The sequence below is a fragment of the Sciurus carolinensis genome, chromosome 3 (genome assembly GCF_902686445.1).
Source record: "Sciurus carolinensis chromosome 3, mSciCar1.2, whole genome shotgun sequence".
NCBI lineage: Eukaryota > Metazoa > Chordata > Mammalia > Rodentia > Sciuridae > Sciurus > Sciurus carolinensis.
The window spans coordinates 84408965-84553143 of NC_062215.1; the positions used below are offsets into that span (position 1 = coordinate 84408965).

At 36.4% G+C, this 144179-nt stretch overlaps 1 protein-coding gene across 1 annotated transcript; it reads right to left on the bottom strand.

The window, feature by feature from the left end:
* Window positions 1–45378: 45378 nt before the first annotated feature.
* Actr3 (actin related protein 3) lies at window positions 45379–103761 on the bottom strand. The gene is made up of 12 exons (XM_047544780.1): window positions 103499–103761; window positions 77349–77404; window positions 73510–73634; window positions 69093–69203; window positions 66616–66711; window positions 64770–64877; window positions 62060–62203; window positions 59648–59821; window positions 51309–51401; window positions 51010–51135; window positions 47674–47757; window positions 45379–46620 (listed from the first exon to the last, which is right to left on the bottom strand). The coding sequence occupies exons 1-12, from the start codon at window positions 103540–103542 to the stop codon at window positions 46525–46527; spliced, it is 1257 nt and encodes a 418-aa protein (XP_047400736.1). The 5' UTR covers window positions 103543–103761; the 3' UTR covers window positions 45379–46524.
* Between the last annotated feature and the right edge of the window lie 40418 nt (window positions 103762–144179).

Consider the following 144179-nt stretch of genomic DNA (forward strand, 5'->3'; position numbering starts at 1 on the left):
AGAATCTGTCTCCATGGAGACCCAATAATCTGCAGAGCCTCCCTTAGCATCCTGGTCCCTATGCACAGGCTCAAATAAGCGTAATTTCCCTTTGTCTGGGTCTCTGGAGGAGAGTGAGTTTTCTTACTCTGGGGAAATGCAGGGTTTTTTGGTGTTTTGTTTTGTTTTGTTTTGTTTTGTTTTAAGTCACATCTGTGTGTTCCTGAAGAACAAAAGTGACTCTGACTAGATCTGCAGCAGTCCTAAGACACCCTGTGCTTGGTGAACTACAGTAAAGTCTTCATGAATTCTCACCAGAACAATCTGAAAATCCAGGTACCAGAGTTCTTTTCCGATTCCACAATGGCACTCCGTTCACTTGGTCAGTTTATTGTTGTGTTAACAGGTAATAGCTTCAAATGGCTCTCATTGCTTCATACGTGGTAAATATTAAAACCCTTGGTCTGCCAGGCTCTGGGTCCTGGAAGGACTCCTGGTTCACCTCACCACCTCCCTCCTTCTTTCAGCACTTCAGTCCTATGGACTGTTTCCTCCCTAAGAGCCTTTATCTGGAATGATCCTCCCATCTCCCTCTGCCTTCTCCTCTTCTTCCCTAGAAAACTACTGCACTACCTCAGATCTCAGCACAGGAATGGCTTCCTCAGAGAAACTTGCAGATGCCCAACAACCTGTATGAAGGAGGGCTCTGCCCTGTGCTCTCAGGGCCCCATCTTGCTCCTTTCTTGTATTCCCTCTGTCATTCCCACAGGAATTCCAACTGATACTGACTTTTATAAGCTACAAAATCCAAAAATGTTCCAACAAGGCAGAGATAAGAAAGTTTTGGGAAGCTAAAAGCAGTGTATATTAAGCAAATGAATAGACTGCAGACTGGGAAAGAGAATGGATTTTTTTTTTTCTTTTAAATGCCCAGGTCTGGGACTGTTTTGTTTGTTTTGTTTGCTATTTGTTTATTGGTACCAGAGATTGAACAAGGGGCACTTTATCACTGAGTTACATACCCTGTGACTGTATTTTAAAACATCTTAATGGAAAACAGTATGAAGATTCCACAGAAAACTTGAAATGGAACCACCATTTGACCCAGTTATCCCACTCCTCGGTTTATACCCAAGGGACTTAAAATCAGCATACTACAGTGATGCAGTCACATCAATGTTCATAGCAGCTCAATTCACAATAGCTAGATTATGGAACCAACCTAGATGCCCTTCAATTGACGAATGGATAAAGAAACTGAGGTATGTATACATAATGGAATATTAGTATTAAAGGAGAATGAAATTATGGCATTTGCCAGTAAATTGATGGAACTGGAGAATATAATGCTAACTGAAATAAGCCAATTCTAAAGAACCAAAGGCTGAATGTTTTCTCTGATATGCAGATGCTAATTCACAATAAGTGGGAGTGGCTAGGCAAGAATAGAGGTACTTTGGATTAGACAGAGAAGAGTGAAAGGAGGGGAGGGAGTGTGAGGGGAGGAATGATAGTAGAATGAATCAGACTTTATTACCCTATGTACATATATGACTACACAACTAGTTTAAACTCTACATCGTGTACAACCAGAATGAGAAGTTATTCTCCATTTATGTATCATGTGTCAAAATGCATTCTACTTTCATGTATAACTAATTTGAATGAATGAAAAATAAATGCAAAAAGAAAGAAAAAGAAAAATACATCTTAATTGTTTCTCATAATGTATCTGTGAGGAAGGCATTATCCCCATTTTTCAGTTGAAGAAATGGAGACTTAGAGGAATTTGATAGCTTCCTCAAGGTCACACAGGTGGTACATATGGGTCTGCCTGTTTTCTAATAGTCTACCTCCCAGGGAGGCCACTGGAAATCTTTTATGGAATATAATGGAAAAGAAAGAACTGATGGGGAAAACAACGATGCCAGCGATAGATTCATAGGAACAAGTGCTTGTAGAAAAGCACCAGACACCAGCCAGCCAGAGCAGGCAGGACAGGTCTCTGAGGACTACCTGGGGTGTTTGCCTATGAGGACCTCTAGGACTTCATTCCACTAAAGAACTGGACTTTTCTGGGTCAGAACAAGGTGATTGGATGGACCAGGGCAGCAATTGAAGCCTCAGAGAAGACTCTGCTCAGAGCATCCAAGGCTAGGTATGAAATCAATAGCTCCACAATTGCAAATCTCAGAGAATTCTCTTAGTGATTTATTGGTTGGTACATTTGACACTCGAAGAACAATTTATGCCACAACTTGTAAAACTTTAATAACATGAAGTGCTGGTTTCCCTTGAGAGTTTATGATGATGCACAGCACACAGAGGAAATCCATGGGTTGGCTCTTAAAATAGCATGTACCTCATGCTTCTATTTCCCGTCTGAAGAAGGGTCAGAGAAACTTGCAGACTTGTGATCACACTTTGTTCCCTGGAAGTTGCAAAAACTCCTTTTCACACTCAAAAGAAGTCTTGATATCTTCTGGCATCTCTCTATGCCAGTACTTATGAACATCTTCATCACCTGAACAATCGTGGCAGTCACCTCCTCTACTCAGCTTCCAGAATCTCTCCCTTCCTCACCCCTTCTTTAGTAGATAAGGTTTTCTAAATCCTGGTCAGGAGAAAACATACACACACAACTTCTTAAGCTGGCATTTATGACCTTTTGCCCTCCATGCTGTCCTGTCACCACTCCCAATGGACTGACCTTCTACCACACTTCTGCATGTTGCCAGTGGTACAGTTTGGATGTTGAATGTAAATGCTTGGTCCCCAGGATGGTGGTACTGGGAGATGGTATGGACCTTTAGGAGGTGGAGACTAGTGGAAGGGACTCAGATCACAGAGAACACATAATATACTTCCCCTTCCTTCTTCTCCCCTCTCCCCTCTCCCCTCTCCCCTCTCCCCTCTCCCATCTCCCCTCTCCCCTCTCCCATCTCCCCTCTCCCCTCTACCCTCTCCCTTCTCCCTTCTCCCTTCTCCTCTCTCTCTCTCTCTCTCTCTCTCTCTCTCTCTTTTCCCCCTCTCTGTTTCTAGTCCCCAGATGTGACCATCTAATATATGCTCCCACCATGAGGTGCTGCCCTCACCAGAGGTCCAAACCAATGGGGCCTCCCAACAGTTGGGAGAATCATGAACCAAAATAAACCTCTCTTTACTTCATAAGTAGCCTGTGTCAGGTATGCCATTGAACTGACTAATACAAGCAGCCACAGTCAAGCCAATTCCCATAACCTGTCCTTTGTTTTCCAGTTATATTGTCATTCCCAGGTTAGAATTCCTTCCCCAAGGACCCTGTCAAAATCCTACTGGCTGCCCAGAATTTTCTCAAATACCTCCTCTCTGAATCTGATCCAAATGTCCTCAGTGAGAAATAACTGCTCTCTTTTTATGTTCTCATAGTAGCTTCTTTTTTTAAGTCATAATATTTTTCAAAAGTTTGTCTAGTGTTGAAGTTAATTCCATGGAAGTTTATAAAGGCAGCCCCAATGCATGATGGTCTCATTTTGTGTGTAATGGTTAAGGTCTGCTGATAAATAGCAATCCACCCCTAATCAGCATATCAGTGGGTTGTTCCTATGTTCTTGCAACCTAAGGATTTCTGTATTCAATGACCCTAATTAAAACTCTTAAGATATCAAAGGAATTTTTTGCAAAACAACAATAATTAACTTTGGAAATTTCCATGATTTGATACTTTATCAAGCTCGTAAATCTTCCAGGGAAAGCATTGAAATCCTGAACCTTACCCTATAAAGACCATGGTGATCATTTTGAAACCATTCTCTTTATTTACCTCTCCTCTCTGAAGTGAGATTCTACATAGTCTTTAAGGAGAGCGAAGTAAAGACTATTATCAATTATTTTCCTTCTCCTGGATAATTCTTATCGGCTTATATGAATTTGCCAGAATCTCCATATTTAGCAACCTTCTATTATCCTTGTTCCCCACTCCAGAAATGGCACCAGAAAAACTCCCTAGTAGTGATCATCTCTGCATTCCCTTTTCTTACTTTCTCATTGCCTATTCTGTTTTTAAATGTATCTTTACATTCCATTAGCAACATAGGTCCATTATGGAAAATTGGACAAGGTAAGTGAGAGAAATTAAAAGTATCCATGTGGAAACTACTAAGCACATGGTAAACTACATTTCCAAGTTTCCCTTTCCATTAGGTGATCACTGCATTCCCCTGATGAGTGACACACTTCGTTTCTGTCTACTAATGAATTGAAAGTCATAGTGACAGGTCTTATGTCTTGATATGGTCCACAAAGTACCCCACATTCCTCTATATGCTTTCTCCTGAAAGATAGAATGGTAAAGACTAGAGTAAACTTGGATACTCTATTTTGAAAATGGTGTTGTCAAGATTAGTCTTGGTCTGTGAATGACTTCTAGAACTAGTTCTGAAGATAAACAGCTACTGAAGAAACATCTATTAAAGAAAATTATCAAAATTCAGTAAGAAATGTGAAGGTCTATGGCATTTGAACCAAGATGACTACTTTGACCTCCCTTCCCATCAGGTCAGCCACGTGGAGATTTCACCCCAGACAACTGCAACCAAGGACAAGAGGCAGGACTTCAGCATTTCTTATCCTGCCCTCAACGCCTTAGCACCAAGGCCAACTTGTCTCAGTCCATTTTCTGTTGCTATGACAGGACACCTGAGATATAAATTTATAAAGGAAATAAGTTTATTTTGGCTCATGGTTCTGAAGTTTAAAAGCATGACACCAGCATCTGCTCAGTTTCTGGTGAGGGTCATGCCCAGCTCCATGCATAATGGAAAAGAAGAAAAGCTACCTTGTGTGAAAGAGGAAACAGGAAAAAGACAAGGAAACCCAACTTGTTCTTATGGTAACTAATTCAGGCCCACAGGAACTCACTCTAAGTATTAACCCTTAACAACATTATCACCTCTTAAAGTTTCAACACCTCTCTACACTATTACATTGAAGACAGGTCTTGACATGAGTTTTTGTGGAGACAAGTCATACTCAAATCATAAAACAAGTGTCGGATGAGTGTAGTCAAGATGTTAGGGGTTCCCTTTGGCCCCCCAATTGCCACACATGGGGATTCCACCTTGGAGAAGGCACTGTGAAAATACTGGATCTTAATAGCTTCTGCCTGGACACAAACAGCAGTGGCACCACACTAAAAGAGGCCAACTCAGAGAAATCCAGGCTCTTAAAATAGGAGTGACATTCAAAAAGAAGTCTCATCTTTCCTAAACCACCATCATTCCTATGCCCAGTCCTAGATCAGAGATTTTTGCCTACAGGGAGAAGAGGTCATAAAATAGATAGTTCCTAGTCTTTTCCAAAAGGAACTGAATTCTTTCACAAGAGCATGGAGAACTTTAAACCCAAGGGCACTCTCAAGAAGGGAAGTTTGTCAGTGTGTAGAGGGAAGAAATTCATGAACCTAATGAAGCCTGCAGCCTACCATGTAGACTGACTAGTTGACTGGAGAGGAGTGGGGAATAAGACAGCTGGAAGGAGTACTTCTGGGATAAGAATACCCATGAAACACTGACCTCAGAAACAATTTTTGTGGAGAGTGACATCAGCAAGATGCTGAACTAGGAGGTCCTAGCATGGCTCCTCACAAATAATAATCTAACAACTACCCACTCACATATATGCATCTGAGAGTGTTCCAGAGTGCAATAAAGAAGCATTTTATCTACATCATCCCTTCCCCCTGCTTGTAATAGATCTATAGTGCTACCAAGAATGCTTTGCCACCACAGACACCCACAAATTTTGCCACCAAGGACACCCTCAGTCTTTTAGTAAAGCTTTCTCCCAGCAACAGGGCTACCTAGAGTCCACACTGCCATCCACACTCCCACAGCAGGAGGTATTTCTGTCCCACCCTGGGACTTGAGCTTCCACACACCCTACCTCACTTATGCCCATATCCTGGACCACAGTGTTGTCACTACAACATATGCACCTACACCACAAGTCCCAGTGTTACAATTTTGCCAAAAACCCTGATGTGAAAGAGGATTTCCCTCAACCAAGATTTACCTTTGCAGGAGAAAAGAATCATAGGAACTCACAGACAAAGAAACCTGGCAATGGGCTCATGCCCATGGGATTCACTGGTCTTATCATGTTCCTCAAGGTCCTGAAGCAGGTAACCTACTAGCATAGTGGACTGGACTCTTGAAGACATGATTACAGTGCCAGTTAGGCGACAACACTTTGCAGGGCTAGGCAAGGTTCTCCAAAAGGGTACAAATGCTCTGGATCAGCATTCAAAATTTAGCAGTGTTTCTCTCATAGTCAAGGTTCACAGGTCCAAGAATCAAGGGGTACAAATACGAATGACAAGACTCACCATTACCCCTAGCAACCCTTTAGCAAAATATTTGCTTCCTGTTCCCACGACTTTATGCTCTACTAGCCCAGAGGTCTTAATTTCAAGGGGGAAGAATGCTTCTACAGGAGACACAAAAATTCCATTGAACTGGAACATAAGACTGCCATCTGGCCACTTGGGCCTCCTTATATATCTTAGTCAACATGTTGTGAAGGTAATTATCATGTTGGCTGGAACAGTTAATCCAGAATACTAAGGAGAAATTACTCAAGGTAAGAAAGGACTTTTCTGGAATGTGGGTAAGCCCTTAAGATATCTCTTCATATTAACACACTCTGTGATAAAGGTCAGTGGGGAAAATCCCTTGAAATTCCAGCAAAGCTAGGAATGGCCTAGACCCTTCAGGAATCTTCCCTTGTATATAAAATGTCCAGGTTCTCTGGCTTTCAGAATTCAGGATTTTCTCTAATGATTCCCCCAATTTCTCAGGCCTTTGGAGTTCAACTAAGCCATTCTATTGGTTTCCTGATTCTTCACCTTGCAGATGACATTTTAAGGGACTTTTTAGCCTTTGTAATCATGTAAGCCAATTCTCCTAATAAATCCCAGAGAGAGAGAGAGATAGACCAACATCACATTGGTGTTGTTTTGCTGGAGAACCCCGACTAAAACACTAATAAAGATGGTTAAAATGAAAAGTCATGTAACGGTTGTGCATGTTGACAATGACAAATATAAAACCATTTTGGTGGTAAAAAAAAAAAGTCATAAAATGACAGGTGTCATCAAGAATGTGGAAAAATCAGAATCCTCATACACAGTAGGAATATTAAATGATACAGTCATTTTAGAAAATAATCTGGCAATTACTCAAATAACCAAATACAGAGTTATAACATGACTCACTAATTCTACTTTTTGGTATATACTCAAGAGAAATAAAAATATGTTTACACAAAATTTGTACATTAATGTCTATAACAGCATTATAGTAACCAAAGTATGACAATAACCCAAATATCCACCAGACGATGAATAGATAAACAAAATGTGGTATTGCATGGTTTGGATCTTAACTGTCCCCCAAATGTCCATGTATTAAATGCTTATTCCTCAGATTGGTGTCATTGATAGATGGGGAAACCTAAGTGGAGAAGTTTAGTGAAAGGATTTAGGTCATTGGAGACATGCCACTGAAGAATTTATCAGGGTCCTGGCCACTACACTTTCTCTACATGAATTGAGTAGCTTCCCCCACCAAATTCCCTCACCATGAAGTACTTCCTCATCACAGTCTCAAAATCAATGTGACCAACCAATCATGGACTAAAACCTCTGAAACCATGAGCAATGATAAACTTTTCCTCTTTTTAAGCTTATTTACCTCAGTTACTTGTTATCATAATAAAAAACTAACACAAGTAATACCTACAATGGAATATTGTTCTGCCATAAAAAAAGGATTGGAGTATACACCACGCATGGATGAAATTTGAAAACATTATGCTAAGTGAGAGAAGTTAGCTGCAAATGACCACATATTATATGACTCCAGTCATATGAAATTTCCAAAATAGGGAAATTGACGGAGACATAATTGATTCAGTGATTGCTTAGGGTTGAAAGTGCCAATGAAGGATTAGTGGGATGATAGGTAAAGGGTACACAGGATTTCTTTTCAAGGGGATGAAAATGCCCTAAAAATCAATTGTGGTAATGGTCATATATATTTGTGAATGTACTGAAAATTATTGAATTGTGCACTTTAAATAGGCAAATTGTATGGCATGTGAATTATATCTCAATAAACCTGTTAGAAAAAAATTTGAACCATTGAATATTGGGGTGTATTTGTTGTAACAGTTTAACCTACACTAATACAACTCACAGTAAGTACAGTGATGTACTTATTTTGAAGTGCATACTCTCCCTTATTTTGCATAAATATAAACTTTAAAAAAAAACAAGTAATTGTTTTCACTTAATTTATTGTAATACCTTCCATGTCAATAAATATACTTCCTTCTCATTTAATTTTCAGCATTAAATTTTTTTCTATTTAATAATAGTTTAAAATTTGGATTTTGACATGTAATTAATCTTTCTTTATCTTTTAATTTTTATGCCATTACATTAATGCAATTTTAACATTATTCTTCCTTTTCTTTTTGTTATCAAATTTTTTATTCTGGAAGATTTTTCTCAACTTTATATACCAACCCTTCTATCATGGTGTTATATCTTAAATTTCCAATCCTCTCTTTTTATTTGAATATTCCATCTTTGGCCACGGGGAAGGGTAACAGGAATTGAACTCAGGGGCGCTCAACCACTGAGCCACATCCCCAGCCCTATTTTACATTTTATTTAGAGACAAGGTCTAACTATGTTGCTTAGCGCTTTGCTTTTGCTGAGGCTGGCTTTGAACCCATGATCTTCCTGCCTCAGCCTCCCAAGCTGCTGAGATTACAGCAGTGGCACCTGGCTGAATGTCCCTTTTTATAGTACCTTTTCTTTCTCTCTCTCTCTCTCTCTCATAAGCCTCTGAAAACATTAATTATGGTTCAGCAAGTGTTTACCCAATGTCCACACTGCCTGTGTTTTCTGGTTCCTCTCCCCACCCCACCCCCTTTTTTTTTGCTGGTTTTGGACTCTGTTTCATAATAGAGAACACTTCAGACCTGTGTTTGTCATTGGTTTCTGTTCAAACAAGGATACTAAAGCACAAGTAGAAGCCGCGTGTGAGAATGCAGCGTGCTCACTAATGCGCAGATGGTTCAGTCATGGAGTGCGCATGGCTCCTTTGTTCAGGTTCCTCACTGTTAGTATCTACAGTTCTTCTATCTCGTACTGGACACCTTCTCCAGATAGAAGTCCTGCTCTGACAATAGGCATGGCTGCCAGGGACCCAGCACTGACACAGCAAGGAGAATGGGGTCACCCAGCTTTGTATGTAGGTTCCCGCGATTACCTTTTCCATCCACCTCTATGCTTAGCTGCACAGCAGTCACCAAGTCCGGAGTGTCTTTCCAGGGCACCACTGTCTCTTCATCCAGCTCTAAACATTTTTTCATCATGACTTCAGCAAAGAAGATCCACTTGTTCAAGACTTCAGTGGCTTCCATCCTGCTGAATCATTCCCAAGAATGATTTTCTATGTCAGCTTACTCCACCTCCCCCAAGAATTCAACAGGGTTTAGCGTTACCTCTTTCTAGATTTTCCTTCTTAACTCTATGACAAGAGATCTCCCTGACACCTTGAAATCTGTTTCCCATAATCTTTTATAAGTATAAAACAGACATGTCAACTATCCTGCTTAAAATATACTGGTGCTTCTTGTCATATTTTGAATGAACCCAGTTTCCTTATCGTGGTCTGCAAGACTTTACATCATTTGTCCCTGTCTGTTTCCAACTCACATCTAATCACCCTCTATGCCCTCACTAAGCCCCAAACACCCTGACCTTCTTTCGGTGGCTCAAAAATACCAGACTCAGTATTTTTGGGAGTGCTACACTCTTCATTAAGCACACTTACCTCAGATTTTCCCATGGCTGGCTTCTCATTATTCAATTCTCAGCTTAAACATTACCCCTTCCCCAAGCCAATGATACATTATTCCCTCATCATTAATCCACTACAACCCTTATATCACTATCACTATTCTATTGCCACCATGGCATTTATAACAATGTAAGTTTATCTTGATTTTTTTTTTTAATTCTGATTCCCCTACAAAAATGGAAGCCCCACATGAACAGAGAAGCTCACAAATGCTCCTAACAGCAGATCCTTGGTAAGTATTCTCTGTGTGAATAAATGATGTGGCTAAGCAGTCATGTGCTGAGCTCTCCGTGGGAAACACTGCAATACTACCCAGCAAATGGTTCATTTCAGCCTGGGCTACCAGCTCGCTGGAACTCTGCCCACTAGAAGGGATGTTAAATGCCTCTCCATCACCATGGTACCCAGAAGTACCCACCACCTCAGGGATCCCAGAGGTTCTACCTAGAAAGACAGAAGAGTCATTTCTCATCTCACAGAGCCATTTCTCACCTGCAGAAAAGGAGGCAAACAGAAGCAGTAAAAATCTTCCCATGACATAAGTTAAGAAAATTGTCATCTTAAGATAGAACTTTGAATAAATACATGAGTAAATACCAAAATTTTAGCAAAGAGAAGTTCAGTATGTGAAAAAGAAGAATATCTGAAATAGTTTGCAAGTGAGACTAATCTCTTCGCTCCATTAGTTCTGGGTTCTAGTAATTTCCTTGATTTGAAAGAACTAAAAGTTGCCATCAGAATTTGCTTCAATTTTTTAGCATTCATGTTACATAAACATGTATGGTAAATTATATATATATAGGTCCCAATAAGATGGTTCCCAGTAAGATTTGTTCTCAACAAACCCTGACTTAAAGAGCTTCTCTCGGCATTTCATATAGTAAAACAAAACAACAGGTGGACACTAACTGTTCTTTCCTAAAAATAGGAATGCTTTATGACCTTATAATTCTACTTTAAGAAAGTTAACATAAGGAACTAATTAAGAATATAAATTAGTTTTTGGCAATAAGGATCATTATTTATAATAGTGACCTAAATTTCCAACAATAGAAAATTGGTTATAAAATTAGGAAATGATGTTGTGGATAAATATTTATTGTCATAGAATGAGTTCACTAGGTTAAACAATCAGGTATAAAGCAATATAATCCTATTATGTTTATTGTGCATTTGTATATGTGTGTATTATTCAGTAAATGAGAAAGAGAGTGTATGTGTGTTTGTGTGTGTGTGTACAGGCAAGATACACAACAAACTGATATTGTGAAGCAGTTTTTCTGGACATTAATATTAAGGAAGGGAGATTAGATAGATACATGCATGCATACATGACATATAGGTAGATAGAAATATGTTATGTTTTTCTTTATTCTAACATAAATTTTCTTTTTGCCTATAATAAATAGTTGCCACATTATAATATTAAAAAACTCTAAAATTTTAATCAAAACTATGATCATAGAGTTTGACATATGACATAATACTCTTACAATAAAACTATGATCAGAATGGGCACAATTAAGTATGAAACACCTTTTACAATATTTGTGAATCAATTTATTCCACCCTAACATGCCACATATTATACACATATAAATGATCACAAGGGTGATTAAGCCAATACAGAATGATGGAGTCCAATGGACACCTTCAATTTGGATCTTGAACACAGCCAGATGGCCATTTCTTCTCACACCAGTCTAATTCTTTAACCTCCATGAAGCCACTACATTTCCACTAAGCCCCCTATCAGTCTTTTCATTCTTTTTCACAGACCCCTTGGTCAGCGTGGGCTACTATAATAAAATGCCATACACTGGTGACTGAACAACAGAAACTTGTTTCTCATGCTTCTGGAGGCTGAGAAGTCCAAGATGGAGGTACCTGATGATGTGGTGTCTAAGGAGGCTCTGGCTTGCAGAAGGTTGCCTTTTGACCATGTTCTCAAATCCATTTTCTCAGTTCATGCATATGGAGAGAGAGGTTTCTCTCTCCTCCTTTCTCCTTCTGTCTGTTCTTATAAGGCTACTAATCCCATCATGAAAGGATCCCACTCTCAACACCTACTCTAACCCTAATCACCTCCAAAAGTCTTCAGTTCCAAGTACCATCATATTGGAGTAACCACACATGAGCATCAACATATGAATTTGGAGAAACACACACAAACGCTCAATCCATAACACTCCTATTTTTCTGATTAAATATAAATGCTTTTCAGGTCTCTTCCCTGATGCCCTACACATTCTCCATCATTTACCTATATCAATGGTTTCCATCACTGTCTTTTTTAAATTTCAAATGTGCACCTCCCAGAGAGACCCAAACTCCACTCCAGCCCTAAATCTCTCCCAAGTATCACAAGCAGTTAAAACACACACACACACACACACACACACACACACACACACACACACACACCTTAAAGTTTCTTCTAATAGATATGGAAAATGAAAAAAAAAAAAAAATCCCCAAGATAATGTGACCTGAAAAAAGGGAGTGAAAAAGAAGGTCATGCACTGACAGCCTTCATCTCCCAAGACAAATGATTCCCAGCTGCTGGCTGCAGATGGGAAGGAAGAGTCTTATCACCCTTAAACAAAAGTCTCTGGGAGGCGTTAATCTCCTCCAGAGTAAATCCTCTCCACACACTGCCCACAGACCCTGACCCAAAAAGGTTCAGATTCCTGAGTGCCCAAGGAAACTGATATGTTCACTAGACCATCCCTCAAAATAACCTCTATGAACCCAGTCCCTTTCTTTGTTCAGGGGCTCGTGGGAAGGGACCCACCAATGCCATTTCATCCCTGTACCCCCTGTTCCTGTGTGAATTTGTTTCTGAATCAACAGCTGAACTGATTCGTGAAGTTTGCGACCATCCCAGTCTTTTTGTGCTAACATCTTCCCTTTGAATTCTGCTTCTTTTCCGTATCCACCACTATGGTGAATGAATGGCATCACCATCACCCATTCACCTGAACTAAAAGCCTAGGAGACAGCCTTGATTTTTTCCTTTCACACAACAGTGGTTGTCAGAAGTCTTGGTCATTTCTACCCATAGAAAGACCACCAAGTAGTTAAGAATTGTTCAGGCCAGGCACTGTGGCATATGCCTGTAACCCCAGCTGCTCAAGAGGCTACGGCAGGAGGATCACAAGTTTGAGGTCAGCCTCAGCAACTTAGCAAGATCCTGTCTCAAAATAAGGAATTAGATTAAAAAAAAAAAAAAAAAAAAAAAGGGCCTAAGAATGTAGTTCAATGGTAAAATGTCCCTGGGTTCAAATCCTAGTACTGCAATAAATAAATAAATAAATAAATAAAATCATTAAAGGGGCTGGGAATGTGACTTAGAGTGTTTGGATTCATGAGGCCCTGGGTTCAATCCCCAATACACACACACACACACACACACACACTTTAAAAAGAAAAAAAAAAATCTTGAAGTAAGAAGTGTCCAGTCCTTGAAGCACAGGAGAGGGAAGGAGGAATTGCTCAATCTGGAATCTCAAGACCCAGAATTCAGACCTTCATGGGAGGGCTGTGACCTGCCATGAGTGGAGCTGTCAGGCTTTAGGTGCCAAAGCACCCACAGTCCTTGGTCTCTCTGACCTAATGGACCACTCACTTAGGAACTGCCAGCACCTCTGAAATCTGGGACACCTTCAGAAACAAGGAGAGTGGGAGGCCTTTGTCCCATCCTCCCAGGGACATTTACCTGCTCTTTTGAGGTTTTCTTAAGCAAACCAAAGTAAAAGTGACCTTGAACTGAGCTGAAGTCCTCCTTGTCACCAGTGTGGTGACCTCACATCGGTCCTGTAGATTTCGTGAACACATCTCAAATTCCATTCCTCTGCTTCCCTTGTGAGCTCATACCCTGGCCATTCCTCTCCCAGGTTAGTGTTCAGCTTCTGGGTTTCTCCCTCATTCAAATCTCTCCTGACTCCCACTTTTCCTCCCCACCATCCCTGGAGCTGGCTTTCTGACATATTTCTCCCACTGGAAGATGGGATGGCTTCCCATTGTCCCCTGGAATGGAGGCCCTTTAGTATGGCTCCTACCAGCCTGTCTACACCTCCACACCTGCATTTACCTCGCTCTCACTGAACTTGCCTTTCCAGAGCACTCTGCTCTGTCACTTCTACCCAATTCAGGGTGTCTTCACTCACCCTGGTTCTCAACTCCTCTGCTACTTGAGAACTTCCCTAGGAAATGAAATTGACTAAATTGTTATGTCATGTATGAATACTTAACAACATATCCCACTATTATGTATAATTAGAATGCACCAATAAAATTTTTTAAATACAAAGAACTTCCCTGAGAATACTTTCCACCACTTGCGTCCTTGAGATTTCAGTTTTTTCTAAGTGATCCTGTTTACATCCAGGGCACAGCCTCCAAGGTAGCCAAACCTCTCCATAGATCTTGATAGATGTTTCTTGACCTCCCTGTCCACCTTCTTTAAGCACTTAGAGGACAGGCATGGAGTCTTTTCACCTTTCTTCTGATATGAAATTTGGTACTGGGACATAAACATTAAATAATATTTCTCTATGAATATTAACGTATTAATAGAATAGTGAACAAACCAAAGAATGACTAAATGGCACCAAAGACAATAGATATTACCTTTAGAAGTGCTTAGCTTCAGAAGTGCTTAGCAATTCCTGTGACTGTGGATATGGAACATTGGAAGTGGAAGTGATGTTGGCCTAGTGAATTCCTTGTTCCATGGAAATCAGTTGAGTCAGGATAATCCAAAGAGGAAAAGGTGTTAGATGTTGGCTTGAGGAGATTTGCAAGTGCCTGTCATATCGATTTGGTGTTTTTCCTATAGCCACAAGAAGGAGACACTACAGCTCAAACCCAGCTTTCCTTAGCAAATAAGTTCCAAAAGATGATCCAGGGAAAACAAATCCCATTGAAAGCAACATTCTATTAATCGGGGGCTCTGAGATGTGACCTGCCCAAGCAGCTATGGGGCCTCTTCTGCCATTTTACATTTCCTCTTTAATCAAATCCCTGGATGCCACAGTTCTCAACTCGCAGAGATTTAAAAGGCACTTTGATTAATGGACTTGATCAGCGTCCGCTGTTGTTTAACCACTGCACTCTCCTTCGTGTTTCACACCCAAATCACACCATCCCCTTTTATTACAGGAACTGAAGAATGTGATGGCCTGCCAGACAGCAGAGTAATTTATGAAAAATATATTTTTAAAAGGAGAGTGTATTAAAGCTGAAAAGAACTCAGAGACTGTTGCTATTTTAATTTTAAGCAGGCTATGCAAATAATTAAATGTCAGGTCATATTGACACCATCAAATTTAAGAGAGTATAGATGGTATACAACCGCAGAGTCCTACAGAATATTAAATCAGATTTATCAGGGCACTGAATTATATCTTGCTTTTCACATGAAACAATAGTATTGATTGGGTTAAAAATGAACCACTTTCCAAAAACCTCTACCTGCTACAAATGTTTTCATATATATACCACAATTCTTTAAAAAGAGATAAAGAGAAATCGAGATGAATTCATAAATATATTTAAGTGCTAAATCCCTTTTTGGTCTTTTCTTTTTCTTAAGCCTCTCCTGTCTCACACTAGCCTATTTCAAATATTGACTTCAAGGAGAGGATGGATGAGAACAGCCAATACTCAGTGCTGAGGTAACGGATATTGCTCACCCTATTTTAGAACAGTTTAATTTGGATATTTACCTGAATTTCACTCATGGCTTTGTACACCTGAGTCTTGATTAGTCACACTAATTCATACCGTGTTCTGTGTACCATATACTGTGTACTGTGGTGCAGCTAGTACAGAGTAGCAGGGAATTTTTAAAATTCCTTTAAATTATATTTTAAAATGCATATATATGTATACCTCTATCTTGTGCACCCATGATGTATTAAGAATTGCACTACAGGGCTGGGGAGATAGCTCAACTGGTAGAGTACTTGCCTCGCAAGCACAAGGCCCTGAGTTCGATCCCCACTACTGAAAAAAAAAAAAAAAAGAATTGCACTACATCATAGAAGTTTCATGATAAGATATGAGGAGACGAGATAACAGAAAATGTGCTGTTCTCTTTCTAGGTTGTTTAACTGATGATTAAGAGAAATCCTTCTTTCTAGGGTACCAGTTTGGTATACAGGATTGGTTGGCCAATGACAACCAAAGGCAAAAGCTTGGCCTTGACTCCATGACTTGTCCCTCCATTGCCCATGACAGCCATCATTAATCAAATACAGCAAAGGTCATTTATTCCACAAATATGTGTTACATTTCCTGCATATCAGCACTCTAAGAAGCACAGCAGGCATTCCAGGTGACAAGATAAACAAAGTCCCTGCCCTCTTGCAGCTTCCATTCTAGTGACAGAATAAACAAATACACATAAAGATAATTTCCAGTTATCAGAGGTGCTAAGAAGACAATTAGGCAAGGAAAAGAAATAAAGTATGCCTAAGGTATAGGGAGGAAGGACCTTTTTTTTTAAGCTAGGGTGATGAAAGTCCTTTGAGTAGAGGTCAGGGTTGAAGAGAAACTTAACCACTGGCAAGGACAAGTCATGAGAAATTTGCTTTCTTGACTCTTCCTCAACACAGTATCCAGGCAGACATTACCAGTCAACAGCTGATTGGACATCTCTATGTTATGGATAGCCCTGTGCAAGGTACGCTGGGGATGCTGAAGACTCATGTAAAAAGCATTCAGTGTAGCTATGAATAAATGTTAAACAACATCAAACATCACAAGATTGAAGAAAGACTGGAAATGCTTGGAATGTAGTCTTCTTTTATCCTTTTAGAATCCTGAGTTATTCATCAGTAAAATAAGACAGTTGGACCAAATGATCTGTAAGATTTATTTTGGGTCCTATGATCACTAATTCAAAATGAAGTGGGGTTTTAGACAGTTGGAGAAATATGGTAGATTAAGTAGAGCAGGCTCTTTGAGAAGAAGGTCATTCAAGCTGTCGAGGAGAAATAAGATGTAGTTGTGGCTTCTTGGTGACTGGAAGAGCCACAATCAGCCCCCAGTTTCACCATCAACTTCCACTGCCAAAACAATTTCCACCTTGAATTCTGTATGAAAACTAATTAGTGTGAACTTCTCAGCCATATGCATATTCAAAATCACCATATTCCAATCTATCATCTGGCCACTTCAGAACACAAACAGCTACATAAAGCAAATCACATGTTATAGGATAAAGAAGAAAGAGTTCTTGGGGACTGATCAGAGAGAATTTGCTTTTCACAGCTGCCTGCTGACAGGAGAAACACTTTCAGAGGCCATATGAGAGAATTATAGATTTGCAAAATAATAATGAGGTTGCATCAAGACTCAGGTATTTATTTAAAATTCTTGATTTTGCTTCATAATAGCATTAAAATAGGACCCAAGTGTATGAAAACATCCCTTTTCTTTTTTTCAGGCAGTAGTTCAATTATTCCAGGTCTCAGTCATAACACAAATACTTGTATGTTACTATGATATTGTGAGTTTGGAAGATAAATGATTGAAATTCATTTTGTGGGTACGAAGTGCTTCATAAATACTTAATCTCCAGAGTGACTTCAAATTAGAGTTTCTGACTCCATTTGGACTTCTCTTTATCCAAGTCACACAGGGTCCCTGTTCCATTTGTAAATATTTAATGCTCCAACTGATCCTCTCCAGTTTCCCTACTGCCAGTGGGTGCTGACTTGCATCCTGCCATCCAGGCAACCTGAGAGATCCAGCACAAGTCAGGAATAGTCTTCTGAGTAACTTAGGATCATAGAACAGTTACTGTTTCTCCAATTTTCCATGCTGTGGAGCAAAGATGGAACGATCTTTGTGACCTATGTCAGACAACAGGAATGGACATTGGCACAGGAGGAGTCTCAAAGCACATGAAACCAACCTGGCACTCCGGGTCCACCACCTCTGAGTCCAGCAATGATCACCCCACAGCCTCCACCCTTCTGCTAGAAGCAAAACAGGCAGGTGACCGAAGGCTTGCTTCTCTGGAAACAGACAAGAAATAGCAATGCAGATGTAGAACCTTTTTTCCCCTCCCTCAACCAACAGTTATGAAGACACTCACTTAGCCTGGCTCTGGCCTGGAATCCACTGGCCAGAGAATTCATGTTTAAAGGGAGCAGAGTAACAATACTTCTTCATTTCCTTGGTCCTCAATCTTCCCAAACCAAATGAAGGTTTGGGTCTAACTCTCTAGATTATAAGGTTGTGGTGGATTGCTGAATAAGCCTGAGATTAAATCCTATCTCTGACACTGTTCATGTGACCTGGCCTCAATTTATTTGTCTGTGAAATGGATATAATACCTACTTCACAGAGAAGCTATAAGAAACAAAGTAATGAAGCCTATGAGAGCAATTGTTTAAGGAATGGTGATCAATCTCATTTATAAAGAATCCTATTACATGACCATCTAACACAGTCCTCCCTCCCTTGCCCCACAGTGGAGGTGCTCACTAAACACTGGTTGGATTACTTGTTAAATTTATGCTGAGAACATGATTGAACCTGCAGTATAGTCTAGACCCTGTTGGAAAAAAAAAATTATATGGATCTTTCCTGTTGAAGATGAAAACCCAGACTAATCAGAGTTCCTCACTCATGAAATCTGATCAGAGCATTCAAGTATGCAATGGAAAAGGGGAAGAGGAAAAGGAGACACCCATGGGTAAGTGCTATCTACGTACCTCTTCCGTTATCTTAGTGACTTGAGACAACAACCATCTTATTATATCTCATGCTATAATTTGCAGGTCAAGAATTGGGCAAAGCTTAGCTGGGCAATGGTTCATTTCCACAGGGTATCAGCTGAGGTCAGTCTGTGGTGTTTAGGTGAGGAGTGGGATGGACTTGAGGGTTCAACTCAGCTTCACTCAAATTTGGGAGAAAAGAATGACTCAAGGTCAAGGCTTTGCTGGAGCTACCTATCCTATGGGTACCTATGGGTAGGTGCTACCTAGAGCACCTACCCATAACAATGTCAACATGGTGGTCTTGGGGTAGACACATTTTACGGGAAGTTGGGGCTTCAAGAGAGTGTTCTAAGAGGTCAAAGCAGGAGCTATAATACCTCTTTTTATTTATTGGTTCTTTTTAGTTATACATGAGAGTAGAATTATTTTGACATAACTACACAAGCATGGAATATAACATTATAGTTCAGACCCCAGTACCTCTCCTTCCCCTTCCCTCTCCCACCCCTTCTCCCCTCCCTGTAGATTATACTTCTTCTGACCTAGCCTGAGAAGTCATGCAACATGTGTGGTGCAGTGGCACACACCTGTAATCCCAGCAGCTGAGGCTAGAGGATCACATGTTCGAAGCCAGCCTCAACAACTTAATGAGTCTATAAGCAACTTAGTGAGACGCTGTCACAAAATAAAAAATAAAAAGGGCTGGGGATGTGGCTCAGTGATTGAGCACCCCTGGGTTCAATCCCTGGTAAAGAAAAAGGAGAAGAAGGAGGAGAAGGAGAAGGAGAGGACGACGGAGGTGAGGGGGAGGGAAAGAGGAGAAGTTATGCAACATCCCTTCTATCATATTCTATCAATCAAGCAAGTCCTTAAAACTGGTCCAGATTGAAGAGGAGAGTTGTCAAATGTCACTGTTCAATGGAAAGAGTAGCAAAGACTTTGTGGATTGCTTTCATCTACGTCCATATCTGAGCCTCGGTTCCGCTTTCTGGTAGAATAGGCTGTGGATACCACCTCTGCCATCCTCTCATCTTCCAGTTTTCATTCCAATGTTTTCATTATGTAATGAGGAAGCCAAAGGTGACAGATTCCCAAGACAACAAAAAATTTCAACAGGTTAGAAGTGAGGATTCCCTGACTTGCCGCCATCACAAAATATCAGGCTGTGTTCAGCCAGCTCTCTTTAGCTTGAAATCTAGAAGGCAAAGATTCCTCGCAGTGTCTGCTTCACAGAGACGGATACTGTGGATCCGAGGCTACCTGGAGACGGCTTCCCTACAAAATGCTTTCTGTTGTGAATGATTTCCAGATGGCAAGCGTGTTGAAAGGTGGAGGGGCATCAGTTTTCTCAGGAGGACAGAAAACTGGGCAACCGAACAAGCTGTGTCCTTTTGCGGGCAGTAGCTAGTGTGCCAGAAGGACCCACGCCTTGTCAGGGTCCCCAAGGCCTTTCTGTTAACCATTAACACCTCAGGAGTTACAACAACGAAAGTTTAATTTTTCATATGCTGCATTCACTGTGGGTCAGTTGTGGTTTTGTTCCACGTCATCTTCACTCCAGGACCGCGACTGAGAAAGCAGTTTCTATAGCGAACCTTGCCAGTTGCCATGGCAGAGGGAAAATTGAACATAATGACGCTTAATTCTTCTGTCAGAGGGGACACCTGTCACTTAGACTCATGTGTTGCTGGTTAAAGCAAGTCGAATGGTCACCCTGAATTCAACAGGGCTTGATACAGAATCCTCCCACCACAGGGAGAGACTCCACAGAGGTGGGTGCCACAGTGTTTAGTGATCCACCATAGCCTGTGCTCTATCAACAAATACACAGTCCCCTCCTGCTGTCATTTGGTTCTTAAGTGTCCCCCTTAGGCCCATGTGATAAGGACTTGCTCCCCCAAGGGTTCCACTAGGAAGTAGTAGAGCCTCTAGGATGTGGGGCCAAATGTGAGGCCTTTAGGTCAATAGAGAGTGACCTTAATGGTATTGGGGGACCTCGGTCCTTTCTTCTTTTTCTTTCTCTTTTGCTTTGTGGACATGAGGTGAATTTTTTTTCCTTTTATTTTTCTTTCTTTTTTTTTTTTCTTTTTGCTTTGACACACACTCCAGCCATGGAGGTATTACTTCACCACAGAACTAAAAACAACAGGGTAAATAGATCATGAACTGGAACCTCTAAAACTGAGCCTCAATAAACCTTTTCTCTTTAGAAGTTAGTTATCTCAGAATTTGGTTACAGTGACAGATAACTGAGGGACATACCTATATGTTCCAGAAGAGAACACACCTCTTCTCCAGGAGACTGCCCAAGTGTCCTTATAGGCAGTGCTCTGAGCTCAAAGTCCAGGATCTGTGCTGAGGCATGAGCATTTTTATAGCAACTCTGGAGGGACTGCCTTTGAGTGGAGGCACTGAAGAAATAATCAAAAAGTCATCTATTTCCACACATGAACCCAATATGCAATTAGAATCAGGCATACAATGAATACTCCCATTTGGAAAAGGAAGCCTGAGAGAGCAGTCACTAACCCAAGTCACTTCAGAATCCCTCCAAGCAGTTATTGCAAGGACCCTGTAGAAAAATGTGCCCTGCAAGTGGGGAAGATGCCTCACTAGGTCCCCTTTGGTTCTTTTCCCCACCTACTCCACTGTGGCCTATGGCACTAGTCCTGAACCGTATCTAAAAGGAGAGAACATGGTCTCCTTGGGGGACTGAGTGGGGCTCTCACTGTGGCTTCTACCTACAGAAAGTTGGGGACCTAAAGTAGTTTTTTTATTTCTCAAATAGGCACATTATTTCTCTTTACTCCAGCTGAAACCTCCTGTGTTTATAAGTTCTCTTAAAATGTTAATTGGTTTTCTTATGTTCCAAGCCAGTTAACCCCTTTAGGACCATGAAAGAGAATAATAAAATAATTTTTGCTCTAAGTCCCTTAGTTTTGGATCAATTGTTATGCAGCTATAGATAACTAAAACAAAACCCTTTAAGAAATGCCCAGATCCAATGCTGGAGAAATACCTGGCCACGTATTGTCCTTGGGCTATTTTCCAGTTTTGTCTGGGTCTACAATCTAGGCTGCCCTGCAAGGCTGGAGACAAAGGGTAGGTGAGTAGCCTGACCCAAGTTGGCAGTACTTCTCTGAGACTGGGAACTGAGCACACCCAAAACACCCAACTCAAATGCCCTGGTAGACAGTGACTGTGAGGTGAAATGAAAGTACTTGGGTGGGGAGTTGAAGGAACAGACATTTCAACACAAAAACCAAACGTATTGCTCTTTTTTGTTTGAAATATCTGTGTTAGAGGAAAGCTCCTGCTTAGCTCCAGATGAGTTCTTGTTCAGTACATGTAGAGTGTGGGAGCCTTTCTCAACAACGGACGAGTCCTTTTGGCCACTAGGGGGCAGCAGGGTGCCTCAAACTATAGACTGGTCTGGGCTTCAGATTCCAGCAGAGTTGATGCCCCCAAACCAGCTAATGCTAGGATTCCAGTCTCTGCCTGCATTTTCATGGGGCCACAGCAAAGAAAAAGAGTGAGGGGTGAAGTAGTCATTTTTTCCTCATATAATAATATTCTTCCAATATAAAGGAACATCTCTATTCACAGATTGTTATTACTGCTTTTTTGTCATTAAAACATCCTTTCTTTTATAAATGAAGGTGACAATATGTGGTAGGGTTTTTGGTTTTGTTTGTTTATTATTAATGTTCTTATGTGGTCAAGTAAATAATGGCAACCTTCTGGTATTTCAGAATGTTTTTAGAAAATTACTTTTTAGGCTTTTGAAATCAAATTTCAGAGACCTGTTATCCTCAGATGTCAGAATCAAGCAGGAGAATAAATGGCCTTCACCTCTGTTCCCAGGTTTTCTGTCCTGCCATGAGTTGCTCCCTCCTTTCCATTCACCCCTCCCTTGGTCACCTGGTCAACTCAGTGTCCTACTTTCTCCCTGCCCAGCCAACTCCACCTGGTTGAAACTTGTTCTCAGGAAAGGAAAGAATCTGCTATGAGCAGCTTATACATCAGTGAGAATTTAATGACTCCTTTCCTGTCTTGGAAAAACTTGCTTTCCAAGTCTTATCTCTGATTTCAGAACCGAGGTCCATGTGGCCAGTTCCAGGGCTCTCAGGCATCTGCAGACAGAGGAAGATACCAGAGTGGAAGGCAGTCAGTAGGTGTTGAAATCCTGCATGCAGACCCCACTCTGCTCTATTAGGAGGTTGGGGGTGGGGACAGTCCCAGTGCAGGCAGACGAAGTCCTCAGAGCAGCTCCAACTGCTTATTCTTCTTTCATCCTTTTGGAAAGTCACAAATCTCCATCACAACACTGTGACATTCTGGTTCTGATGACAGAGAGACTTCCATCTATTAGAGCAGTGTGGCCCAAATAAGAGATGTTACTGCAAATCCTAAAGGGCCTGCTTTGGTCATAAACCAAGGGGCACTGTCTGTAAAAGCATTGTGGAGTCCAGTAGTACTTTCAGCAATGATTACACCATACAAATGGATAGGCCTGTGCTGAGACCTGCCACAGGGGTGCCATGCCAGCATTATGGGAACACAAGGAAGGACAAGAGGTAGCAGCTGCCCTCAAAGAGCTCTGAGAAATGTGCCAAGACTGCCAAAGTTGAAAAAGATGACAGATGCTCTGGGGTACTTGGGAAGACCTCATGAGCTGGGCCTAGCATACCAGGTAGGGTTTTGACGGGGAAATGTGAAGGGTAAGGGTGCTGTTTTACAAATACAGTCTGACCTGAGGATCCAAGTAGAAAACACAGGCTGTTCAGGGGACGGGGCTCATTCAGCATGGCCAAAATATCAGCCATGTTTCTGAAGCCATGCCGAAAAGTGGGGCTGGAAGAGCAGGCAGAGCCGGGACTGAGCGTCACAATGGACCACTCGATGGCTTGAGTGACTTCCTATGCTTCAGCAACTGACTGTCAAATGTGGACAATAGCCCTTCCTCTTCAGAGAATTAATCAAGAGAATGAGGTATATTTGGTATTCAATCTCATTCCACAAACTCAAGGGTGGAAAATGTAATGTTTTCCTCTCTTCTTATTCTTTTTCTGTTCCAAGCCCAGGACTGCTGCTCGAGGAGGGGCCCATGCAGCCCCCAGTGGTCCTCTCTCTGCACTGGACTCTGCACCTCTCTCCCTCCCCATGGGATTCTCAGGTGTGACTCGCACTCACTGCCCGCCCCGCTCGTCCTCATTCCTGACTGTGTTAGGTTGCTCTGGCTGCACTAACAAAGAACCACACACAGGCAGAGGCTTGAAATAACAGAAAAGTCCCTCTCATGGTTCTGGGGCTGGAAATCTAAAGCCAAGATGGTCACAGGACTCTAAGGCTCTGAGCTAGAAGGTGATTGTCTCTTCTAGCTTCTGGTAGTTGCCAGAAAGTCTTGGTGTTCCTTGACTGGTGGCTGCATCACACCAATCTCTATCTCCATCTCCACATGGCCTTTTCCCAGGTATGTGGCTCTGTGGTCAGATTTCTTTCTTCTTAGAAGGACACTAGCTACTGGATTAAAGGCCATCCTTAACCAGAATGGCCTCCTCTTATCTTGGTAATTTCTGTAGAGATCCTATTTCCTAAAGTACCTGTGAAGAAGACCCTATTTCCTTATCCAACCACATTCTGAAGTTCCAGGTGGGCATGAATTTAGGAGGGTACTCTTCAACCCAGACGCTGAGAGCCGCTTTAGAACTTGCAGATTTACCCTGCTGTTTCGGTGCTTCTGGAAGCCACCTGGACCTCTGTCTCTCTGCTCTGGGGTATGGGAGCAGCCTTCTCCCACCTGACATCTTCACACCTCTTTGTGTTCAGCCCAGCAGAGGGGACCCATAAATCTCCCTCTCCCCAAAGGAGCTTGGCTGAAGGCAAAGTAAAAGAACCCCCTGTTCAGTGGCTCACCAGTACCCCATCTTTCACTACCCTGTACCACCATTCTCTTTTGTCTCCCAACCTTGGAGAGTTGGATTTATTTACCACATGTTCTCCCAATCTCCTGGACTTCACTTTTGTAAGTCCTAAACTTCTGAAACTCAAAAGCCAAAAAAAAAAGACCTCTTTGCCTTTACTTTTCCTATGCTTCACTGGGGAAAAGGGAAAAGGGATTTGATAGGCATATTAGGAATATGATGATTAATAATTTGAAAATAGCACCACCACAACTGCCCAGTTCATTGAGCATGTGGAAGGATCTAGCATGCTCTGGTGTATACGTTTCAGTAAACCAGAATGACCGACCAACCAACCACCAAGGTTTGCTTTATTTTCAGTTCTAAAGTCAGGAAAGTACCAGTCTAACCAAGACAAGACAGTCACCTGACAGTCAATATCAGTGACTCACCCAGTTCAAGAAGGCTAAGCAACCGGAAGGTTATGACTCAGGACTTCGAATCCAAAGAGTTGTACAAACCAGAAAATGTCTCCAACAAAAGCTTTGTTTTACAGGGTAACTGGCTATAATTTCATAGCATGCCAGCAGTGCTGTGTAGACTCAGATGGTAATTGGCAGCAAGTGTCTTAAAACCAAGGAGTCATTAAGGACTTTTATAAAGAATCTCTGTCAGGGGCTGACAGCACAGTCTCCCTCCCACCCATCGCTTTCCATGACTCTATCCCCTCCTCTACACATGGCTCCCCCAGCCTAAAAAGAACCCTCCAAGTTCTTGTTCATATTCTGCAGAATCAAAACACTGTAGGTCTTCTTTGGGGGGTTGTTCTGAGCAGCTTTCTTTCCTTTGACTGTAACCAGGGCAGGCATCTTATTCTATAACGTGTGGAAAAACAATTTGGACTTACACAACCTGAAACCTAATTCCTGGTGGGAAGGTACCATCTGGTGGATGTTTGTGAAACTGCTCACGTCTGGTGTTTGGGAATGAGCATCAAGGGCAGCTTGCCTATCAGATGCCAGTGGAAATAGTACCCTAAGATGGAATGAGAGTTTGGGATTCAAGGAGGGCTGACTCCCTGAAATATGTGACTCTTTTTTTTAACTTCCACATATTTTATAAAGATCTACAAAAGGAGTTTGCAGGTTCCCAAAGCAAAAAAAAGTGATAAATGTTTAAAATGATGGAAATGATAATTATCCTGATTTGATCATTACACATTATATACATGTTTTGAACTATCACACTGTGCCCCTTAAATATGTACAACTATGATTTGTCAATTAAAAATAATTTTTAAATATGTGACTCTGCACACCAACAGTTATTCTTAACCAATGAGAAGCATTGAGCAGAATCTGTGGTTTCTCCAGTTGACACTTAATTGAAATAGCTTTTCATTGTCTGTTCTCTTCCTCCCCAAGCAAAATTCTTGCTCTTCCTCATCTATGGAAATGTTTTAGTCAGCATTTTCACTGCTGTGACCAAAAGACCTGACAAGAACAATTAGAGGAGGAAAAGTTTATTTGGGGCTCAATTTCAGAGGTCTTAGTCCATAGAAAACCAACTCCATTCTTTGGGGCCTGAGTTGAAGCAGAACATCATGGCAGAAGAGAGTAGGGGAAGAAAGAGGTTCAGGACATACATCGGAAAGCAGAGAAAGACAGCGCCACTGTCCAGGGACAAGATATAAACCCCCAAGACACACCCAAATGACCCACCTCTTTCAGCCAGTTACTGTAAACAGTAATCTGCCCACAGTTACCACTGAGCTAATCCCTATCAGGGAATCAATACACTGATTAGGTGAAGGCTTTTTAATTCAATCATATCACCTCTAAATTTTCTGACATTGTCTCACACTTGAGTTTTGGGGAGACACCTCATATCTAAACCATAAATGGAAAATTTATCTCTGAAAGTTGTCTCTTGAGAAATCTAGTCTCACCTCACAGACAGTGATTTCTCACGGACGGATTCACACATGTGGTGGACGCTTTGCAAGGATCATCTATCTCCTCAGCTTTCCACAGTCCCTTTCTCCTTTCTGCACCCTCAGCAGCAGGGAGAATAGGAGAATCTGTCGTGTGTGTGAGATAAGCCCACACCCACGGTCGCTGGAACAGGAATGGCCTTCTCAACAGTCAGATCCTCACTCTTCGGGATTTGGAAACAGTATTCAGAAGCCACAAACTAGAGCAGCTAGAGCTGCTGCACAGTGGCCTTCAGTGCTCAAGCACAGGCTCCTTCTGCCATTCGCACAGGGAAGTGCTGGGGCTGCAGAGAGCAGGGAGTGATCTGGAGAAACACTCTTACTTGTACCCTGGAGCATGCCGTGTCCTTGGGCTTCATTCTGGCCCTTGGACTTCACAAGTCATCCTGTGTTATAACAAGGAATTCTTTACCACCAAAGCAGGCTCTGAGGTTACTCACAGTTAAAGACACACACACACACACACACACACACAGAGATCTATCTGCAGATTCTGAAGCCTAAATTGGAAATTCTTACAGAAACTTAAAAAGAAAAAACTGCTAATAAAAAAATTCAAGCAATTCCTTGCTCTATATAATTTCTAAAATCAACAGTGAGATAAACCAACCTGCTCCAAACCTGTTTGAAGGTTCTATCAAGGGAGAGAGCTAAACCTTTGTCCCAATGAAAAGCCAAGTTTCTCAACAGAAAGGATCCTCTTTCATGATGCGTAGGTTTGGGGAGAAAGTGCCCAGTGGTCGAGGAAGGAGGCACTCCCCCTACCACTCAGAAGAGTCGCAAGGTCAGTGGAGTGAGGGTGGCTCAGTCAGGGAGGGTCTCCACAACCAGGAGACCTGGGAAGCGGACTCTGAGCAGGGTTAATGGGCAGGATGTTACCAAGGAGAATTTTGAGAATGGATACCCATGGAGGGGAGGGACATGATGCAGGAGTGGGTCCTGGGAGAAGCTGGGCTACCACACAGGCCAAGACCTTTGGTGACTCCCTGCCCCCAGGGATCTTTGAAGTTTTAATGACCTATCAGAGCTGCCCATGTCGGGCTACAATGGCATGCATGGTCTTTGTCCTTTTGCATCACTCATTGCCTATGGGTTCCCCCACACGAAGGCTACAACCTTGGAGAAGGAGGATTTCTACCCTGGAAAACTTCTTGCTTACAGGAGTCTTCACTAGGGTAGCAAACCTTTCCCTGCAAGAGTCCTCAAAGGAAAATCAGTGGGGTTCCCAATGTGGTCTTTACTTTCTTAAGGTCTCATTCCCACTAGGAGATGGCATCTTTTTCATTCTCTTCCTTCTTACCCTCATTCAATAAGAAATTGACACTGACATTTGCCTAAAGTAAATTAAACTATCCCCAAAAGACCAGGACCTAGGTAAGGAATATGAAATCTTCAAAATCCTTTGTCCCTTCACTTCACTGTACTATTTCTCCTCTCTTCCTTGTTTTCTACTCTATGTTCAATTCTTCTGTTGGAGTTTTTCTTTTCTTTGAAGATAAGCAACAGGACACACAAATTCATACTACGGGGTAAATGATTGCTCTGTTTTAGTCAGCTTTTTCCCTGCTGTGACTAAAAAGACACAACCAGAACAACTGTAGAGGAGGAAAAGTTTATTTGAGGACTCATGGTTTCAGAGGTCTCAAAATCCATAGACAGCAAGATCCATTCCTCGGGGCTCAAGGTGAGACTGAACATGATGGCAGAAAAGTGTGGCAGAGGGTAACAGCTCACATGATGATCAGAAAACAGAAAGAGAGACTTCACTTGCCAGATACAAATATATGCTCCAAAGTCACACCCTCAATAAGCCACTTCCTTCTACCACACCCCACCTACCTCCTGTTACCACTCAGTTAATCTCATCAGGGATTAATTCATTGATTATGTTAAGACTAAAACCCAATCATTTCTCCTCCAAACCTTCTTGCATTGTCTCACACGTGAGCTTTTGGGGGACACCACATCTAAATCATAACACTAACTAACCATTCCAACCCAACCTATTCTTGCTCCACTCTTGCTGCAGTTCAGAGATTCATCATGACCAAATTGAGATGATCTTCTGTCTGATCTCTTTCTCCATTTCTTCTCTAGTCCATCCTGACCACTGAAGCCATGCCAAACATCTTTAAATATCACCTTCTTCATGTCATTCTCTTGTTCAGGAGAATAGTGTCTCCCCAGTCCCTCACATGCCCTGTTCAAGGACAAGCAGCATTGGACCAGGAATCAGAGACTCAAGAGGCAGTGTAGCTTAGAGATTAAAAGCTCAAGCCTTGGAGCTCAACTGCTTGTGTGAATCTCAGTTCCACCAAACATGGCTCTGTGACTTGGGGCAGCACACTTGTCTTCTGCCTCATTTTTTCCATCTGTCACGTAGAGGTGAAGATAGCAGCCTGCTGTGAGGTTTAGATGAATTATCTAGGTAATACCCCTACAGCACTTAGAGCAGTGGTTAACACAGAGTTAAGTGCTTGACAATCTTTGCTAGTGATAACATATGTGTCCTGGTGCTCACTGAGTAAATACCTGAGTGTTCTTGACTTTGGACAAACCACATCACTTTCCTGGGCAGGGGCCCCAGTCTCCTCATCTTGAAATGGAGGGATTGCCAGATCAGGCCCCGTGTCCCTACCCACTCCAGGTTTCTGTTTCTGTCATCTTGATCATGCCATTCAAGGCCCATTCATCAACATTTCTACTTTGTTTTCAAAGGCTATCATTTGGGGATCAGCCTCATATACCTTCCTACTCCTACCCAGCTTAGAATTGTCCCTGCTCCCCTCAGTGTGTTGTCAGTCTTACTGGATTATCAGGCGCAAGGTCCACTTTCATCTTTATGTGCAGCTCCAGGGCTGGCACAGCTCCTGCTACAGAGGTGTGCAGGAAGTGTTTATTGACCTCATTGATGCTAAGCACAGAATGTTTTGGGCCTCTTTCCAGCTGCCCATCTTCCCAGACTTTACCCCTCTGGAAAAACTCCTTTAGCAGAGGCCCTAGAAACACTGGCGTTTTCAATTGCCAGTTTAATTTGCCACCATCTGTCATAGAGATTGAGTTCCCGGAGGCCTGGAGCACATCTCCTCCCAGGGGCTCAGGCTGTGCCTGTCCAACTCCAGGCAGAGGCAGTTCACATACCAAAAAGACCAAAACCACGGTGGGAAGGGAGAAGGAAGTCTGAAGCTAGAAGGAGCCCAACTGTCACAGTCTCCAGTTTCTGAATTATTCCTGCCTGATCCTTGTTGATCGAATTTTAGAGATCTGTAAACATTTGGAAAAATTAGTATCTTGAGTACAGTAATCTTCCAGAAAGAAGACAACATCCTCAACATATTATTTGCTATTTTCTATGTTAATGACTACAAGTAGTTAAAACATGGTAAGAGAAGATTTGACAAATATCTTAAGGCCCACAAGGATGGGAAGGGATGTGCTAAGTGACATTTTTTCTAGGGGCATCAAGGATAAAATCTGTAATCGTGACTAAAACCACCACAATGTGGATGAGTGGGGCATTCTTGGACCAGTGTCTTCTATCCAGAAACTTAGCAAACATATTTATATCTGTTTAGTTGGTATATATTTGGGTCTGTTGCACTGGAAATAGTGAGCACACTTGCTAGAATTTTTGAGAACTGTAACATTCTGTTAGATTTTGGGTATGAGATATTCCCCAAAGAGCTCAGATTAGGCAACGTAGGAATGTTTAGAGGTGAGATGATTGTAAAGAGGGCTGTAACCTCATCAACAGATCAATCTATCTGATGGATTATATGAATAGATTATAATATATTTGAATAGATTACTGAGTGGTAACTGTAGGCGGGTGGGGCATGAGGAAATTGGCCACTGGGGTATGGCCTTGAACTATATATATCTTGTCCCTGGCTCATCTGTCTCTCCCCGCCCCCATCTCTTTCTCTCTCTCTCTCTCTTTCTTCCTCCTTCCTGGCTCCCATGAACTAAGTTGTTTTCCTCTGCCACACTTTTCTGCCATGATGTTCTGTCTCACTTCAGGCCCACAGCAAGAGAATCGCCAACCATGAACTGAAACCTCTGAAACACGAGTCTGAAATAAATCGCCCTCTTTAAATTGTTCTTGTCTGGTATTTTGGTCACAGCAACCAAAAACTGATGAACACACATCTCTTTAAGAAGTAATCAGAGCCAGATGTGGTGGCATGCGCCTGTAATCCCAGCTGCTTGGAAGACTGAGGAAGGAGGATCTTAAGTTTAAGGCCAGCCTGAAAATTTAGTGAGACCTTGTCTCACAATAAAAAATAAAGGACCGGTGATGTGGCTAGTGTTAGAGCACGTGCCTAGCACGCATGAGGTCCTGGGTTCAATCCCCAGCAAAACCAAAAAATGAAAAAAAGAAGTAGATTTCTAGTAACCTCCAAAACACAGCCAGGATTGGGAAGGTCAGGTAAAAACATATCATGGCATCAGTGCCTCCCAACTGGTGTGCACTCAGGGAGCATAGGGTATTTCTAGCCTGAGCAAACCATATGATCACAAGCATCATGTTGACTGCAAAGCCAACTCAATCTGCTGGGAGCCCCTTTTGTGCTAGAGATATAATTCTGAAAATGAATGTGAACAAGAAGTGCTGCTAAATTCAAGGTCTGGCATTTCCCACTTTTGCCTTGCCAACCAAGCCAGCCAACGCTACTCTCAATTGTTAATGCCCTGTGCAGTCCCTGATTGATCTGATCAAAGGACATGTGCCCAGTGTCTCTTGTTAACACATCCTAGTTTGGTTCCTAAGGTAGGGTTTGCTGCCATTTGCCACAAATACAATAGAGTGGATACAGATTGACTCTTGATTGGGAGGAGGGCTCATCTTTAACATCTAGCCTGGAGCTGTTGGTTAAGGACTCCTGTCTAAATATATTGCTACAAAGTCCAGACTTCTGGATCCTAAAAGCAATATTTTAAAAGCCACATGCATTCCAAGTGAATATAGCTAAATATATATATATAGATAGATATAAATATATATATATGTGTGCGTGTGTGTATATATATATATATGTATATCTGAGTGCTAGAGGATATAGCTCAGTGTTCGAGCATTTCTCCAGCATGCAGGAGACCCTAGACTTGATCCCCCTGTGCTGAGATTTTTAAAAATCTGTTCAGGAGCCTAGACCACACTGAGGAAAGCTAGAGCTGGACATCAGTCAACTATAGCCCCTCACCCTGGGCTGCCACACCCATCCTCTCCTGCTCTATATGGCTTTCCTAGAAGAGGAGTGAGCCTTCATTTTTTCCTAAGTTAGGTACCTCTTTCACCTTACATCCCACCAACTCTTATGTCTTCTGGGAACTTCAGTTACCTCCTTACCTTGGCTTCAGCTCACAGGCACCCTCATGGTTTCCCAGGTAAACAACCTAGAAACCTGTTCTCAAACCTTTCCTTTAACCTTCACATTACCACTAGGCTCTTTCTTTCCTTCTTGCCATACACATTTCTTGAAAATAGTTACAATGATTTGATCTGTCTCATCATCCTCTCTCTTCACAACTCTGCAGACTACTTCAGTTCCCATTTTTCTTCCAAAGTTGATCACTCAAAGTAACCAATGATCTTCTACTTGGAAAATGCAATGAGCTTTTATTCAGTTTTTATCTGTCAACTCTCTGCAGTCTTATCATTGATGCCAGTTATTCCTTTAACATCCTTCGCTCTTCTGCTTCCCCAGATACCCCACTGCCTATGATTCTCATATTAATGGGGTGACTACCTTTCTCCTTCCTCCTTCCTCTCCCCTTCTTTCTTGCTTGGATCCCACATGGCATTCTCCATATCCCTGTCCTTGATTTCTTTCCTTCTTTTACCTTTCTTTGCTTTCCCAAGATTCCAACATTCACCCTTCTGGTTTAACTGTTAACCTTTGCTTTTCGGTTCTAAAGATACTATTGAGTTAGTGGTCTCTATTTCCACCTGCACAGTGCACATCTCTATTGTTTTCTTTCATACGTTCCCTCAAAATCAACAGGTTCCAAGCTGAACTCATTATGTTCCCTCCTCCTTCAGATACTGGCACCAATATCCATCCTCACCCCCACCCCAGTCACCTCCATCATCACCCAGCCTAAACAATTAGCACTGCCCTGACTCATTTTTACCCACATCCATTTATATACTGAACTGCAGAAAGCCCTAGGATGGCAGCTGGCGTTGAGCCAAGAGGTGGCGCATAATTAGTGTTAACATGGCGTGATCTACTTTTGCCTGATTAGTTAATGTCTCTTCTGCGCTAGTGGTCAACAGATGTTCCTCATTCTTTCTTGATTGGTACCGTGGCGCATGCTCCAACAGTGCTACTTAATCCTAAGCTGATTGGCTGCCTTAGGATATATAAGACATTCTCTTCACCTGGGAGGAGAATCGCAGAATGAAGGTTGCAGTTCGCAGAACAAAGGACTAAGCAGACAACTCTAGGTCACAGATCACAGGACGCGCCACTAAGAAGCACCTCTGATAGAAAGCACCTCTGATAGCACGCACTTCTAGCACGCACCTTTAGGACGCAGGATGCAGGACGCACCTCTAAGAAGAAGCCGTAGACCTTTGATAAGCGTAGCCTCTCTGAAAGAGTAGCATCTCTAAAATTAAGCAAAGTCTCTTTTCCTCTAAGCAAAGTCTCTCTTCCTCTAAGCAAAGTCTTTCTTCCTCTCAAAGCCTCTCTTCCTCTAAAACTAAAAGTAAGCAAAGCCTCTCTTCCTCTATAAACCAACAAACAAGCAAACAAGCAAGGAAGTAGCCCAGATAAAGTAATAGAAGTAGTTCAGTTCCAGTCCACCTCCGATAAATTACCGCGGGATTGTTGCTGCGGGCAGCAATACTAAACCACATCAATGCCACCTGTGCATTAGCTTTCTCATAACCTCCTTGTGTTCATACTCTCCTCTAATCCAGGTCCTCTGACCTCCTAACCCATACACCCATACACTTTAAAACATTAGTCAAGTCTTTTCTCTTGGTAACTTCAATTTTCTTTTCTATAAATGGAATAAGTAATTTATTCACAAGATGCTCACATGCATTAAATGTAAAAGTGTCTAACATTGCCTGGCACACAGCAGGTCCTCAAAATATAGTACCATCTCTCGTTCGGCAGCCTCATTTTCCAGATACACTCCTTTAATTTTTTACTCACCAATTTTTAAAACCCTATTCATGAAATAGAATTTAATCTTTTCATGGAAAAAATGATCATAACCAAGACTTAAGATCATGACTGGAAAGTTTATTTTTAATTTAATACAGTGCATTCAGTTTCTTTTTGTCAATTCTCATAAGAGTAGTTCAAGATACAGGCTGGAGAACTTCTAGCAACACCTCTGGTCTTGAAAATTATACCATTCACAGGAGAAGGACTCAGGCCAGCAGGACTGAGAAGTAGGTGTAGAACTCAGCCAGGAAAAACACCATCCTGAAGCCATCCAGGTCAGGACCTCTTTCAGCAGACACATAAGATGGAGCTGTGGTTTGGATGTGATTCGTCCTCCAAGTGTTCACACTGGAGTCTTATCCTCGGTGTGGTTGTGTGAAGGTGGTGGATCTTGAAAAGGTCCTTGGGTCAGTGGGGGCATGCTCTTGAAAGGAATTAAGGGAAGTCTTCTGAGACTCCTGAATTATCTCTCACATCAGTGTTGTTATAAGAAGAGCAATCCTGGTCCTAAGCAGTCCTTCCTGACTTCCTACTTGTGATTTGTCTTTCATGTGCATTCTTGCTGTCCACTGTGAGGTCTTCCCCAGAGTGAAGCTGATGCCAGCACCAGGTCTTTGAATCTCCAGAACCATGAGATAAATAAAACATTTTCAGCATACATAGCCTGCTTTAGGTATTTCATTATAGCAATGAAAAAAAAACAGACTAATAAAGATGGTGTCCTATAAAACAGTGGTTCTAAACAGGGGGTGGGGAAGAAGTATCACCATGTCACAAAGATTTTCTTCTTCAGGATGTGGTTTCTCTCTTCTTCCCAGGGGCAAACGGAAAGTGCTCAATTTGTACCCAAACTCCCACCCAGGTTAGAGAACTCTAAGACTATTCCGTGATGTTTGGAGATGTCTGCATCTTATCCTTCAGCCTCAGAGTTGGGGACATAAAAAGTAGAGGAAATGTTTACAGGCCTATGAGGCTGCCACAGCAGGAGTGAGTCACATATGCCTCGGAGAACTGTGGGTCCAATGCCCGAAAGTAGGTCCTCTCTGGTGGGCTTACCATCATTAAAGGAGCCTAGGATGGCTCCATTTTCAGCAGGGCCTACCTTACCCACCTCTGGCCTCTATAGGATTAAAAGTCAGATTGGCAGCAACTCCCCAACCTCTTGTCCAAAGTGGAGGAGTGGGGAGAAAGGAGGGGAAAGAGGCCAACTCCTGCTGGTCTTAGCCCCAGTTGCTAGAAAAGTCCCACTGAAGTTGTTTGTGGTATGAGACAGGAGTTCTGAAATGACTTGAGACTGTAATGCTAATAACCCGATTAGACCACAAAATGGTGAACTGAAATAAATTTAACAGAGGAGACTGGGGTTCACTGCCCCCTAGTTCCTTCATGAGTTAGTTGGGAGTAGAAGATAGAATATCCCAGGTGGCATACATCAGGGAGTTTCTTTCACTTCATCCAAACAGTTAGAGCCCACAGGTAAGTGGAGACAGAAACACAGGTAGGTCCTGTGTCACTAACTCAAAACATAATATAATGACATTTTTACAGGCCAAGTTCCAGATGACAAAGTTTCAGAACTATATGTTAAGCAATCATAAACTGAGGAGAACTACTATGGAAAAAGTACATGGGCAAATTTATTATATGGACTATAGCAAATTCTTTTTGGCTACACAGGCGACTTTCTCTATTACTCCCTACTTATGTGGGTTTTAGAAATAGGCACAGTCACTGCATACCTAAGTTTCATATAAGGAAAACTATCCCTAGGGACAGAACAACAAAGACAGAGCTCTAGCCTTTGAGAGGCAGATTTCCATTTCTGTACCAATCCTCTACATAAAGGGCATGGCCCACCTTGAGGGCACAGTTAGTAAATGTAGACTGCTTTTTCTATGCTTTCATATTCAGATCTATTGATTTTTTTTTCAGGGGTTTTCCTGAGTTATTGTTAATTAGTGGTTTATTTCACCATGACTAGCCAAAGTAATGGATGAACAAATGTAAACATGCAAAGGTTTAGAAAAATAAATTAGGTTGGAGAGGAATTGTGTATTTACTTCTGCACATTTTCAAACTGCAAATGACATTCTGTATTTCCTAAGAGTGCAATCTGACAGTTTATCACCTCTTTTAGTTCCTGTGCATCTATTTCATCTCTAATGATACTATTAACAGGGGACTTATTTGTACTTACCAAAAATTATGACAATCATATCTATCCATTGACATTTAGGTGACTGCAGACAAATGGAGCTATAAAAAGCTTCAATTGCACAGTGCCTCATTGCCTAAGGGTAATTTCTGCTTTATTAGGCAGAGGTGCAAATGTGATGAAGAGGGTACTACAGACAATCTGTTAGGTTTCAAACTTGGGGAAAGTCCCAAGGGAATAGCTAAAATAGAAGCTTCTTTGATTCAATGAGGAAAGTCTTTACTAAACCTCTACTGTATGCCCAAATGATGGGGAAAAAAAAAGTTGAGTTAAATATTAAGCATGGACTTTACCCTACATGAACAGATAATACTTTGTAGAAGAAAATGTCTATTCATAAAACCATTAAAAGTGAAAAACAGGATACGGTATAGGGATAAATGTCATATTGTGTAAATACACATGTATATATTTAAAACTAAATTGATAATTACCAAAATGGAAACGGTCACTCTTTACCTGGCCTCATATCTGATATTAAATGAACTTAAAAGTAGTGACAAATTATTAATGCAACTGCCTTCTTGAAATGTTATAAATACTGAGTTAAAATCAATTTTTCTATCCTCTGTGCTTTACATATACAATATACTTCTAAACTAGTCCAATCAACCTAAAACCTCCAGAAGCAAACCTATAGTCTGATAAAATCAAGTTTTCTGACTATGAAGGAGACTGCATATGAAGGAACTATGGAAAGTGAAAGATTGGAGGGAATGGTGAAATTTAAATGAATTAGCATTTTGGTAGCATTAAATGTGAAATGTTGTATCTAAAAGCCCTTCATCTGAAGTTCTGCATTTCTTTTGGAAATCGAGACCACTTCTCAAAGTGAACTACATAAAAGAGGGATGTTTTGATTTTGCTGATACGATTTCACGAGAGTAAAAATTTTGAGAGTCCACAATTTTAAAGAACATTATTTCTCAGTGAATAAAAAAGCAGTAGTCACTCAAAGGGGTGGCAAGCTGCAGTTGTTTCTGGATAACTTTGTAGCCAGTTTTATCTGATGAAAGACAATCCAGACTCACACTTTCTCAGTCTGAGATAATTTTTACTTTCTCACCTTTAGGAATGGAAACACACACTGCCCTGCATTTTGTTTTGTAATGCTTAGGTCTATCTCCAAAAGAGGCTACAAAGTGCTCTGTATCTCAGGTGTAGCACCAAGTATCTAGCACAGTATCTCCCACTGTTACCAGATGATTAAAAAAAAAAATTACCAAGAAACAGCAATATTTCAAGTTTGTCAAAGAAGGTATACAGGGACCAAGAAAACTAGGATTAGGCCAAGTCAAGTGGCAGATCAGGGAGTTCTACAACAAAAAAATGTTCCCCATGTGCAAAACTGAAGGCACGCCATTCTTCCTTAACTGGAAGAAACATTCTTTTAACAGGATCTCAATAGAAATTTATTAAACACAGTTATGCCTACAAAAGGAATTCTTCAAAGGAAGTAGACCACTATATAACAGGAGAGTTTTCTGTTTTTTCCGTTACATGAATAATATGGTACTTTAAAACCTGCATCTTGCAGATTATGCTCTTTTTATGAAGGGTGACAATTAAGGCTTTCTTTCTGTGTTATCCTACCCTAAGGCATACATTGATTGCCTAAAAAGGCATAGCCTATTGAGTTCTTATTGCTCAAATAATATTCAATAATTTCAGCTCAAATCTGTCAACATTAAACAATCACACCCATTATGGAGAACATAATGAAACCATTTGGAGTGGAAACCATTCTTAACCCCACAGTACCCCTTAAGTAAAGGGCTTTTGTGTCATAGGAACACTTTCTACTTCATCTCATAATAAAATGTTAACACACTGTAAGAGTTATTTGTACATTGGCCTGGTGGGTATAAGCCAGAGAATATATAATACAAGAAGTGGCTGTTCACAAGATTGAAAGACATGGAACTAGTCACTCAATGCATTTAATAATTCTAGGGTAAATTGCTCATTTGATAAAACAGTTCTCTGCACCAAATCATAACGAAGAGTTCATCAGTCAACATTTAAATAACTAGAAAAAAACATTCCTAAAGAGTGTCCGCCATGTCCTATTTATCAGCCACACCTGATAAACAGGACCTTATCTCTCAGGGATTATACACAAGACACACAAGGCAGCAGTAATGACAAATGTCAGTGAGGTCCCTCCATGTAAGATTATTTTACATGTGGTGCTCCCTCTTGAGGCTGGGAGCAAAATCACACACCATCTGCCTCCAAAGCCAGGGTTTCAAGTCAGATGTCAGAGGGTAAATTTGTCTTTGGGACATTGTGAGATGCAGGTGGTTAGTTGTCATTCCAAATATGCAAGACTATCTAAAATACTTCTGTACTGTCAAAAAAAAAAAAAACATATTCTTTTCAGTTTTGAAAATACTTAAGTGCCCTCATTGGCATTTAACCTCAGACAGCTTTTACCTCAATCTGAAGTGCCATTCCTCAAACTGACAAAAGCCTCAGAGGGGATATTTTCTAAGTGTTAGCTTTAGGCTTCTGCTATTTAAGTTCATTTTGTAAATTTGACAAGGACACCCTGAGAGGATATAACTGCAGAGAGGAAAGAAAAATACTTGCTTTTTGAATAAAGTATAACTTTGTCTCATTCTTTTGCTTGCTATGTAAGCTGAAATGGGCCCACATCCACTTACCTAAAGAAGTTGAAGCACTTCCTTCTACTATTGTTGCTCATTTCTGAGCTTAATAATGAGCCCAAGCAGAAGAGTTGCTTGGGGGAGGAAAATGAGCTACCTAAAGATGTAAACAACAAACAGCATACAATGCTTGGGTCCCACACACCATAAAGTCCTAGTCAGTTCTTCATACAATTTTATGACTGGTCAGTTAAGAAAAAAAGTTAACTGAAATTTTCTGTGGGAAATAACAAATTTAAATTATTAGAACACAGAGGAAGGTATATCTTGATTTAGGACTTCAATGCTCAGGTCTGTGCTAAAACCGTAACAGCCACTGACTAAACACATCTGTGCAACCACCTAGGAGTCAGTCTGAGACATATAAAATACAATATTCATGCAGTTCTATGTCATATTGCAAGTATGAAAATAAATAGTTCCTAGGCTTTCTTTTCTGGAAAAGAAACCTTCATATATTATCAATAAAACATTATGTGGTCCAGTTTGTGGATGTCTCAAATCTGCATGACGAATTAAGGGCAATTATATCAACATCATTTAATTTAAAGAGAAATATGTCTTACATTTACTTGGCAATTATCCCTTCATCTTTTCAATTATCTATATCATTAAAGAGAAAATGTGTACAAAATCCAACCTTAAAAAAATGTAGAGGGCTAGGAACATAGCTCAATGATAGAGGCTTGTGTAGCATTAGCATGCACAAGGCCCTGTGTTCAATCCTGAGTACTGTAAAAAAATTATTCAGTTAACTAAAATATGTAGCAAATACTACCAAGTACTGTAAAAACAGAACTTTAAGGATGAAAAAAGTCTCAGAATGCTATCTACTCCCTTAAGTTCCTGGTTCTTTAATACAATAAATTGCTTCAATTCTCATTTTCAAAGTTTAACATTTTGCTGTGTCTTGAAAACCCTTTTAAAATTACAAAACATCAGTTTGTTCACTTTTATATCCCTAGCATCTTTTTGAAGAGCATTTATCATATAGGATATTACAAGCAGATACTGCTGATAAATCCCTCTGTGAATTACTGTCACAGCATAAGCAACATCCTTGTTTTCACTTAAGTCATAGGTATATGGCATCCTTTAAGTGAGAAAAGGAAATGTTATTTCCGTAATTCAGATCCAATTTGCCTCTGCTTGTAGCAAACGTAACTGAAGTACACTCATCTACAGATAAGGGAGCAGAGAGACATCTAGTGGATGGACTGAAGGACTAAGCTCAGAAACCACAACTGCTATTCCTACCTCTTGCAAATGTCTTTGAAAGAAGTCATTTATCTTTTTGTGAAATAGGTCAAAGGGAAATAGTCACTTCAATTTCAAGAATACTACAATCCTAGTGATTAAATGAAAAATCTCCTAATTGGGATCTAAGAAGTCATTTCCTTCTTAAAACAAATGTACAACTACTTTATTTATGCTTTCAGTACCTAAGAAATAATGTCTTAGTTTCAACTTTCCATTTTATAAGAAAAACAAGCAGAAGATAGTATTGCTCAGATCAAATAACCATATTAGAGATACACCAGGGTTAAGTGAATTCTTAGTCATACAACTAAAATGTAATCTGGACATGAAATCACTAGCAAATCCTTTATCTTGAGGTTAAGATATAAAAGGGCTGACCCATTTTTTCTGAGGATCATCTTGAAAGAGATGAATTTTAAGAAAGTTATAAATAGATGTGTAACTAGGATTATTTGCATTAAATGTGTGTACTATTTAAAAAATAGATGTAACCCTGCCTGTTTTATATAAATATATATATACACACATATATACATATACATATATATATATATATATACACAAAAAAGTTTTTTTTTTTTTTTTTACATGTGTACACATTTTTTTAACAGGACTGTTAGAATCAGAAATACCAACTTTTTCCACAGGTTTTTTTTTTTTTTTTTTAAACAATACTGAGGACTGAACCCAGGGCCTTGCCTTAACTAGGCAAGTGCTCTACCACTGAGCTACATTCACAGTCTCCAAAAGGTCCTTACTAATCCAGATAACTTTATTTAAAAAATTATATTTTTATATATTTATATATATTATATATATATATGAGTATCTGCCAAATTCCAAGCATTGTATTTTCTAACATTATCACAAGCTGCATTTTTATTTGTAGCCTAAAAAAATGCTTTCCAGTTGTATTTTCTAACTTATTCACTGGAAAGTTATGCTTTCTGTATTCATGAGATATAAAAAGAGGTACATAAATTCAACAATTTGAAAATACATAGCCAAAATGTGAGACTCAAATATGCCCCTTGGCCTAGAACAGGCAGTTTGAGGTCCTACTGTCTGTTGTGTCAAGTGAATGTCCTTTATTAAGAGATCAGAGTCACATAGGTTCAACCCAATCTCAGACTCATTGACTCTTGGGCTCTGCTATTAGTTCAGCACTTCAGCCTAGAACTATTGCATCACTTGTAAACTTGATACCTCCTTTTAAGCAGCATCAAGCAAAATGTTATTAGCTCTCCCAAAAGAATAGCAAGAGACTAAGAAATGTTGCGAAACCAATTTTGGAAAAAAAAAATAAACATATGCTATCTGGAATAAATAAAACATAAAAATAATAGCCAATAAATACTATTTTGCCATTACTTATGTGGCCTTCAGCAAGTCACTTAAAATGTTGAGTGTCCCAACTGTAAAATGTGAGTTGGACTAGATGAAACTCTCAAAATTCTACAATGCTATGTTTGTGTCAACTGTGTACACCTCATTTCAACTTTAAGTGAATCAATTTTAATCTTTCAGACAATGTTTGAGGGTGGGAGATAGCCTCCAACCTTATCTCACATTCGTTTTTGAACTTACTTCAAATGCTCACGTCTCCTCCAATTATTGTTATTCAGACTTATTTTTCCATACCTAAAACATCTTTTCTACCTATTTGCCATCTATCAAAACATTCATATTTCAAATAAGACATCAATCTTTTCCAGTAGAAACTGCCCTGTGAAGTATTATAATCATCTCATGAATAGACATGATATTCCAACTGTGCATTATGGTGTGCATAAAAAAACTAAACAAAATAAATTAACAAAAAAAAAGTTAGGATGACCTAATAATCCTCCATTAATTTATATAGAATGTCAATGTTTTAAGGCAAAAAAGAAAAATTTGTAATAATTTAACTTTTTTATCAATAGGGCAACTTTAAGGAAATAAAGTACATTCAGAAAATTAAAAGTTTCAATTTCAATAGGAAAATTTTATTTTCTTCATCTATTCATTTGTCCAACACAGTAACTGAAATACTACTCTACATCAGGTAATATGTAAGGCATTTAAAAAAGCAAAGTAGATTTATTTTCTTCATCTACTGTTGGGGATAGTTAACATTACTATTAAATTAGTAAAAATTTTGGAAGCACATAAAATGCTAATTTTAAACCATAGTCCCACTTTGTAACTTTCACCTTACCTCACTGGGTTTCTAACTGAAAACATCCACTATCGCCACCATTTTTATGAAGAGAAATTCTAAGCCTAGTAAGATATCTTAAAGACTATCTGCAAAATATTCTTCATTCCTGTGAGTGTCTTTTCTATTACACTAGCCTCTAAGCTCAGCAGCACATGTTTATTCATCTCATCTTCAATCTTCATACCTGGATGTTTAAACCACAGTAGAAAGTCAATAAATGCCTCTGGGATTGGACGCCTAAAACTTGATGCAAAATATAGACAGTATTATTGAGTTTTAGTGTTTTCATAAAAGTGAAACTTAACTTTCATTCAACATTTTAATGTAATGTATAAAAATTAGTCACTAAAAAGTGCAAAACAGTAAAAAATAATCATTTGCTAAATTAAGTAAAACAATACTTTTCTTCTAATTTGATTATTTAGTTTTTAGTTGCCTTTTTTTCCTAAATCATTTTTTCTACTCCTGCTCCTCCTTTACTCCTCCTATGACCACTAAGTTATTACAATCCTAAACAAAAATATGCTTTAATTTTAGCTACCAAGTTTCAAATACATCAGTTAAACTAGATTATAGCATGAAGAAAACCTCAATCACCTCTTTTTTAAAGATTTTATCAAGACCAAAAGAAACTATAGTAAAAATTCTAAAAAATCATGAGGAAGAAAGAGAAACATTTACAGAGTATTGAAGAATTATCAACAATTAGCAGCAAAGATTTTTCTTAAGTCTAAAAACTTCCTCTGGCCTCTAGCATATCTAAAAAGTCTTCATAAAGGTTAACTCAGATATGATATAGATCTAATACAAACACAAAATATTTTCAGGATTTGGTGTGAAAGTTCTATGTAACTTCTTGATAACAACTGTCATTTATCAACTATATACTAAGCGCTTTTACACAAATATATTCTTTTAAAAAAATTCATTTATTTTTATTGTTACAGACTGCATTCTGATTCATTGTACATAAATGGGGTACAACTTTTCGTTTCTATGGTTGTACGTGATGTAGATTCATACCATTCACGTAATCATACATTGACATAGGGTAATGTCTGTCTCATTACACCAATATATTCTAAGACAGAACTTCAGTTTGAATGGGAGAATGTTTTACTCCTAGAATTTGCACTTATTTTAGGTTGTATTATTCTAGCTAATATATTTAGTGCCCAATAACCAACCTGAGGTGGAAATCTGGGTGCTAAAAGTTAAAGAAGAGACTTTAGAGGGCTAACCAAAGTACTGGTGCCCACAATTATGAACAACATAAGTTCAGGAAGCAGGGGTCACAGCAGACAAAATCAGAATAAGAAAAGCAGGAAGATGCTGCACTTTATTACTGGCAGATTAACCCAGAAGGAAGAGGAAGAAAAACATTCTTTACAATAGTACAAATAAACAACTACTATACAAATAATTTCCTCAATAATTTAACAAAATATTCTTGGTACTCTTTTCAGTATTACCTGAAATAAAGTTCCTATTTATATAGATATATTCTCTAGGACTTCTGTGTAGCACTTAACCTAAAGAACATAATGCCTTATTATCTCTACATGTCATATTATGTCTGAAGATATTTCTAGAAACATCTCCAAAAGCAGTTGTTATGATCTGTTTACATAGCTTTAAAAACAAACCAATAAGTCAAACCAAGAAACTAGAATAGACAACTGCTGTACCTCTTACCAGAAAAAAGGACAGATCAGAAAAGAGTGATCACCTGCAAGATATGTCACATATTAATTAGTGTTTAAGGGTTAAATGTAAAACTTGCTTACTTTTTAAAAGCAGGCATCAAGTTTGAAAATAAGCATCTACTCAATTTCCCACTTGCTCAAAATTCTGCTGACTTAAAAAGAAGAAATTAATAACACCTTTACCACCACAAATGAAGCAATAGAGAAAGCTAGGTTATATTCTTACAACTCACAGGAACTATAACAATCCAGAATAAAACTTCTATATATAAAAAGTCCCAGGAGTTCAAAGAATGTGTCCAAGATGATAAAAATGTATTTGCCATGTTTTAAAACTCACAATGTTGAAGGAGCTACATTATCAGTGAGTTTAATCAGAATAAAAATTCTGAAAAAAAAAAATTCTGATCACTGTCCTGTTTGGTGTTTTTCTAATGTCCCATGGCCATGATGCTAGAAAATCGATCAGTATCACAGATTTTAGTTTATCTTAGCCGAACCTCTACAAATTTATAACTGAAGCTTCTGTAAGTTGAAGAGATTGTATACAATCATAGGGGAGATATTAAAACACACATACTAACACACAAACACATGAATACTGCCTTCTATCATATTGTAGCTTACTCCTCTTTAAGAGCAAAGCAAAGGAGACAACAAATAGGAAAGAAACAGGAAAGGTTGGGGTTTTCTTGTTCCTGCAAATAAGTTGAAGCCTAAAGGCAAGTTTTTGACCTTCAAGTTTTCATGTCAGTTAAAGACATTTAGTTTTGTAAACATATCTTTCTAGCTTGAAATTACCTAACATCCTAAATAAAAATATTTATGACAATGCTAACAATAATTTATTGGGTCAGAAGATGATAACTACTTATCATACTGTTCTGTATCAAAAGATTGTTGAAAAAGCAAAGTGCGAAACACTGTATACATTAAGTTCCTATTTGTGTAAAATAAACTATATTTATTTCTACATGCAAGAAAATTGTAAGGAAACAACATATTCCTAACAGTATAAGTAATGGTAAGAAAATGACAGACTAGGGTGTGAAAGAAATTTATTTTCACTATCTACTCTGGTACTATTTCAATAGTGTTTTACGATGTCCATGAGATACCTTTTCAAGTAAAACAAAAATCTTTGATACTAATTATGCTACAACTACTCTAAGACATATAGTCTATCCTTTACTCCTACACTGGTGAAAAAATTAAGATTCAAATAAATGACTAATAAGATTTTAAAATTCAAGACTTATTCTAAATAAAAACTAGTGTCTATTCCCCAAGTCTGTTTTCATACTAAAAACAAGCAATAAAAACACTTTGTTCTTTAACTTTTGACAGAGGTATTCTAATCCTTTGTGTTTTATGAATAGTGGCATTCAATATTCACTGATATTGCTGCTTAAATTCTAAAAAAAGATTATTATAAATCTCCCATTTTACCCTTTTACAAATAAATGATAAACTTAAAATTCCCACAAAATTTTCTACCATACACATGACAGATATTTAAATGAAGCCCACTATTTCTATAGAAATAAAAAATTATATCAAACATTTAAGCTCCAAGTACAATCACATTGTTTAAGGGAGGGAAAAAAAACATTAGAAAAGGTAATTCGATTTTAATTTATTTTCATCACTTTTTCTTCATGATCCAGATATTTTAAAATGCAAAGAAAATTAACTTTCCATGGTATATCAGGGACTGGCACTAAAAAAAAATTCAAACTGCAAATGAGTTATACAAATGAAAATATCAAATGGAGATCCAGTTATCAAAATGAAAGCATTCAACATATTAAAAGTTCACAATTATTTGTACAGAGCACATTAAAAAAGTCAGCTTACTAACCAACTTGTGATTTTTAAAGAACTATCGCAGAAGTTTGAAGAAAATAGATTTATTAGTTAACTTATAAAGAGATTAAAGAGCCTGAAACAAGTATTAAAAAGAAATCTGTGCCTTTATTAGAATGTTATTAGGCTTTAAATATACCAATTTTGGTAATCAAATTATTGTTTGGTTTTTTTCCTTTTTCCTTTAATAACAAATGACACTAGAGAACTGCAACACTGGTCCAACAGCCTTGTCTTTACTTTTCTTTTAAAGCAAGAAACAGAATGCGAGTAATCAGAAAGCACTAGCAGGCATCAGTTAATCCAAGATACTAGCTTCTTAGTTCCAAAAGCACTTGCAAAGAAAACCATTGGTGGGGGACAGGGGGAAAGGAGGATGGAAGCAATTCATAATAACTGGAATCCCTGCATACACCAAGTCTTACGAGGCTTTTTGAATTTATCCTTTACTTGGTCATTTTTTTCTTCCTTGAATACTACAGTTTTTCTTTGACTTTTTTCCTCAAAGTATAAAAAGTATGAAATATAAACAAGCTCTTGCATTGCACACTTGGAAGTGTACAATTCAAGCATTATAGAGCTATCTACATACCGATAAATCCCATCGAATCTTGGATAATTCAATAATATACAAAATATCAGGGCACAGAAAGAACTAAAACCCACTTCTTTTTGTTACACATAAGATTCAAATATTCAGTCTAAAGAAAAACAATCATTTTGGCTCTCTTCTACATCTGCATGTTGATACATTTATTAAAATATTCCTGTATAATCATGTTTGGTCTTACTATTTCAAGTCAGGTTTAAAACCACAAAACCAGTCATCCAGACAAAACAGGTAATGAGAAAGATTATCTCTTCTCCACTTCCCTAACCCCAATAACAATGAAGCCAATTTTATGACATGACTCCAAACACTGGATTGTGACGACAAATGCTAGGTCCAATTTCTTCATAATCCTTTTTGGTGTGGCATACTTGGTAGAACTCAGGCTGAAAACAAAACAAAACAAAAAATGTTTAAAAAAAATCAAAAAATATACTAGTTTTCAATATGCTTTAAAATAGATGTTAAATCTAAAATGTTTATTAGTTCACAAATTCTAGAAATCTTGACTTAAAATCAGATGTAAGTCTATATCAAAATGGGAAGGGGGCATATAATACATGTTCTCCCATCATCCTAACACCTATTTCTCCTAGGACTTTCCAATTTCGAGGAACGGAAAGTTGATTCTCAAACGTCCAGTCTGCTCTGTTGAAGCTTTCTCACATTGTATTGAACCAACAGTTTAAAGCAGCAGTATCCACCTTCAGTATAAACTATTTCTAGTCATGCTATAAAAAGTTTGAGATCATCTTGCCTTTCTCACTCACAGTATGATAAAGAAAAACTGTTCCATGTTCTGTGTTACTACTTTGCCAGTTACAAACCCAAATAGATCATATGGCATAACTGAAGATGAGTAAAATTAAGAAAGAAAATAACTTTTACCTCCTAATTTTAAATGGTTTTAAATTCAAAGTTGTATAATTCTTCAATAATTCAGATGAAAACTCCTTCATTTTAATAGTTCATATACTACCAGTACAAAGCACCAATATATACTATGACATGAAATTAGAATAATTTTCAGGGAGCTTTAAAGACATTTTGATTTGAGGACAGGATTCTTAAAATAATTCTCTTTATTAAATTTAGAACATCATAATACCTAAGCAATGAAACATATTGTCTACCTTATGTTTTTAAATATATCTTAAAAAAAAAAAAAATGACCTTCTAATGACTGAGGTTTAAAAGATTTCCCCTATCGATAAATCTTAAAATACAAGATAAAATGCTCACTTTAAAATAACATCAAGCAAGTTTAAAAAAAAAAAAAAACATTAAACTGAAATGACTTCCAGTTTTAAAAACACTATGTAACTATGTATACAATTTTTTAAATTTTCTGTTATATTTAGATAAAATTTAAAGGAATTTGCTTTGTTCTTAGGTTCGTCTATCTAAAAAAATTTATAAGTAAGCTTCATCTCACTCACCGTGGAAGCCAGCATTGATCCTCCAAACCAAACTGCGTATCGCTGCATGTGGTGTGTGATAACTTGTACATCAATAGGTTTTGGCTAAAAAAACATAGCGAGATCATTTCAATAGAAAATTCAAGAAAGAATTTCTGTGTCATTTAACCTTAAATGTGCTATACAAAAATAATACTAAATTCAAGTTACACCTTATAAACCAGAAAAGAATAGATTAGTTATAGAAGGGAATAGATGAAAACACTGTTAAGAAACAAGGATGAAAACAGGATAGATTGGATGGAGAGGAAATAACAGTACACATTTTATACATTTTTTTTTGAGCTCTTAATCATATATTTTATTTTTCTGAGTTATGTATTTTTGAAAAAATAATTATATAGTCAGGGTTAATAAAATGACTTTGTAAAAATCAAATAAATTCATTAATAGACATCAATATCTGTATCAACCTATAATCAGTAAATGAACCAATACTGACTTTAGGTCACCTTTACAGCAATTTATTATACATTTTTTGAAGCACCCTTCTAGAAGAGTAGGGAGGTTTCAAACACAAAGAAATGATATATATTTTAAGAGATGGAAATGCTAATTCCCTGGATTTGATCTTATGCATTGCCCACATGTACTATATTATCACAATGATATGTCCAATTCTTATCTTCCAATTAAAACTAAGACTTTAAATTACAATTAAAAAAACTGAAACTTTAAGAGGAGTGAAATTCATGGTGCAAAACAAAGTATAACAGAAACAAATCAAGTCATTTTTAAAAAACAATCACACTGAAGTAAGGGAAAGAACAAACTCAAGTAACTTGTGAACACGGTATTTTATTCTATATACTCAAGGTGGGGGGGGGAGCAAATATTGAACTCCAGTGAGAGTTTATGTTTCATAGTGGTATGGATAAACAATTTGGAAATTATTATATACATATTCCATATTTGAGCAAAAACATAAAATGTATTGTAGATAACAGAAGTTAGGTTTTCCACTGTCAGGGAAAGGTCTTACAAATGTGGAAGAGTAGAAAGAATAAACCCATTGATATTCTGGAACTGAAGGACACATGAGGACACACACACACTAGTTCAGTCACTGAGGTTTAGATGTGACACCCTGGTAGCAGTGAGCATGCCCAGTGTTCACAGTTGGTTTCATAATAACATCCACTAAATAAGGGTGTCTTGCAGGAGGTAGGGAAGAGCTGATTTCAAGGCCAGAAAGAGAAACCATAAGATCATCATAAAGCATCTTGCTTGCCAAGGAAGGAAGGAAGGATGTGCACAAATCGTGGTGGGGCTACAACAAAAAAACAATAGTGTCATTTGACTGGCTCCTATTGTTTCAAACTGAGAAAATTTGAACATAAACATTAATGAACTAATGATATGTTTCATAATGCTATTAATGATAAAGTAATAAAGGGAGAAATCCAGTGTTCATACAAGTGGGAATGGGCTCCTCCTTACAATAAAGTGGGACTAAAAAAACAGAAGGAATGACAGAATTTGTGAAAAACACCATATAGCAACTACCTCAGTAAAAACAATTTAGGAAAGAATCACAATGGATGCTAAAACCAGTCACTGAAAACTGGACACAAACAGGATAATTACATAGTCTGAAAGTGTCTCCCCATAAGATTATTAACTCATTAACTACCAAGTTTTCAATTCTGTACACATAATAAATATTTAAACACTATTTCAAAGTTATCATAGGAGTATATTTGTTGCTCAATGTAAGTTTTTATAGGTGTTCCACATCCGGAACGATGGGACACAAAGGGTTTTAAATAGAGAGGAATAATAACAACTTCATACTAGAAACCTGGCAGACACAACTTTAACAAAATGACCAAACTTAACATATAGGACAAATAAAATCATGTGCCTACTGACACAATACACTAAAAATGATACAATATCACCTCTGAAGTATTATTGCCAAAATCATGGGAAAACATCAAATAAACCCAAATTGAGGAACATTGTACAAAATAAATAAGTCTTTAAAAATAAAGTCTTTAAAAATGTTAAGGTCATGAAAAACAACAAACACTAACTATTGCACATCCAGAAGGGCATGATAATTAGTAAGACAATTTGTGAAACTTGCTTCATGGCTACATCTCGACTGTTCTTAGTGTGATTCTCATGATTCTCAGTACAGAAAATTAAAAATATGCTCAAAAATTTATCAACCTTTACATAGTAGGTAGGCAGGCAGATAGAGAGAGAGAGAGAGAGATAGATAGACAGACAGACAGGCAGGCAGGCATGCATGTTGGAAGAGCAGGCAGATGGATGGACTGGTTGGTTAAGAAAAGGGATGCAAAAACAAAATCAACATTTTAAAAATATATTATATGAGCAGACTGCCTGAACAGTAAAGTCATACCATTATGGTGATGAAGCTCAAAACATACTTTTTACTATACTATAAGGGATAGGTTTATTGAAGATAATCCAAAGATTAGGTGTTGAAAACAGCTGTTATGCAGTTTTTCAATTAGGAGCAAACCTTAGAGTATTATATTTTACTTTTAAGTCATTTTTAATGTTTGTGATACTCTCAGATGAAATTCTCATTCTTGGTATTTGTCCACGTAGAATAAAGTGTGTTTTATATAGCACCTTATCCTCTGAATCAATGTTCTGCTTCAATATTTAACAAGGGCAATCAAAAATATTTACTGAAAACTTGCCTCAGAAATATAGAAAGCAGACATCTGAGAATTTAAAATTAACTTTGATATTTTTACATCAATCCCAAAGGTCCAAAACAAGTAACAGAAAGTAAGTTGGGGGGAATCACTGATTTGATTGTACACTATAAGCTTGCTATGCAGAAACTAAAGTCAGTTTGTAAAAGTAAGCTTGACCACTCAAATAAGCATGTCTTTCAAGCCTGCCTCCTTTACCTACTACAAAGATATTTAAAATTCTTTGTGGCCAGGGATTTGGCTAAGTGGTAGAACTCTTGCTTAGCATGTGTGAGGTTTTGAGTTGGATTGCCACACTGTTCCTCTCTCCTCAAAATGTGGATCCATAATAAATTTAATTATGTTTGAAATATATATATGTATGTATATGTATCCCAAAGATATAATTAAGAATATTTTCCAGAATTGCAGATAATATCCCAAAATAATCAAATAATCAAATCATATCACAGACATGAATCTGTAGCATTAAATCCATTACAATACCAGATACATTCCTCTTATCTTTCAAAATAAGAACAAAAGTTGGCAAGCCTTTACCATCCCCATTACAAAAATCAAAGTACCCACAAGCTTTCCACCATTGATTGAGAAAACTAACCTTTAATCTACCACCACTCAACTCCTCACTTAATTTCAGCCTGGCGTCTACAGTTCTTTTCAAATCTCTTTGCAAGCGACGTCCAAAGTCCCTGAACATGGTTGAACCTCCAGAGAGGACAATATTCTAAATTAGAAACAAATAAATGGCTTTTATTAAACAAGAAAGCTAAAGATAAGTGTTACTAAAATTCAACTGTATTCATTTTAAGAGAGGTGTTTAATATTCAACAATGGACAGAAAATTTTAAGTTTTTTAAAAATATGACTTTAAATATCAATTTTGCTATAAATACTGACCTTGTAGAGAGGACGTCTGACATCAATAGGACAATTCTGAATTACTTCATCTACAACTTCTGAGATAGGCTGCGTAAAGTCTGGATTAGCAAACTAAAAAATAAGTAAATTTGGATATATGAGAGAGATCAGATTATTACTGTAAATGTCACAACAAAAAAAGTATACCATTCAAAAACAAAGTCTTAGAAACTATAAATTCTGTTCTATAACAGATTCAAATAAACATGTTTAAAACAGATCACAGAAGAAATGCAAATAAATTAATGGCATTATATATCATTTCGTAACTATATTAAATATTAAATATGTAAAAAGACATACATACACAAAATGGTAAACCAAAGGGTAATAGGAACTCTTACATACTGTTACAATACATACATCAATGTAAACACTATGGAAAACAATTTGGTAATAGCTAATAAAATTTTAAATGCACATAACTGCACTTCTTGGAACAAACCCTGGAGAAACTCCTACACAGGCACTATTACCCAAGAACAGATTCACTGCATACTTGCTTACAAAAGTGAAAACTGTAAGTTCATCAATAGTAATGAAATAAATTGACAGTCTATTCTCATTATTTACAGATTCTGTATTTTTTAATTGGTCAACTTGCTAAATTTTACTTGTAACTCCAAAATCAACACATGAAGAGCTGTCACAATCATCTGTGCACAAGCACATGTGTAAAGCAGTTCAACTCAGCTGGCTCTAAATGTCATTTAAAGACAAGCTCACATGCAGGCAGAGAATGGTTTAGTTAATTATTACATGGAATGAGCAGAATCTTATTTTCCATGACTACATTTGTGACCTTGAACCACCTTTACTAACTTTTAGACTATGAAATCTTAAAGAGCTTTCAGTTTTCAAAACATTATGCTTTAATGATCCCACAGTGATATGTTAACAAGACTACCTGGCATTTGTTCTAGTTTTTAAAAAAAAGATATAAACAAATTATCAACAAATTTTAAAATTCTTATTGGTACATATTAATTATTCAAGAAAATATCAACAATCTGACAGAAAATGCTCTGTGCTATTCATTTAAAAAATTTTATCCTATCAACTTATTAATACAGAACTTATAAATTCTCCACATTGCCCTATTCATCACACTCTTCAGTATTTACCTAAAACAGTGACACAAATACATACACAAACACAAATTAACCTTCCCAGAATTCTTTCCCTTCCTATAAGATAGTTCATGAACCCTACTATGAGCAAGTGAAAGGCAAAAATAGGACCCTCCCTTCCTCTGATATACCTGCATATCCTTTCCAGTTTTTAATGAGGAATGAACATATGAAACAAAAACTTTACAGACCCTTTTAATATTTGCATATCCTAGATCCACCCACAGAAAGTCTGATACAGAAAGAAATGAAGTGTGACTTGAGCCTATCTTTAGAAAAAGTTCACAGTGTTGTGTTGCAAAAGCCCAAGAAAGAATCAGAACGGTATGTAATAAGGAAGCAATGAATATTTTTTAAGTAAATAAAGGGAGGAAAACAATAAACCTATTGATAACAAATTTTTAGCTGTTATTCAATACTTTAATAAGCTCAACCTAGGGTCTCTAAAATAATTTTAGGCCTTTTCTTCCATCTTCAATGAAAGGGATCAGTCCTCCCCGCAACTACTCCCTGAGCAGGCTATAAAAAATTGCTGTTGAGAACATAAGAGGCTGCTAAGGAAGAAATATCTGTTCTCTCTAAAAAATTGTGAGGAATAGTGAACAAACACAAATAAACATAGTAGTACAAATATGTCCTATACTAAGAGAATTTAAAAGTTTAAAACTTGAGAATTTAAAAAGTTTAAAACTTTAAAAATTTTATTTCCTTTAAATAAAAAAAAAATTAGGGCAGGCATGGTGATGCACACCTGTAGTCCCAGCAGCCTGGGAGGCTGAGGCAGGAGTACCACAAGTTCCAAGCCAGTCTTAGCAACTTAGCAAGACCCTAAGCAAATTAGCAAGATCCTCTCTCAAAAAATATTTTTTAAAAAGGGTTAGGGATGTGGCAGCTCAGTGGTTAAGTGACTCTGGGTTTGATTTCTGGTACAAAGGTGGGGGGGAGTGCCAAACCCATTCTTCCTTTTAGCATTTGTGGTGAACTAAGCAGATTGAAGGTAAATGTCTAACTCTTTCATAATTTTATCTTCAGTGTTCAAGTCCTGGACAGTTCACATGCCAGTACTATAACCCAAAGAAAATACCAAATGAATCCTTTAAGTGATAAGGAAACTAGAATATAGAAGTATCTAAAATTATAAGAAAAACAATCTTAAAACTCACTTGGGAAGTGACACAGTTCATGTGATACAAAAAAATAGGTCTATTCTGGGAAAACAGAGAACTAAACATATATATCTAATTTTCTCTCTCAAAACTTTTGTAAAAAGAACTAATAATTTTTATGAAGGCTAAAATCTAAATAGTATAAACAGAACAAAAAAATAGGAAATACAGCAACAAAATTTGGTAAGCTGGGAAGCAGATGGACAAGATGTTGCATATCCTCCAAAACACTTAATAAACCATCAATGATGTAAAAGAAGTCAAGGAGACATCATCAGTGATTTAAAACAAGAACTAAGCCATTTTACAAACAAATTCCTCCAAAGAACTGACAGCACCTGGTAGCCAGTGAAGTGAGGTGGTGGTTGAAAGGCAGGGATAAAAATGGGTTGAAAGTCTCTCTGAGAGATCATTAAAATCCCAGATTCTCTCAAAATAAGCCCACTAAATGCCTCCTCCTCATTCAAGGAAAAAAACTTATTCTATTCTCTAAAGGGAAGAAAACTTTACTTTCAGAAGTATGTCTCACAACAGATGGGGTGGGTTTAAGTGAAGATATGCAGACTACTGGGCACACACACACACACACACACACACACACACAAGCTCTTTTCCTCTCTGTCTGCCAACTATTACCCTCTAGACAGGAGACTTCCCTGGGAATCCAGAAAGATTTAAACACATATGGCATTCCCCTAAAGACAAGGTTACAGTTGACAAGTACTACCTATATAGATAGCTCAGGTCTCCAGTCAAGACTTTAGTATCCCTTCCTAAGTCAGTGTCATGCAAATGTCTCTACCACAAAAATAAGGTAACTGAAATAGAGAAAAAGTAACTTCAACGTAAACTATGCAACATGATAACTTGAAAAAAAGAACAACTGTGATTAATATCCTCAGAGTGTCAGAACATATGAATACCATGAAACAGGAACAAAGGAGCATAAAACAGTAGCAAAAGTGGGGGCTGGGGAGGCTCTGAGAATTAAAATTGTTGCCAGAAAGGGGAGGAAAAAAAAAAAAAAATCACTGGAAGGCTGAGTAGGTAAAGTTGTAGAAATTAACTTCAAAATGCTAGGGTACAATGGAAAGAGCCTACAAGTACATGCAGAAAAAAAAATATTAAAAAATAAGTCCTATACAAAGAAATCAGAATTTTTTAACTCCAGGTCATACTAAAAAGCAATTACTCAATGGCTTCCTGAATCCTGAAGGAAAATTAGTTTCAATCTAGAATTCTATGCCCAAGCTATCAAGCAAGTATGAAGACAAAATAAATGCATATTAGACATGTAAGGTGTCTTAAAATTTTTCCTCTCCCATCCTCCTTTATTCGATACCCTTACTAGCAGAAAATCTCTACCCAAAAAGTGAGAGTATGAATGAAAAAGACACAGGATGTAGAAAAAAGGGATCCAAAGAGAGAGAGGAAAAGGAATACTGGAGGAATGGTGAAGGAATATGAGGCTCTGTATCAACTGCAGAAGGAAGCAGGTTCAGACTGGGTCATATCATGTATTCCAGAAACTAGATGAAAAAACTCTGCTTCTGAATAGCCTGAGAAGATATTTCAAATCAAATGCAAAATGCCTAAAACCAAAAAGTATTTGAATTGTAAAATAATCAAGCAGTTCACAGTATACAGGCAATCACCAAAATAATCTCAATTAGGAAAGTTTAAAGTGGTTATTTCTAAGAGTGAAAAATAAACATGCAAGGTGCTCCTAGTTTATGCTAAAATTAACTTAAGTAAGAATTAGGACTTATTTAAACAACATGCATACATATAACGTATTTTTAAAAACTTCAGAAAAAGAGAAAAACATTTCTTACAGAAGAAATTACTTTTAAGCAAAGTAAAGCTATAGAGAATAAAATGTTTTGAAGTTTATTAAAAATTTAATGAAGGGAAAATGTATACCAAACAATATGGGTTATTTAAATTAATGGGAAAATGATTAAGAAACCTTCACAGCATGATAATCCAGTTAACTATCTGATTCCTAAACATGATACAACTAAAACACCTCATTTACATACCTAATGTTTCAAGGTTTTTAAGATAGTTAATATATTATGTGCCATGTATGAATATGCAACAATATATCCCACTAATCTATCCCACTATTATAATGCATCAATAAAAAATTAAATCTTAAAACTTTAAAAAAAGAGCCAAGACATTAAGCAAAGCTGATCTGTCAAAAGCAGTCCACTTAAATGCTTCATCCTTTGAAGCCCAGATTATCTCCTATCTTCTACACTGTTATCTATTTTTGTCATAATCCTATTCAACTGAGACTCTGATTCAGGACCTTCTGCAATTCTCTAATCCCTACCCTCAAGCTGAGGTTTTAGTATTTCTCCAACACGTCAACTATAACACAATCAATTTTTCTTAATTCAAGTGACCTTGAATCCACTTCTATTTTAAACACTCATATAGGAAAATGTGCCCTAACTTCCAACTCCATATACCTTCTTGAATCCCCCATAAAATAACAAGAGAATTAAAAGGAAAGGTCAATGTCCAAAGATAAAAGAGGAGGCAAAGAAACAAGGAATAAAACATTTCAATCTTTTTTAAAGTACAAAAAGGGAATATCCTAATAGCCTAATTAGGGAATATCCTAAAAAGGGAATATCCTAATAGCCTAATAATATCCAATAGCCTAATTGCTACTATGGAGGCAAAGTGGTAAGAAGTGAACCGATTCACTAAAGCTCAGGAACTGAAGGTATAAGAAACCATACAAGCCAAGTGCAATGGCGCACACCTGTATATCTTGCAAGGCTGAATCAGGAGGATTACAGGTTCAAAGCCAGCATCAGCAATTTAGTGAGGCCCTAAGCAATTCAGTGAGAACCTGTCTCTAAATAAAACATTAAAAAAGGACTGGGGATGTGGCTCAGTGGCAAAGTACCCCTGGGTTCAATCCCTGGTACAAAAAATAAATAAATAAATAAAAACAAAACAAAAAACATACAAGTGAGACTTTTAAGAAAATTTAAAAATAAAAATTAATGAGTAGTAGTTTTCATAAAACTTAAAATTTTTTATACACAAAATAAGACACTCAAGTCCTCTTCCAGACTTTGTATAACTAGGTAGTTAAGTTCAACTTCAGTGAATGAATGAATGAATGAATGAACAGTAATAATAAACAAGGCAAAAATTTGGAAAAAGCTGAATTTTAAGAATAGTCACATTTTACTATTTGCCTCAAAAGTGAAAAATTCAGATATAATACTATAAATACTATAAAATTATTTATTTACCTAATAACAATAATCTAACACAAGGAAGAGACTGAGGGAAAAAGAAAATCTACATAGAAATTAACTCACATAAAAGGAGACTAATAACCAATTAACACTGCTATATTAAAAAACAGCAATACAAGCAAAGTATTTGGAAAACTGGAGGTAATTACCAAGAGTAATAGTTAAGTAAGCACTAGTGAATATTCTGCAGAACACAAAGGAGTTAGACCAGCTTAAAATAGTTTTGGTTTAAACTTGTCAGTGTTACCTGACCTTTGAAACTACGTGCATACATATTTTTAATTATTTTTTTTAAGAAACTGCAAAGAAAATGTGTCATCTGAAACCTTAAAGCTCCAGTATACCAGTTTGAGAACAATTCCTTATCATTTTAGTGTTCACTCATTTGCTACCAATTTATAATTACGTCCATCCATCATGATCTCTAATACCTGCGTGCATCCTTTATTACCTCTAATTCTATCTTCTAGATTCACTGTCATTCACTCTAACTCTGTCTTGTCCTTTTGCTGTGTTCCCATACTGGCCCAGGAGAAAGGAACTATTACATGACTACAAGTCTGGGGTACCTAATCTCACTACAGTCAGTTTTAAAAAAAAAGGGGGGGTGCCCTACTAATATTAATATGCATTCAAGTCACCTCACCCTCTCAATTCCCCTAAAAAGTGATTATGATTATTATTATTCTCTATAATCTCCAATTTTATGTCCAATCTCTTCTCCCAATCCATCATCTTGATTCCACTTCATGGAAAAAAATAAAACTATGAACTATAAATGATGTAATTCCTCAACAACCTACCATCCTCTGAAGATCCCATTTCCACATTTTCCTCCTATCAATGGAGTAACCCCTTTTAAAACTCAAAACTATCCTCAGATTTATTTTTACAACTGACTTCTATACTAGTTCCCCGTAGCCACTATCCTTTTTGTTCAGTCACCTGCTCCCCAGAAAGTCCATACTGTTGATTTCTAAACCTTTATTAACTCTTAAGATGCAACAAGCTGACTCTCTCACACCACTTCATTGAAACTGCTCCTCTGGCATCACCAATAACCCAGATGCTGAAAAACCCACATGCATTTCACAAGTGTCCTCTAACATTACTTCATGGAAACAAATGGCACTATTCAATCCCCCTCCTTAACATATTCTCATTTTTATAACTATCATCCTCTCTGTCAGTATTCTTTGAAAGTTCCTCTTACTCTACCTATCCATAAAGTGCTGGATTCACTAAGGTCAGATTCGTCACCTTTCAACTTTGCACCTCTCCTTGGTCTCTTCCTTTGTGCCACATGTAGTGATAACTTCACATCTATTCTCACCCCAAGACAATCACACCAATTCAAAACCTTTAGAATTCAAGTGCCAATTTTTTACACCTCTTTAAAGATGTTATACATAAACTCATCTGTTTCTACCTCACCTACTTTTCCTCTTCAGCATTCGCAATTTCTTTGGATGGTACATCTAGCTGCTCAAGTTGTAAACCTCATAATCATCAAATTCTTCATATTCTTTCTCCTCTCACATCTAAGCGATTATTAAGTCATACTGACTCTTCACTCACCTCTTTTCTCATTTTAACTGACCTACAGTCATTATTCATCTGAAAAACTGCAATCAACTCACCTTTTAACACAACTCATACCTCTGTTCCAATTCATCTAAACCAGTGCTGCCAGAGTAACCTTTCTCATATTGTACATTAATCTATGTAACTTCCATGCTGAAGATTTCTACATAACTATGAATTGAACAAACTCCCTTGAAGAATGTATTTGTCATTCACAACCTAGTCCACAAAATAGCTATCTGGATCCATCTCCTACCACTCTGTTCCTCTATACTTATTATTATCCAGTTTTTTCATATCCTAGGCCTCTGCTCAGCTTATCGCCTCTGCCAGAAATATACATTCCTAACACATATACCTGACAAATATCCATTCAACTGTTTAGCTGAATTCAATCAATTGTTACCTTTGAGAAATTGCCCTGAGTCTCCCAAGCAGACTTGGATACTCTCTACTCCTACACCCTCAAAAGACACATGCATTCATTAAAGCAACTATACCTATTTAAATAATTTATCTCATTCTTTGACTTAAATAAGTACAAAATAAATAATTTTTCAACTTTGAATATTCAATGATTAAAGTCAGACCATAAAACCATATCCACTTAATATTGGCTAAGTGAATAAACACTTAAAATAATTATTCTTGATGCTGAATAAGCACTGTAGATAATATTAGTAGTTTTAATAAAGTTAAATTTCAGATATCAAATTATTAATTTTTTTTTTTACTATTAAAAGTACCTATTTCATTTTCTTAAGATAGTCTTTATGTTGTTAAGCATTCATGGAGAGAGACCTGCTACTAGTTACATACTTCATGAGAGTCAAGTGAAGATTCTTTGTATAATGGTCATTTTATCTTGGGGCAGTGTTTTCTAGAATCTTTCCCAACATTTTAAATGATTATAAATAATTTAAGAGCCTCCCCATTTCCTGTGTTCTTCCTTGAATCCCATAAGCCACAAATAAGAGAAGTTTTACTTTTCCAAATGTGTTTTAGAAAAACTAATTTTTTCCTTGAAAAATATTACTAACTATATTTTAGTATAGTAAACAAAGTTTCTGAGATTAATGCTCTTTGAATATCTTCCAGTTGATTTTCTGCTGAATATTTCAAAGCAATTCCATCTTCCAAAAAAACCTTACCTCTGGATGAAAAAAGATTTCAGGTCCCAAGAATCTCTCATAACCAACATCAATGGAAAATTCTTTCTTTGAGATAGCATTGATTCCAGTATACTGTTTAATCCACTTTGATCCATCTGTGTCATACTTGTTAAACTCTTTTACCAAATCTGGGCAGACATAACTATAGCGTTCCTTAAAAAAGCAAATAAAGAAACAAAATTAAGTCTTTTTCTATCGCTTTAGAGAAAGTAGAAAAGGAAGGCGTATTATCAGTAAATGAAACTCAAATGAAAAAATAATTTCAGAAAATAAAATTAAGGAGTAGAAAAACTTTTGTTAGATTATTAGATGTGTAGTACTTTTAAACAGCTCATCTATATTTAATGACTTTACATATAAAAAGAATTAAGATTTGAAAGACTAAAGAGTCCAACTCTACTATATTAATGTTATCTCCTGAAAACATGCATTAAAGTCGCTCAACATTTTCTATTTCAATAATCAACTATGTTCTAGAAAAGAAAAACAAAGTATACAAAGAGAAAAATAATTAATAATTGCTACCATACAAATCAGTATAGATCTTTAATACCTATCTGGAACAAAACTGATTCTAAGTAAATGAACAAAGAAAAAAGGATGGACATATGAATTACTCTGTTTTGCTATTATCTGCAAGACTGAATTATTGAATATTTGGTTATATGTCTTAAGTAACTTTCCATCAAAAATATCTCATTTGAAATTAATAAACTCCTGACTAACAGCTTCATACTGTGATGGTTACTTTTAGTGTCAACTCGACTGGATTTAAGGATAAGCAGAGAATGGGTAAAGCATTGTTTCTTCATATCCATCTATGAGAGTATTTCCAGAGAAGACTGCTGTGTGAGCTGGTAAACTGTGGGGAAGGTCTCTCCTCAGTGTGTCTGTGTTTGGGGAGTGGGTAGGGGTGTCACCATTCAGTTGGCAAGGGGCCCAGACAGAACTTAAAAGTAACGGAAAGGCAATTTTCTGTCTCTCCTCTTTCACCGGGACCCTATTCTCTTGCCTGAAGACATCAGACTCCAGACTTTGGACTCCAGAACTAGCATTAGCAGCTTTTCTAGGTTTCCAAGGCTTCGAACTGGACTAAGAGTTACACCATCAGCTACTATGGTTCTGAGGCCTTTGGACTTGAACTGAGCCACACAACCAGTATCTAAGTGAACCCAGTTTGCAAATAGCCTGCTGTGGTACTTCTCAGGCTTCATAATCATGTGAGCTAATTCCACTAATAAATCCCCTCTCATATTATCTGTATCCTATTGGTTTTCTCTAGAAAATCCTGAGTAATATTCATACATTTCAAATAATTTTACATATCAAGGATTCTATCTAAGACACAAACATTATTGTTAATAATTAAAAGACAAGTGAAAGAATACCACAAAAAGAAGGAAAACTTGATAATCTTATATATGAAGTCTTTCTCCAAAACCTAAAGTGGGAGTTAAAAGGTAATTATGCTCCTTAAAAAATATCCAGACTGAACATCAGTCTTCCCTGGGATAAACTTAAATCTCTAGTGGCTTTTTGTTTTGCTTTATTTTAATGTCACAGATTTTCCAAAGAAGTTGAAACAGTAGTTTCCACATTAATTTTTTTATATATTAAGTTACCAACTCAGAGTAACTTTTGGAAGCCATTTAGTAATTTCTTTACAACCTAGGAAGCGGTTCATTCATCTTCATTCCTAAGATTTAAAAAGCAAGGAAAACTCTATAAACACACAAAGAGGCAAAAAAATGAAGTTATTTTTGTGAAGGCAGTTTTGCTTTTACATATTCAAAACATGTGACAGACTGAAATTTTATAGTTATATTGGCAAAGAAGAAATTTGAAAAGCAATGCTAGGTAATTTTTGATGCTTTGCATGAAACATTGATATAATGAAGAATTATATACAAAGAAAATTAACAAAATACCTTACACAGCCTTCACATTTTTCTTGTTTCATACCTCTTGAGTCCAACAATGCATTTCATGCTATTGCCCAAATCAATGACATCAAAATAATTTTAATAGCAGAAAACCATCAGGATTAAAACAAAGAATTCAGTGAATAAACTGAGATGTAATAACTCGAGTGAAATAATTATTCACTTTTAATAAAAGGAATAATCACAAAACTGTATGTTTAAGTCATTGGTTAAAACATCTTACGTTAGTCCTCTCAAATGTGAAATAGGGAAATAATATGCAAAGAGTTGATAATCCTTAAAAATGTTCCTTGCATGAAATACAGGGAAAACAAATATAATTAAGAGTACTCATAACTGATTACAAAAAATTTGTTAAAGTACTGTTCCTCACTGAGAATTTCTTTCATGCTGTCATATACGTGATTTTAATTTTTAACCATATTATACTTCTGTTACTACAGGTTACCTTTACTGCCTTTGCAGTTTCCAGGGATTGCTCTGGAGGGATGCCTACTTCTCGGTCTCTCAGCAGCTGCTGAATAAAATATGTTATATCTCGTCCTGCGATTGGAATGTGTTTAATACAGCTGCCAATCACATACCCTTCAGCCTACATGGGGATGGAAAGATACCAAGTTTACTTTCTATGTCTTGAGAAGTATTATAAACTAAAAAACAAACCATTAAAGACCAATTTCTCAAGTTAGTATATTTGCATTCTCAAGAAATGCTTTACCACAGAATTCTTCATCTAAGTAAACTGCATTCATCACACTATATCATAGAATTTATAATACTACACAGAAATTATGTGTACAAATGGGCAGAAACTTAGATTTATTCAATTGACTAGTTTATAATCATGATTTGAAATGAATCAACATAGTTTAAACAGCAAACTGTATCAGAACATTTTATATATTTAATAAATTCAGCAAACAATATTAGATTATATCACAAAAATATTGATCATTAACTCAAGTGGACATTGTTTTCCTAATAAAGCATTCCATTCACAAGTCTGAGGTAATCCACACAACATCACAGTACTAAATTAGCTAAATTCCACAGAACAAATGCACAAATATACTGATATCATTCACAAATATAACGAAATGTAACAAAAATTAAATTTCAGGAACAAAGAACATAAGGGACGTCTTTATCTGGTCATGATAGAATATTAGGGATCAGATTTATCCTTTCAATTTAAAATAGAAAACTGAATAAAGTCTATTAAATACAGGTTTTCAGACATTAGACAACAAGCAGAATAGGGTAGTGACTCCTAAGAAAAGGGAAACAAGGTGAATGCTCTGCTAATGTCTGGGAGAGGAAGACCCATACAGAGCTTGATAATGTTAGGATATAAAATTTAGAGTTCAGGGAGGTCAAGGTGGCTAACGTTTGTCAGTCATGTTACCATACTTAAGGGAGTATCCCATTTTAGATGGCTACTTAATCAGCATATTCATGTGAGAAAATCATCAAGGCCAAAGGAAAGGAGCAGAGAGAAGGACCTCCAGAACTCACAAATTACCAGAATAGTTCCTGTTCCCACTAGCCAGAGTTTAAAGACATTCTCAAGCACAGGACATTAAGTAGTCTTCAGAAAGGTACTGCCTCAAAAACAGGGACAAATCAACCATATACAAAAAGCCTATTCTGGACTTACTTAAATGACATTTAAAAGGAACACCTGAAAGGAACAGATTCCTAATAACTGTGTCCCAGGAAAAAACACAAAAATATTTAAAGGATTCCAAAAATACTAGACCCAACCATGTAAACATGCAGTACATAATAAAAAAATTATTAATATTCAAGGAAGTGGGAAAATGGAACACCTGCCCAAGAGAAAAACAAAATGATAAAAATGATATAACTGGTAGACAAAGCTGTTAAAAAGCTACTATATAACCCATATAATTAAGAAGGTCAATGGAAAGATTAACATGAAGAAAAAAGAAAGAAAGGATATAAAAACACCCAAATAGAACTTCTAAGGAAAAAAGCAACAGGTCTGAAATAAAAAATACATTACATGAGATTACATTAGATTAGAATGAAGATAAAAGAATAGTGAATTTGAAGACATGGCAATAAAAACTATGTAATAAAAATGATTCAAAATAATCAAGGGGAAAAAAACAGGAAAAATGAACAGAGCATCAGTTAACTATGAGACACTGTCAATCAGCCTTCTATGCATATAATGTAACTGGAGTTCTTAAAGATAAGAGCTGGGCATGAGGGTACACGACTAAAACCCCAGCTATTTAGAAGGCTAAAGCAACAAGATCACTAAATCAAGCAAGGCCAGACTGGGTACTTATTGAGACCCATCTCAAAACAAAAACTAAAAGGGCTGGGAATATTGCTCAAAAGTACAGTACTTGCCCAGCGTGGGTTCAATGTCAGTATGCAAAAGAAGAGACAGAAAAATATGTGAAGAAATAATGAACACTTTCCAAATGTGAGCTGAGCAGAGTTTAAGATCAGTCTGGGAAACAAGTGAGACTCTGTCTCAAAAATGGAAAGAAAAGAAAAAAAAAAAAGAAATGTTACAGGACATAGTTTAGGAAGAAGGAACAGTAGTAGATGGAAATCTGGGTCTTCACAAAGATATAAAGAATACTAGAAATGAGTAAATTAAAATGAGAAAATTAAAAAAAAATCTTTTTTTCCTAAAATCTCTTTTAATGATAATTGATTAGTTACTATAGGCTTAATTCTACCTTCCAAACACCTCAAATTCACATGTTTAAGTCCTAACCCCCAGTATTTCAGAACATGACTATATTTAAGGTCTTTAAAGAAGTCATTAAGTTAAAATGAAGTAATTAGGGTCATTTCCCCTAATAATACGACTTGGGTCCTTATAAGAAGAGATTAAGACATAGATACATGCAAGGGAAAAAGCATATGAAGATCAAAAAAAAAAGATGGCTATTTATGAGCGTGAAGAGAGGCTAACTCTACCAAACACCTTGATCCTTAACCCTTGATACTGGCTTGATATTGGGGCTAACATTTTGCAAGCTATTTACAAAATTATACAAAGTACAACAAATTTAAGGTATGATATTTAAAGTTTTTAAAAAGTGATATTTATTCATAATTTAGCTTTAATGTGTTATTGCATGCTCTGTTCAGTAATTTCTAGCTATACTTACCACAGGAATAACATGAGTAACACCATCTCCACTGTCTATTACTGTACCAGTCAATGTCCGTTCTCCTACTTGTCTTGAGGTCCAGGATGCAGCTAAGGCAAGAACAGCCTTAAAAAAAAGAATTAAGACAGGTAAAAAATAAAAACAAAAACAAGAGTTTTTAGGAAAAAGTAGTTAAATGGAGAACTTTATTCAACTTTATTAAATGTAGAATCTGTATAAAGAAAATACACAAATTTTACATTACACAATAAAATTACTTTCTTCATTTCACTGAGAAATGTACGGGTTTATTTATGCTTTTAGGAGCATATTTATAAATTTTACAAATTTTAGTGAGTCATTCTTTTCCTAAAGTGAAAACGTAAGGAGCAGTAATGTGAACTACTATAGTACTAAAGTGCTAGAACCTAAAATGCATTTACATGGGCTAGCCCCTTACAAACCACAAAGATACAAAGGATAAAATCATCCAACCACCAGAATTAGTCAGTAGCAGCATACATTTAGAACTCTATAACATAGTTTTAAAAAGCCAGTGCAATATTTACTAGTAAACAAACAACTATATTGTACCAAAAAAAAAAGTGTGTGTGGGGAGAATAGGAATCAAAGATGACGAGATGCCATTTTTCTATTAAAACAAACAAATCTTTGGCATAGCCAATACAAAACAATTCTTTTTTTAAAAAAGTTCAAAAGTAAGAAATTATTCAAAGAATTAAAAAGGGTCTTCAACTCAAGATGGAATGCCTTACAATAAAATTCCTGATAAAAGTACATATAACTCCTTAAATACTTTTAGCAATAGAGCATAAAAAGCAGCTCATTAACTTTATGGGTTGCACTAAAATTAGAAAGTTCTTTGCTATCCAAGCCAAAATAATTATACCAATAATTATCATGTATTGGTGCTTTCTACCCTGGAGTAATAAAAACTCAAGTCTGATCTCAGGAAAAAGCAGTCAGACAGACCTCAGCTCACATCAACCATTTAACTCTGAATAAGCTACCTCTAAGTTTTAGGATTTTTGCCTCTACGAAAAATGGAAATACAAATAAATATAATTATTAGGGATCATGAATTAATATAAAGCATTTGTGATATGTCAGGTATTACATATGCTACAAAATTAATATTTAACAAGAGGAATGTTCTAATCCTGATGGGTGAGAGAAGGTATTTCATAAAGATATATAAACAAATTGTGATAAAATATTACAGGTTTAGAATATACAAGATACAGAGGGGCACAATGAGTGAGTCATACCTAAAGGTAAGCCAATTTTAAAAAGACTATGATGGCCAGGCATGGTGATACACTCCTGTCCCAGCAACCTGAGGGCCTGAGGCAAAAGGATCACGAATTTAAGGACAGCCTCGGCAACTTATAAGGCTCTTCTCAAAATAAAATTTAAAAACAGCTAGGGATGTACCTCAGAGGTTAAGTAGCCCTGTGTTCAATCCCTTGTAGTGCCTCCCCCCCGCCAAAAAAAATCCCAAAATCAAAAAGACCATGATAAACACATTACAAGGATAAGCAAATTGTAAAGTTCTAGGCATGGAGTATACATTTGACAAACATTAGTTTCCTTATTTTTATTCTATAAAAGTTCTTGAACTATCCAAAGACCATTAACTAACTTACTTTAATAATTCTCCTTTTCTGAATAAACAGCTCCATTTCCTATAATACTGTTTATAAATTAAACTCAGGAGAATTCTATGGTATGCTTCTAAGGTTATTTTTAAGCTTTCATTAAAAAAAGGAAAAATTATGTTTTAGGAGCAGAATAAACCAGATTAAAATTTAAAAGTCAAACTTAAAAAGATAGAATTTATTACCTGCACAGCAATGTACAAGCCTGGTACATTGAAGGACTCAAACATTATTTCAGCAGTATATTCCCTGTTTTCTGGAGTATTCAGTGGAGGTTCAGTCTATATTGAATTGGAAAACATTTTAAAGAGAAGATATTAGGCAATTCTAATAACTTGATAATTTTAAAATGATAAATAGTTTATTTCAAGCATTGTATTTAAAAGGCAGTAAGCTTATGGGTACAAGACACAAAAACCCAAGGAAAACTAGAGAAAATTCAAACAAAATGTATGAAAATAATATGGCTAATCATACTTAAAAAAACAAATACTATATCACCCCACTCAAATGAATTTTAAAAATATTGAGAAAGAAGGTAGAAGGAGAAAGAGAATGAGGGGGGAAAGAGAAGAGGGAAGGTCAAGATAGTCTAATCAATCAACTTAACATGGTAATGACTGACCTCTAGGCAAACAAATACCAGGTACTTGTTAGCAGGTGAATCCCCATCTAAGTAATGTTTTAAACAGAACACTTCTGCTTTGCCTAAAAGTGTAGCAAATAAGCTAAGATTCCACAGGCTTAATAGCAGAACTTCCTGGAAAATGTTGTTATATAACCACTAGGAGTATCAAATAGAGATGGTTTACACAGCTCTTGTTTAAATTATGTAGACAGAATACATCACTCAGAAACCTCACAGATTGAGTCTAGATCAGAGGCAAGGATGAACTTGGGGAACAGCACTGGCAATCATGATCCTTGTGTTTACCTCATGGACCTCAGTTTGACACTTATACTTATGAGAATGATTTGACAATTCAAACCTTTGCAGTATCTCCAATATTTAAATGTGAAAAGCAAAACTTTCCAATTTAAGAAATAAGATGAATTCTCTATGAGATAAGGAGTGATTCCTTAAATTCAGAGTATAAATCACAAAAAATAATAGTGACAAAACTTGAATTAATTACAAATTAAATCTTTGTCTGTTTTGGAAGTTCATTATAAAGTAAAAGATAAGAAGTAGACTTTTTCCCATAAATAAAACCTTTAACAGGTAAACTCCTTGCTGTATTTAAACTCACATAGAAGAACTATGCAACTACATTCTAAAGTTTAAAGATAATTTTGTGATAAGTACACACAAAATTAAGCAAACTAAAAAACAGGAAGTAGTTAAAATAATAAACTCCCCAAAAAAGAAAATTTCTATATAAAACAAAATATAATCAGAGAACGTTACAAAGGAAAATAACCAAATAGCTAATAAACACAAGAAAAAGTGTTCAACATCATTAGTCATCAGAAAAATGCAAATTAAAACCAAAATGAGAAGTATTATACACCCACAAGAATGGCTAAAATTAAAAAGACTGACACACCAAATGTCGGATAGAATGTAGAAGCAATCAGATCACCAACACATTGTTGGTGGGTGTGTTAAAAGGTACAACTCCTTAGAAAAAGTTCTAAGAGTATCCTACAAAACATGCACCTAACCTATGACACAGCTATTCCATATGTACATATTTACACAAGAAGTAAAAATATACGTTCACAAAAAGACTTGTAAAAGAATGTTCACAATATCCAAATTGTAATAGTCAAAATCAAGAAACATGTTGAGTGAAGGAAGTTTTACCAAAGAGCATATCCTCTTTGATTCCATTTATGTGAAACTCAAATAAAGGCAAGATTAATCGCAAACTAGAAGAGGAAAAAAAAAGTTTGCCTCCAAGGTATAGGGGCAAAAATTAAGAAAGGGCATGAGAAAACTTTCCAGGTTGATAAGTCATGTTAGGTATCTGAATAAGGACCAAAGATAAATGCAGCTATCAAAACCAAAGGCGGAACAAACTATATCATACATCTACTTGTACTAGGAAGTTAGTATTTATTATAAAAAAACAAAAACAAACACAAGAAATAGATGAAATATGTTGTTTAAATTAATGAAATAACTATCAGGGAAATTTTTCAAAAATTAAATACATTTGCCTCTGAGAAATACAAATAAAGAGTTGAAAGATGTGGGAGAGAAAAGTGTTATTTCTTTGCTTTAGGTCTTATAAAGGCATTTGATGTTTTTAAGCTATGAACTTTGATAAAATGAAAAAAGTTTAAAACTTATGAACAAACAAGGAAATGATAATCAGTCTATTTTTAAAATAGGAAAGTACCACAGGTTCATTTAAAAAAAAAAGGAAAATACCTCAAGTTTCCAACATTTTTCTGAACATTACATACTGACCCATCATACAGATTATGTATTAATTATCAAAAGTTCTTCTTAAATGCCTATACTTTGGTTTTGGACATATTATTGCTCTATTGGAGCCTGTAACTAGATGGTCTTAAACATGACAGTTTAATAACAAAGGTTTTTAGACATGACAATTTAAAACAATAAAGTACCTCCTGGTGATACAGGTATGACATAAATATTCCCAATGTTTCTTCAAAATTTTCACCAGTAAAATCAATAATTTGTACTTACCAAAAGAAAATAATGGTCTTCAGGTTCTGCCCTTAAATATTTAAAGATCACTTGCTCCATAAACCTTTCCATCAAGTCCCAATCTTCAACTATACCATGGCGAATTGGCCACTATTAAGACATGAAAACAAAAAAAAAAAAAAAAAAAAAAAAAAAAACACAAATTATATTAAAAAATTAATGAAACTATTAAAAATACTCTGGGGAATATTAGATTGTTAGTGGGTATTAGTATATAGTTCCTTAGGTATGCTAATGATGCTGGATACAGATCATCCTTAGGAGGTAGATACTTAAGTATTTAGAAATAAATAAAATTTCTTCCATAATGTATATTCAGATGGTTCAATAAAAAAGTATATCAAATGTTAAAAAATGTTAAATCTAGACAAAGGTTGTTGTACTAGACTTTTCAGATTTTTTAATATTTTGTAATGGGAAAATTTAGTCCATTCAAAAATTAAGGCTATAAAAATCAGTTTATCATAATTTCTTCATTCCTGTTTAAGAGAAAATTCTTTAACAGGGTCTAACAACAATTACAACACTTCTTCCTGGTCTCCAACCTTCTCACTTGTTTCCATCTCATTCTACACACTTCAGGCCTGAATTAGTTTACGCTTTAGTCTCCCTCAAACTTTAAAGCCTTCTTGCATTCTAGCCTCTCCACCTAAAAACAACTTTGCTTGCATAACTCACCTAGCAAATTTCTATTTCACTCTTTAAGCTCTAGTTTAACAGTTTACTTCTCAAGGGCTTTCCTGAATGCCCAAAATAGGTTATCTACTACTGTGATACACTCCTAGAACATCCTAGGCTTCATTTTTCCTCACTTCCTCCATAAACTTTCAATAATTTCTTCAAAATCTCCCTTTCTACCACACTTCAAGTCATAGAAACAATTTTTCTTATTTATTAAAGTATTATCAGCACTTAGCAAAGTTGCAAAGATTTTTATACCTGGTAGTCATTCATTAATGAATAATGAGATAAAGGAAGAAAAGAAGTACGAAGAAGGAAAACTGCAAATTAGGCAAGAGCAATGTCAAAAACTAAGATGATAATGGTCAAAATAATGTTTACCTTTTGGAAGGGCTGAGGTGGTAATTGTGGGAGTAGGCACAAGAAAAATTTCTGGATTGTTAGATTTGCTCTAGATCTTGAACAGTTATGATTACAATCAGAAAATCCTTAAAACAATTGTAAAATACAACATACTTAGATAATTTATGACTCAATGGAAGAGGGAAAGAAAAAATAGGAAGATAAAAAGAAGGGGAGGTAAAGAGCAGTACTTCTAGGGGACATAAGCTTGAAAATGGAGAGAAATGGTAGACTAAAATAAAAACAGGAGGGAAATCTGTAGATGTGGCAAATGTTGAGACGAGAAGAAGTCAATCCCATTCAAGGCCCTGAAACCCAGTGACCATAGCAAAGTAAACACTGCCCAAGTAAACAGGTTAAGTTTTTCCCCTTTTTGGGTGCCCATGAGAGCACAGTTAAATCATCAGGAAAGGAAGTCACAGGGAAGAAGAAATTTCTATTGTTAACTGGAAATAAAAGACAAAATAAATCAAAACATTCAATTGAAAATCTCTAATAGAGGGCTGGGGTTGTGGCTCGGTGGTAGAGCGCTTGCCTAGCATGGGTGAGGCACTGGGTTTGATTCTCAGCATCACATACAAATAAATGAATAAAATATATCTCTAAAAAATATGAAAAGAAAGTCTAATAGAGCAGAACATGCTGAAGACAGAATCTCAGAGGTGGAAGACAAAGTGGCCAGCCTTGAACATTCAGACAGAATTAAAAAAAAACAAAGTAAGTAACCATTATCGGAATACACAAGAACTCTGGGACAACATTAAGACCAAATTTAAAAATCACTGGAACTGAGAAGGACTGTGAGTAGCAAGTTAATCAAATGGATAACCTCTTCAGGGAAATAACAAAATTTTCCAAACCTTGAGACTAAGATGGAAATCCACACACAGGATGGATCCAGAAACCCAAATAAACATCAAAAAAGAACTTCTCCAGGACATAATATAATTAAAATACCTAACATACAAAATAAGCAAGGATAGAATTTTAAAAGCCTCAAGAGAAAAACACAGGTCACATTTAGAGGCAAGTCAAGCAAAACCACTTTTGTTTTCTTGGCACAAACTCTAAAAGCAGGAGGGCTTAGAATAATAAGTGTTTCAAGTCCTGATAGAAAGTAACTATCATTTGCTATATCTAGAAAAGCTATCCTTCAAAATCAAAGGAGATATAAAAATTTTCTAAGAAAATTAACTAACATCTCTCTATAACATGTAAGTGGGCTCAATTCTCCAATTAAAAGACACAGGTTGGCAGAATGGATTATAAAACAAGGCCCAACTACATGTTGTTTGCAGGAGATTCTTCTGCTGAGAAAGAAATCAGGAAAATAATTCCATTCACAACAGAAACAAATAATAAAATACCTAGGAGTAAATCTAATCAAGGAGGTGAAAGACCTCTATAATGAAAAAAACTACAGAACTTTAAAGAAAGAAATTGAGGGCTGGGACTGTAGCTCAGTGGCAGAGCATTTGCCTAGCACATGTGAGGCACTGGGTTCGATCTTCAGCACCACAAAAAAAAACTAAACAAATAAATAAAGGCATGCGGTCCACCTAGAACTACAAAAAAATTTTAAAAAGAAAGAAATTGAAGAAGACCTCAGAAGATGGAAAGACCTCCCAAGTTCATAGACAGGCACAACCAATATTGTTAAAATGGCCACACTTCCAAAAGCAATATACAGATTCAATGTAATCCCCATCATAATACCAATTTCTTCACAGACCTAAACAGTACTAAAATTCAACTGGAACAATAAAAGAACCAGAACAATCAAAGCAATTTTAAGCAATGCTGAAGGTTTTAAGTAATGCTGAAGGTATCTCAATATCTGACTTCAAATTATACTACAGAGTTACAGTAAAAAAAAAGCTCCATGGTACTAACATAAAAACAGACATGCAGACCAATATTACAGAATAGATGACAAAGAGACAAACCCAGTCATCTGATCCTTGACAAAGGTGCCAAAAACATACACTGGAGAAAAGATAGCCTTTTTAACAAATGGTGCTGGGAAAACTGGTTATTCATATGTAGAAGAATATGCTCAACCCTATTGCTCCCCCTTCACAAAAATCAGTGCAAAAATGGATCCAAGACGTAGGAATCAGTCCAGAAACTATTCAACTTCCAGAAGAAAACACAGGGTCAACACCCCAGCATACAGGTACAGGCAACAACTTTCTTAAAAGGACCCCTAAACCTCAGGAAATAAATGGGATGGCATCAAATTAAAAAGCTTCTCCACAGCAAAGGAAACCACTAAGAATATGAAAAGAGAACCTCCATCTTTGTCAGTTACTCTTTGGACAGAGGATTAATATTTAGAATATAAAAAGAACTCAAAGAAACTTAACACCAAAAAACTAAATAACCCAATTAATAAATGGGCAAATAAATTAAGAAGATACTTCTCAAAACAAGAAATACAAATGTCCACCAAAATATGGAAATTTTAAGAAAATAATACCAAATATATGAAAAAATGTTCAATTCATCTCACACCAATCAGAATGGCAGTCATTAAGTATACAAACAATAATAAATGCTGGAGAGATGTGAAGAAAATGGAACACTTTTGCACTATTGGTGGAATTGCAAATTAGCAAAATCACTATAGAAATTAACATGGAGGTTCCTCATAGAACTACCATATGACCCAGTGATACCACTCCTCAGTATTTAAAAATAAAAACCAAAAGAATCAAATTCATCATACTATAGTATTGCTTGCATATCCTTGATTATAGCAACACAATTCGCAATAGCCAAACTATAAAACCAGTCTAGGTGTCCATCAATGAATGAATGAAAATGTGGTATATATATACAATGGAGTTTTATTCAGTCATACAGAAAAATGAAATTATGTCATTTGCAGGAAAATGGATGGAACTTGAGACCATTACATTCAGCAAACTCAAAAGATCAAACATTGTATGTTTTCTCTCATATGTAGAAGTGAAAGAAGAAAAAGGAAAAAAGGTGGAAAGGGACAGAGATCTCATGAAAATCAAAGGGTCATCAGTACAGGAAAAGAAACCAGTGGGTGGAGGAAGGGAAGGGGGAAGTGCTGGGGAGTGATATTAGTCAAATTATATTGTTATATAATGTGCATGTATGAATATGTAACAATGGATTCCATCATATGTACAACTATAATGCACCAATAAAAAGATGTGAAAAAAATAGAAATTTTTATAGTTAAGAAGATGAGATATTAGGTCTGTAATACCTAATAAAAGTTAAATTCCAGAGGGTAATTAAAAAAAAAATGTTTTTTTTATAAATCACAGAAACATACCTTTGTTGCATATGTAGGTTTTTCTATTGCTTCATCACCAATGAAGAAGTCTAGGTCATCAACACCTTTCATGACCCTCCTTTGAGCTTGATCACCTACTTTTGCTGACTCCTTAATAGCAATACCTTTAAAATAAGTTATTTAAACATGTCAAGAAATTCATTTCCTTCAAATAATATAAGCTTTTACATTATACTTCTTTCATTATAAAGCGTTACAAAACAAAACATGACCTAGCATATGCAAATTATCCAACTAATGCACAGAGGTCATGAGAAACATGCAACAAAATTCATTTTCCACAATGAAATCACAACTTCCACTCAGAGACAAAATAAGTCTCAAATGTAAAAGCCAAAATCTGAAGTAGTAGCGTGCTAATATTTGGATTATAGTTTTAAAAACAATGTAAGATCCACTTTCATTCTTAATAAAATTATAATCCAAGTTCAGAAATTATAAACCAAGAATCAGAAATTAAAAGCAAAAAACACCAACAAATGAGAAGAAGAAAATTGCAGGGAGAAATTTTTTAAAACAAACTTTCTTCATATCTCCCCCCCATTTCCTATTATTATCTAGTAATTTAAATATAATATAAATCTTTTAAACTTTGATCACATATATAAAGTACATTTTAATTAATTTAGGTATAACTCCAAACCCCTTAAATTATTTCTGAAATCTAGCATATAGTTTCAAAAGTAAAACCTGTTATGTGATTTTTAATTAAGTGATAAATTTCCAATCCTTCGTGTTAAGCAGTTCTTGATTCAAAATAATTATCTGAATGCCCTTAAGTTGATGTGGTACTCTACTGTTACTTTCATTTAACAAATATATCCCTAAGAAAGTAAGTAAAAAATAACTGAAGGTAAAAAATTTAAATACACAGTCTATTCCCTCTAAATGTTAAAAGATTCTCTCTGGCAATATATTTATAATACACACAGAAATCCAGATGACTCACTATAAATGTCCTAGAACATAATGACAGACAAAACAACTTTAAACCTTATCTATAGGTTTTCCAGATCAAATATTCATAGAGATAATGGCAATGTCTATGCACGGATTATGAACACTGCACCTAAAGCATTAACAAATGGGTGAGTAGGAAATTCGAAAATCAAAAACTCTCTTATGGTAGGCAAATGAATTTTTAACATGATGCAAGTGCTCATTAAGACAAACAATGAAACCTAAAAATGCTTATTTTGGCAGAGAAATGAAATAAAAAATGGATTCAATGGTGATAAAAAAAGATTCAAAAGTTGAAGATTATCCAGGCCTCCAACAAAGACTTAACCATTTGAAAACATATGCAAAACCACATTTTGCAAAGATGGCAGCAACACTTCAGTAATCTTCTAAAATAAACAATGACAACAGTTTTATAAGATTACAAATTTAAAAACTGCATAATTAGCAGTGTTATGGATTAAACCGTGCTCTTCCCACACCCCAAAAAGATATGTTGAAGTCCTAACCAATGCCCCCACCATATACCCCCATCATACTTGGAATGTGACTGTGTTTGAAAATAGGTTTTTTCAAGTTAAAATGAAGTTATTAGGACACAAATAAATAATGACAGACAAAACAACTTTAAACCTTATCCTATAGGCTTTCCAGATCAAATATTCATAGAGATAATGGCAATGTCTATGCACTGATTATGAACACTGGACACAGATACAAATTTCAATGTAGACATTGAAGATGATATAAAGACACAAAGCAAGAAAACAGACATGTAACTAGTAACATCAACCAGTTAAGGAGTGAAAAGTATTATCACCAAAAATCAGAAGCCAGAAAAGGCAATGAGGGTTTCTCCTCTAGTCTGTTAACAAGAGCATGGCCCTACCGACATATGATTTTGTATTTCTGGATTTCTTAATAAGAAGTTTCTGTTGTTTTAAGTCACCCAATTTGGGGAACTTTTGTTGCAGTAGCCCTAGGAAACTAACAAAAACAAACAATATTGTCTAACATTAAACTTAAGTACTAGCTCCAGAAATGTATACATTAGTCAGCAAGAGAGCCAGTATCGGTCACTAAATTTTTAAAAGAGACCAAAAAAACAATGTATTGATATATAAAATGTGGAGAAAAGTGTAAAGAAAAGCAAATCTATCCTTCAGTACAGACAACCAACAGGTATGAATAAAATAAATGAGAAAACACAAAAGTACCACTAACCAACAACCATTAGATTCACATGAATCAACTATTTCATCAGTGTCACCTAAAATCCCCTCCACACATTTAAAAATTACTAGATATAAATAGTGGTTTAAATTCTCACATAACTGATTCCTAGAAAACGACATCAGAAAAACTCTAAGTGCAAAAGTCAAATAGGTTTGTTTCTGGAAAATAAAAAATAAATACACACACACACACACACACACACACACACACATATACACGCTCTAAAGAATTTTCCCTTTTTTTGGGGGGTGGGGTGGGGTGGTGCTAGGGATTGAACCCAGGGCCTTGTGCTTGAAAGGCAAGCACTCTACTAACTGAGCTACATCCCCAGCCCTTCAGTACAATTTTGACACTGTACTTCTTATATATCAAACATTTAAAAATACCTTACTACTCAATAACAAAACAGTTTAGTATCCAATTAAGACTAATGATCTAGTTTTGTGCAAGCCTAATAATTTTACCTTTTCTCAACTTCACTGACTTTATAGACTTAGGAAGCTTCCAGTACAGAGCATAATCATTTTTCCATTTCCTTATGTATATAAATGAACAATACCAGTTCATTGGATTAGACAAAGGGGAAAGAAGGGAAGGAGGATGGGAGTAAGAAAAACAGAATGAATTGAACAGAACTTTCACATATGAATACACAACCAGTATAACTCCACATCATGTACAATCAAAAGAATGGGAAGTTATTATACTCCAGGTATGTATAATATGTCAAAATACACTCTACTGTCATGTATATCTAAAAAGAACGAATTAAAAAAGAACAATACCAAAAAACATAAAAATATTATCATAAAAAACATTTAAACATAAGAGTATTACTATGAAAATTAGTGGCACTCTCAAAATTAAACTGCCTACAAGTTAGCAACATCAAGCAATGATTCAAAAGGTTTATCATCTGATGTGCAAAAGTCTTAATATGGCAGTTAGAGAAGTAAATCAGAACTGCTAGCTCTATAATGTACAAAAAATAGGAATTATTTGAAAGTGAAAACTACGAAAGTATGTTCACTGAGGACAAGATACAATCTATGCTAATAAGAGCTCCAACAAATCAAATGTGAATTTTTTTAACTACTGAAAGATAGTTGACAGCAAAAGTGAAGTAAACAAAAATAGGGAACAACAAAAACACTCCATAGACAATGTACAAGAACAGTATGGTTACAGGATATTAGAAAACAACTGAGGTTCAGATTTCTACAGGTAAGATGCCATCTTTATGCTGAAATATGGGCACTCACTGGAAATGTCAACAAGCACCAGTCCTGCACACAATAATGATATGTGTAAACCAAAGCATTGTCTTTGCATATACATTATGGAAGAAGGACTACTTAATAACTAAGTATATTCACACACTCGCAACAGTGATTTCCTCGAAGCAGAAAACTATCAACTTGCTCATTTTTTTAATTTAATATTTAGATTTCATAAGGGACAACTAAACAGTTGAAATAAAGAGTCAGAGATGCAGAAATAGACTACATTTATGACCTAGCAAATCATGTTTTTAACAGAATGTCAAAACTGATTACTTCTTTTACTTTGAGTATGAGAAAATCTTTAAATCAGTTAATTTATGGATTAGAAGAAATACTTACAGGAAGGGATGATAAACTGTGGTTCTGTATTTCCAGCATATCCTAGTTTTGTATATCTGCAAAACAAAAAGATTTATAAAATTTCACTAATATATTAATAATTATAAATTTAATTCCATGTAACTGTTTGAAGTAAGATTTCACTGTAAATAATATACAGTTCATTTAATATCTGTGCTTTCAAAATTATAGCAAAATCATAAATTACCGTAGTTTTCTTTGTTGAGGGGAATGGATGGTATTGCTAGGGCTCAGGCCCATAGCTACTAGGAAACCACTCCTCCACTGAACTATACCCCCAGTCCAAACGCCCATAGCTTTTGAAGAAATTCCACTTCAAGAAACTGATTCTGTTGGGAGAAGTAGTGCACACCTACAATTCCAGTGACTCAAGAGGCCGAGGTGAGAGGATCACAAATTTGAGACCAGCCTGGGCAACTCAGCAAGACCTGGTCTCAAAAATAAGTAAGTTAAGTAAGTAAGTAAAGTAAGTAAAGGAAGAAGGAAGGAAGGAAGGAAGGAAAGAAGGGAGGGAGGAAGGGGAAGGTAGGTCAGTAGGATAGGCCCCCTGTTTTCAATCCCCAGAAACAAAAATATGTATTTTTAAAAAACTGATCCTACAGGGATATCCGGATCTGTGTGAAATAATATACAAGAAGATCATTTGCTACAATCTTTCTTACAACAGCAAGATTGGAAATGACAATCAAAGGACAACGAGTTAAATATGCTGTTTATTCCATAGAATATTATGAAGCTATAAAGAGAGATGGAGGAAGCTTTTTATGTATTGATATATAACAATCTTCAAAATGTATTAACTGAACAAAAGCAAGGTACAGAACTGTGTGTTAAGTAGGCTCCACTTATATAAAAGTAAAGGGGAAGGGGAAGAATATATTAAATACATGATTATCTAGACACAAAATATTTCTGAAAAAATATGAGATCAATAATTTGAGCTGTCTCCAGAGAAGGGAAGTAGGTAACTGACAGATGAGAGAAATATTTTTATTGCATTTTAAATCACACCATTTGGATGTATATTTGGACAGATGAGAGAAATATTTTTATTGCATTTTAAATCACACCATTCAAGAAATTATGACTTTTTGATTCATTTATTTTTTCCACATTTTTATTCGTGCATTATAGTTGCACATAATGAGGGATTTGTTGTTATATATTCATACATACACACAATATAACAATGTCACAATAAATGCTATTCACTCACATTATGTATAATTATAGTGCTCCAATAAAAGAAATTTTTCTAAAAAAAGAACTGAACGTGTCATTACCACTAAAAATGAGAGGCAAACAAACTGTTCAAAATATGGCACTGCTCTACTGACTAAACTTTCAAAGGTTCCTCACTATCCATATTAAAAAAGTAATAGTAAGGGCTGGGGATGTAGCCCAGTGGTAGAGTGTTTGACTAGCATGTGTAAGGTCCTGGGTTCAATTCCCAATACTGAAAATAAAATATAAGCAAAACTTCTTTTCAAGGGAAACAAAAATGTCACGTTAATATTTATAATATTAATAAATGTCACGTTCCTAACATTTCCAGCTGCCCTAGACACCACATTAGATTTTCTAGCCATACAAACTATTCATAGTTTCTGAAGAGTCCAACTTATTTCATTCCATTGTGCCACCTATTAACACCATTCCTTACGGGACATGCTTTCCTTACAACCTTGAATGCAACTGCTAAACCCTTACTCGCCCTGCCAAATTCAGGTTAAGTATCAACTGTCTTTATATGAAAACATTATTAACCACCCAAAATGGATGACTGCCTCTATCCTTATAGGTAAAACTATTCTTTAATAATAATTCCTGAGTCTTAATGCTCTCATCAGTAAAACTAGAAAAAGTTAATTTGAGATTGTTCAGAGTATTAAACAAAAGAATAAACTTAAGCATTTATCATAGCACCTGACAGAACACACAATAAATGTCAACTCTAATTATATTTTCCATCCTTTCTCTCCAAATTTTACATTCCTTTCACAATCACACAAAGGCCATGCAGATACTCTAAATCCTTATAGTTTTGATACAAATTATTATTTTTTAAATTTTGAGACATCTAATTGTTTTGCACAGACTGGCCTCCTGATCCTTGTGCCTCAGCCTCCCTTGTAGCTAAGACTACAGGCTCCTACCATGCCCAGCTACAAATTACCTCATTATCACAAGTCAATGTCAGTCTGTAGGATTCTCAGATCATAGTTTCTATATATTTTTAATACCCTTTCATCACCAAGTATTGTTTTATTCTTCCAACTCAGAATCTCTTATTAGTGCAAAGCCTTCGGTGTGGAAAATATAGAATTCCTATAATGGATGGAGGTCACCATGATTTAACAGCTCACACTCCAGCTGTCTGAAAAAATTAGAATTACTCAACTGCACAAAAATGACCATGAAATGACATAAATAATCTGTTCCTACTGAATTCATTAAAACTAGCTGTAACCTAGCTGAAATAAGAGTGTAGAATCAAATCAAAACAGTACAGGCCGAATAGGAAGAGGAGCTAACAATATACTTTGCTCCCAGTTGACAAATGGAACTGAATATATGATACCCAAGTGGATGCTTGTTTTAAGACAAAACAATCTATGAGAAACAGAAACAAGTTTATATTTCATTTTACAGTCAACAGAGCATAATTTCAAGATTTTGGAGTTAAGCAGTGATTTTCAGAAAATGATTTTGTTCTCCTTTGTTTTGTAGGACTTCGAGAAGTGGAAGCACACAGTATCTCTAAACTGAACCCTCTCAAAAGAGTTTTCACAACATCAGATTCCTCCATGAAGTTTTTCTTGGTCATTTTAACTTATCAGATGTCCACTCTTTCAATAAACTCTTCTCTCAACCACGTGCTAAACACGTATACAACCATAACAGTTGTTTTTATGTGTGTTAATACCACCTCCCAAATATGATAGCAAGGTATTTGAGAGACCATATTACAGTAGTAAATCTCTTAAGAAACCTCCATTTAAGTAATTCACCATATTGGATCAACATATTCCTAGTCCAATTCAAATTCCCTAGGTTGAGCATAATGGAGAAAGATCTAATGAATTTAATATAATCAATACATAATCAAAACAAACATGCTCTTCCCTAAAACCCAAAAAATAAATGCATACAGAACTTAACTGTATGGATATACCATGCCTCATTTAATTATTTCTAATGTATTATAAATTTGAGAGCAAATTAATTTTCTAATTTTGGGGAAATAACTACCAAATATATTAACTAATATTTCTATTACCTTGGGTTTAAAATTTAAATAACGTTCCAAAAGAACAAAACTATGTAAAGTCTATGTATATGCTGATTATACAGACCATTAAATTATAGCACTTGATGATGACCACAGAATAATATTTTCACCCATTCTAAAGAATTAAGAGGGGAAATGCGCTATATTACTTAATAAGTTGCTTAAGACTGCAAATACTACTTTGGTTTCTGGCTTAAAGAAAAATGTTTGTGGTACAGAATATGATTTAACAAATAGAAAAAAATCATATCCTAAAATCTGAGTCTGAGGGCTCAACCTTCAAAAATCACATTTGCTCCAGCAGAGAGAGTACAAAAAATAGGAATATCACTTTCTAAAAACACTATTTACTTGATCAACAAACTCAAATTTTTTAAAAAATTTAGTTTTTAAAATACTCATAAACAACCCTGCAAGTAAAAGTTCAGAGAATAAATATACATGTTTTAAGAATTAAAAAAGCAGAATTGGACTATAGAAATCTCAAAAGAATTTTAAAGTTCATTAAAAATATTTTGTGCTCACATACATGAAAAGATAAGAAGCATTTATGTAAAAGAAAGGAGGAATGAGAGGTAAAGAGCCTGGGAAAATGTAAAGGAACTGCACAGCAGAGTCAAAAAGGACAAGCTGGGATAATACATTCTCAAATCTGATCAGTGCACACAAAATATGGTAATATTAAAAGACCACATTCAAATACACTGGGGGGAATGGGGTATAGCGACATAATCTTTGCTCTAAAACTTCATTTACAGATTTTTTTCATATTTCATGACTATATGAAAAAGAAAATATAAATTAGGAAATATATTAAATACTAAATATGTTTAATACTTTCAAATAAAAGGTTTTCAAATGTAAACTAGCAGCCAGGAACAGTGAACAGTGGCACAAGCCTGTAATCCCAGTGGTTCCAAAGGCTGAGACAGGAGTTCAAAGCCAGTCTCAGCAATATAGTGAGGCTCTAAGCAACCATGGAGACTCTTTATCTAAATAAAATATGAAAAAAGGGCTGGAGATGTGATTGAGTGGTTAAGTGCCCTCCCTGTTCAATCCACAGTACCAAAAAAATAAATAAATAAACTTAGCTTCCATTAACCTAAAAACTGTTGTTTTTTTTTACTCTGGAAATAACTGGATATTATCCTCAATTAACATAGTTTTAAGAACTCTCAAAATTTTGAGTCGTAATAAAAAAGAAACTTTTTACAAGCAGTTGGTAAAAGAGTTTGTCACTTTTTCTCCAAAAATTTCTGTATCATAATTGGAATCTTGATATGTTGAACTCTTTAAACTGCAATTTAAGAATGTAATCACTTTCAACTAAAAATTTGTCTTTCATTGATGTACAAGATTAAATTTTTTGTAAGAATGAACAAATCAATCAAATGGTTTTCACAGTATTTCTCTAACACGCATATGGACTGCTCTCCTAGTCATAGTATCCTTCAGAATATAAACAAATGTTATGGTGAACCTGTTTTACCTTTACTTTTCTAAAATGAATTTTAATTTAAATTCATAAATCCTGTCACATTTTTGCACAGCCCTTGAGTTTTCTGTTTAGTTCTTGGTGTTCAAAAAAGTCATTTTTTAAAGTAACTTCAGAAGACATATCTACCAGATTATACAACAAATCTGCAAAAAGGTATTCATTCAAAACTGCTTCCTCCCCTCACTCCCTCCTCTCCTGCAACTCCCTAAATTGTCTTCAGTAAAAACTTTTCCTTTGGATAGCTAATACATACTTTGTTTTTTTAGTATCCTTTTATTATTTTATTTAGCACAAATGTCCACACAACTTTGCTTACAAAGGTATACAGAAAAAATTAAAATGTTAGTGAAATTTGTATTAAAAACTATGTACAATTAAATGTAGTTCACAGGGTACATCATTATGCTTCTCTCATCAGAGGACAATTACAGATGAGGTTATCTAGAAGAAAGTATAATACGGACATGTCCACTCATGCGTAAAATGCTGGCAGTCTCCCTGAAGCTTATGCAGATGACTTTTACTTGTTATTGCACAGTGTGAATTTGTAGGGGAAAAAATAATACACTAACCTTTGGGTTTTATACAGGCAAATTAAGACTGCATTCTTCAGGATGTTTTAGTAGCACTGGAATTGGCCATTCCCATTTTGAAAATACCAAGAAAAACAAATGGGAATGGCTAATACATACTTTGATCTCATTTCCTTCTATTAAGATTTTAAAATGGGATTAAAAGGCTTAGATTTTTAATCTGTCATCTGGATCTCCACATAACTGCATTTTGTAGAATTCAGACTTGGGACAAAGCTATTTACTCAAATCAATCTAAAAATTCATGCAATTTCCATCAAAATCCAACAGTGTTTTTCACAGAAATACAAAAATTCATCCTATGAATCATATGGAATCTCAAGGGACCCCAAATAGACAATAAAATCTTGAAAAAGAACAAATTTGGAGATTTCACACTTTCTGATTTCAAAACTTACTACAAAACTACAATATCCAAAACTGGCATTAAGGCAGACATATACACTAATAAACAGAAAAGAGCCAGGCATAAACCCTCAGGTTTATCATCAAATGATTTAACAAGTGTACCACAGTTATTCAAATGAGGAAAGAACAGTCTTTTCAAAGAAAGGTACTAGGGAGTGCAAAAGAATAAAGTTGAATCCTTACATCATATACGAAAATTAACTCAAAATGGACGAAAGGCCTATCCACAACAGTTAAAACTATAAACAAAACTCGTAAAGGAGAAAACAGAGTGGAAAGCTTCATGAGACTGAATTTGGCTACATTTTCTTAAATATGACAACAAAAGTAAAGGTAACAAAAGAAAAAATAGATTAACTGGGTTTCATTAAAACAAAGATACAAAGAACACAGTGCAAAGGTAACCATGGAATAGGAGAAAATATTTGCAAATCATATATCAGAAAAAGATGTATATACAACAACTGCAATTCAACAAAAAGGCCCAATTTTTTAGGTTTTTATTTTTTTCCATATTTTTATTGGTACTTTATAATTATATACAAGATAGTATTCACTGTTAATATATGTTTTTAAATTTTTTCAACTGTTACATATTTATACATGCACAGCATGCAACAATATAATTTTGGTCAATATCATTCCCCAGTATTTTCCCTTTCCCTCTCCTCCTCCCTCCCCAGACCCTTTCCTCCACTCTACTGGTATCCCTTCAATATTCAAGAGATCCCCCACCATCTTTCTTTTCCCTTTTTCTCTCTAGCTTCCACATATGAGAGAAAACAGGATTCTTGACTTTTGCCTAACATAATGCTCTCAAGTTCCATCTATTTTCCCACAAATGACATAATTTCATTATTTTTCATGAGACAAATCTGATTTTAAAAATAGGCCAAGGACTTGAACAGCCATTTCTCTGAAGAAAATATACAAATGATCAATAAGTAAATGAAAAGATGCTCACCGTCACTAATAATTAAGGAAATGTAAATCAAAACCACAATGAGATACTCTTCACACTAGCTAAACTGACTACTATCAAAAGCACATAAAGTAACAAATGTTGGTGACAAGATGAAGAAACTGGAATTCTTGTATGCTGTTACTGGTAAAGTAAAATGGTGCTGCTCCTGCAGAAAACAGTGTGGTGGTTCCTCAAAAAACAGAATTATCACATAATACAGCAATTCGACTTCTGGATACACACCCAAATAAATGAAATCAGGAACTTGAACAAGAAGTTGTATGCCCATATTCAACAGTATTCACAACAGAAAAAAGGTGGAAGTAATCCAAGTGTCCATCAACAGGGGAATGAGTAAACAAATTTGATATATACATCCAATAGAATATTATTCAGTCTTAAAAAGGAAAGAAATTCTGACACATGCTACAACATGGGAGAACCTTGATGATATTAAGTGAAAAGCTACTCACAAGTGGACTACTATTATATGGTTCTATTTATATGAGGTTTGTGGGAAATTCAAATTCTTAGAGACACAAGAATGACAATTACCAAGGAACTGAGGTGAATGAAAAGGAGGAGGAGTTACTGATTAATGTTTCACTCTGCAAAGATGAAAAGGTTCTAGGGGTGGATGGTAGTAATAGTTGTTATGCAGCAATATAAGTATGCTTAAAAACTGCTAAATCATACATTTAAAAATTGTTAAGATGGTAAATGTTTATATTATGCATAATTTGTCACAATAAAAAAGGCTATTTAAACATGGTAGTAACCCAGAAAAAGTAAAACTGGATATATATCACACATGTCAGAGCAGGGTAAATAGAACTGTATCAAATTTAAGTTTTAAAAGAAAATGTGAGATAATTTCTAACCCTGGAGTAGGGGAGGCTTCCAGACTATAACTTAAAGACCAAACACTCCAGAAGATACAACTCTGTGAAAATTTAAAATTTCTTTTCAAAAAAAACCTCCAAAAATAACCAAAAGAAAAATGACCATCAGACAAAAATTATCTTCACTCAGAGACAAAGTTAATTTCTTTACTATATAAAGAATACCTTAACAGTTGAAGACAGCCAAATAGAAAAGGAAGAGAGGAAAGAAAGAAGTTAAGGCAAAATACACTAATCATTTGTAGAAAAAGAAGCAAATGGCTATTAAATGAAAAGATGCTCAACTCCATGGACTTAAAAAATGCAAACTAAAAGTATACTGAGGTACTTTCACATATTCCCAATTAGAATGCAAAATGCTATGACCACTATGGAAAACACATACCATCTGGACCAGCTATTCTAGCTCTAGGCATATTTCTAAGAAAAACATAAATATATATCCATGCCAATATGTATACCTATGTTCACAACAATATTCTTCATTAAGATTCAATGGTGGCAGCACAAAAAGGTCTATTAACAAGAGAACGGATAAAGAAGGGTAGTTCATCCACATAAACCAAAATTACTTCACAAGTGAAAAACAAGGAAATTGTAACCCATTCTCCCAGGAAAAGACCTTCAACAGAAGACAATCTGAAAATGACCCAATGTTGGAATTTTACAGTGGTGAGCTCAGTTATGACTATTACAATGAAGTAAAGAAAAATATACTTGTATCTAATAATACAGAAAGCTGTTGCTGGCTCTCTGCAGTACCAAATCCGCGGATATTTGTCACCGCCTGCAGCAACAATTTGCACAGGTCTTTATGGGTGGTGGACTGGAAACTAACTACTTTTACTATTTTTCTTTAGTGGGCTGCTTTCTCGCTTATTCACTTGTTCCCTGGGCTATAGAGGAAGAAAAGACTTTTCTTAGGGAGAGAGAGACTTTGCTTAAGAAAGAATCTTTGAGGGGAGAGAGACAGAGAGAAACATAGAGAAAGAAAGGCTTCTATGCTTTCATCAGAGATCTATTTCTTAGGCTTCTGCAGCTTCTTCTTAAAGGTGCATCCTGCATCCTGCGAACTAAAAGTGCTCTATCTGAGGTGCTTTAGTGATGTGTCCCACGTACTGCGATCTGTGATCTGCAACCTAAAGGTGTGTTCTCAATTCTTCACTCTACGATCTCCCTTCCGCCACTGCCTGCTGCTTCTCTCTGCTTGCTGCTGCTGCTTCTTCCTTTCTGCTAGTGGCTTCTCTCCGCTTCTTTCTGCTAGCTGCTGCTGCTTTTTGCCTTCTGCCTACTACCCGCTTATATTCCTTCCAGGAGGTGGAGGGTGGGGCCACACCAGTTGAGATCAGGCGAGGAGCCAGCTGCCCAATCACGAGCAGGCGCGAGCAGGAGCACTCAGGAACACCTGTGCACGCATACCACCGATGTGATCAAAAACTTCTGGCTGGCTGCCAGGCACCATCTTGGCAAGTCCGCATGGCATAGCCCCCAACAGAAAGCATCATTAGAAAAAAACAAAATTATAAAAAGAACAAATGGAAATTCCTTAGGTGGAAAATGCAATATCATATATACATGTTTGTATATGTATATACACATAGATGTGCATCTCTATATATGTAACATCTCTCTATATATACATATGATATTGTATATGTGTGTACACAGACACACATACATAAACATCACTGGATGAGATTATCAGCAGAACGGAAGTCATAAAGGAAAGAACCAATGAACTTCATGAAAAATCAGTAGAAATTATCCAATCTGAAATGGGACGGGGGGAGAACAGGGCCTCAGGGACTGAGTAGACAAAGATAAAAAGTGACATCTTTTAGTCCCATAGGAAAAAGAAAGAAGAAACAATGGTTGAAAACTTTCACAGTTTAGTAAAAGAAATTTCTGTATTTAAGAGGCTTAAGGAAACCTAAGTCAGATAAATACAAAGAAAACTACAGGCATATTACATCAAATTATTGAAAATCAAACACAGATTTGTACTTTATATGTGGAATCTAAAATAGCTGAACTTAGAAAAACACTATAATGGCAGCTACTAGCAACTGGAAGGAGAGGGAAATAGATGCTGATCAGAATATAGACTTTCAGTTATAAGATGAACAGATTCTAGAGATCTAAGGCACAGTATGGTAACTATAGTTAATAACGATGGATTCATACTTGAAATTTGCTAATAGAGTAAATGTTAAGTGTTCTGACTGCACTCCACACATACTCAAATGTAAAAACATCAAGTAATGGATATGTTAGTTTGATTATGGAAATCATTTCACAAGGTTATTCTTACCTCAAAATACCATGATGTACTTCTTAAATATATATATTAAAAAAATAAATAGAAGGAAAAAAATGAAAAAAATCATTCCTTTTGAACACATTTAAAGTTAATAGAGATTCCAACAAAATCAGTAAAGGTCTAATGCCTTCCAACTGTCTAATTCCTTAATAAATGGTTTGTGTGTGTGTGTGTGTATGTGTGTATTTTTACACTGCTTGAATTACATTTGTGTTGCCATGAAATAGCTCAAAAATATTTCCAAATTTACCTGTGTTGTTTAATGTCTACTCTAAGACAGGAAATCATATTTTGATTATCTTGAAATATCTCAACAATACAATCACATCAAATTTTGGTGTCAATTATAAACAGGGAAACTTACATGTAAGTGTAAAGTGGAAATACATCAATAACAATGCTATTATAGAATACCAGAGCATGAACAGTTTTTCTCTTCTGGAAGAGAAACACAAGAAATAGTAAATAGCAGTTATCTCCAACTCACAGGATGAAAGGAAGGAAAAATTACGCTTTTTAAATTTACAACATTCTGCTTTAAATGTTCTAACCATGCAGGTGTACTACTACTTTTTCTTAATTAATTTCTGAATGGGTAACTGTGCCCATGATGAAAATTTTAACAGATAATTCACAAAAATATTACTAAAGGATAATTTTCCTTACCTTGTGCCTAGCACTTAGCCACCAAGTTCCCAGCCCAATATTCAATCACAACTGGGTTTCTCATAGAGATATGTCATGCACAGACATAAATATACCTCATTTAGAACATGTCATTGGGCTTATCTAGGCAGTCAAATTAGGAATCTATTTTATTTCTTTACATTTCCCTATACTGAGGGGAAAAAAAGTGTCATTTTCTAAATGACTTTAAAAAGGCACCATAAAATGAAAAAGACAAAGTTATCCTATGAAATTTTATGAAACTTGTAAGGACAATATAACATTTGGAGAAACTAAACTAAAAAAATGTTCTTCTCTACCCTATAGAGTCAAGTAAAATATACATATAAAGGTTCTGCGCTATTTCAGCAAAGAAAAAAAAAACTACAATGTTGATTTTGGCTGGGGGTGGGGCTCAATAACTGCTTAGAGATGGGAATACAGAGAATTCAAAAAACACTTTTAAAGCTACCAAAGCTTTGATGACTAACATAACAGCAGTAGAAATGTAAGTAGCGGGGCTGGGTTTGTGGCTCAGTGGTAGAGTGCTTGCCTAGTGTGTGTAAGGCACTGGGTTCAATTCTCAGCACCACATTAAAAAATAAATAAATAAAAAGGTTCATCCACAACTAAATATATACATGTATATGTATGTGTGTGTGTGTGTATATAAACATATATATAAAAGAAATGTAATTAGGTTACATAAGAGGGGAGGCATGAACTGGTAGAAATGAATAGTAGAAAATAAATGAGTTTTACACAAGAAATACTGAGTCTGTCACAATGGCAATTGACTCTAGGGAGGGGGAAGGCGATTTGGAGATAGTCATCAATAATGCTCTCTTGCTCTTAAAAATCAAAGAGATGAAAGGAATAAGATAAAGTATTAGGCAGTAATTCTGATAAGAATAGCTGTTATATTATTCATTGTACATTTCTAAAAGAAAGAAATCCACTTACAGAAAAAGTGTTTTTAAGTAGAAAAACCAGTTACACTTGTAGTATAGAAAGCACTGGCAAAACAAAATTGAATATTATAATTTGCAGAATTAATTCTGCAAATTCGAATGTTTACTTATTAAAAGCATATAGTTGACAAAGAGTATTTTTACTTAATACAAGGGTTCATATTTCTTTTTGCTTTGCAAAAAAGTCTCCCAGCAAATAAATTATTTGAAGACAGCAGGTCGTTAATATTAAATCACTAAATAGGAATAGAATCTTTTTTAAGAAAAATCCCGTATCAAAAATAAACTGGAATAAAAACGCATAATAAAAGTTATGCAAAGAAAAACAAATGTCATTACATGAAATATAACATATGCCACAAAAGCCTACAATAGGAGGAATAGCAGTAGAATTTTAACTTTCAATGTTTCAACAATTTTAAGTCATATATCAAAATGAATATAAGGCCTCAAAATTTAGGACGGAAGATATCTTAATGACTTAGCACAACCCAATTTCTAAAATTTAATATTGTACTTAAGTTCAAAGAATTCCACCCCAATATGAATGACCTTAACATATTATAAAAACAAATATCTTGTAAAATTTTTATGAAAGAGATGATTACCAAATTTTAAATGAAAATAAAGTTCCAATTAATTAAATTAATTCCAATATGCACTACCATATTTAACATTCAGCTTTGTCATCCTATTCTTCATACTACACCAAAACTCGAAATGGCAGTATGGTGTTAAGAACTTTAGTAAGAATGTAGTGAGTGTCCCAACATACAGTGGTGCACACCTTTAATCCCAGCTACTAGGGAGGCTGAGCAAGGAAGGAGGATTGAAAGTTGCAGGCCAGATTCAGCAACTTAGAGACCCTGTGTCAAAATAATATAAGAATGGTTGGGGATGTAGCTCAGTGGTAGAGCACTTACCTAGCATGCATGGGGCCCTAGGTTCAATCCCCAGTAGGCCTGCCACACACACACACAAACACACACACAGACGTAGTAGCTAATTCCCAGGAAAATTTGCCAAGTAGAATAAGACAATATTAGCCGTAAAAAGATATATCAATTGCTTAAAAAAGCTGTCCCAATTCCCTCCAATATTTTCTTATTACACTGAAGTAAATGTTTAACCTGACACAAAAAGACTACTAAGTGGAAGAACCTGGACTCTTCTGTGTCAACACCAATATTCTCCAGTCGTTTCAGGCCTAAACCTTAAAATCTGGGAGGAAATAAGCAGGTAATAAAGCACATAAACCCTAGAATCAAAAAGACAAGTGAAATGCTTGTTCCACCACTGACTACCTGTGATCATACACAAAATCTATGATCGCAGAGATATTATCATAAACAGATTCACAATGTATAAGTAATGATACTAAAACTATGAGGTTGTCATCGGAATTAAAAGAAATAAGAGTGGATGACACTAAATATTCAATAAAGATTTTCCTCCCCATATGATTTTTTTTATATAGAGACCTCCTTATAACTTTCTGTCCATTCCTGTCATTATCCTTTCAAAAAACCTTTTTTTGAAATGTTTCCCCAACCCTTTTGCTGCTACACCAATCCAACTACCGCTGCTAAACAAGATTAAAGTAGTACCACATGCCCCATGAAAGAAGTCCATCACAAAAGGCCACAAATTGTATGATTTCATTCGTATGAAATGGCCCCAGATAGGCAAATCCATAAACACGGAAATAAATTAGTGTTTGCTAAGGGTTGAGGGCAGAGGAAATGGAGATTAACTGTTAATGGGTATGAGGATTCTTTTGGAGTGATAAAAATGTACTAAAATGTACTGTGAAGATGATTGAACAGTCTTGTGAATGTGCTAAAAACCACTCAATTACACACTTTTAAAGGCAAACTTTATAGTATATGAATTATATTTCAAAAAAGCGGTTTAGGATAGACTAAAATAAAGTATTAATACAAAATAATACTGTATAAATTTAACTTTTATAATTCTTAATAAGATACACAACCTAAATTCATTTCCAAATCATTCTGCCCCATTTAAAATTCTTCTAAAATAAGACAAGATAAGTATAAATGAAATAACCTATTTCTATCCCACAGCTCCTAACAAATATCTCAATCCCAAGTAGGGCAATTTCCTAACTAAAACCTCACCCAAGTATTATCAAACTCCTTTCTGACTTTGGTTCATAAATAAAATATCAATTAGGCTTTATTAAATACTACAAATGAGGCTATCAGAGAATGAACAAAAAATACAATTTCTGCCATCATGACACTTTTAATCTAACTCACACATTTTATAATGATGACATCTTCTTGCCCTTTTATCTATCATTTCCTATTTATTGGTTTTCCAAGGATCTGATCAAGTTCATCTCCTTCATAAACCATCCAAACATTATAGCCCTTATTTAACTTCCCCAATACTCATAAGCCATCCTTAATTATTTCACATGTATTAATTTCATCTCTAGAACGAAATGTCTCAAGTTTAAAATCATGCCTTAATTTTCTGTATATATGAGCACATCATTCAGCATAAAACTGAAGTGATGTGCTTCAATACTCCTATGTGATAAATGTAACTACAGATACCATTAATTGGTTTTAACATTATTATTTTGCTGTAAGTTTTATGTTATTTCCAATATTCATCAACACACATAAATAGATGTTCTAATCTGTTTAAACATTGGGAAAATATGGTTCAGAGAAATAATTGCTTCAAAGAAATAGTAAAGCTAGATTCAAATTCAAGCATCAATCAAACTCCAAAATCAATGTTTCACTTTTGTACTGTCAGCTTTAAGCACGAGTGGTTACTTCCAAAATAAACAACAGAAATAATCGACAGCATAAGTTTATCAAACTAGCTGGATGATTTTTGGAAAGCAATTTACACTCTCTGTGCTAGTTTTCTCATTTGTAAAAAGGGAAAACAGTACCTAGTTCGTATGGCCAGGTATCTGAAGAATTAACATATGTAAAGTAACAGAAAAATGACAGCATATAGTACATGCTGTATTAACTATTGGTTATTATTTTTATCATTATAAATCACCAAAAAGAAGTCTAAAGATACGGTTCCTTCTCTCATAAGCCTGGTTTATAAGAGATCATGGCTTTGTACTTTTGTACTACCTAGAAGATAAATAACCAGAGGGAGTGCAGAATTAAAGAACTTTCAAACCTCCCTAACTCAGTTCCAATATATCTTACAAATTTAATTCAACTTAAGCACTTATTAAGCACCTACCATATATTAGGTTCTATCAATATTTCATTGTATCATATCATCAAACATTCCAGTCAAGGAACCACCTAGCACCCTCAAATACAACCTTTACTTTCCCCGTATCACTTTCTTTCCTCCCTCTGTTCATTTAATTAGTATATCAATCTTATTTCTACCTATCAATATTTTACTCATTCCTAAAGGTCTGCTTTGATTATTACCTACACCAGGAAGCTTTTTTCCATCTTCTTAGAAAATGATGATTTCCTTTCACACGATTCTAAAAGTTTTACCTTCAGAGCCATTTATGATATTGTCTAACATTATTTGTATATGTGTGAGCTTCCTAACAGCAGGCACTATTTCCAATGTATCTTTATGTTACTCAGCACCCATCAAAAGTATTCATTTATATTATCAATGCTTACTAGATATTTACTAAAGAATAATTTTTTCAAAACAAACTGGATGCAAAAATTATTTCTTCCCTTCCTAGTTTTATATATTTAGATAGATAAAACAGATATTCCATTATCTTCTGAAAACAAAAATGAGTACAGCTCAAATTCTTTCAATCACAATTCTGACTTATTGAAGGAAAAAAAACTTTATACAGTTAACCTGTAATAAATAAACAATATACTTATTTCCCAGCCCCACCTATAATTTTTTTCTGCCAAAATCTAACTCCCATTTCTACTCTGAGGGACCCACCACTGACTAAATCTTGGTAGGAGACAAAAACCACATAGTCCTATATAGAAGGAAACAGATACTAACCTATAACACTTAAGTCAGCTACTATGCAACACACAAGGCTGGGCATATGCCTATAATCTCAGCTATTCTGGAAGTTGATTTACATCACATTTTTTCAATTCTTTCTTTCTTTCTTTCTTTCTTTCTTTTTTGCTCATTGTAATCTTGTGTTTGTTGTATCCAAAATTTCTACATAGTCACAGGTTACATTTTTCTTATTTCTTCTCAGTCTCCATCAATTTTAAAACCTACTTCGGTTTTTTAAAAAAAATCAAAGTACTGTTTTGGCTTATCCTGAAACAAGATTGGCTTATCCTGAAACAAGATAGGCAGGCCATTCACAAATAAGAGCAATCAGGGAATACTTTTACCCCCAAAGTAATGACAGTAAACGCTAAGAAAAGAATTCGTCCTTTAGAAGATGAATTTCCAAAATCTATACAGCAGCTTTCACTCCCTTTGAAGGGCATATTGGAAGCAATAATATTCCCAACTAGTCTTTCATATGAGTAACAAATTAACCATAAAAAGGCCAAAAAGACTCTGAAATTCCCTTTCCTTTGTTCCATCATCTACTTTTTCATTACAAAGCAAAAATTATAAAGACTTACCACAGAAAACACACAAGCTTTCACTAAAACTGTGTACTTTTTAGATAAAATACATCCAAGTAAGTCATTTACTCCAGTGATAACAATCTCCTTAATTCTATTTTAGAAATTATTCTAATAACTCATGTTTCCTCTAATCCATATAATCATTATTTTAGAGCCAAGTATCAAGTCCTCTGATTCTAATAAAGAAAAATTACCTGTTTCAAAGTGATCTAATTTCTATTTTTTTAATTTCATTTCTGTGTTTTATATGGTGAAAAATGACTCTTTATAACTCATCAGATTACACATTTTCAAATTGCAGCTTCAGAAATACATATGCCTTCATTTTGAAGTTACATATAACTTTTAAATATATCGTTCCTAAATTAAGTTGCCCTGAATTTATCAGGAAATACCAGTTTTATAACATTAGATACAATACATACCCTCACAGTATTAAAATGGTCAATAAAAAATTCTATATCATCTAGCCTGCATTTGTTACAGGTTAATCAAATCAATGACCTGATCACTAAAACCTCCCTATATATTTCATATTAGTACTAAATACGTAGCTCCAAAGATATTTATTTTTTAAAGTATGGATGTTTAAAATGAACACTCTTAAAAACTGGGTTAATAATTTAACCATCCTTGTTGAATACAATACATCCAACTAGAAACAGTATATAACAGTGAGTTCTGGAAAGAGACCACCTCAGAGGTTAAATTACTGACCTACTGCTTAAAAATACCTCAGTTTCCTCATCTTTAAAGGATAATTGTAGTTCAGTGCTAGCACCTGTGAGGCACTGGGTTCGATCCTCCCCACCACATTAAAATAAAGGTATTGTGCCCATTTACAACTAAAAAAGTATTTAAAAAATTATAATTATATAATGGTATCCACTTCATAGGGTTTCTGAAAAAGTAATAGCTCAAAAACAAAACTTAACGTCAGGTGCAGTGTAGCACGCCTATAAACCCAGCAACTGGGGGCAGGTGGTGCTGAGGAAGGAGGACAGCAAATTCAAAATCAACCTTAGCAAAAAGTAAGTGTTAAGCAACTCAGTGAGACCTAGTCTCTAAGTAAAATACAAAATAGGGCTGAGGATATAGTTAAGTGGTTGCGTGCCCCCCCCCCCGCACCCCAGTTCAATCCCTGGTACCAAAAAACAAACAAAAACCAAGATTTACAAAGAGACTAAAAAATAGCTAATTTTACATATCCCATTTAACATCTTTAAATAAAGGAAATCCAAAGATACAAATCTCTGAAACATTAACAAAGTATATTTTAAAAACCTAAAAATAAAAAAGCATTTGCCATAGTGCCACACCACCTGTAGTTCCATCTACTCAGAAGGTTGAGGCAAGAGGATCAAAAGTTGGAAGAAGGTCCAAGGCATCTCAGTTAAACACCAAAACCCATGATTTTGCCAGGCACAGTAGTGCACACCTGTAATTCCAGCAGCTGGGGAGGCTGAGGTAGGATAGTGAGTTCAAAGCCAGTCTCAGCAACAGCAGCGAGGGACTAAGCAACTCAGTGAGACCCAGTCTCTTAACTAAAATATAAAATAGGGCTGGGGATGTGGCTCAGTGGTTGAGTGCCCTGAGTTCAATCCCTGGCACCCTCCCCACCACAATAACAACAACAAAAAAAAACCCTGATTTCAATGCCCACTAGAGCAATCAATCAATAAATAAAGCATTCATTTTACAAAAGTAATTTGTCCTGGCATCTAGGCAGCACAAGTTTTTTTCTTCAAAGCCAAGTTTTTAACTTGGTTTAAAATGTTATACTGAAGACCATAAAATTTGTTTCTCATTTGTGCCAAACAATATTCCTCTAACAAAACACTAAAGACTCATGAATATTTTCACCACACCTCAACCAACACTACCTTAACTATCAATAACATACACTACTCAGGAGGCTGAGGCAGAGGATCACAAATTTCAGGGCATTCTGGGCAACTTAGGAGCTATGGATACAGCTCAATGGTAAAGCACCCCTAGGTTCAATCCCAGGTATCATGGAAAAAAAAAAAAAAAAAAAAAAAAGGGAAGAAAAATTTTTTTAAAAAAACATGTATTATGTTAGTCCAACTACTAAGAGATTTCAACTACTATAATTCATAAAAAATTTTGAAAAAATTCAACAATAGTATCAGTTAATAACTAGAAACAGTTCTGAGACATTAACACTAACCTGTTTCATTTCTAAATGAAGAATGAATTAAATTACTTCTCAAAAGTGTTTCAGCTGTATAATTTTACATGAATTTTTCCCTAATTCACTAAAACAAGTTTCACAAATATACATTAAATACTATTTTTGTGCTCCCAAAGTAAATGAATTTTTAAAATGCTTACAGAAGAAAAGCACATTATATTTAAGATAATTTCTAAAACTCAAGTAAGCAAATACTTATTCTACTATTGCAGACCAATACAAAAACACAGTTAATATTTTTACTGTCTGAAACCAATCCTCAACTATAAAATCTTTAGCAACTTTAATTCCCTTTTTAGAACTTTTATCCTCCTACAGAAAACCCTTATTCACACTAAATACAAAGACATAAAGACACATTTTCTCAAGAATATTTCATTTTCACAAAAGGCAAGGAGCCTTCAAGCAAGGAGAAAATATTTATAGATGGACTAATCAGTATCAAAACAGATGAATATTCTTCTCAGGTATGTATGTGTTAGGAGCGGGTAGAAAAAAGGGTAAAAGACAAGATGCAGACTACATCTTCCTTTCTTGGTTGCAAGGAGTAGGTAAAACTAACAGGAATTGAAATGAACAGTTTGGGAAATTTTTTTGAAAAAATTATTTTGAAACAAAATTATTAAGTTACACAAAATGGTCCTTTAGAAAAATTATGTATCATTTTGCTATAATACTAATAAATTATGCAAGTTATCTTTTGTCTTATGGTGTAAAGGACCACAGTTATAAAACAACCAACACACAAATCAGTACAAAAGTCATATTAATCATTATCATACATTAAAGAAACAAATTTAAAACTTTAATCCAATAATATCACCTTATCTTTCATTGCTAAATAATTAATGAATAGTTTAAATGCTCAGTAAGCTAAGCACCCATTGTTATACCATTATCATTACTTAACTGCTTTGTTCTTGCTTCTTTTTGCTTCTGGGTAATACAGATAGTGATTGTGGCTATTACAGATAGGTATTCTCAATTAAAAAAAAAAAAAAAGCTGTAAGTTCCAATAGACTTACAGGGGAGGATTCAAATACTTTTATTAATTAGTGGATCTTTGTTGCAGGGAACATATTGCTTGAAGCTACATCTTAGCCATTCCACATATCTGCCTATAGTCTAAGCATTTAACTCTTTCCACATGTTGAGGGAGATGGAGCATACTGGACAAGAGGAAGTTATCCCTACCTTAAACTAAATTTTCCTCCTGATTAAAAGATTTTGCCTCTTAGAAAATGGGATGAAATAGGAGATGGACAGCATATGCTGATGACTCACCACAAGCCACATGTGCTCACTCATTGTGATGCTCAAGAAGCTGGATCACACATCCAGGATATTTTAAAAAAGGAACAAAGATATTCAATCTTTTCTGTTCTTTCCTCTTTGAATTCTCATTTTGTTAGCTTCAACTTATAAATTATGACGATGATTCCCAAAACTCCATCTTCATTTCTGAAGTTCCTGTATTTTTAACTTTCTCTAGGCATTTCCAACTGTAGACCATTACAGACTGAACAACAAATTCCAATTTTACTCAGCTTCTTAAAACCAATTCCCTTATTGGCCCAATCACTCAAGCTTACAATCTTAAAATCTTCATTGGTACCTATCTATAATTCAAGAATTGATGTCCAATTCCTGACTATACCTTCTTCCCAATCTCTCAAATCAGCAAAAATATTCCAGTGGTACAAAGAAATGTGCACAGGCCAAGGACACAGGAGATAAGAAAATAAGCCGAAGACACTGTGTTCCTTTCCTTATGAACTTCAATTCAAAACAAGAGGGAGCCAACTGATTACAATTACAATATTACAATGTATTTATTGCTTGTATTATGTGCCAGGCACTGTGTTGAAATATATATATGTATATGTGTGTGTGTATACATATATATGCATATATATACATAAATATATATTTATAGTTATACCATGAAAAAAGTAAGATAGATACTATGACCTCCAAATTAGATGAGAAAATTAAGACCTACTGAGTTTGAAATGTACAAAACCATACAGTCGGTAAGTGACAGAGTTTGAACTCAAGAACAGTTGACTACAAAGTTTTTCCTAATCATAAACAAACAAAACAATGTACCTACCCTCCCCCCAAAAAATACATATATAAAAGAAGCAATCTTTTCCAAGATTTTAATACTTTCTGCTCCATTCCAACCATTCATATCCTACTGCAGAATTTCTACAAAGCTGGTACTGAGTGGGCTGCTTAAGAATCATTAAGCAAGCCCTTTTAAAGGATGTTCTTAGACTTCACTGAGTCGCTGGGGTATCTCTGATGCACAGGTTTTTTTTAGATCATATTTCTAATTCCTTTGTTCTCTCATTCGTTCACTTATTCATTTAATAAAGATGCGAGTTCCTAATATGAACCAAGCCCTATAACTTCATCCCAAATCTCTTGACATTTGCTCCTTCTGCATTCGATTCTGGAAATATTCTTAAAAGCTCTAAGTTCAACATTCACTCCTCTACTTGAAGATTTTTTTATTTCCTATCAAGTATAATTCTCTTGCCATCAAAGCTTTGCTGACTTATAATACCTGGTACAGAGTAGGTGCCCACTAAATTTTGGTTTCTGTTTACAATACACAATCTAGATCTACATTATGTTATCACACATAGTCCTCAGTTCATATGGTAGGTGAGCAGTATAACATATTATTCTAAAAGAGCTAAATATAAGCAGCTTCTACTCTTCCCCTTCCAAATCATACATACATGTTTTTTCCTTCCATTCATCTATACAAATCCTTTAAAAAAAAAAACTCAAACCCAACATTCACCATATCTTTCTTGACTTCTTGATCATAATCATCTCTTTTAACTTAGAGTCACGGGAATAACTACTACTATAGGAAAGTATGTATTCTAATATTTGATTAATTGTAGTTTTCTACCAACGTCTAATTTTTTAATGCTATTAACTTTTGAGCAATGGAAATTCTTAAGAGCAGACTATTTTCATCACAATTTCACCAGACTACTTTCATCTAGTGACAATAATGTCACCAGACATTTTCATCATAATTCCAAGAGTGACTGGCCTGCTACTATGTATATACTAAGCTTTGATGTGACAATGCTCCTTTTTTACTACCTTTACAAGACATTCTCAAGTTACTAACAATGCTTCATGTCTTCATAATATCATAAGTTAACTCCCCCACCAAAAAAATAAAAAATATCTGTATGATTCAAAATTGCCAAAGGCTTATCCTCTACATAAGAAGGATGTCACACTTACTTTATTTGCTACAATACATTAGGTAAGTAGCTTAACCTCTCTAAGCCTAAATTTTCTTGTCTATAAAACAGAAATAATACTTCTCAGGTGGATGTAAAAAAAAGAAATGAGATAATATAAAGCATTTAGCACAGTGTCTGGCATAACTCTTGCTACTAGCTACTACTATTTCCTGAGGAACAAGAGTAAACTTTTCTAGAGATAAATAAGCAAGATATCAAAAAATGGTCTAGGAATTCACATATTCAGAAAAAAATTAAGAAGAATTTTGCAAATTCAAAAGGCTAAGATTATTCTTATAAGATCATTTTCATCAGGAATAAAAAGAATTTACCAATAAAAATAAAGCAACATGTATAGTTCTAAAAATGGGCTCAGGCAACCCCTTAGTGTAAAAGAAAGAACACAGTCTAAATACAAAACTTAGATGCAAGAAGCAGTTTAAACCACCTGTTAACTAGATGACATTAACAAAGTAACTTAAATTCTCTAATCCTATTTTTTCACTTGTAAAGTGAAGCAAAAATAGAAGGTAAGATAAATTAAAAGCCTGGTCACAAGTTTCTGCACTAGTGGACCTTTCCCTTCTATGCTTAAAAAACTCTGAACTACGTTTAATAGGGCTGGAAGGTTCATTTAGGCACAATATATACACAATCCAAAGTGAATAAAAGTTTTTAACACAAAATTGGTGGGCTACTGGACAGGAAAGTTGAAAGATTTTAGTTACATAAGAGAAGATATGACTGGGCATGGTGGAGCATGCCTGTAATCCCAGCATTTTGGGAGGCTGATGCAGGAGGATTGCGAGTTCAAAGCCAGCCTCAGCAACTTAGCGAGGCCCTAAAGCAACTCAGTGAGACCCTGTCTCTAAATAAAATACAAAATAGGGCTGGGGATATGCCCCTGAGTTCAATCCCTTGTACCAAAAAAAAAAGAAAAGATATGACTTCTCACTAACACCAAGTCTGTTAGAGCAAACAGCATGAAAAACATAACTCATCAAGGAATACAAATTTTAATGAATGCATTTTGATTAACAAGATACAATGAGTGTTTTTACCTTTGAAGATGGCTAGAAAGTATCATTATTATTAAACACTATGTATAGAACTAATGTAAGAAACATGAACTTCCCATGCACCCACCACACTCATTTCCACTGCTCTCAAACAAGATCATTTTTATCTGTACTAAATTATGGAATGTGGTCACAGAATAAATTAAATAAGCTCTTTATCCACCAACTCCAACAAAATATTTATGCTTATATTTTAAGACTACTAAGAAGTTTAAGTCAACTAGGGAAATCCCTTAATTCACTCTTCATCTGAATACATCTGAGACTATATTAAAGCTATTTTAACCTCTGCTATTATAATCAATGGAAATAATTTGCCACTGCACTGTTTATTAGGAAAAAAAAAAAAAGGCAAAAAAGGGAAAAGGAAATTCAAAGTTCAAAGCTCTGTAACCAAGCTACAACATAATACAAGTACATAAAGAGTTCTCTTACTTGATTTGAAAGCTAATGAAACTTGAGTGACAACAGGCAAAACAAAACAAAAATACCCCAGATAGGAATTTTTGCAAGCTTTAAAAATTTTCTGATGTTTTAAAAATTGTTATTCTCATCACTGTAATTTAGTTTGTTTTTGTTTGGTGCTGGGGGTTGGACCCAGGGCCTCACGCATGCTAAACAAGTACTCTACCACTAAGTTATACTCAGAGTCCCAGTAATTTAGATTTTAAGCAATCAGTTCTATTAGTGGGAACCTATGTGTCCAAATTTTATTCAGCAATGCTTTTCTAACACAGACCAAAAACGTGCAAAGATCTGGTATTGATATAAAGGAAGTATTATTTCTAAATACTTTCTAAAATGAGTATTATCTTTCATGACTTGAGCCTAGGTGTTCTTTTACGCTGAATTTTGCTGGAGGATTCCTAATTTAAAGTTTTGGAATCAAGTTTCATGTTTTCTAATTCTTATAGTTTTTCTTATCTACGACCACCAAATTTAATATGAACAGATGGCCACTTTTTGGCACCTTTCTGCCTAAATTACATAATGAAATGAAATGAACAATCTGACATGTTAATTTTTCACTTACACTAAGTAGGTTACTATAAACAGACCTGAGGAATGAATGTATTCTCTAAAGCATACAGGAATACACAAATTACAGTTGCACAGATTGCATATAGGGACCAGACTATTTTGGAATATAAAACTATTTTAGTATTATTCTTTATAGACATTTACCTTGCGCTCAATCTCCAGGATTTACCCTTTATGTGCTAAAAAAAGACAAAAGTATGTAACTCCCAGGGCTTTTTGGTTTTTAGAAAAAAAAGTCCTTTGAGAACCAAGATAAATGAAACTCTGAACAGTGAATTTCAGATTGTGACAGTTGGTAAAAAATGGTGAGGGCAGGGGTCTCCTAATCAGTTTCATTCATATTGTAATGACTGTGCACTTAATCTTTCTTGTGGGAGGTGTGAACAAAGCAGCAAAATAATAAGGTACTAACTGAGTAATTAACACAGAAATATACCAGGTATAGATTGAACCCCTCTCCACATTACTCCCAGTCACTCAGTATGTTTTAAATTCAAGGCTGCCCTTTGAGAAAAGAGGTAACTTAAGGACAGTTATGCTAGATAAGATAGCTAATGGACTAAAAAATAAACAAACCTCTTACAAAAGTAACATCCTACTTAAGATGCTATCACTTAATCTATTAGTGATAATTACACCATATTTTTGGTAATCAATGATTTGTATAACATTAAGTATTAATTATGTACCAGTACTTAGCACTTGAATACATCACACACACGTAAGAAGTCCTACTCACTCAAGCTAAATCTAATTTTAAAACTGACCCTAAAATAAAACCATTCAACAATTAGACTAAGGGGAAAAGAGAGAGAGAAAAAAAAAAAAAAAAGTCTGGGTTCAGGGAAAAGATACTGTATTAAAAGAAATTAACTTTAACAAAATGTACACCAAAAAAGAAAAAAATACAAAGAAATTCCAAGGCTAAACTAACGTAGTGTTTTCCAGGAGAAAACAGCAAAAAATCAGTAGCTTCCCTCTGCCAGTGTAGGAGTTTGGAAACTGCCACACCAACATAAAGTTATGAGAATGAAGATTAGAGAAATTTCACCTAAGAGTGAATAGTGAGGGAAAAACATCTTTAATAAGGATAATACAGAAAGTAATAAAGGGGGCGGGGGCAATTTCCTCCATCCTTAAAAAACCCTGGAGCACTTTCGGGATCTAACATAAAGCTGTCATTCAACATTAAAAATATGGACAGTCTATTCTGAAGACAGTGTGTTCTCTCTAAAATGTCTACTAACATAAAAGGAACAACCACTTTAAAGTTATTTTTTAGAAAACTACACATCTACCAGAAGTAACAACTTGAAAAATTAAACATATTCCTTTATTCCTCTACACCTTCCTTCTGCCTTCACCGTGACTGAATGAATGTGTGCAACTTACTTTTACACGGTGCTATCCCTTTCCTCCCAGTGGGACACAAGAAAATTTTTAAGTTCAAATAAATTGATACCTAGCACATATAATTATCCTCTTCGCAACCTGCTTAATTTTGAAAGTTCTAACAAGATGTGTTCACGTTGGAAACGAAAAACTACCTTATAAGGCTATAAAAGACTGAAAGCAGGAAGCGGCTTTGACAAAACTAAGGAAGTTGCAGCGCGCTTGCTCACTAAGGGACTTTTTTGAGGCAAGAGAAGTAACACATGACACCTTTCTCTCTCGAATTAAAATGTGACTTGATTCACCCGTTAAAAACGCAGTGGGAGATGGAATTGACCGGGAGTGGAGTCGCGAAGAGGAGGTGGGTGGTTCAATGAAAGCCCCATTCTGGGTTCCCATTTTCAGAGTCCCGATTCTTCCCTTTCCCCACCCACACCCTGGGCAGAGTGTTGTCACAGCAATCTTGCAAAACCTACAAGGAGCGCTTCTCTTTTCTCGGTCCTCTGTCAGGCCAGTCCCCACGCTCGGTCCCCTGAGTCCCCAAGCCCACAGGCAGGAAGGGGCGCGGAGGGAAAGGAAAGCCAGGTGGGCCGGGCTCGGCGACCACCACCAGGGCGAACGCGAGCGCCGGGAGGCAGCAGCCCCACCTCTCCTCGCGCAGCGCAGCCCACCGCGGTGGGGGAAGGGCTGGGAGGGGTCGAGCTGAGGAAGCCGCTCCCGGGGGGTCCTCGGCCCCGCGCCCGGGTTCCAGCCGCAGGAGGGTGAAGCCAGGAGACCTGGGAGGCTCTGGCCCGGCCCCACCCCTTGCAAGCAGAGCAGCCGCACCATTCATCTCCCAGCCTCCTCCCTCCCCCGCCATTTTCCTTCCTCCGCCTCAGTTTCCCCACCCCAGCCGGTCAGCCCCCTTACCCCGTGCCACAGTCCACCACACAGGCCGGCAGCCGTCCCGCCATCTTCCTCCTCGCCTGCTGCTGCCGCCGCCGTCTGCTCCGTGCTGGTTGGGGCCAGGGACTGGCGGCAGGAGATGGGAACTATCTGACCATCCACAGCGGGGCCGCCCTCTCTGTCCGGGGGGGAGCTGGGAAGCTGAAGCAGTAGCAAGAAAGCAGCAGGCTGGGTCAGCGGCTACCACTTCCGCAACCCAGGCAGGCAAGCAGTCCCCGCCCTGCCCCGCCGCGGCCTCCTCCCCCCTCTCGCTTCCCTCCTCCTCACTCCTGCCCCCACCCTACAACTTCTTCCCCTCACGCCGCCTTTCCCCGGGAAGCCAAGATGGCCGCCGGTGCCGACGCCCGGGCCAGGCCAGGCCCAGGCCCCAAGCGCTCCCCCTTCCGGCTCCGACAGGGAGGGGCGAGGGAGCATGCGCAATGGGGCGCGGCCACCAGCAACCGCTCCCGTCCAGACGTTAGCAGTGTCCACTTCGGGTTTTCCAGGAAGGTTGAGGAGGAGAAGTCAGTCCGAGCTTCCAGTTCTCCTTCTGAGGCTGCAAGGGGCTTTGGGGCTCAACCCTTAGTGTTAGTTTCAGTTACTCTTGTGCTAGGTTGAGGAAGAATGGAAACACTACCCGCAGCCACGAATGACTTCTCCCATACAACCTAATTGGGAACGTAGTCAGCGGCATGTAACCGTTCTTAGAACTTGAGTGGTTGCTTCTCCGGGTGCAAAAGACCTATATCAGAACGTGTGTGAACAGTCGGGGGAACGGATGAACAAAGGCTTGCGCGTTGCTTGGCCTTTGTTCTGAGATTTTATTCAGTTACACTTTTTCCTTTTTACTTTAGGTTCTAGACTTCCCAGAAGGTAGGGCAGGACCGTGCCCCTAGGAAAGGCAAACCTAAAATTCCACGTAGTGTACACAGATAGACCTTTATTCAAGGCTTCTGGATAATGACAGAGATTTCCCCCTCTGTAATAGTGAGATTCTACAATTAGGATAATACCAGAGATAAGTGGTGAGAAAAAAATTTTTTTTAATTACAAACTGGAAAGCGATGGTTTTCAAACTAGTGTGCATCAAACCCCTCAGGAAGACTTGTTAAAACATGTTGCTGGGCCACTTCCCCAGAGTTTTCTAATTAGTCTGACATGGGCCCTGGAATTTGCATTTCTAACAAGCACCTCAGTTCCCACTTTCGGAATATGGAAGATTAATATCTTTCCACCGGGTTTATCTTCTCATAAACCTTCCTGAGTCTACCAATGTGAGAATGTAATGAAACTACATTTTATAGGAAAGAGTGACTTTATTCAGTACAGGTCACAATATGGTGTTAAGCTAACCTGAGAGATGGAATGTAGGGGTTTTATTCATTCATTTGACAGACTACTGCTCACCTACTCTGTTAGGGCAGAGATTGTGCTGACCAAAATAATCACTGGGGTGTGAAATAGGTGTACTCAGAGTTTACCAATTAATAAGAAACAGACAAATTGTTTTAAGAGCAATAGAGAACAGTGAAGAAGCCTGTGAGATATGGGAGAAGGGAGTTGGAGAGTGGAAGGGAGGTACAAGACAGGAAAAGCTATTCTGACCAAGTGATATTTAAAAGCTAAGGTCTAAATATGGTAGGAGGTAGGGGAAGGGTTGGGGAAGGTTCCCCCAGAAAGAGGAATCAACTGGCATCCAGAATTTGAGGGAGAACAAGCTTGGCTTCCACAAATTGAAAGAAGACCCAAGTGTTAAGTTGAAAAGAGCCAGGGAAGATGAAATGGAAAGTCAAACCTGAAAGAAGAGGAAGAATCAAACAATTCAGGAATTTGTAGATGCTCTAAGCATTTTAAAGTTTATCTAAAAGCAACATGTAACCACCAGAAGAGTTTAGGCAAGAATATGTTGTGACTGCTTAATTGAGAATAGATCCTGCAGAATCCAGAGCGAATCATACATTGTGTGTTGGAGTTCGAGATAGATACATATGGAGGAATCTCAAGGGCACCATCGTCATTGATTAGTGTCCAGTGTATCCACGGTTAATCACACCAAATAATCTTAAAGAGAAGACTTCTCTCAGAAGTTTTCTTCAGAGAAGTCAAACAGAACTTTTCCACATAAATCATTGTTGGTTTTCCCCCTGCATTTTAGAAGATGCTAGATGGTAATTCTTTGCTGTCACTTTCATTTTCAAGTAGTTAGGGTCATCTGGGGAAGCGTATGTGTGAAAATTGACTCTCACAGATGGTTGTGACTTTCCACAGATAGAAAAATGGTTGTTTGCTTTAGTTACAGGTAGCTAAATCATGAATGAAGGAATTTACCAAAGAAGTACCAGGGACAGGTTAGGAACTTGAAGAGATCACTGGGAGCAGCCTACACTTGCCTTGGATAGTTGCCTGGAAGTAGTTAAACCAAGGGTCAGAAACTTGAGTGCTTCCAGGTCCAGGCTAGTAATGAGTGAAGTGGGCCACAAGGAGGGTATGGTGATGTTGACAGGCCATACCCCAACAGAGGGCCGTTGCCTTTTGAGACTTTTGGGTTTTTGCCCCCACCAAAAGAAACCTGAAATCTGTATTTTCACTTTGGTAATCCCAATGGCTTAAATGTGTCTCCCCAAAATCATGTGTTAGAAATTTAATCCCCATGCAGCAGTGTTAGGAAATGGGAACTTTAAAGAGATGATTAGGTCATAAGGGTACTACCAATTAATGCCATTATTTCAAGAGTGGATTTCTTATAAAGGATGACTTTGGCCCGCTTCCTTCACTTTATCATCCATATGATGCCATCCACCATGTTATGACACAGCAAGAAATCCTGTACCAGATGCCAGCTCCTTGATCTTGTACTTTACTGCCTCCAGAACAATGGTAAATAACTTGTTCTTTATAAGTTGCTTAGTCTCTGGTGTTCTGTTAGAGCAGCACAAAATAGACTAAGACAGTAAATAATTCTTGTCTTCAGGATTTATTTGACTGTGGGCTGCCATTTCATAACTTTTAATTTTAGGGGCTAATATATGGTTTAGTTGTATGTTTTTAAAAACATGAGGAAACCTTTTATTACTGTTTATTTCACATAGTCAATACTGTTCTGTGTTTGTAAAGGCAAGAACTATTCAAAGCATTTGGAAGCTTCCAACACTTGTTCCTCATAATCTGTCTACCCAAACACTTTTCTTGCTTAAGATTCCTTTACTTCCTGTTCACTGCATACCAAATTGGTCAGCCTCCTGTGCTACTGTGGTGGCCCAGTCTTCTTCAGCTGGAGAGGCCTTCAGATACACATCTGACCAAAGCATTTCTGACCACCCTATTTGCATATACACCCTTCTTGTTCTCTCTTCAAATACAGAAGAAGAGGATGTCAGGGTTAAGTGTCTTAGAGGTTATCTTGATAGGAATGAAAAGGAAAGCAATGGTAGACGTAAGGAGATTAACTATTCTGCATTCATTGCTCCCTAGTAGCACCCCAATTTCCTTTTATATCAGGTCAACTGAATGCTTGATTCTTATCAATTTCAAGCCTGGTTCTCAACCTTTCAAGTACATGCAAGTCTTACAAGGTCCTTCCAATAAATATCCTTTGGCCAGTTCTCATTACTTGCATTGAATTTAAGAACTATAAATGATACAGAAACCTAGAGAGTTTAAATGATTTTCTCAATGTCTTAAAAGAAACTGAGAAACAGAACCCAGACCAAAACTCAGTTCTGACCCCTTTTCAGGATGATAGTTATGATACAACAGTATTCTTTCATTTTGATAGATATACTAGTTACCAGTTACTCTAAGATTTTTTAGATTATTCCCATGCTTTTAGCCAACTTAACAAATGTCTTTGGATCTTAAAAAGTATCCATGAAAATCATGTCACTCAATCTCCATTATTTTAAAATAAAAAATATTCTTTTATTTTCAAGTTATATTCTTATTACAGGAATGACTATTTGCAAATTAGTAGATCAATAAAACCCCCAGAGAGCATTGATGAAGAACAGACAAATTAACTGATGATATCGGGGTGTTATGGTATAGCTATGAAGTGTCCCAAAAAAAACTTCTGTGTTAATACAGGAAGTGAAATGATTCAGTTATGAGAACCATAACCTAATCAGTCCCTCCTAGTTTGAATGGGCTAACTGGGTGGTAACTGCAGGCAGGTAGTTTGTGGCTGGAGATATGTCACAGAAGACATGCCCTGGAAGGGTTCATCTTCCTGGCGGCTCCTCACCCCCACCCCATCTGCTTCCTCACTGCCAAGAATGGAGCAGCACTCCACCACACTCTTTTGCTGTGATGTTCTTCCTTACCTTGGGTCCAAAACAATGGAGTTGAACCTCTGAAACCATGAACCCAAAATAAACTTTTCCTCCTCTTAGTGGTTCTTTTTAGGTTTTTTGATCACAGCAGAGTGGCCAAAACCTGGCAAACAGAAAATGGTACCAAGAGTGGTGTTGTTTCTGTGATTATCTTACCATGTGCTTTAGAAGTCTTTGGAACTGGTATGCAGGAGGAGTTTGGAAAGGTTTGGATAGAAAAACTTTAGAATGTTGTAAGCAGACCTTAATGGGTGATTCTGATGGGAACTCAAAACATCAGAACGCTTTTGAGTTTTCAGAGGGGAATGAGGAGTCTATTGGGAATTAGACTATGGGCCACTCATGTTATATTCTCAAGTTTTTCGACCTTAGACAAATAACTTAGTATACAGAGAACACTGATTTTGGAATCAAGGGACTTGAGTATGAACTCTTTCACTTACTCTATTTCTTCATCTGTAAAATTGACAGTAAAACTTGAATTTATTTTAAAAACATTATAAGTTATAGAATGATCAGAAGTAATATGGTTTAATTATAGAGTAATGACTCTTACTCATTACTTACACATACGGACTTAAACCTTCAAAATCTGTCCTCTTCACAGACATTATCTTGGGGCTTATGTGTTTACTCTTTTAATGCTACTATTGTGCAAAATATTTTTAGAGCTCTCCTTCTTATTTACCTTCTTTTAATTCCTTTTAATTCCTTTTTCATTGGCAGCAAGTTTTGACCCTTTGTTAGTAGATTTGATTTTTGGAACTAGCCAGAATAATTTCTTAGGTCAAAGTTCAGAAAATAAAATGATTGATTAACTAGGTACATGATTTTTGATCAAAAGCTTTGTGACTATAAATAAAACATTTTCATAATGTGACTTATAAACTGCCATCCATGGTTTTAAATTGAATTTAAATTTAAATTCAACATCCTTGAGATGTGGCAACATGCTTGAGAACTATAGATTGAATTTTTGTGTCTCTGCCAAATTTGTCTGTTGAGATTCTAACTTCCAAGGTGATGATATTAGGAGAAGGAGCACCATTGGCTCTTCCCTTATAAATGAGATTAGTATCATTTGAAAGAGACACCCCCATCCCCAGAGATATCCCTTGTTTATTTTATTTTATTATATTGTATTCACAGGGCTAGGTCTTGAATCCAGGACCTCATACAAGTGAGGCAAGTACTCTATCACTGAGGTCCCCCACTCCCAGTCTCTTTTTAGGTTTTATTTTGAGTCAGGGTCTCACTAAATTGCCCAGGCTGGCCTTGAACTTAGTGATCCTTCCACCTCAAGCCTCCTGAGCACCTAGGATTTCTAGCATGGGCCACCGCATTAGGCTCTCTTACCCTTTCATCATGTGAAGATACAATGAGAGGACAGTCATTTATGAACCAGGAAGCAGGCCCTCACCAGACATGGAATCTGCCTGCACCCTGATATTAGACTTTGCAGCCTCCAGAACTGTGGGAAATACATTTCTGCTGTTTGTTGTAGCTGTTGTTGTTTGTTTCTTTGTAAGTGTATGACGCTTTGTTGTAGCAGCCTGAAAAGACTAAGACACTAGGATAAAAAAATTCATTATATTTTGAATTTCAATTGCATATGTTATAGTATGATAATATCTATATAATGTTTGAAATGAGCTGAGAGTCTGTGGGATAAAACCCTAGTCGCTTCCCTCTAAAAAGAATGAATAGTTACTTAAAATGTGACTCAATCTGAAAGAAAATAAAAGATCCTCACACACAAAAAGACAAATACATTTCATTTCATATAGGAAACAAATCTCCAGTGTACAAGAAAATCCATAGTCTTTGTTGTGACCCACAAAACCCTTCACGTTTTAGTGCTCACCTCCCTCTCCAGCCTAGCTAGAGTCTCCTCTTCTCCTTGATGCCTTTTTGCTGCTGTTTACAACACCAGACCACTGCCACCTGCGTATTCTCCCTGGACTCCCCTCCTCCATCATCACTTATTCTTGAGTCAGTCAGAATTCTTTCCTGGTCATCAAGTCTGATGGCCTGCCTCACTCTCCCGTGTCACCATATTTTAATTCTCGAGGGGAAATATTTATTTACTGGTTTTTTGTTTATTGTCTGTTTCTCCCAGCTAGAAAATACACACACCAGAATTTGAAGAGATTTGAATTTATATTTAGTATATAAAAAGTACTCAATAAATATTTGTTGAGTAAATGAATCAAATAACAAAAATAAAACTATAAATGTGTCAGAAGAAAATATAGGGAAATGTTTGTATGAAGTAACTCATAGTCACTGTTATGTTTTGAATGTGAGGTATCCCCCAAAAGCTCATGTATGAGAATATGCAAGAAGGTTCAGAGGAGAAATGATTGGGTTATAAGAGTCTTAATCCAATCAGTGATTTTATCCCCTAATAAGGATTAACTGAATGATAACTGAAGTAGTAGGATGTGGCTGGAGGAGGTGGGAATTGGGGCGTGGCTTCGGGCACATATTTGTATCTGGCAAGTTAACTCTTGCTTCCTGATCAAGAGCTGTTTCCGAACTCTGCCACACTCTTCTGCCTCACCTCAACCCTGAGGAATGTAACCAACCTTCTATAGACTAAGACCACTGAAACCGTAAGCCCTCATATACACTTGCCTCCTCTACAATTGTTCTGTCAAATCTTTGAGTCATAGCAGTGAAAAAGCTGACTAAAACAGTCACTAATGGCAAGATTTTGTTGCATAAACAATTAGATTTCTACTATCCAAAGATTTTTTTTAATTACAGAAGAAAATATTTAAAGAGAAAAACTATCCAAGGCTGATAAGTGTATGGGAAAATGTACACATTAAGCACTGCTTAGTGTGTAAAATTATCATACCCTTCTGGAGAGTTATCCAGAAGTACCTATTAAAAAGTAAAATCCACATGTATTAGAATGAGGAATCCCATTTTAATAAATACAATAGAAATAAAAATACTGATGTTGAAAAGGGAAAATATTTTGATCATAAAGAATTATTTTAAAATCAGCATATTTAGAATGATTTCCTTGGTTCCAAGTACTACTAAGACCAGGTAACTCTCAAGAGCTCTCTTAAATCAGAAGACAAGGCTAGACCTTGAAGGGCAGCTAAAAGTCTCTTCCACATGTCTTCATTAACATAGACAATTGTAGAGTTGAGAATGATACTTATGCTTTCCCTTTTTTAGTGCCTGAATTTTAGGTGCCAATGTACGCAGCTAAGAGACTATATTTCTCAAATCTCCTATATAGCTGGGTGTGACTACGTGATTAAATTACAGCCAATGAGATATAAGTAGAAGTAACTGTATGGAACGTATAGAATATATCTGTAAAGAAGACTGATTCTCTTAGAAGTGCTATTACACTTTTTGCCCTTCACCCTTTCTTCCTTCCTGGAAGCACAGATAAGGTGACTAGAGATCATAGCCATTGATGATTAACTGACCTTGAGACTAGAAAGCAGTTCAAAGGAAGGTAAACAAAAGGAGCATGTGTCCCTCATGACCATGGAGTGCCATATTAGCCATGGACTGTCCACCTCCAGACTTATTTTACATGAGAGAAAAAATAACCTTCATTGTATAAGCCACTATAATTTGGCATTTTGGGTTATAAGCAGCTGAATCTAATTATAATTGATAATACCCTTATGTAATGTTAAATGCAAAAAAATAAGTCACTGTTATCTGAAGAATATAAATACAAATGTTTGTTTACAGGAAATGAGCCAGTAATTCAGGAGGATGGATTAGCAAAAATATATAAATAATAGATAATGGAGAGGACATGTTATATTGTGTTTTCAATCATAATGCCAGAAGGTGAATCCTGAACACCATAATCCTAAATGTCAAAATACCAAAAGATTAAAATCTCGAATGTTGACATTCTGAACCCTGCGGGGGTGGGGGGAGTCATAAAAGATCCATAAAAAAGTAGGGGAGAAAGGCAAATTATGGGGAAGGGATTAGTGCATTGTTGGTGGTACACAGGATACTTACTTACATCATGTAACAGAAGGAATGCCTCGTAATCTGATAAAGCATTATTTTTAATCTATCTTCTGTTTGCAGAAGTTGGGTGTGAGTCTGAATTGATGGAGGTGGAGAAAATCTGCCATAATTGAGGGCAGGCAACATTCAATCAGCCAGGACCGGAAAGACCAAGTACAGAAGGTGAATTGGTCTGTCTTTGGGAACTAAATTAGAGTTTTCTTCTGCTGCCTTGTATATCAGAACTTGAGGCTCCCCAGACTTTGAACTCCAGGACATACATCAAGGATCCCTGGGTCCTTAATCTTTGAGGCACTAACTAAAAGTTACACCATCAGATTCCCTGGTCCTGAGGCCTTTGGACTTGGACCAAGTCAAATCTACCGGGATCTTGGCTATTCAAACAATGGCATTAGTGGTTGATAACCCATCACATTTTTGGTACATCTTGTCAAAAGACTTAGGTTGTCTGTCACAATATTTCAGATGACCATAGTTACAAAACTGGGTGCACACAATTACCAGTCATAGTGTTATGCATTTGCATATTTTGCTTCTTGAATTACTTTTATACATGTTGTTCATCTGCTCATTATTCTTATGCCTCTGTAACTGCCGTTAGTTCATGTTTGCAAAAATGCATGTTATTATTGCCTGTTATGTAAGGTGACTTGTGAAGGGTTGTCATGTTTTTATGTTTTTGAAATAAAAACCCTTTCAAAATGTAAATGAATGTCTCTTTTAAAACTTTATTTTTTCCAGAATTACTTTTTCCTGATTTTGATCTTTCAAGAATTTAGACTTTAGGGATTCTGATCTTCAGAATTTCAACATGTGGGATTATGGCATGTAGGATTATGTTTAGTATTATCATCCAAACCCATTGAATTGGAAAGCCTATGCAGCATCAAATAATAGTATTACCACGAAGACATGTGAATTAAGACTTTCCATATTTTTGTGTTAAATTTCTCCAATATTCTGCAAACAAAACAATTTTCCAATCATGTCTAGACTGTATCCACCAGTCTGTGACCTTTGATTTGTAGTATTAACTTTGGGAAAATGCACTAATGGAAGTGGACCATAGAGGAAGTGAGAAAGGAAGGGTGGCCCCTATGTATATGTATGTTTATAAGTGGTATAAGCATAGAGGTGATATGGAAGACTGGACAACAGACAATTGAAACTTAGAAAAATGAGATTGGAGAGATAAAATTAAAAAGTTTTTCATTTTAACTCTATTATCTTATTAAAATTAATATGTTAATTTTGTAACTTAAAAAATCTAATGAGGTGGGGGAAATTGCTGAGAATGTGCACAGACTGAATTCAATGCAAATGCCACAACATAAACATAGGGTAATTCAGCCTGAGCTAGTGTTATTTGTTTTAGGAGTAGACCACTAATAATAATAAGTATTAACATCTAAATCTAGAATATACAGATTTGAGAAGGAACACACGAACAGTAAGTTGCAGTGACTTTCTTTAATTGTGGATGAACTGAAAGTCACACATAAATATTGTGACCTTGCCTATTTGGAGAGAATAATATTCCAGGAAGTGGTTCCTTGATTTTTTTTTCCCTACGGTTTGGTACTGGGAATTGAGCCCAGGTGCACTTTACCACTAAGCTACATTACCAGTCATTTTTTATTTTTTATTTTGAGACAGGATCTCACCAAACTACCAAGGCCATCCTTAAACTTGCAGTCCTCCTGCCTTAGCCTCCCAAATTGCTGGGATTATATGCATACCCAGCCCTTGATTATTTTTTAATAAAAGATAGGAATTTGGGAGGCTGAGGCAGGAGGATTGCAAGTTCAAGTCCAACCTCGACAATTTAGTAAGACCCTGTATCAAAGTAAAAATTAAAAGGACTGGGGATATAGTTCAGTAGTAAAGCGCCCCTGGGTTCAAATCTTAGTATTAAAATAAAAGATAAAAAGCAGTGCCTTCTTAGTTCTTTGAGATTACAATGTGACCCAATTTTCATTTAGTGTAACACAACCGGTTGATCTTATTAAAACTATTTCTGGGGGCTGGGGAGATAACTTAGTTGATAGAGTCCTTGCTTCACAAGTACAAGGCCCTGGGTTCAATCCCCAACACCACCAAAAAAAACCTAGTTCTGGTTTCATAGAAGCTTGGATTTTTAAATATTCATTGCCTTTTCCACACTTCTGTCTCAGGTATTGCCATTCTCTTCAAAATACATATATAAAGAATGTTCAGTCTTCTCATCTCAATTGTAAACTGTGCAGTCAGTTCAAAAAAAGAAATGGATTTTAAGTACATCTTTTTTGGCACATCTATTTTCATCTTTTGGTTTGACAGTTTGTGGCTGTTCTAATATATCTGTAACAATTTTCCCAATTATAGAAGAAGCTATTAATGACAATATGATAAATTAAAATTAGTTGACTATTTTTATTTTATCCAAAATGAGGTTGATCAAATTTTCTCCTCCTTTCTTTCCCCAGCCTAGACCGTAATGTACAGCCTGTGCCATGACTACATTTATGCTCAAGGAATGATGATCCTTAAATAGCAGCTGATTGATCTAACAGTGTATTAGTTAATATGCAGGAATATTTCAAAGAATAATAATTTTGCAAATGGGACATAACATTTCCCTGTCTTGGCAAATAAGGAAACTGAAGTACAGAAAAGTGTCTTAAGATTTCACAACAAGGGGCTGAGGTTGTGGCTTAGTGGTTGAGCTCTTGCATAGCATGTGTGAGGCACTGGGTTTGGTCCTCAGCACCACATGTAAATAAATGGAAAAAATAAAGGTTCATCAACAACTAAAAAAATATTGAAAAAAAAATCTCACAACAAACGAGTGAAGTACTTCTACTTAAATATATTCTGTAAGCTGTCTTTTTGAAGCTTTTCTTCATTTCTCAGCGAAGAAATGAAGGTAAAACCTACCTTGAAAAATTCACTCTGTATTTCTGAATAATATCAAATTCAATGATGTTACCAAATCTGGTATGTTGTCTTAGACCTATGTTGAGAAAGGTAAGGAGTATACCTTTCTCAGTGTTCCCAAGAAAAATGGAGGGACTAGCTCTCATTGACTGACTTGGATTAGATGTCCTTCCTGAGCAACTAACTCCACTTGGTCAAGCTTAAGTCATAAGCTCCACCCCTAACACCAGCCCTACCAAAAGGACCACAAGTACAGAAGGCAGGGAGGAGGTCACAAAAAGAAGATAAGTGTGTAGTACCCAAAAAAGAAATAATGAATATAAGGCAAGCAAAAACAAAGAAGTCTGTTAAAAACTCCATTTACTTCATTAGAAAAAACAAAATTACAAACACCAAGAAGAGGATACTGCAAAAGCAGAAAACAGAAATGTATTGAAAAAAAATGACTTTGAAAAAGTGATGTAGTATATATGTTTATATCACTGACCCATAAATGAACAAAAAAGCAAAAGAAAAATAAAAACATTGGATACTTGCCAAACATTGCATTAATCTAAATGTTTCATGAGTCCATCAATCCTGTACTGGGAAAAGCAGTAATTACATTTTTCCAGCAGTGCTTGTGTATTTTGGTTTCTATGTCATCTCAAATGCTGATGAACTTGTGCTAGTTACACTTCATAGTATTTTATGGAAAGGTATATAATTATTCAGTTCATAAAGAAAAATGACCTCATATACAACCAATTCTTTATCATAATGTAACTAGCACTCTACTCTTTCATTTATCTGTTTGTTCATTCATTTATTTGTTATGCGCCAGTTATGAATCAGGAACAAGGGTGGACTCTTAGATTAAAGAGATGAGTAATTTGCAGCTCCGCCCCTGGAAGAAGTCAAAGTGCAGTAAGGAAAACAGACAAGTAAAAACTGAAGTACACTATGAGCAGGGATTCCTATAGTACTTTAGAAGCAGGAGATGACTCTTAGCTGAGAAATGAAGAAAGGCTTCGGAAAGACAGCTTACAGAATGCTTTCCAGCATGGGAAAGGAGGTGAAAGGCACTTAGGGAAGAAATAACATGTGGAATGGCAAGAACCCTGGGGTATTGTAAGGAAGGAATGACAACTCTGACAATGGTATAGGGTATATTCAGGGAACAAGGCACATGAAACTTGTGTGCTAAGTCTGAACTTCAACTTGTAGTTCCAAAACCCTTGTTCCCCAAGTAGAACCAGGCTGCCAGTAAAGAGCCATCTGGAGAACTTGTTAAAAATACAGATTGCCCAGGTCCCACTTCTGGAATTTTGGTTCAGGAAGAATCACATAAAGAAATGTCCCTATTGATTCTGGAACACATACAAGTTTGAGAACCACTGTGTATGAACAATAAGGATCCATCATAGCATATTGAGAAAGAGAATAACATATTTTGCAGTGGAAAGTTGCATTCGAGCAGGTAGAAGCAGGACAGAGAGAGACCTGATAGGAGAGCCATTTGATAAATGACATCAGAAATGGGGAGCTCCTGCATCATAGTGGGAGAGGGGGGACTGACAAGGAGACGGATGTTTAAGCATTTCTGAGAAATGAAATCCACAGGACTAGACGTTGCCTTTGATGTGGGAAGTGAGGCAGGCTGGATTCTAGCTTGTAAAGTGTGCCCTTGAGAACTGGGAGTGAGTTGTAAGCAGAGGTTTGGCTGTGTATACCATAGCAAGGTTTTAACTCAAGGTGGGAGTCAGAGTTGGAGCTTGCCATGGGTGGGACTGGGCTAGCCAAGATCTGGGGACTCAGATCTGGAAAGTTGGAGGCTGGAGACTTGCTGACCATTGCTCAGCTGGGAAGACCTCTGGCTTGTAATATTCATGGGTCCCTGCCAATAGTTAACTCTGTAGTTAGGTTTCTCTATAACTTATATAACTCCCTGAAGCCAGGAACTATGTTTTATATGGTTCTTAATGCCTACCCTAGTTCCTGCACATATTTAATAGTTCCTGCACGTATTTAATGCTCACTAACAATTTTTAAGTGAATGTATTTTATTAATTGCTTCAATAATTACAACTAAAACAGCCCCCTTATATCTGAATAATTCTTTGGCCTCGTTTTTTGTGATAATTATATAAATTTGTGTTTCTGTAATTCTACGTGCTTCCATTATTACTTTCTAAGATACATATTTTTGTGATGGATAAAAGAGTAAGCCAAATGTATTAATTTCTTCCAAACATTCATTATTGGAAGATGCCTGTGTAATTAGTGAAATAGGCATCTCCTACAGGTTCTAATTTGGATTTCACCAAAAATTGCTTGATTAATAAAGAAATTATTTTTAAAACTTTCAATTGAATTAATTAAAGATGAGGAATAATTTTCAATTCAGTTATTCAAATAAGTTTGTATGGATCCAGAGAGATTATTTTAAAATAGTGTTATGATCACTTCTGAAGTATCTACTTTATTCTTATGGTGCTACATGGAATAAGTAAAAGAGGCTCCTCAAGCACCAAAGCAGTCGCTACTGTGAATGATAAAATAATATTGGGAAGAAAATTTAAGGCAGATTTTTCAGCTAATCACTCTTTGTATATATGCGTCAGTTCTGTTAACAGATTAAATGATTGCTTCTTTGTTTATTCCCCATTATCTTTGACTTCCTTGCACGTAAGTGCCCTCTGAGTACCAGACAGAAACATCCTATTTATTGAAATTTCAATCAACAGAAAATTCAAATAGCTGTAAATTTTCTTTATAATTTCCTCTCATGAGAAAGAGCAATGACAAGTAAGGAATTTAGTATCAACCATTCCAAATTACTATTTCCAAGCAGATATGGGAGTTTAGATCCCCCCATAAAAGAAGGGTAAAATTGCAAGGTTATTGGCAAAGTAAGTTTTTTGATCTTTTTTGGATTCCCATATCATACATTTTAGGCTAGTTAGGTGGAATGATTTTTTACATGTACGTAATGTAAAAGCTTACTGACTTTGTTACTTCCCTGTGTGTGTTGACATTGTTTCTTTGATATAGCTTAATTTTCGTGAAAAGTTTCTAGCTTTCCGTTTCCTCTTGTCTCCAGGAGATTATTTTAAGTTTCTCATAATTTATGACATGTATATGTTAGTCTCATGGATTGACTCCACTGCTGCTTATAAAGCTTCACTTTGCATGCAATAGCCACTGTATATCACTGACCTTGCCCAGCCACTGGTTTTGGTTTCTCTGACCTGCTTTCACTCAACATCACACTAACTTAATGGCCTGGTCTTTTGCCTGTGTGCTTCCAGATCCATTCATGCTTTGCCTTTTTCATGCTGGCTATATAGCATACAGTTGATTCCTGCTAGCTCTATTTTCTAAGCTCATTTGTCCATGCCCCAAAGGAATTAAGACAATGAAAGATAAAATGGTAAAGTAGGACCATTGAACCATTGAGAGAAAGCCATATATGTTCCTCACCTATCCATACAACCCCATTCCTCTCCACACACTAGTTTGATTTTGGCAGCTTCTTTACAAGGCTAATTTGCTCTGCAATTGTGGCTGAGGATTCTCTTAATCCTGCTCCAGAGATGTTTTCAGCCCTAAAGATGGATGGTAGAAGCTTGCTGCTATTGCTGTCATCTGAAATGACCCCTTCTTCCTCAGTTTGACTTTCTAACCCTTCCAGTACCTTTGTAACTTGGTCCTAGTATTAAATGCCCTCAGCCGAACACCTGATTTCTGAAAGGACCCCATCTCAGATACTGAAGTGAAAGTACCTGGCCAGTTGTTAGGCAAAGAATAAAATAATAATCATAATCACAGAAAGTAGGTATTGTAAGGCTTATATCCCATGATGTTTAGTGAAGATATAACATTACTAATTAACATGTTATTGAAAACAGAACAAAGGAGACAATCATTTAAGCCACTTCTTTAAAATTACTTTTATTTAGTTCTTATCTTCATTCTTTAGCAATCTCCCCTCAGTAGAAGAACCATGGGAAATGGAAGAGAGTGTATAAAGAATGACGCCCACACTGAGCCCAAAATAGTACCAAGTGGATTTGCCTTAACAAAAAAAAAAAGGTAATCATCACTAGAATAGAATGCATTCCCCACTGCTGGCTCTCTGAAGACCCCTGCTGCGTTCCCACCAGAAACTCTCTCTGGCTCCCTCTGCAATAACTTGACCTTTCCATGATACAAAGGCATGTAATAAGTCAAATAATGTAACCAAGTCATATAATAAGTTAAACTTATTACAAGGAAGAGTCCAGGACTGTTGTCTCTGGCCTAGATTGCCCAGGAGTGACCTGTGCTTTGAAAAACCTGTGCTCTACAAAAGATTGACCTGGGGCAGGATTTGGTTCATCATGTCTAATTTCTTGGCCAATCCTTTCTGGTATTGTTGAATAGGAATAGAACTATTCTTTAACAACTAGTGGACCTTGTTGCTCTAACAAAGTACCACAAACTGGATGGCTTAAGTGACACAAATTTATTGTCTGACAGTTTGGGAACCTAGAAGTCTGAACTCAAGGTGGGATCTGACCTCTCTGAGGAATGTGAAGGGGAATCTTCCCATGCTTCTTTCCCTAGCTTCTGGAAGTTGGCTGGCAATCTTCGGTGTTCCTGGACTGCCACTGCATCATCCCAGTCTCTGCCTTCATCTTCGCCTGCTATTCTTCCTGTGGGTGTGTCCATACTGTATTTGAATTTCCCCTTATGAAAGTCAGGTACGGTAGTGTGCACTTGGAGTATGAGGCAGGAGAATTATTTAAGCCCAAGATTTTGAGACCAACCTGGGAAACATAATGAAAACTTGTCTCAAAAAAAACAAATCCTCTTGTTATAAGTATGCCAGTCACATTAGATTAGTGCTCATCCTAATGACCTCTTTTTAACTTGATTACTTCAGTAAATATGGTATCATCTCCAAATAAGGTCACATTTGGAGGTACAAGAGGTTAGGATTTCATTACATCCTTTTAGAGGGGGACACAATTCATCCCCATGACTAGCCATTTATACAAATAAGCTCACTATTTCTGAACTTTTTCCCCATATTCATCTACTCATTTTTCTCCACCATTGTGCTTTGCCAGATCTAAGGTCAGGAAAATACAAGTGGTAGAAAAGTGGTAGAGCACTTGTCTAGCACACATGAGGCCCTGGGTTCAAACCTTAGCACTCATTCACACTGAGATATAAATGACCAAGGCTGACATAAAAACTGCCTTTTCTTTTAATGGCAAAATAAAGTTGAGTTCCAGGTTGATAGGCACTCATAAATTTCTCTCTCTCTCTCTCTCTCTCTCTCTCTCTCTCTCTCTCTCTCTTTTAAGCCAAAGATTGAATTCACAACATTACACATGAAATACACACTCTACCACTGAGCAACACCCCCATCCCCTGCCCTCTATTTTTTTGAGATGGAGTATCATCATGTTGCCCAGGCTGGTCTCAGGCCTCTGGGCACAAGCCATCCTCTTGCCTCAGCTTCTTGGGTAGCTAGGACTACAGGTGCATACGCTCATAATACTCAGTCGAAGATTTACATAAATTTGTTCTTTAACACCAATAAAATATAGAACTATTCCTGAAGGGAATGCAAACGTGGTAGCTATGGACATATCATGAGTATTATTTCATAAGTGGTTCAGAGACTATGAAATAAGCAAAATAGTGTAACCACACAAACCAAGAATGGCTTCCTTTAAGGTCCACTATGGTTAAGGGCCACATTAAACAACAAAATTACCACCAAAAGAAAAAAATGTGAAAAATATGGCACTTGTATAAGAATAGAAAGGATATACTAATCCTTCAAAAATGCACTTAGGAGTCACATTTAAATCACATGAACCTAAGAACTAAAATGCAGGACTGGGGCTGTAGCTCAGTGGTAGAGCACTTGTCTAGCACATGTGAGGCACTGGGTTCAAACCTTAGCACCACCTAAAAATAAATAAATAAAAGTATTGTATCCATCTACAACTAAAAAAAGATTTAAAAAAAAAAAACTGCAATGCAAGACTTGAAAAACTTGACTTTATATGATATGTTCTTAAAATACAGTCATTTTCCATACTCATGGCAGTTATATTCTATAGTCACTTTGAACACTGACTTAGTACATATTGAACCATTTGCTGCTAGGGATCATACAGGGTTAGGTTCCTACAAGATTCTAGTCACATTTTTATTAACCAAGCACATAATGTTGTTTTATGTGTTTCTGTTTATAGATGCTTTATTTAAAATATATTATTAATTCATTAACATTGAACTTACAGGTGATAGCATTATAACTTATGCCTAAATGAAGCTTATCTAACACATATTTTCTCCATTAGGCCCATCAAAATCTTCTCGTGGTTAGGATCACTAGACAGCACTTGGCACTATGGTTAAGGGCCACATTAAACAACGAAATTACCACCAAAAGAAAAAAAATGTGAAAAATATGGCGCTTGTATAAGAATAGAAAGGATCTACTAATCTACAATCTGAAGGTTAAAACAAGGAATCAGACTGTGGCCTCGTTCAAACTCAGCCACAAACACAAATGATCAGGAATTCAAAACTTTTTCCACCCTGCATGTGTCTACAAATGATTGAAAAGTGCTTCAGGTATTGATTTTGGTATTACAAATAAATTTTAGAGTAGGAGCATTCATAATACTGAAGCATGAATAATGAGAATTGACTGTACTTCACCCTTTTATTGCCCATCAGAAAAAAAAGGGGAGGGGCTTTATTTGCCTGGTTAAATAGGTTATTTACATTTACAATTCTTATTTGTGATGTGAGACCTCAAAGAATGTTAGATAAGTATAATTAATATCGAAATCCTGACCTTGGACAGGGAGACTGGATTTCTATGTCTCAGCTTATTGTTCAAAAACTGACATTCTTGGAACATATCTTTATCTATATATCTTTATACACACAGGTTTTTAAAAGGTATTTTTAGAACTTAGAGAATAACTCTCATATTTAAATATGCTTCAACATCAGGAAAATAGATAAGAAATAGTACTCCATGAAGATATAGAATAGATTATGAAATTTTTAAAATTATATTTCTTTTCACACATTTTGATTTTTGAGAGGAATATGGAGGGGGAAGGGACAAAGGGAAGAGGAAGGAGAAAAGAAAGAGACCTCTTAACAGGCATTTCATGTTTTGTACAAAAGAGGGCAGATATTTTAAAATCAGATTTATAGATGGTATCTATATACTATACTATATATGCTATAACCACTAAACCAAAAGAGTGTACATATTTGTATATCATATAAATTATATTCTTATATTTTTATAAATCATGTACTTATTAAGCACTTAATAAATATCAGGGACAGTTGCTAGTATATTATTCTTTTTTCTTACTCTCATGAACTATCAGTGGACTCACATGAAGTTGCCAGTATTCAACCATTTTTACCTACAAAAAATGTCTATCTCTTATGGTCAACCCAATATTAATGTCCCCATTTAATGATGAGGAAAAAAGCTGAGACTGCCCACTGACACACACAGTTGACAAAGAGACTTTTGACCTGAACCCAGAGTTCCTCATTTCACCGAGTAGTAGGTATGAATTTCAGGCTGTAAAAGTAAACACACGATCCAGGCATGGCATGGTGGTACATGCCTGAAATCCCAGCTACTTTGGAGCCTGAAGCAGGAGGGTCAAAAGTCCAAGGTCAGCCTGAAAAATTTACCTGGACCTTTTCTGGAAATCTGATTACAAGGGCAAGGGGTGTGGCTAAGTGATAGACTACTTACCTACCTGGCAGGTTTGAGGCTTTGGGTTCAGTAAACAGTACCACACAAAAAAAAGCAAATGTATAACTTTATTTTTCCTATTTGTGACCTAAATTTCACCATGTGGTAGAAACTTGACATCAGTTAAATTGAGATTTTCTCCCCTCATCACTTCCCACCCAATCCAGAGTGTCTAGGTGGTGCCTCAAGCCCACATCTGGTTTTTTTCAGGTGTTCCATTTGCCCTAAGTACTTCTTGATGACAGGCAATGGAGGTATATCTTATAGACCATCTTCTTGGAAATTGCTAAGGCTCTTCTGGATCCAGACAATTGTCTAGTCTCAGGAAGGAGAAAAATCTGGCCCTGACTTACTATTATTATATACCACAAACTTTGAGTCTCTTCAAGGCATTGTCTTTAAATTTCAGAAGCTTAATTTGGGGTTTTCAAAAGATTCTTCTCTGAAATGCTTCTCTGTTATGGTTTCAAAGTTTATTTTGACATGCAAAAAAAAAAATCAAGAATTAACTCTGTTTTCTTTTATTCCTTCCTTGAGGCAATAAGGCAATAAAGGGAAAATAACTAGTCACTGTAATAGTGAAAATGAGGGGAAGGGAAGAAATAACAAGAAAGAACACAGGACAGGAGAGGGAAAACAATGGTTAATGTTCAAAATACTGTCCTGCCACATACATTTTCTGTTCCTTTCTTAATACAGCTTCTCAGGTAATTCTCAAATTAGAGAGTGTCTAAGAAATTATTTAAAATAGTTACTTAAAATGCACAGACCTCACTTTCTTTAGAGAATTCTACTCTGGACTAATGGAAACAGGCTAATCTACTAGGTTAGTTAATGTCATTTATGAACAAGTCTAAGGTAAAGTCAGAGTTTGTAATTTTACAAAACAGAAGGAAATAGTTCAAGCAGATGAACCAGAAATTTTTTCCACATTTTTTATTGGTGCATTATAGTAGTACATAATGGTGGAATTTGTTCTTACATATTTGTGCTTTCACACACTATAACAATATAATTTGACCAGTATCACTCCCTAGCACTTCCCACCACCTCCCTTCTGTCTCCAATCCCTTTCCTCTTTTCTACTGATCTCCCTCTGATTTTCATGAGACAACCCCACCTTTCTTTTCCTTTTTCCTCTCTAGCTTCCACATATGAAAGAAAACATATAATCCTCGACCTTCTGAGTTTGGCTTATTTTGCTTAATATAAAGGTCTCAAGTTCCATATATTTCCCCGCAAATGGCATAATTCCATTTTTCTTTATGACAGAATAAAACTCCATTGTGTACATATACCACATTTTCCATTCATCCATTGACAGGCACATAGGCTGGTTCCATAGCTTAGCTATTGTGAACTATGTTGCTGTAAACATGAGCATGCATGTATCACTATAGTATAATGACTTTAATTCTTTAGGATAGATATCAAGGAGACTTATTACTGGATCAAATGATGAATCTATGCCTAGTCATCTGAGGAACATCCATATCGATCTCCACAGTGTTAGTACTAACTTACCATTCACCAACAATGTAGGAGTACTCCTTTTTCTCCACATCTCTCCAGCATTTATTATTGTTTGTATTTTTCTTTTTCTTTTCTTTCTTTCTTTCTTTTTTTTCTTTTCTTTTCCTTTCTTTCTTTCTTTTTTTTTTTTTCTTTTCTTTTCCTTTCTTTCTTTTCTTTTCTTTCTTTCTTTGTTTTCTTTTCTTTCTTTCTTTTTTTTTTTTGGTACTGGGGATTTAACCCAGGGGCACTTTACCTCTGAGCTACATCTCCAGTCCTTTTAATTTTAATTTTTTTTATTTTGAGACAGGATCTCATTTAGTTGCTGAGTCTAGCCTTGAAATTGCAATCCTCCTGCCTCAGTCTCTCAAGCCACTGGGATTACAGGCATGCCCCACCATGTATGGGGTTATTGTTTATGTTCTTGGTGACTGCCATTCTGAGTAGGGTGAAATGAAATCTCAGTGTAGCATTTCCCTAATGGCTAATAATTTCTAATATTTTTTTCATATATGAAACTGAAATTTATTTTTCCACCAAGAATTGAATTAACAATCTAGCCCTGTTGAAACAGCAAAGCCCATTGTGACTATAGCTCTGTGGCCGGTTTTCTTGGCCTGTGTATAGCAGTTTCAGATGTGGTGCTGAGCCATTAGTAACCAAGACTCTTGTGAGTCAGAGTTCCATCAAAATGGCCTGCCATCTGGGTTTTATGTGCATGTCTATAGTCCCAGCTACTCAGGAGGCCGAGGCAGGAAAATTGCTTGAGCCTGAGAGTTCAAGACCAGCCTGAACAACATAGAGAAAAAAACAAAACAAAAATGGAATGGCAGATCAAAGGAGAGTCAAGCAAAGTGTACTGCTATGCTACATGTAGATTGCAAAGGAAAGGAAGGAACTGGGGAAACGGTATAATTAGAAACATTTTAAGCTCTTTAGAGGGAAGAACAGCAAAATATTCTATATTTGGAATTGTCGTGGCAACTTGAAGTTCTAAGGTGGTAGGGATAAGAGAACAAAGAGAAGGGAAGAATAAAAGAAGGCTTAGATATCAAGGGAAGGAATTTGATCAGATAGCTTAACAAATCAAAGAAACTGTTCTAGGACAAAAGAATTAGTAAAACATCTCTCCCAAGTAGAACAAAGAGAGATGCGATCCGAGAAATAAAAATGAGAGGACATGGAGAGGGATTTAGCAGGGTAGAAAGAACTCAGATGGAAACAGATCGAATATCTGCAGGAGATAAAATAAAAATTGATTTTTTTAGGTAAAAATATTTCACAAGTACAAAATCTCTAGGTAGTTATTAGTGTTTAATTTAGATTATACAATTTTGACATGTTCACCATATATCTTTCTAAAAAACAAAACAAAACAAAACCTTTAAAAGTGCTACCTACCCAGCCTTCCTAGACACAGTTCAAGGAAGGATTATGGAACCTCATATAGTCTCAGAGAATTTCCTCTTTTGGAGTTCAATTTTATTTTTCACCTGATCCTGCCAAACTGAGAAAATAAACATGAGTTGTTTCTTCCATAAGAAATAACTTCTCAAAACCACTCCAGTTCTTAACAAAGAGGCAAAAATAGCAATGTTTGAAGTTTGTCTGGTAACAGCTTTCTTTTTATACAAATAATCCCTCCCAGTTGTATAGCACTTTATACTTTTTAAAAATACTTTCAGATGTATTACCTTATTTGAATTTCAGTGAATTCTAACATAAAAGGAATTTTCTATATCATGTGTTTTTATGTACTGCTATTTCCACTATCAAAACCAATAAAATGTTTGACATGGATAATTTGTTTTTTAAAACCTCAAAACTCTCAACCTTTCACTGTTCTCTCTTTACTTTTTCCCCTTCTCTATTTATAACTAGAGAGCATTTTATGCTGCTACTCAGTTTTCTTGATTCTGCCAAAATTACTCAGCAGAGTAACATCCTAAGACCTAGAAAAAGTTTTAGTGGTGATAAATATCTGGCCTGCTATGTTAAAACCAGCTCTCCAGGTCATTCACTGGTAGTTGGAGAGTAACCGTAGGCTGACTCTGTGGAAGGTCATTAGGGGCTATCAACCAGTTTTAAAACCAGACCCAGCTTGGATTCAAAGCCTGGATTTACCATTTAATAGCTATGTGGTGTCCTCCATAAACAATAACATCCGTTTAACCTTACTTGTAAAGTTTCTAGGTATAGGAGAGTTCCTACCATACAGTGGGCATTGAATGAGTGTCATGTCTCACAGAGGGAAGACTTTAAGAGAAGAGTCACCCACTGTTTAGGAGACAAGGACTGGGCCATATCTTCTTGATGAAAGTGGAGTTAGGAACTCCTTGGACCCTGGGGCACTTGTGTGCCCTGCTAAACTCTGACCAACAACCAAGCCTGCTGAAACCAGACAACCTCTGACAACAAAACAGACAACATACTTGGGCTAGTCATAAGGCACCTGCATACCATAGTCTCAAATTGTCCTCAGACATGCACAGCAGATGGCCCTAATTAGCCGTAGGATTATGCAATGGCAAACCCAGACATTGCTAGCCAATCAATATCACTCAGACATTTCACTTTCCTAATATGGGATAGAGAGTTTTGAGTGCTTTGGCTTATAAAATCAAAAACAAAAAGCATACCCCTTTGCTCTAAGTCTCACTCCAGAGAGTTTCCTAGACCTGTGCCTATTTCTGGGCCAGGTTCCCCACTTGGCAATAAAGCTTTTCCACTCATTCTCAATCTGAGGTCTCTAGTACTCATTATTTTTCTTTAACAGCATATGGAAAGAATTTATTTCTTAGCCTTGGAGGAAGACACATGGCAATTATTCCCCTATGGGAGAAAATAAAAGAAAGCCCCAATGAACTTGCCATGATAGCTGTTGATGCTCTGCATGAAAGAGAGAACAAAGCTGTAAGAACGGTGACAAGGTAGGAATAAGTTGCTTCATCAGGACAAGTGATCTCTCTGATTAGCCTGGTTCAGTGTCAGGGAAGCTATACTGAGTATTTACATTGGCCAAAACTACACTGGAATTCAAAAAATTGGGTGTGGTGGTGCACAAATATAATCCCAGTGATTCAAGAGGTTGAGGCAGGAGAATCGCAAGTTTGAGACTAACTCTGGCAACTTAGTCAAAATAAAATATAAAAAGGGCTGAAGGATTAGCTCAGTGGTAGGGTGCCCTTGGGTTCAATCTCCAGTACTGCCAAAAGAAAAAAAAAAATGCCTAAACGGGAAAGAAAGAATGAAACACATAATGTAAACACATAGCGATATTGATTAATGCTGAAAAAGACCCAAAATGAAAAGTACTCTTGGGGAGTTCTCTGGTGAGTGGTCAACTCTAACTGTGGAATAAGAAAGAAGGCTTCACACAGGGGGAATACTGATGCTGACTAGGATCTTCATGCTGGTTCCAGCAAGTAGTTATTATGTGAAAATGAAATAAATTATGGAGTTCATTGACAATTTAAATTTGTCCTAAGTCTTCTATTATTAATCTTTCCAGTTTATACATAAATGCTTATTTCACAAATGTGTATATATTTATGATATGTATCTACACGTTTATGGATGTGTATGAATTTATGTATACATAAATACATATGTGTGTATACATGTATATGTATATGTGCATATGAATACTGTGCTTTTGTGACTTGCTTCTGCTTCTCTAGTGTAGTTCCAGTGTTTAAGTGCTTGAAACTATTTTTTTCTGCTATATATTGTAGATACACATGGTGATTTCTTTTGCATAAACTGAAACTTGAATCCCTCTCCATTATACACTTGTGAGCTATATAATATCATTTTGATCAATGATGGACTGTATATGCTGGTGACTTTACATACTCTGTGTATAGGTTATACCAGTTAAGTTTGTGTACATATGTTCTATGATGTTTGCATAATAACAAAATTGCCTACTGACACATTTCTAAGAACACATTCCCATTGTTACGTGACTCATGACTATATATGTGTGTGCATATATATACTTCCTTTTACATTAAGTCCAATATTATCTTCCTTTCTTCTTTTGTAAGACTTCCATCTTTACTTTTCACTCTGTATTTTATCATGCTTGTTTTATAGTTGGCCAGCATCAACCATTTTGAGGCTCAGCAATGTGCACCAGAATCCCTGGAAAAGAGAGCACTGGAGAGGCCCAGTGTTGTGGTCTTCCATGTAGCCCTATTGCTACTTTCAAGGCTTCATGCAATTCAGCAACTTGCAAGTAGGTTTACATTTTGAAGAGTGCTTCTGTTTTTACTGAAAGGAGGTGCTTTATGTGCAGCATTGCTTTCTTGTTAGCTCTTAGGAGCACTGTTGCTTAATGATATGTTTGCTGCAGCTCTCTGCTTCAAACTGCCTAATGCTGTCCCTTCTTCAGCTGTGTGAGTCAAACTGATCCAAGGAGAAGGGATTTATCCTGCTCACTTTACCTCACCAGGAAGAAAGTTCGAAGTAGTGTCACCTGAAAAAATTTCCCTGACTAGGGCAAAGGCTATTTTCTGTGCTGTTCCAGGAAGTGCCCTCCCCAGCTGCTGAGATTAAGTAGCAGAAATTTACCTATTCATCATTAGAAGCCCACTCTTTGGTAGTGGAGCATCTCTGCTGGAAGCTTGCCTCACATCCCTTCTATTATGCAGGCCACAAAAGCACTTTTCAAACTGTAATGCATCATACAAGAACAGCGTATTATTGCAATTATAGTAGAAAAGGCAACCCATTTAATGACTTAAGTCTTCCCAGGGTGTGGTGGTGCCTGCCTGTAGTCCCAGTTACCGAGGAGGCTGAGGCAGGAGAATGGTTTGAGTGCATGACTTCAAGACAAGCTTGAGAAACATGGTAAGACCACATCTGAGGAAAAAAACAAAAAACAAAAAACAAAAAACTTAAAGAGTAAGTCTCTCTGCACAAATCTTTTTACTTTACCACCATATATGTTAATGACTCTGGGCATAACTTGTTCTGGGTACATATGTATTTTGATTATTATCTAGCATTTTTATCATTTACAAATGTCTTCAGATTTAAAGGGAAAAAAATTCCATAAACAGAATTGTCTACCTACTATGTAGAGCTAAAACATATACTATTAATCTATAAGAAATAAGAACTAATTCTGTCAAATCAACTGGCTCCTAAAGGTACCTTCCAAATTCCCCATGTTTATCTTTTCTCTTTTAAATTTTTTATATTCTAATTTTTCCTTAGCATCCCCTTCCCATTTATGCTGAAAATACCTGTTTTTCTAATAGCAGTATAATTTATAATTGTAGGCATCTGACACAATATCAAATGGTAATATTCACTAATGAATGGAATTGTGCCAATGAAACTTAAATTTTAAATGTGGCATACCAAATTGTGTATTACACTAAGATTGAAACAAGGTAAACATTGTATATGAACTCCCTGCCCCACTGTGTGTGTGTTGGCGGGGGGAATGGGGGGGCAGATAAAATTGGGAAGAAATATGAAGAAACAAAAAAAACTATTGTACAGCAATGTGGGAATTATCAGTGACTTAAAAAAAAATCCCTTGTAAAAAATTTAAAGTCAGGCTGGGGATGTAGCTCAGTGTAGAGCACTTGCCTAGCACAAGTGAGGCCTTTGGTTCCATTCCCAGCACAGACCTCACCTCAAAAAAAATTCAAGTCCATTTAATAATAAAGAAAAATGAACGCCTTTCGGTTTCTATGTTTATGGCATTAAGTTTCCCTTTGTCTTGCATCTTCTGCCTTTTCACTTTCTTTCTTGATTCTTGCCCCTTCTCCTCTTGTGTGTGCTTAAGTGTTTGAATGTAAGAAGACATCTGCTTCTATTATTTTTCCTGGCTACACATTTCTGCATAAGTGGCGTCAGTATGCAAATACTGGTTGCTTCTTTCTTTATGGTTCTTCTTTCTGATGTATGATCTGCATAGTTAAGCACTATAAATGAGCCTTGAGTCACATTCCCTGATTCTCTCTTTCAGGTTCCCTGGTCAGTGGGATGAGGAAAATGAAAGACAATACCTCTTCACCTTCAGCCTTTCATTCCTTTGCACAGATGGCTCAATTTGAAATCTGTCCTGGGGCAGAATTAAAAACAGTTTTCCTAATCCCCTCCTTTGGTGTGTCCCATAATTCCCCTTAAACCAGAAAATTATTCTCTTTGCCCTTTTACAGTATACTTTGTGCCTTGTGAGTCATGCTTCAGGAAATTCTTGCTTGCTTTGCAGTAAGATTAAAAACCCCGAAGAATTTAGAAATATTAGTGCTCCTCAATTCCCAGTAGCTTCCATTTTAGTTTTGAAAATGCTACTGTTGGTATACCATGTTTATGGAGGCCAAAGTATGTCAAAATATAAAATCTTGTGATAGAATAATAAATAGTGAGTTAACATGGGAGACTATGATATAATAATAAACATTGAAGTAAAAGAAAGTCTGTAATACATGAGGTGTTAATAAATTATAAATTCTCTTTTTTTAAGAGGAGCAAATATGTTATAATATTAAGAATTTAAAAAGTTGAGTGGTGGGTGGATATGTGTTCCTTTGTTAATTTCTACTATTACTTGCATATCTGAGTTTTTTCACAATTTTTTAAAAATATCATTGTTTCAACTTCCTATTGCATTTTGCTGACCATTTGAACTATTTTACATATACCATTGAAATCTTACAGAAAATAGCAATGAGGGAAGTTTGGAAGGGAAAGGAGAGGGAATTTTTACAAAGCAGGGAGTTGAGAGGATCAAGTTGCAGCTAACAGAACAGTAAACAAAGGTGTATAAATTACAGAAGTTACAAAGAAGAACTAAAGTAAGTGAGTTACCTAAATGACAATAGAGGAACTAAAAGTGAGACACCCATCCTGGGAGGGAGGAGGGTGTAAGTGAACTAAGCTCTCATCTAACAGAATAGGAAGGAAGTTCACAGATGAGATAAAGTCTGATAAATAAAGAAGTGGCAATATGACTGTATTATTTAGAGATAGGGAAGTAACCACTCAGAAGAATTTTTTTAAAAAACTGTTATAAAGCTAGACTTAGTCTAGAGTTTTAGTGGAAGGCAAAAGGGTGTTGTAGAGACAAGATGTAGCAGCAAACTATCCTTACCTTTCACGATAAACTTCAGCATCATTGCTTTGTTTTTGGAATGGTGTGCCTCAACTACATTTTTTTTTTTTTTTTTTTGGTACCAGGGATTGAACCCCCAGAGGAGCTTAACTAACCACTGAACCACATCCCCAGCCCTTATTTATACCTTACTTAGAGACAAGTTCTTGCTGAGTTGCTTAGGGTCTTGCTAAATTGCTAAGGCTGACTTTGAACTTGGTGATCCTGCCTCAGCCTCCTGAGCCACTGGGATTACAGGTATGCATCACCACGCTCTACCTGAAGTACATTTTGATTTAAAAAAAAGAAGAAGAAGAAAGAAAAAGAAAAAGAAAAAATAATTTTAAAGGGGTCGTGTATAGTTCAGTGGTAGAGTGATTGCTCAGCATATGTGAGGCCATGTGTTCAGTCCCCAGCATTGGAGAGGAGGAAAACACACACACACACACACACACACACACATACACACACACAATCAATAATGCAATAGTGAGACTATCAGACCCAAGAAGATAACTTACTCCTTTCTTTAATACTCGAACCAAGTTACTATTCACTTTTGAGCTGTGTCACATGATAGCTAATAAGTTATGAACCACTTCATCTTTTAGTTGGTATCCTAGAATTACCTTTCATTTGCTTTCCTCTCTGTTTCTTTTCTTTCTCTTATTTTTTGCTGTCTGCAAACATTTAAAAAATGATTTCTCTATACTTAAATTTGAAGATGACTGTTTTCTTCTATGGGAAGCTTATTTCTCCTACAATCAACTAGGTTTAAAGAGCCTATGACAAATACATAGAGACAGAAAAATAGAGTCTGGAGCCAAGGGAGGAGAAATGGACAGTAACTGCTAATGGGTTGCCATTGTCTTTTAGGAAAGGGTGATGAAAATGTTTTGGAATTCAAGAATGGCGATGGTTAACATGTCTTGTGAATATATTAAAATCCACAGAATTGTGTACTTTAAGGAAATTAATTTTATGTTATGTGGAATATCCTAATATAAAAATACCTATAAAGATATTGCAAGGAAATAAACTAAAATAATGCTTATTGTGTTAATACTGTGGGTATTTTTTCTACCTTCTACTTTCCTAAAATTTGGTAATGTGATAATAATTTCATAATTTAAGAAATATCATAAAGTAACATCATTAGCCTTAATGTACAGTATCATCTTCAAGCACCTAATTTTTCCTCTTAGTTCCATGACACTTTTTATTCTCATACATGCTAGAATGCAAAATTGTTCACATTGTAATCTGTTTTCCTTATAATTTGGGTTTTTGTATTACGTTGGGAAAGTATTTCACTATGTGGATGTTATAAAATCATTTCTGTGAATTTCATTCCTAGTAATTTTACAATTTGGTGTGTGTATGTGTGTGTGTGTATTGAATCTAGGGCCTCACACATGCTAAATACTTGTATTACCACTGAGCTACACCCTCAGCCCTACAATTTGCTTTTTTGTTAAAAAAAATTTTTGAGTTCTTGATCTTTCTGGAATATAGCTTGTTATATGGTATTAGAATTAATGTTACTTTTCTAATAAATTAGTTGTCAAATCTATTTTATTTTAAATATTAATTTAGTATGCTACCTTCACAGATACACATGCATGCATATAAAATGTTCTCTAAATTTTCTAATATGTTCCATTGATTTATTGCTTATTGCTAAGCCAGTATATGCTGTTAATTTTTGAGTTTAGTTGGACAAATCTTAGAATAGATATTCTTGAAAAATCTTTTAAATGAATAAACAAAAAAATTCCACAAATAAATAAATAAAACTGACATCCAAAGATACTAAGTGACTTGCACAAATGGATGTTATTTAGAGCTAGAATTCAGAGAATAATTTCAGTATCTCAAGCTTAGTTGTTTATTCATTTTCTTTAACAGATTTTTATTAAGCATCTACCTATTGTATGCCAGAGACTGTTCTACCTTCTGAGGATCTAGCAGTGAAGAGAATATGTAAATCTATGTCCTCATGGAACTGATACATATTCAAAATTATTATTTATTTTCAAATAGATGTATTCTCCATATAACTCTGCTAACTTTTCCAGTTTTTGAGAAATAATTTTTAGTTATTACTTCAGTATAATCAGAAGAATTAGAATCCTGCACTATATATTTCATAGGCTCTTTTTCTTGTACATATTTTTTTTTAATCTCTATAGTTTCATTTCTCTTTTTTAAATATCTAAGTTGGTTTCAGAAAACTTCATTGTAGGAGAAACCATTGTTATAGAACTTAGGCCTTTATGATGAAAATTAGTTCAGGGAAATCAAGTTCACCATTAAAGCAAATAATATATATATTTTCCTTAGACATTTATTTAAATAAAACAGTACATCTGGCACATAGTCTGCTTCTAAAATTAGTGATTAATGTCCATTTACCCTTTCTTTGGGGAACTTTCTAGAAGTTCTCTTTTATGGCGTTTCAGCAAGAAGCATGATGATTTTATTTTATAAGACATAATATTCATGATGAATCTTTTTTCTGTTCATTCTGATCACTACATTACAGATTTTTTTAACTTGAAGTAGTTATATTCTACTATCTACTCTCAAAATGATCCAAAGAAAAAGAATAATTAGATAGGAGTTAAATGGAAATACATGTTTGATGAAGTTATACAGATCTGCTTCAGATCTAGTTCGGCCACATGATGTGTGACCTTGAGCAAGAAAGGTGACTTGTAATTTAGCTTTTCCATCCATGAACTAATGAGAATAATAGTAGCCGCGTATTAGTTCATTTTGTGGTGCTATAACATAACACTCTAGGTACTATATAAGAGATAGAAATTTATTTCTCACAGTTCTGTAGGCTAGGAAGTCAAAGGTCAAGGCACCAGCAGGCTTGGTGTCTGGAGAGGGTCTGATTTCCTCCTCCAAGATGGCACCTTGAATTCTGCATCTACCAGAAGGAAGAGATGCTGTTCCTTACACAGCAGAAAAGCAGGAGCAGAGAGAACCTACTCCCACAGGCCCTTTTATAGCAATATTGATCCATTCATGATCTAAACACCTCCTATTAGGCCCTACCTCTCAAAGCTGTTGCATTGGGCATTAAACTTCAAACATGAAATTGGGGGGAATCAAAAGATTCAAACTATAGCAACCTGCTTCATGGGATTGTTGAAAAACATGAAATGAGCTAGAACATGTAATATCAGTAGCCCAATACTTGGTGATAATACATGTTAAATAAATGTTAGTCAATATATTATTATTGAGATGTTCATTAAGATCATTTCACTACAAAGAAGGCGGCTTCATTTGTGAGATGGGAGTAGGGATACTGTGAGCATGCTCATGAAAATAAGGACTTTAGGATCTTCCTTGGACATCAGGAGAAGCTATTGAATCAGGCTTTTTGGGCACTGAAAATCGCTTAGGAACTAGAAACATCCAGAGACTCGTCACTGATCTGAGTCATTCTTGCCTCCGTGGCCAGCTCAGGAATACCATGAGTGAGGTGACTCAGCATGCCTCCATCTGTGCCACATCATTCCTATTCTTCTAATTAACTTCTCAACTTTTCTATGAATTTCTTTCATTTCTGCTTACCTATAACTTCTGTTTGTTCATAACTGCTTATTCTTCCTTTCTGATAACTTGAAATTTTGAATTATTCAGTCAGTTCTACTCAAATTTCCAGGAGTTAGTGTATTTTTGTCTCTACAGTATGCCTACTTTTTAAACCACCTCACAGGCCATAAGCCCATCTAAACACTGGTCACTTTTGGGTCATGAGTATGTTCCTGGTTCCAGTCAGTCAAGGTGGAAGAACTAGAGGTTAGGGGTTAGGGGAGGGTAGGCAAAGTCATGCCAAACATGTCACGTAAAACATGGCTGTCTTCTCAGGTAAGGTATTCAGCTTCACATTTTCCCCCAGAAGGAGCTGTGTGGTGATTGGATTGTCCGTAAGCTACACCTTGAGTGAACTATATCAAATCTATTCAACAAAGCTGCCAAGGACTGTCTCACTCTTTCTCCCTCTGTTCATAAGTGTTTTTTTTATTAGTCTTGTTGGTTTTAAAGGGAAGTAATCTAACTTGATCTAATTTATGCAAAAATGGGAATTTATTGGCTCAAAAGATCCAGGAAAGAATTAAAAAGCAAATACCCAAATCCAGTCTTTCTTCTTTCATAATTTTGTTTCTTATTTTAAAATTATACCCTGTTTCTTTTCTTTCTGATCCCCATAAACTGTGACTCTAAATTTGAATGACACAATGCCTGCTAATGAATGATCTGATCTGCTTCAGGCTCACATAACACTTGGTTCATATGTGTTATGGCTTGTTTTCACTCCTCAAGGCTTTCTTTGAATTCCTTAAACTTCCTCAGTGTCTTACTGTTTTACTTCCTTTAATCTCAGGACCTTTTCCTTTCCATTTTCTTCTGTCTTCAATAACTTAGGCAACTCCATGGTTCTTTTCTTTGAGCTTCACTTCCATTGATTTCCCTGGAGGTCTTTCCTCCTACTTCTCCCTTGCCTCTTTGTTATTGAGTTCATTATGTTTTCTACTGTATTGCCTCAAGACAAGGATACCTCTGTTGCTGTATCCTTGTATTGTTTTTCTTTCCTCAACAAAATTTCATCTTGTCAATCATTTGTCCTTCTTCTTATTCATTTATTTTTAATCTCCATAATTTCCTGAAATTTATCTTCATGTCTTTTTCTGATTTTTTTCTGTTACCCCCATTTTATCCTTCTCTTTCTCACAATAGAATTAGTTATTTTTCCTGTATTTAAAAGGGGACTATCACCAGATACTGCCTGTATGAGTTTGCTAAGGCTGCTATGACAATCTGGGTAGCTTAAACAACAGAAATTCATTTTCTCACTATTCTGAAGGTTAAAAGTACAAGATCAAGGTATCAACAGGGTTGTTTTTTTTCTGAGGCCTTTCTTTATCTTGTAGGTGACCATCTTGATCTTGTCCCTATATCCTCACATGATCTCTCTGTGTAAGGCTGTGTCCTACTTTGTACTTTTCATGAGGACACCAGTCGTTTTGAATTAGGGCCCACACTAATGACTTCATTTTAATTTCATTACCTCTTTAGAGACCCTAACTTTAAGTACAGTCATATCTAAGACTTCACCATCAGTATGTCAATGGCTACTTGTTCTTCTTCTCTAGGTAGTTTCCTGATTCAAAAAGCCCCACAGTAGGCTGGGGATATAGCTCATATAGCTCAGTTGGTAGAGTGTTTGCCTCATATGCATAAGGCACTGGGTTCAATCCCTAGCATCACAGGAAAAAAAAAAAGGCCCACAGTGATTTGGTCCTTCTAGAACTTACATAGGAATTATTATTCTTATCACTCTGTTAATAAGTCATATATCCAGATGTGTCATAGCATCTGTTGTTTTACCATATGAAATTATTATGGATGATTTGTTACTAATTTATTATGTTCTGTTTTATCTCCCAAATAAGGTAAGGTGAAGATGAACCATGTGTTCATCTGAAACTCCATAATATTTGGTTCACCACTTCACATGCAGTACATTCTCAGTGTAAAACTTTGAAAATTTAGTCAATGTTCTCCCACTTTAGATTTTCCTACATTCAAACCATTTGAAAGTTTGCCACCAAATAATGTTTTTCGATCAATTCCTAGAAATGTGTTTTTTGTTTTTGGCTGGGTCAGGGAGGTACCTGTTCTATAAGGTTCATAAGAACTCAACCAGGTAAGACTAGGGCAGTGGTGGAATACATTTGATTAGGGTCAACTAAGATTAGCAGTATAACTGATAAGGCTTAGAAGTGTTATGATTTTGATATGAGGTAATCCCCCAAAACTCCTGTGTTTCTGCAGTAATATTCAGAAGTAAAATGATTGAATTGTAAGAGCTGTAACTTAACCAACTGGCCCATCCTAGTTTGAGTGAACTAGCTGGGTGGTAACTGTAGGCAGACGGGGTATGACTGCAAAAGGTGGGCCCCTGGGGCATACCCTGGAAGGGTACATCTGGTGCGGGGCTCCTCTCTGCCCCCCCCCCCCGTCTCTGCTTCCTTGCTGCTACAAGGGGAGAATCTTTCCACCACTAGGCCCTTCCCCATGATGTGCTGCCTCACCTTGGGCCCAGAGCAATGAACCCAGCTATCTATGGACTGTGATTTCTGAAACTGTGAGTCTCAAATAAATTTTCCTTCTCTAAGTTTTTACTGGGTATTATGTTCACAGTGATGGGAAAGCTAACTTAAAATAGGAGGGGTCTGTTCAGGGAAAGGTCTTTAATAAGACAGTGATCAGGGAGCAGGTAAGGGTATCAATTAGATTGGTGAGGTGAGTATGGAGCACAGCACATTCCCAAGTTGCAAGTCTGGCTTCTATTGGTGGAATAGGGAAAACGCATCACTCAGGGGACAGCACTTGGATGAATCTGAGAAACTGCCTATCACTCAGCTTGTGCAGGAACCCTTTTTCCTGAATGCTTCATGTCAGGGTCCATGGTTGATACAATGACCTGTGGACAAGGTTTCATCTTGCTTATGGGGGAAAAACATGTAGAAGGCAGTGTTTATTTGATCCAAGGGACCTTCTATCACTGATCTGTAAATCCCTAGCCATTTTTATTTTTTATTTTGAGGCAGGATCTCTTTAAGTTGCCCATGCTGTCTTCAGATTTGTGATCCTCCTGCCTCAATCTCCTGAGTAGCTGGGATTACAGTACTGTGCTACAGCGCCTAGCTTCCACTGGCTCCTTGATCTTGGACTTCCCACCTTTCATAACTGTTAGCAATAAATTTCTGTTGTTCATAAACTACCCAGTCTAAGGAACTCTGTTATAGCAGCCCACTAGAATAAAACAGTGACCAAGGTTCCTGCTTTCTTGCTGTCAGCTAGGAACTGTTTTAGGTTCCAAGAGGTTATCCTTGGCTTCTTGCCAAGTAGCTCCTCCTCTCAAGGGTTGTTTGATTTCTTCTACACAGGCAGGTAAGTCTCCAAAGCTTTATCTTCTCCTAGGCTAATTAGGTCAAACTCACCCAGGGATTATCTTTTGGTTAACTCCTACTCAACTGATTAATAACCCCATCATAGGAGTGATCATACCCAGTTGTGCTATCCAACACTCAGGATTGACTGGGGTGTGGCAATTATATGAGCATATACACCAGCAAGTGAAATTCTGCCTACCACCAAGTTACCACTATTATCCCTATCTCACAGATGTGAAAAACTGAGGCATAGTCATACAACCTGTAAGTAGAAGAACTAGTGTGGATTGCCCAGTATCTTGATTCCAAAATCAGTGCCCTAATGATCTCTACCAGCATTAATGTTTGGCTTTTAACCCTAAAGCTGTTGAGCAATTGGAGAGTTGTGTATTTGATGTTTTTCATGTAAGTATTTCTATTTAGTCCTCTTGACTGAAAACAAATTCATCTTTGCAGATAACTATTAAGGAACCAGAGTACCTCTACTTTTATTTTCTTTCTTTATTGAGCTATAATGTGATCATTTAATTTTATTTGCATTAAAAAAATTGGAGACTTCTGCCTATAAAACAAATGGTTTGAAAACCTTTGGACAGTTGTAGAAAGGAGTACCAGGCTTTGAAGACACACAGGCCAGTATTTGAGTCCCAGTACTGCCACATAACTCAAAGTAACCTTGGATGAGTTGCACAAGCTTTCTGAATTTCATTTTCCTTATCAGCATATGGTGGAAAACATAATGCTGAGCTTGGAGGTGGTAATGAACTCGAGGTCATTGCTATATTCCCAGTCCCTGGCACATAGGAGTTGGCTCACAACACATTTGTTGAATGAGTTAATATCTTATATGGAAACTGTCAAACAAAGCAACTGCTTAATAAGAGGGAGTTCCTGAAAGTTTTGTTTTCCTTTTTGTATCACGTTCAAATGCTACATGTATTTCAAATTTCCAGAAAAGATAAATTGGGGAGAGTGTCCGAATTTGTATAGGGAACTGTTGAGAGATGGTCCAAGAGAACTTCATTTTGACCATTAAATTTTATAATTTTTGCAAGGAAAATATATTCATATGTTAATTGTTCAATTGGAAAACCCAAAAATTAATCAAATAAATTAGAAGCATCCCTTATATCACCCCACAAATGATTTCTCCACCAGCTTGGGGTTTGTGTTAATCAGCTTTTAAGCACTGTGATCAAAAACCTGACAAGAACAATTTAGAGGAGGAAAAGTTTATTTTGGTCTCACAATTTTAGAGGTTCAGACCATAATCAGTTGACTTCATTGCAGTAGACCTAAGATGAGGTAGAAGGGCGTGGCAGAAGAAAACTGCTCAGCTTGTGGCAGCCCTAAAGTGGGGTGGGGGGTGGGAGGGTTAGGGGTGATGTCAGGAACCAGATATAATTCCTGAGGGCACTCACCCCAGTGACCTACTTCCTCTAGTCATGTCTTACCTCCTTTCCTACCCACAGTTACCACCCAGTAATCCATTCGCATTGTTAGTCTATCAAACGGATTAAACCATTGATTAGGTTTGAGCTCTCATGATCTAATCATTTACCTCTGGACATTCCTGCATTGTCTATCACATGAACTTTGGGGGAAACCATATCCAAACCTTAACAGGTATTTATTTGTGATTTTATTCTTATAATTCTGTCTATATATATATATATATATCTCCATATATATTTTTATATATAAAACAATCATTTAATTTTCCATCTAATTAACATACTTTTCCCATCAAATAAGCTGTCATGAATTACATAACCTATTTCTGCTGGAGAAATCAATCTATCTATCTCTTTATCCATAAAATCTTCTTATTCAGCAGCTGCCTCACCCTGTAATTTAAATCCCTTATCTTATCATATTCAGAAATGTTCAGATTAAATTTATTGAAGCCTTTTATCTTATCTCATTGTGAAAGACTCTGGTTACCACATCTCTTTTTCTAAGTGGTGCACACATAGTGTTGTATGCAGCCTGGGCATAGAGTGACCTCTTAATTCTGCTGCCTCAGAGTTATTCTTTTTACAACCATCAGTCAAAAATTATCTGCCTGAAAGCAAGGACATCTGGACCTGACTTGACCTAGTGTCTTCTTGATGTCAGATGTAGACTCTTCAGCATCTTTAGTAGAAGATAAACTCCTTAAGAGTGGAACCTAAGTCTTCAAACTGTTCACATCTCTTTCCCACAACAGTGCCTCTTGGTCATACTGAAAATGTTTCTCTTGGAAGAATGAAACTGGAGTTTTGATCTTGTATTGAAAAATTAAAAAACAAAAACAAGACAAAATAAAACAAAACAAAAAAACCCTACAATTGATTCAGTCTCCCTTTTTATCTGCAAAAAAATAGAGTTTGTGGTCAAGAAGCAACTTCCCACTATTTATGACAATGAATTTCCAATTGGCTACTAATTTTCATGATTATTTCTAACCTCTGATCAAGATCTAAAAAAGGTTAATATTTTGACTTCTCTGGGCCAGGTACTTAAGCCTGTTTTAAATTCTGCCCTGGGACACCTTTTGTTGTTTCCCCTCTGTTAATTTGACTCAAAACTTAAAAAAAAAATTTTTTTTTTTTTTTTAGTTGTAGATGGACACAATATCTTTATTTTATTTATTTACTTTTATGTGGTGCTGAGGATTAAACCCAGAGCCTCACACATGCTAGGTAAGTGCTCTTACCACTGAGCCACAACCCCAGCCCCTTACACCTTTTTTAACATCTCCGTTTGTTGTTACAGAATGTACTGATTTTATAGTTAATTTTCAATGGCAAGTAAATCCTTATTTGGGGACATCTTATTGGAGATAGTTCAACATTTATCCAGAGTTTTATTTACTAATTTTTTTTTTTTTAAGGGAGGCAAGGTGGTTATTGTTTAGTAAAGACCTTTGACTTTGAAATTAGACTTAGGTTTCTAATTCTTGTTTTGCCATTTAGTAGTTGTATGGTTGTGGAGTACTATTTCACTTTTCTGAGTCTCATTTTCTCATCTAGAAAATTAAAAGAAAAAAAGAAAATTGCCCAAATAACTATTATAAAGATTAAATAAGAAAATGATGTTAAGAACAGTCTAGAAAACAAAAATAATGAGACATTTTTCCTGCTTTTACTGTGTATGCATACATCTGTGTGTGTTTCTTATGCCATCTCTATTATTTAATATACAAACCACAGTGATGTAAGTTATAAGTTACTGGTAGTATCTATGCTTTTTGATGTTAATCGGTCAATCAGCAAGTTTAGCACATTTTCTCACTACTGGATACTCTGAGAAGCTCAGAAATACTGTACAAATGTATTTATTAAAGGAAATATTTGTAGGACTATACACACATATATAACAAACAAGGACTGTACAAAGTTAGAATGGCAAGGTTCACAGCATAAACTGTAGATTAGTGGTTCTCCACCAGGACACACTCCAGAATGGTGATTCATAGGTACATTCTCTCCCATTAAGCTCAGTTTCTGATCCAACAGGATTGGAAGAGAGTGTAGCATTACAATGGAGATAGCTCTGAATTCAATCATTTTTTAAGTAGTAAATTATTAGCAAATTTTAGGCTTTCTACTGCTATCAATATATATGATTTAGCTAAGGTTGAGAAATGGGTCAGAAAATGGCTTTAAACCAAAGATCATAAATAAAATGCCTGCAAGATCAGGTTGATAAAGGGGTGAGGCGAGTCAAACATGAGAACCCACAGCCCACAGGAAGCTGTTTGGAACACTTGGTTGCACAGAAGCAAACACACAAACACAACACCTTTTAAACATGCATGTACTCCCTTGCTCCAGCAAATTGCAGGACCAGCATTACCAATTTCTCTAGCATCTCAAAAGACAGAAATCTGGAATTTTATGTGAAATGTCTGGATTTTAATATTGATTCAAATAATTTCAAAATGGTAAGAGACAAATCAAACACATCTGCCATTTACAAGAGCTACAGGTTATCAGTTTGTGAATAAACTTACGGACTAACTTTCATTGTGTCCCTTGTAACTAAAAACTTTTTTTTTGTTTTTGTTTTGAAATTCTAGGGATTGAACCCAGAACCTCACACACTAGGTAGTCAAGTGCTTCACCACTGAGCTACATCCCAAGGCCTTTTTAAATTTTATTTTGAGGCAGGATCTATCTAAGTTTCCTAGGGTGGCCTCAAACTTGCATCCTCCTGCCCTGTCTTCCTGAGTAGGTGGGATTAGGGGCAGATGCCATCACGCCTGGCAAAAAACGTGCAGTCCAAAACACAATTTAAGAAAGTATAGACATGTATTCAAAATGTCTAAATTCATATATGGCTTCTTTTTTTTAGGAAAAAAGTAAACATAAATGAATATCCTCACATTTCCCTTGGGCACCCTAATAGATCCGCGTGGATGTACAGCAGTGTGGAGAGCACAGCTTAGACCTGGGTGCTTTGGGGTTTGGAGGCAGAGGGGACCTAGAGAAGTGAAAGTCAGTCTTCGCTCCTGCTCTCTCCCCACGGGCACTCAAGTTCCCAGTTCCTCCCAGAAAAGCAGCTGCTATAAATAGTTGGGTTTTTCTGTTTTGTGAAAAATAGCAAGCCCTTGTCTCCCTCACTTACCATTTCTTCCTTTGAAGAGGTATCAGTTTCAAAAGAGTGTATATTTTTCACTATTTACAAATTTATTCAAAAGAATTTTATTAGTAGCTACTATGCATGTCAGGACCTGCTATAGGGGTTTGGGGATACTTGTATTCAGAAACAGACAAATTTGACTGCCCTCAAATGGTACTTTACATTCGGTGAAGTAAGAGAACCAAGAAACTAACAAATATTAATATGTGCATAAATGGCAAGCGTTAATAAGTGCTTTGAAGAAAAATAAATCAATGAGTTAACAGAGAATGACAGGTAGGTAGAGTGTGGGGAAGGAAATGCAGAAAGAGACCTAGGCAAGAGAGCCCAGGGAGGGTTCATCCTGAAAAATGACTGGGGAAAGCACTGCAGGTTGTGGGTCATGAGTTGCAAAGTCCCTGAGGTAAGAATGCACTGGAAGTAGGTGAGGCAGAGGTCAGAACCTGGTCACATGAGGGTATGGAAATCCTGCTAGGACACTGGTTTTACTGGATGTGTTGGGAAAACAAAACAAAACAAAACAAAACAACAAACAAAACACTTGTAAGGGTATTGAACAGAAGGGGCAATGTGATTTATTTATTTTTAACTGGGTTACCTGGACTGCTGTGTGGAGGCTAGACTTGGTCTGGATCCATGACATTGATCACTTTTTTTCATTTTTTTCTTTTGCATTTATGTTTAACTATATTAATATGCGCATAGTTTTAAAGCCAAATAGTTGTTCACCACTTACTATGAAAAGCAGGAAACTCACTCTTACACCTCCACACCTACCTCTTCTTCCTTTCGATACTCCAGTTTCATTTCTTTTACCTAGTTGTTTTGGTATTTGTCTCATTTTCCAGGATAGCATTCTGGAACTGTTACTTCTTAACTTTCTCATTTCAGATCTTTGATTTTCAGATCTTTGATTTTCCACTCTGGAAGAGGACTAGAAGCTTAGGACTCAGTAGTTGAGTCAGGTATAGAATTCTGACTTGTTAATTGTGTTCCTTCAGAATTTGAAAATCTTTTTTGTTTGCTTTGTAGCTTTCAATGATGAAGTTAAAAATCAATCTTTGTCAGGGGATGATGAAACTACCACGGAATATATGAAATAAAAAGACAAAGTTGCATTTACTGCTTCTCATACTATAGGAGAGTCTTGGTGGCCAGGCACAGTCTTTCTGGGCAGAGTAAACTGCTGAGTCAGTCTGGGGATTCTAGGAAACATGGAGTTCAGGGACTGGTGGACTTGCAACAGCTTCAGTGTGTTGCCATCACCTTTGGAGTTGCAGCTTCTTGGTTGATCAGTCACATTCAGAGGTATATTTAGTGGAGTGAGTCCATCCCTGACAGGTTGACTTTCTCTTTTCTTTTTTTTTTTTTTTTCCCCTTTCTT

Bases quoted from the DNA above. Each gene is read 5' to 3' on its own strand.
- Actr3 (XM_047544780.1), bottom strand. From the start codon at position 103,542: ATGGCGGGACGGCTGCCGGCCTGTGTGGTGGACTGTGGCACGGG. The intron at 77,405-103,498 runs GTAAGGGGGCTG...TTTGTTTTGCAG, and splicing joins GTGGTGGACTGTGGCACGGG to ATATACAAAACTAGGATATG. The intron at 64,878-66,615 runs GTAATAAATTCT...CTTTTTTTTAAG, and splicing joins GCTTGTACATTGCTGTGCAG to GCTGTTCTTGCCTTAGCTGC.